Here is a 144,179-nt window from a genome sequence, read left to right on the forward strand (position 1 = left end):
GCAGCATACATCTTGATTCTGAACAGCGTGTTTTGAATAAAGGCTTTAATCTTCTATGTACCATAATAACAAAAGATTAAATACAGAGAACCTATGACAAAATATGGAGGCAGCACACATTTACGATGATACAGCTATGGTATAACCAGTGATGAAACATGTGGTATATGTCTTACTGTCTCACAGTCCTAAGCAATCATACAAGGGTATGTGCATGTGGATATCCAATGACTCTCATTACAACTCATAGCTGTTGAAAGCTGAGGTATGGTTAAATAACACTTTATGTGGGTGGGGAAGGAGATCACCAGAAGCATGGTCTTCTGGATAAACCTACAAATAAACACAAGGACTTTCTCTGCCTCTTCCTCTCTCTCTCTCTCTCTCTTTTGTTCTCTCACTCTCTCTGTCTCTCACATACACACACTGTCTTTTTCGTTCATACACACAACTGTCTTTTTCGTTCATACACACAACTGTCTTTTTCGTTCATACACACGACCCCCCCCCCCCTCCCCGCACGCTAGCTCAGTCACACTGCGGTAGGAGTTCAGCGCAGAGCGCGCATAAAAGGGGGCTGCCTCATGGCTCAGCTATTCGCCCCATCACTGGAAACAATCTCTGTCTGACCACAGACACTTTCACCCTCGCTGACGCAACGCCGCTGACCGCTGCCCAGGCTAGAGGGGGGGAGCAGCCGTCAGCCGTCTGAGGGGGAGGGGGCGCGCACCGAGGGCTAACACCCCGGGCGCGCTTTGATCCCCCCGCCGTGGGACGCCGAACAGCTCGCTTTGTCGTTAAAAGACACCACACAGGCCATGGCGGTCTCACCTCTGACACATCTGGTGCACCATTTGGTGAAGCTGAGGTTGGAGGAAGCGCAAAGGGCTGGCCTGTAACTTTTTATTTCACTCTGCTCATTGACCTCTGCACAAATGGTTTGTATCTTCTGTGTATTTCTGGTCTCTGTCTGCTTAAGAGAGAGAGTAAAATACACACTTTAATCAATGAGGTAAAGAACTGTAAAGAAAATGAATGAAGCAGGAAAAGTCAAAATGTTGCATGTGTTGCTTACCCTTGAAATATACTGTAATTTTTCGTGACATAGAAGCAGCATTTTGGCACTCAGACAAAGGTGCTCACAGGGGGTGATGTTTCCTCTCACTGGTCTAAATGATCTCATCAAGTCAATTATGTGCTCTAAGGCACGCAAGCAAGCAAAACAAGCATACATTTTCTGTGCCTCTATTAATATCTGGATCCAGCGTGTTGTGCACTGTACTGTCTTCATGAGAGATAGGCAGAACACTGTATAGGTCAGGCTAAATCACACTGTGGTCCTGCGTGCTCCAAGAAAGCAAATATCACACCATGAACAAAACTACTTTTAATGGCAGATGCGTGAATGGGAGTTTCACAGACCCTCCCCCCCCCCCCACCATAGAACTAAGGGATCAAACCGGGCCCTGCGCTCTGCAGCAAGAGCGAGAAATGATTCACTGTCTTCGGACGCAAATGACATCACTCTCTGAGCGTCAGCATGCAGCCGTCGTAAAAAAAGTGCACAGGGGACAGCAATAATAATAAAACACTGTGCAATTACGTGACAGTACATTTAAATGAACACAGAAGTCTCTTTAAAAGACCTAACAGAACAATACTGAAATTCTGGGTTAACAATCCATTGATGATATAGCACATTAATATCAACTGGACAGAGAGGATGTCATTGAAACTCCCCAAGTTTAAAAGGATATTTATAAGACGTATCAGACAATCCCTGTTAGTTAACATGCGCGTTTCTGTATTGTTCTCAAAATATGTTTCCTCTGGCATTTTGATTCTGCAGACTGTATCTGCATGTCATAAATGATAAAGCACTAAGAGCTGGCAAAGGAAGGGCTGTTTGATGAGCAGGAGACTGTGAAAGGAATCTTGGGAATTATATTCTAACACAATGGCACATGAGGACACTTTTCCAGCCTGTGAGAAACTAGCACGGTCTAAGGAAATGAATCACAGTAGAAGTGTGGGGGCACTAAAAAGGGGGAAGCACAGCTTTTTTTTTGTAAGGATGGGCTGGTGCTGTTGTTCGGATGTAGTTAACTGGAGGTTGGACTGCACCCCCCTCCCAAGAAATAAAAAATACAATGAGAAGAGTTCAGAGCCCCCTTCCCCAATGCTGGTGTTCATTTTACATTTTACACAGTGTTCCTTTAAAAAAGCCAGTGCCTGGAAATCCCATTATGTTGGCGTATAAAATTTCCCCCTGTGATTAATAGGTGATGAGGCTGGGGTTGGTTGGAGGGGGGACGGCGCTGTGGGCTGCAGGACTCCACCCCCGCCGGCTCGCGTTACACTCCATAAACTCTCCCCTCTTTCTCCACCTGAGTGTTTAAAAAGAGAGGAGGGATCGCTGGTCAGGAATGCCTCAGAGGCGTGAAGGCAGGCCCTGGAGCTGGGAGAGGACGCAGCGCTGCACAGCCGGTCATATCGCTCGCCCGGGCCCACCGGCTGCATGACTCACAGAGCAGGGAAAGCACTCAGGCGGCCTCTCACAACTACGTCTCCTTGGCCACCCACAGGAGGATTTTAAAACCGCTTTGACAGGGTATTCAGATAGGGGGACGCGGCTTAGAATCTATGCACTTTTAGAAGAACCAGTGGATGCTGACCCCTCATCTTTTGGGTCACGACACGCTAGGCCGACCTGCCCCACTGCTCTCAAGAGACCCGCCGCCTGCGCGTCGCCATGGAGCAGCCCGCCAGCAGCTGCATGAGGAGCGCCCACGCGGGCGGCCCCATCTGGGGGTGCGCGCGGAACCCGCACTCGGGGGTCCCAGGCGCAGGCCTGCCCCCCTACCAGCAGATGCCCTTCTCCCTGCACCAGAAACCAGAATTCCTGGCCTACACGGACTTCCCCGGCTCCTGCCTGGCGTCGGGGGCGTACCCCCGCGAGGAGCGGCTCTACGCTGAGCAGCACGGCGGGTACCAGCGGACGGACTGGCAGTTCCCCGGCGGAGAGCCCCAGAGCCGCGGGCAGGAGCCCTGCACGGGCGCAGCGGTGGGCGGTGCAGGGGGGGAGATCGACAGCATCGGGGGCGACAGGTTGCCCGGGGCTGTGGCCAGGTGTCTGGAGGGAGAGTACTCTACCCACAGCTCAATACCCACAGAAACTGAGAAAAAGGCATCAAAGCGGAAGAGAGAACTCGCAGGTGGGTTGGAGTGGTTTGTTATGGGTTCTGAGGGAGTGCTGGTGCCAACCATCAATCGGCTCAAATGGGCAACGCTAGCTTGTACATTACACACTACACCTGTTAAAGCGTAATATCTGAAGAAACCTCACAACACTAAACTGCTTGGTGCCAGTATATCACTCTTGTTTATAGCTTATTTGTGACTATTTTTATATCATTACTGCATAAATGACTACAATATGGACCATTCTAAACACTGTTGCTTACAGTATACTTTTACTGCATAGACAGATACATGTACAGACATGGTGTTTCACAGGGCAGAGGAGACATTCAAACCCAAGGTTGCTTTGTGCTGTTATTAGGAATATAGTATTTTATAATTATGTATGACCTTTGCATCTATTCAGTTGAGTTTCAGAGTTTCACAGGGATAATGTAATGATCTTCAACTTAAACTATATATACATATATATATATATATATATATATATAACCAATGTTCCAATATGAATGCTTTCAAAACAGTTCCTTCCCTATATTGTTTTCAGGTTCCTTTTGGGGGGTGGGGGGGGGGGGGTGGTTCATTGGTTCTGGCCTTCAGTGACAGCCAGGGCTGTTTATTAACCTCCTCTACACTGTGAGATCAACTCATAATGTAATAATTACAGCCATAATGTAGTCATGGACTGGACCACTGGAGCAGCGCTCCACAAACTAGGAGAATCAGACCACAGGAAGGCAGAGTCAGTACAGACAGTAACTTTGGACAGACTGGTCTACTGTCAAACAGGCCTGCACTGTGGGGAGTGTTCAGACATTAGTAGTCTTTGATTTATCTTAAGCAACTGTGTGAGTGCTATGTTGAATCTTAAATATACGAATATAACTTAATATTATGAGCTGATGGACGTTATCAACGCAACAGTTAACGTTAACTTCCGAGATTGATTTTTGCCAATTAAAGACTGCACTTTACGCTGTTCAACAGGAACAGATGTTAAGGTGATCCCACGGGCAAAATGGATTTTGTATAATAGTTGAGGTGGTTTTGAGATCCAGATCCAGATTTTCATGATTCTTTGGTTTAAAATTTACACTACCAGGTGATCGTACACATTTCTGTCTCTGTGTTTTTGAATAAGAATCTAACTGCAGCATTTGTAGGCAAAACAGTACGTCTGTCCTAAAATCATCCTATCATCTTTGCTGTGATGACCGAATATAGTTGCAAGGTCTTATCAATAACTTCTTGACACACAATAACATCAACATTATACTCTATTATAAAAACACCTGACTAAAATTGTACACTATGTGGACAATTGTTCTTTGTCAGAGCACAAAAATACAGCGCCGATATCACCATACTACTGTCATTTAGCCAAATCACCATGAACATATCATCACATTCTCACTCAGAGTGGAAGTATCAGATGTGACACCTTCCCACTGGTAAACCTTTCCTGGGTAGAACCTGCAGTGCACTGATAATAAACAATAGTTTCATTTCAACAGTCATAGTTCATTAACACTGTAGTGGAAAAGGCAGTAACAGTGGTGTTACATTTTTCCAGACTTGGAGCATTCGAAATTGGCTATCAGGATCAAAAACTATTGTTTATAGTAAGGATTGTTCAGAGCCTTTAAACTGGCAGTAGTTGGATATTTTAGAAGTGAGCATGTCTGTAACTGTGACATTATAACCATTACAAAATATTTTTGTCACAGCAAAACAAAACTTGGAACCAAGCACTACAAAATGGACATATTAATGTGCATACTGTGGAGAAAGGAACATTACAATGAAGATTTGGACACAAGAGTCTTCTGGAAGAAATCTAACCCTCATTTTTGTTGTGTCCCCACAACTAAAGAGTTGGCATACACAAACTCCATGGTGTAAAATTTCCAATTAATCATCCCATTTTGTTTTGTGGCCCACACAGTTGAGCAATTTAATTAGGAGGGATTGGGGTAAACTTAGGCCATTGAACTCTCTGGCAAACAAGGAAACCCTGAATCAAGAGAATTCAGAAAAACTGAATCACTACAATCAGTAGACAACTGGTAAATTGAATCAGTAAAAGCCAGAGCTCTTTAATCGCCATCCACACATACTGGTACTATCCTTTTTTAATATTAAAAATGGGGAGACAGTACATGCACCTCATTCATTTGTTGCAAATGCATGTTTTCCATTTAAGACCATATGCTGCGGCACGACATCCTCAAAACAGTTGCACAATTAATGCATCATTAAATACTTCATTAAATATCATAAAATATAATACCTCTATACCCTAATACATTATTACCCTATTAAACCTAACATTAATTTATCTATATGAAAGGTGGACACTAAAATCAGTTGCACAAAGGCTAATATTACCTTACGCCAAAAGTAGGCAAGAGGTTTTTGACGACTGAAAAGATTACTGTACGACAACCGTGTTTTCTGGCTCTCTTTCGGCTGCCTTCAAGCATTACGGAAGACGCTTGCCAGGCCATGTCTGGTAAATTAACTTGCTAGCGATCCCCTTTTAGGAGACTTTTCTCTATTGTTAGGGAAGACGCGTAACGCAACTTTCTCATTGCACGCATTGCATTACAATCCGGTGTTCATGTGCAATACAATCGTCTAGCCAAATATTGCGCAGATTGAAAGAAATTCAATTCTGCCTAAACTTTATAGAGGTAGGATAACGAGCTCCAATTTACATGCATATTTCCTAGGAAAGTACTGTATATTCTACCTTAAGATGGTTCAAATGCTGGTGATACGTGAAGATCAGGAAGGTTGACCTGGCAATAAAATGCAGCTGCGCACGTGCAGAAGTGAAGCTTATATTCGCTCAGTAATATGAATACGCAATGTTAAAAGGGCGCTTAAATCATTATTTACAGATATGACACTGATTCGAACGTCATCTAGTGTGACCCATTTGTGTCATTCAGCTGAACCGTTTGTCCCTGATGCATTTTATAGCTTTTTTATAGCTGTGAAAATAGATGTGTTCTTAAACGTACGCAGTAAAATACAAACAACGGGTTTTTATAAAGACTTGACACAGGATACTTTTGACATATTTAAAATAATAATTACTAAAAGAGAATTAGTGAAGAAAAGGATTTGAAAAATAGCAAAATTTGCAATTAGCATGTCAATATTATAGAAGAAATAAGATTATAATATGTTTACAACATAAGTGTAATACCTTTGAAAATGGTGGCAGGGTGTATATACTTCCCAATAATAATGCACCCCAGATATTTTTCATCTCACATTGTAACACAGTGTGACTCTTTATTTTAATATTTTTCACCAGGAGCAAACATACAGCACACATCTGTACTTTTTTGTCTCCTTTATAAAGCAACTACCTCTTTACGACTGGCCCAACAGCAGGGCCACGTTAGTGTTGACAAAGAAGAATTACTTCACCACATTTTCTCAACTTCTGCCAAATGCTGTCTGCCTCAAGGATCCCCCCCATCCCTCCCCTCCCTGTGTGCGCAGTGGCAGCTCCCTAAAATTTAACAGGGCTTCAGCTGGGATATTTATTGGGACCCGCTTTGTGAGACAGACCTGTGTGTACAACTAAAGAGAGCCTACTTTGGATGGCGCCCCTCATCCCCCCCAAAAAAACGCACCCTCATCTCCATTTACAGTCCAGACGGGTACATTGTGAAAGCGGTCGGGTTGAGTTCATGCGGTTTTGAATAGGGGAAAAAGAGAAATAATAATAACAATAACACACTCTCGACACGAGACCAAAGCCGCAGGCTGCTTTCCTGAAGTCTGATGTCGAAACCGTTTTTTTTTTTTTGTCAGCAGTTACCACACAGTCTGGGTTGCCCGATTCACATCTGGCCTTACCATTACGAACCGTCTTGCTGCCAGGCCTCAAAATTCGGAAAGCATCGCATGAAGACGATCTTAATGTAACAAATTACCACCATTTCATAGGGATTACGTCGCGTCCTTTTTTTAGAAAAATGAGGCAGTATTACACTTTAAATTCATTGCAGTCCCTCGTTATGAAAACATTATTCACTTTGGAAATCGTTATCGTTTTCTTTTTACTGAATACACTATTAATGTCAGTGTTATTTTAAATAACAGTGTTCACATAGAACATGTGTGAGCTTGTTCTGCCTTTTTTAACACTGGCTTTAACTTGACACGAGAACAGCTACGATTATGCAATGGCGCATTTTCGAAATGAAGAAGTCTGACTGCCTCTTCTTTCATTCTTTTGCCATAATTCGAAGGGAACTTGTGGAAGTATGTACACAATAGTTGATTGTAACACTGTACTTAACCACAATGATGGTGATGGTATCAGGGCAGTCCACACAAAGCCATTCTCTACACCACAGACAAACACTATTCATCATCACCATAAGTTTACATAGATGACATTCAGAATGACAAATCTGTACATAGCTACAGTTAAACCAATTTCCTTCTTGGTCTTTTTGGATTTTTCTTAAAGTTTTAAAATGTGCCAATACATTCTTTAACACCTCTGTCCGCACTCAAGAGTACCATCTGTGGTGGAACTAAGAGCTGTGTACATGCTGCTAGGTGTGCTTTATGTAGCCTGTGTGTGTCCCAGTAAAATTTTACCTTTAGCAGTTGAATCAAGCTGGTGGTACCTAATTCAGGACAAGACCAGATGTAGACAAAAATAAATTGATCTAAAAACAAAATTCAAGTTAAACACAAAAAATCATCAGCGCTGAATCAGGTCTTGCAATGTATTCAAGACTATTGTAAGATTTAAATCTATTATGCCATGATCTGTCAATATTGACAAAAAAACTGTACAGTGTGTTCATATGAAGGGACAAGGCCCACAGTCATTAAGGGTTCCATCTCAGTTCTCGGTTCTTTCTCTTGGCCTTTCAGAAAGCCAGGACTCCGGCTTCAAGGCAGACTCTGGCTGCAAGGCGCGGAAGGAGCGCACGGCCTTCACTAAGGAGCAGCTCCGGGAGCTGGAGGCGGAGTTCTCCCACCACAACTACCTAACCCGGCTGCGCCGCTACGAGATCGCCGTCAACCTGGACCTCACCGAGCGGCAGGTTGTATTCTCCTCCGGGAACGGTCTTCAGCACGCACTCCCTGTTTTATGCGCTGCATGTCCAAGGTTTCATGTCTTTAGAGAAAGCTCCATCTGCTTTTGATCTGCCAAGCAAGAGACCGTTAGGCTGGGCTTTTGCTGGAGAAAGGTAGCTTGCTCAAAAAAACAACAGTGGTGCGTCATATATGTATGAGATTTGAATCCACAATCTCTGAGATCCAGAGACTAGTGACTTAACTCTACTCCACACTTGTCCATGTCTGTGAGATCACTGCACCAGCTCAGGAGAGCATTTCACCTCACAGATTCATCAGCCAGTGCTTTTACACAACAGTGTTTTTTCTTAAATATCACTCATACTGAGTGTTTGAAGTCCACACATAAATATGGCATCTCATTTGTTGCTTTTCCTGCTGCTGTTATACTGTGAATCTGCTCCATGTGTCAATCTGTATCTGACCGCTGGACATGTTGAGACATGTCTACAGAGATTCTGCAGCAGTGTAGAATAATTTACTGGAAAACAGTGCCTCTCATGGCAAAAGCAACTGAGCTATCCGCAGTCTCCACAAATTTCCCAACCGTGGAGGTGTCTCTGCTTGACATTGTACATTAAGAGGAGCAACAAAGACCACAGAAATTCTCCCCTCCCTCCCTTCCTCCCCTCCATTCCCCTCAGCAAGGCCGCAGGTCTCTGAATGACCGCACATGGCCTCGGTCGAGCTCAGATTCATTTCCCAGGCCCGCGTTCTGAACGCGAGCCAGGCGCCGGCCCCATCCTGGGCTCCCCCCTCGGTCTCTGCTCTATGTTTTTCCGACACGACTCCCCTGCTCTGGCAGGCGATGGCCCTGCTCTCACACAGATGATGGGCAGAAGCTTTGGACAAGGAGAGGCACCTAAAATAGTGTGGGAACCAAAAGTTTGAGCTCCCGTGTTGTTGGAGTGTGTAGAGAAAAGGATGCGCAGAGGTCTTGTCTGGTCTCCCCAGAGCCCAAGTCACGCAGGATGGAGGCAGGAAATGATGTCAGGATGGGCTCAGAGCACTGGCCCTATAGAAAATCACCACCCTAATTATTCTCTCAAGTTAGGCCTTGTAGACTTGTTATCTGCTGGCGTGTCAGTTGTAACAGTATTACCCAATCATATCCATTACAAAAGCAGCTGTTCCATGTGTAATTAATATTTTATGGGGCTGGAAACTTTCAAGTGAACTGAAAATGAATTCAGGATACAAGACCAAAAGTGTTACATTATGTCCAAGATTGCAGCTTGTGTAGTGTTGTGCCTTGCTGTGATTATATACTCTACATAATTAATGGCTTATCAGTACCATATAAATTTAGGTTATAAACTGTATTATGATAAATTAATGAAGGTTATAAAGCCCAGGAAGTAAATTTTTACAATGAGGAAGGCAGTTGCTCTGAGTTTAATTTTTCCATTTGATTAAGAGTGACGCAGTGCCTTTGGTGGTGTTGAATGACCTCCTGCTTCCATGTCCTGTGCAGGTGAAGGTGTGGTTCCAGAACCGAAGGATGAAGTGGAAGAGAGTGAAAGGAGGACAGCCCGCCTCCCCCCACGACCTGGAGGCCGACGAGGTAGACTCCGCGGCCTCGCCCAGCTCAGAGTGAATGAGCAGACCGTCCATGCCGGCTGGACGCCTGCAGGTGCTCCACCCCAACACAAGAGCACACAACTGGACTTGTGCACATCCGAGCGGGGCTCAGGGCACAGAGACTTCTGCATCCAGCTGTGCCGGTTTAACACTTCTCCAGCATGCTTTTCCAACATGGAATAAGGACATAGGCTTGGGTGCTTGGAAGAGCTGGCAGAATACTTCAGATTCACTTCAAAGTGAGACAGACTTCCTGTGACACCTTCAGGGACATCCCAGAACTTATGCCGACAGACTACAGCTTCCCTACAGCTTTCCCTCCCTGGAAATGTTGCGCAAATGTTGCTTGAGGATTCTGTTTGAACAAAGTCCCAGTGCGTTTTCCTCGGGACGTTTTACTGGAGACATGAGCTGTGTCAGCCTGTGAAACCTTACCGTCCATGACCTGGAAAACAGCGCTTTGGTGAAAACTAAAAAAAAAAATCACTCAAAAAAAAAAAGCCACAAATGACTGACTTTCTTTTCAGTTCAAATGTGTCACACTGTTTGATTGTTTCTATAGCTTTGTTGTTGTTTTACTTTTCCTCGTCAAGCTATTTTTTTCTAATTTTTCTCAGTTGATATATTGTTACAGGTAATATACATGGAGTATTAAAAATGGCAGTTGAAATCTTGAATAAATATTCTTAGGCAAATGGAAAATTCTTTCCATTTTTGGAACATTTCTTGAATATTTCTTTCAGTTGATAAGGTATGTAAATATTATGAATTACAGTGTACTGGCCAGCATTGAGCGACTGCGTATACAATTTATATAGTTATTTATGTAGTTGTTGGTCAAACTAACTCAACTGGTCAACTGTATTCTTAGAGCATATGGCTTCTGTTTTTATTTAATGGTGTCCAGGTCTTCCATATTACCTGTAGACGTGTTATGGGTGAGATTGGAGGTTGTCATCTTGTATCCAGCACGTGGACATTTTGAATGCTTCCTCTGTAGTCTTAAAGGAGGATCATTTTTACAGCAGCACTCCATGAAAACCCATCATGAAGGGCACTATTTAAAATAAACATGGGTTGAGCTATGAATTATTCTGCTATGTATTTAAATCAAAACATGACAAACATGACAGATGATTGTTGTACGACATACACACATGGGAATAAGATGGACAAACAGGTGTAACTTCTACATGACTGAAAAACAGCATCTGCTGGTAACCAATATGCATGGTGTTTCCATCATTTAGTACAACCTTCACTGTGGATTGAAAATGTGTCATATGAAATTGTATAGCATGTAACAGGGGAAGCATCATAGCTCAGAAGAATAGATGGGTTTCAGAGTGGATGGTCTGGGACAACCCACACCGTTGCTGGTGGCAAACCAATTACACGTGACGGAAAGGAGACATAATAGGTAAATCGGCCTTCTCCAGCACAGGATGTTGTTGTAGCAGGTAGCCAGTCATCAAATTTCCTGCTTCCCAAAGAAAACACTGGTAAAGCTTGGCGCTCGGGGAGAAAGACAATGGCTGGCCTATGTGCTACTGGGCCTGCTGGACGACGGCTCCCCCCACCACCTTGTTTTTCTGTCAAGGTTATGAAGTCACCAGCCGTGCATGTTCTCCACACACAAACACACACATGCATACAAACACACACACACACACACACACACACACACATTGTGTGTTGCATTCCCCCTTCTCTGTTAGCACTGACTTGTGATCTAAATCTGTCCTGCTGTTGGTCGATCATTCCATGCTGAAACTCTGTAATTGGTTGTAGTAGTAATAGTACCAGTGCTAGTGATATTACCTGTTATAGCGTCATTATTATTGCTACAGTACATAGGAAAAAGTCTTGTTCGATTAAATGTGTAAATTTGAGATCACTGAAAATATAGCATGAACAAAGTTGAATATACAATTTACTGTATTTACGTTTCTATTGATGAGTGAGTAATAGCTGAAGCTTAACCATTCTTTCAGAGTTTGTCATGCTAATTATGTATTCAGTGACTCTGAGACTTTTCAAAAACCTTCCCAGCTGTGTTTTAAAGGAAAGCTGCAGCCCGGTTTTGATGCGGCAGCTTGCCTTTCCTCCTCTGGATCTCTCACGCACATCTGACAGCACCCTCAGGCCACATGTGAAGCCACGCTTAGAGCCCCGTAGCCCAACAGCAGCTCAGCTTTCACTCACGGCGAATGTGTTTTCCTTTCCCTTTCCATCAGTCCTGCGGTGGTTGGGACAGGGTGCCCGAGAGGGGTAGCTGACATTTCGGCACGGCCCCTTTAACCCTCCCCTTTCCCTTCTCATGCATTCGCGGGAGCAAAGCTTGAGACACGGAGTGGCATGGACGCATATCCGTTTTCAGCCGTAACAAATGAAAATCTGATGTGTGAAAATTTGGACATGGGGTAGAGAATAAACCTGCCAGGGGGGGAGGCATTACCCTGTGAAAACTGACTGTCATGGGAATGGTAATCAGCATAACAGTACTCTTTTCGTTGTAATTTGAGTCCTTTCTGTATATAATTTTTAGAACACATAAGAGGAGAAACATGAACAAACTTGCTTGCTTACTTTGTGTAAGTCCTACAGAGAAACCACACAAGGTAGAGCAGCATAATGCTGCCTGGTGCAAGCAGGTACACAGCAAGGCCTTAGAGCCCCCAAGAATTCCTAAAGGTCAGGGGGAGTAGCTGGGTGGACGAAAGAGCAACAGAGAGGGAAAAGTTAGATGAGGGGAGGCATGGATGAACCCAAAGTAATAACAGTATGGAAATATGAGGAAACATTCCTCTCATGAACACATGCACCAGTGGTGCTATCTCCAGAACAGGGATCCCAAACTAGCATTCATTCCACTGCTTGGTCCAGACCTGTTAGCTCCAAAGCTATCATGAAGCACCTTTTGCCAAAACCTGAGCGAGCAGGAATATACAGCGCTCCACTCCATAGCACAAGCACCAGGACCGTGATACCATGAGTGATAGGTCAGGCTGCAGCTTTGAGGCAAACAGCAATCAGAGCTAACCAGTCCTACATATGCTAGGTCAGGACCTTTCTGTGAAGGAGAAAATAAGAAATCATGCCTTGGATTGAATTTCACAAACTGTGAAAATGGAAAATGATCACTGCTTTCTTCTTAGCAGGCCTTGCCCATGTGCCTGTAATGTGTGTTCCGCAGCCTAGTGGTTTATGACCAATGCACACTAGCTTATCAGTGATGTTTCCCTCTTAGATAAGAACATGATGTACATATACCTATAATGCTATTCATTAGGGTTGTTTCAAACAGGCTGATGCTTGTCCTTTTGGCTGTAAAATTATTACTTACACTCAGATCTGCAGAAATGTCTTATTCAACCAGATCTGAGTAAATAAATCAGCTTCTTAAATGTAAGAAACTATCATCTTACATTTGAGAAAGTGAAATTGATGAAAAAAAGACATGAATCACTTCTGCATCAGTAGTTTTTTCTGGGAGTGTGACGGTGAAAGTTCCCAATTCAGTTCCACCAGAAAAGCCTGGGTTCAGCCAGGCCTGGGATATGAGAACCAAACCACATTCCTGGGTGACACCGCTGGGAAATGCCAGGGGTGCAGAGGCGGCCCCTCCTACCCCCTGCCGATCCTGAGCGCTCCTTCAACCCTGCATGTCCAGTTCACGGAGTGCGCTGACCATGTGTTCTCACAGCAGACGCAAAATGACGCACGGTAAACGACTCACATGGCAACCCCTCAGCAGGATTCTCCAAAACAAACATGGTGTGATTAGAATTAGAATTGGCTCAGCAACTGGTCGCTAACCTTGCCGAGGTAAACCAAGTGAGATTCCAAGGCTAAAGTATAAGAGTTGAAGTAGAATTAGAGCAAATAATTAATTCAAAACAGAAAGCAGAGTGCAATTCTGCAGACAGACAAAAAGGTAACCAACCAAGGTAATTTGCTGTGACCTCAGTGTTACTGCACATTCAAAACCAGCATTTTCATTAAATAATTCTGTTTTTGTAGTAGTAGTACATAAAATCACCATAGTAGCCATAATTTTAATATGGTTATTTCTAACAATATTAAAAAGGAGGACATTTCTTGTTTAAAGCAGAGTGATGTACAAAGTCAAATACTGGCATGTACTTTTTGATTCTGTGGGATGGGATTTGAATTTTCAAACCCTATGAAATTGGGAAACGTTTCGGAGGCCTGAGCGAGGACTTTTATTTTGAAGCTTCCCAGCTGAGGCGGAACCCGGGAGGGGAAGGTGGGCTTGATAAATGGCCTGGGGTGCAGAGGTCACAGCTGAGAAGCGGCCATTGAAATTACAGCGTGTCCTTCAGGACGGTCTCTGCTGGGAGACCCATCTGCATGGGGCCACACTGTATGTTATTGTTTACTGAGGCAACATTTCACTGCTGACTTCAAAGGCCCCTGACCTTTGAACCTGGGCGTTAAGGTAAGATGGTGTTGGGAAATGTGGGTGAGAAACAACCCTGCATTTCAGGACATTCCTACATACTTAAAACATCCGCAAGTCTAGAAGTTTCCAGTATGTAAAATAAGCAAGGAGATCATAAAAGAAAGTGCCGTCTTGTAAAGTTGCAGTACACTATTTTAAATGGCATAACATTTGAAGATTAAAAAGATAAAATTTGTGGAACACATCTCTTTTTCATTCATACAAAAAACTTTGCTGTGACTTGACTTACTATGAGTATTGCACAACATTGTCCATATGTCCAGGTACATTTTTCGTATGTGCCTTTTACCCTTGTTGAGAAGGGAAGCATTTTGACCAGGAATTTTTCAAAGCATTCATAAATATTGTTTGGCTTTGACTGCATCTTTCATGTCCCAAGTAGTCTGTCTGTCTCCTTTCCGTGTGTGGAGTTTATGTAGGAGGGGGATTAAAGGCGAATCGCTTGGAGAGGACAGGACTCCTGGGCATCTCTCTGGGATTCTGGGAGACTGGAAAGCTCCTTTAAATCAGACAAGGTATAAACAGCCAACCTTCAGCGAGTCAACGACAGCCAGCTCCCTTCTGGAGTGCTTAACAAGCCGGGAGCGTCGATTTCTCGCCATCAGTCGTTGTCGCCCACGTCTTTCAACCCGAGCCTCTCCAACCCAAACATCCATACTTCATCCTGCTCAGAACTGGACTGCGTTTCATCAAGGAAATGGGCCAGGGAAAAGCTGAACATTTCAGACCCCTCCTCCTGTGACGGGCTGAGGAGAAACCTGGGCCACCTGCGCTGCTGTTGCTCCATTAATTTCCTCAGTGCACCTTTACATAACGAGACTCACTCTAACATGAGAACTCAACTGTTAGAGACACAATGAGAGAGAGAGGGAGAAACTGCAATGTCTTCTTCATGTCTTTCAAGACCAGGAACTAGGTGAAAGAGGATAGATAGAAGCGTGCTTTGTTTCTGAATGTGTGTGTGTGTGTGTGTGTGTGTGTACATGCGTGCGTGCGTGTGTGTGTGTGTACATGCGTGCGTGCGTAGGTGCGTGCGTGTGTGTGTGTGTGTGTGTACGTGTGTGTGTGTGTCTGTGTGTGTGTGTGTACATGCGTGCATGCGTGCGTGGGTGCGTGCGTGGGTGCATGCGTGCGTGTGTGTGTGTGCGTGTGTGTGTATAGGGGGATGGGTAAGCTAAGAAGACAAGCAGGCCTGCAGGAGATGCCTGCACGCAGAGAGCAGTCTGTTCACCTCTCCTCTCCTCCTCCCATGAAAAGTGGCTCTGCGGGGAACGATAAATCACCCACTTCCCCCCTCTTCCAATCAGCCTGGATGGGGGCACAGTCATGGAGCACAAAATCAAATCACCCGGCCTTCCTGCAAGCGGTTCCTTTGACGGTTTATTTAGCTGAATGCATGGCGGTACCGCGGGACTGCAGCCCCAGTGGACAATATCTTCCTTTCTTGCTGGCTGTATCTGGGCCATTCTCCACATCTCCTGCTCAGAGAGGGGAAATTAGTCAGTGTTTTCCATATAGCGCCACTCTCGACCTGCTCTGGCAGGGCACTGTGGGTCACCCGTAAGGAACGTTTGTTTGTTCTTGGTCCCTCAAACCGACACATGAGGGAGATCCAACTGCAAATCAGCATCAGATCAGTGACTCAGTCCTGCCTGGGATGGGTATTGTTTTAATGATTCAGCCACTTTTGTGTTGTATGTAATTGCTGGTTGGAAAGTTTGTTCTAATGGCAAACTGGTGTCAAGTACCTGGTCTACTGTGAGTAAGCACATGTTAGGCTACACTCCAAGGGGGTGAGCTGATTCATGCCACAGCTATCACGAGACATCCAGCTTTAGCCTCTAACCAGTTGGTTTTCCAGAGGCACAACTTTTCCAGTTACAGAAGTTGTATTTAAGAGGGTCTTCCACTGTCTAATGCTGTAAACCTCATTCAGAAGTTACATTTGTTTTTTTTCTTTTTTAATGTTGATGTGGCACAGTTGTACCATACATTCAGTGCATGCCCCTGCTAAAACAAGTCATATTTTCTTATACAATATACTATACATAAATATGCTGGCCATATTCAGTGCCAGTGTCATGACTGTCATTATGATGTGGGAAATTAAATGAAAATTGTTCAGTAACAAACAAGTGACATATGCTTGAAAAGCAGGATGGTAAAGAGAAATAAAAAAAAATCTAGTCACACGTTTATAACTGATGCTTAAAAGGATACTCAGAAATATGTTGTGCAAGTGTGCTGTTCCAAATAACAAAATACCCCATATTTTATTTATTTCCTGAAACATAGTTATATGTACAGATCAAATTATAATTTGAACATATATTACTGATAAATATGCTCTTTAAATATTCTTTTAACAGCTACAGTGCACTAAGGGTTACATTGGTGTGTTTCTGATGAACAATATAGGTATAAATCACATCACAGCCGAGGAGCAATAATCCAGCATTTTCTGTGTTGAAATGTCTCGAGTCATTTATTTATGAATGTTTATTTTTTGCAGGGGACTTGGCACAAACTGTAAGCGGCAATTATAAGTAAGAATGCGCCGTGTCCTTCACCGTCGGTAGACTGAGCAGACGCAAGCCTAGGGATCTATCTGTTCCCTCCCTCTCTCCTCATTCCTCCAGGCCTAACGGTGGAGGCGGATTGATGTTGGCAGGGACACCTTGCCGGGGCCGGGCGCTCGAGCGCCGGAGGGGCCATCCGTCAGCGCCTCCCGCTGACCCCGGAGAGTCCCTCCCTGTCGTAAAGGTGTCACGGCCCGGCAGACGGAACCTTCCGCCCCGCACAGGAACCCCTTTGTGCGTCGTGCCTTCCTGGCCCCGGCCCAGACCCCGTCCCGGATGCGGGCTCAGGAATCCGGCCGCGGCCGAACCCGAGATCTGCGATGGCAGTTTAACGCCCGCGCCGCCACGGTCTGACAGTTTTTGGGGCGGGGGGGCGTTGAAACAGAGCGCAGGAAGTTAAAGCCAGGGTCTCCTGGAGGGGTTTCACAGCACTAGAGCCTGCCAGTGACTCCACGCTGACCTGAAAGGAAACTTCCTCACAGTAAATACCAGTGCGTAAACTGCATGTCACTCCCTCTCACTCAATATTCACACTAGCCTTTTTATTGCCCTGTAACAGAGCGAGTCGTCCATTCTGACATGAACTTTAAAAAAACCTGCCTTTTTAACTGTTCTACATTGTTTTATTTGATATTTTCAATGAAAATTATTCTCGCTGAACAAAGATGGTTCCACGGGCCTTGAATCCAGTTAAGATTATGTTGGATCAGTGAAGATTATGTTATGAATCAGGCGCAAGGAAGACAAGCCCTGAAATTTGCATCGGTATGTGCATGGATTCAGGATGCTGTATTGCTCCACTGTAAACGTCATTCAGTGGTACTAATTAATGTAATTGTTAGCATATACATTTGACTTGATTTTTTTCTCAATTGTACATATCATTGCAATTTACAATGTGCAAAGTTAAACCAAATGCTTTAGCTTAACTCAATGTGTAGATCAGGGGTGTCCAAACCTCTCCTGGAGGGCCACTTGTCCTGCATGTTTTAGATCTCTCCCTGCTCCAACACGGCTGATTCAAATGATCAGTTTGTTATTCAGCAGCTTCAGGAGTTCATAACGAGTTGATCATTTGAATCATAAAAATCTTTCCTATCCCTGGGTATGCACTTGAGTATGTTGTCCCACTTCAGTGCCACCAATTCTATGAATCAAAATTCCATCATATGCCTCCCAATTTAACCAGAATCCTCTGCACCAAGGCAAATGACCGACCACTGCACAAGCTGATAAATCCATTCATTTACAATAATTGTATCTGGGAGGATTTTCCCAGTGGCCATTTACAAGCTACCTAGGATAAAAAATAGTAAGCATGAAAATTTCAGATGACCACTGAAGAAATGGCACATCGGACTGTTTCAGACACATTATGCAAAGGGCGCTGAACCGGAAGCACCATTTTCTGTGCTGCAGATGGGAGTCAGGGCCCCGGTTCCGGGGGAAAAGTTTGCCCGCCTGTGTGCCGGAGCATTTCACGTTATGGGTCAGCAAATTAGGCACCGCCCGGCACAGCCATGGGAACGCTCGGGAAGAGGGGAAGCAGGGGTCATGGAAGAGTGCTTTCGGAGAAGACCCAGGATGCAGAGGGTCCGGGGGTCGTAAACACGCACACAGGCCCAGGCTTTGACATGCCGGTGAGCTCTGTTTGTGCTCTTCATGAGAACGGCTCTATTCCCTATCAAATATAGGGGGAGGATTTGCAGATTGTATGGAGGTGTCATATCCAGCAGGCACATGACTGTTCTTCAGCACTGCTCTCACAGTACAGAGCAGTACATATGGAATATTACCTGTACCTCACTTTAATTTTTCACCCCATTGATAAAGCTGTTTTTTTTTCTTGTTTTAGGTTTGATTAAATACATTTTGTAAAATGTTAATATTCTCTTCTTCAAAAAGGGAGACGTCTTAAACTCAGGACCACTTTATCTTCAGAAGGTGTACTTCCACCAAATACTAGGAAAAACACCATTTCCTTATGAGGTACCTTCATTCTAGGAAAGTTGCAATTTTCCACTATTAAAATTTTCTGTAGAATGTAGTTCAGGTTCCATAAGAACAAGTGAAAATAACAACAACAAAATACTGACCCATCATTGGAACCCACGCAGTCATTGATTTGGCAGAGATATCTTAGTACTCGCCCTGCCTGGTCATAGTGAGCCTTTGAGGCTTTCTTGAGAATTTCAAGATTTTGTCCACGTCATCTCTCTCTGGCTAGCATCCATCCATTCCTGCTCCTGGGCCAAGGGTGAGTCAGTTAGGCCCTACACACGTCCTATCATCGGTCACCACCTACCCCACCCCCACGCTCCAGCCATCAGTCAACCCCCCTGATAGGGTAATGAAAGAAGTCCCAGGCCGGAGCACAGCCTCTGCATCCTCGGCTACATTATGTCACGTCCCGCATTGTCCGTCATCAAGTCGGACGTCTCCAGGAGACGGGCCCGGTGTAGGGTTTCGCTCCGTGTCTCCCGTCGCGGCGTGTGGGAGGGTGATGTCAAACACATGTATCCCCTTCTTCTCCCCCGACAACAATGGAAGGCCTGTGAGTGCCCCCCTCCCCCACTCCCAGCAGGAAATGGGGAGTGATGTCACACCTCGGATGCCCAACTTCTTGCACTCTCAGTTCCTATTAACACCTGTCATCTGCAGGCTCTCCGCTGCCAGCCCAAACTGTGCAAAACAAGCTCTTTCATCCTGAGGGGATTCCCTGTGGCCTGTGGGATGGATACAGTGACATAAACAGTGAATTCTTGATTTTCCTCCCTCTCCAAATTTCGCTACCACAGCAAAATAGAACATAATAAGTAACAATTTGATATCACACAGTACATTAAAACATTAAAAATTTAACAGTGAACAAAAATGATACAGCTAAATATTGGCATGTAATTTGTGGTTGCAGCAACTGACTGAGCAAGCTCTGTGTGAGCTTGCATCCATACTATGCTGGTACTTCCTTAGTCCTCTCACTCTCAAGAAGTCCAGTAAGGGCACCAGAGTGATTAGCCTCTGCAATAGAGCCATGGGGGCTTCAAAGCAGCGTGGTGCAATGATTTGACACCGCAGTGTTATTTCACTTCCACTCGAAGCTCTGCTCGTAAAAGTGACAAGGCAAGGTCGAGAGTCCATTGACTTCAGTGAGGGTCACCATGACGAGGTTTAAACTAGCCCAGATTTAGTTATACTTCAACATGTCTGTTCCTGCTCCAGATATACCCCAGTTCAGGCCAGGACAGGTCTCTCTCAGCTCACTTTCCAATATGATGTTCAACATGGCCTAGAGGCTCAAGTCTAAAGTGCTTGCTGTGAAGTTGCCAAATGAGGAATTGGGGTAGCTTCGTTCGTATGTCACCTGATAATAAACAGAAAGGTGCTTGCTTTTAATGTTCTGTTGCTGCAAGGAAATTCTGAAAATGCTTCTCGTTTTTTATACTGGGGTGGCAGTGTGGCATAGTAACATAGGAACAGGGCTTGTAACCAAAAAGTGTCAGGTTCGATTCCCCGCTGGGGAACTACTGCTGTACCCTTGGGCAAGGTACTTAACCCAGAGCTGCCTCAGTAGATATCCAACAGTATAAATGAATAACATGCAAAAACTATAACTTATGGAAGTCGCTCTGATTGAGAGTGTCTGCAAATGTAATGTAACGTAATGTATTCATCCAGGGTGGTATTGTAATGAATAGCATTTCACCAAATGTGAGAAAACCCAATGCTCTGTAACTGCCTGCATTCACATCAGTGGAGACATTGATTTAAACAGATACTCTAGATAGGCTGCTGTTGGTGAGCTTCTCCTGCTGCCAGAGTGCATAGCTGAGGACAAATGGTGTGGGGTAATTCTGTGCAGCTATGGGCTACATTCTCACACGATCAGGGAGAGACATTCACTACAGTATTGATGTAGTATATTACCCTGCATTAAACCCTTGAGCTGCTATAATGAGCAGATTTAAACACCTGTCAAACAAAATTAGCATCAAGCTTCAGCTGAATGCAAATTACATGTGATTCCTGCCAACTTAAACATTACTTGAATGGAGCAGAATGTGTGATTGTAGGGATAGAGGTGAAATAACCTTGAGAAGTGGAGGTAAAATTATGTAAATGAGCAATGACATAATGATTTGTTCTCGTTTGCTAATTTCCAAGCTATCGATGAAAGCCTAGGCACGTCATGTCCCTTGTTGTCTCCTGAATCTCTCCATTTTTCTCCACTCCCCGGGGCTCCCAGCAGTCTTCATGTTAAAGGATATCCCTGCGGATTGAACCACACAGCTAACTGCCAGGGTTGTGACCCTCCAGGAAATTACATTTGGTATGCTCCTCCTCCATGTCTCGTAATCGTTCAAATAAACATTGTAAAACCTCACTTCTGTTGGGAGCTTTCTGTAAATACTAACTTACCTTTTGAGCAATCCAGTAGTTATTACAAGTATTGCAGAAAAGCAACCATTTAATGTAATTAGCACTGCACACTTTTCTGTTACATACAGAGATGTAGTTGTAGACCTGCTTTTCGATTTTGAAATCTGAATCTGAAATGTTTGCCCTGCTTCTTTTGTTAATTCTTATTCTTACATATATTAACATATATTGCATTTTTCTTGGCCTACACCGACTGCTTGAGTGAAGCCCAACATAAACAGTGGCCTACCATCCACAGGATATAGCCCTAACCCTGACATACTGTACATACAAGCCTTTCATATACTGCGAAGCTCTGAAGCCTGTAAGGCAGCTCTCTGATGGTATCATTCTCTTCTGTTTTTATCTTTGACAGTCCTCTAGGGTCAGCATGCAATGCATACAGTAGGCGAACTAGAAAACGGGAGCAGTCCAAAACCTATGGCTTGAATCACCAACCCAGAAACATCTAGACAGGGAACACATTAATAACAAGAACAACAATGACACTGACACTATTATTTCAGCCACTGGTTATCATAATATCAGGCCTGCGCTCTCCGCAGGCTGTAAGAGAACTTGCAGACAGCTACGGGTCAAGCGTCTTTCAATTGGCTAAATTGCTGTTTTAGCACAACGGTGCCAAAGGCAACAGGCGGGGGGGATCGTACACGTCCCGGAGATCCTGCGGAGGAAGGAGAAGAACCTGAGACACAACTGAACAAATCTAATTAGGGTCCGGCTGTATCCCATCAGTGCACTTGCAGAGCACAGCTCGCCGTAAGGCCAACCCGCCAGCCTCCCGGTTGAAACCAAAACAGCCGCGTGACGCTGCTGTTACGTTTTGCCACAATAACAACTTCGTACAAATTTGCTGAGCTTTGCCTTCTTCTCTTCTCTCCTCTGTTTGACGGGGAGGCATCCGTATCCCTCTTGCCACTACACTTTTCTGCAAAAATCCACAACAGACGGTGCCTGCCAGCGTATGAAGCAAGAAAAACAACACGTGAAAAAAAAAAGAGAGAAACCAGAAGGGGCTGAAATTTCATAGCAGGTTCTGCTGCCGAGGCAGTGGTCTGGTGGAGGAAGCGGGTGGGTTTGGAGCCCCCAGGAGGTCACGGAACATTCACTCACAGGGGTCCGAGGAGCAGAGCCAAACAGTCAAGTGGAGCGAGGAGAGTCGTTTATCACAGCAACGCCGTGGGAGCCAAGAGGTAACAATACGCATGGACCATTGTTAGCGGGGATATAGTATTTACAGCAAGACTGCCCACCTGCCATGCTCAATATAACTCACTGCAGATCTCCTCCTCAGGGAGCTCGGCGTTGCATGGGACATCTTAGCTGGAGTAGGGGTTACGCAGCATTTGTAAATCACTAAAGCAGCACTCAGTGTCCATTATTGCTGGATTGGCTTCAAAAATCACAGGCCAAGGAGGAGATGTGAATATCCTTTATCCGCTTCTTTCTGCAAGTTAATGGCTGAGTGACCACAGACCTTCCCTTACACAGTTCCTTCCGAAATAAAAATGATGAAATCCCTTCTAATATGTAACATTTCCATGTCATGTCATCTCATCCCTCTTGTGGATTTCTGAACTTTAACGCATGGCAAAATAACTTTATGACCACAAAGTATAGCTGTGCTTTTATGAGATGAATATCTAAATACCACTGGCATGTCTTAGATTAGATTAGTTTATTAGTTTATTTAACAGGGACCATGCATAACACATTAGTTGCACCAGAGTTAGTTAAGTAGCTAATCTGAGGTGAAAATGATCCCAATGGAAAAATGGGTGTAACACAATAAGGAAGCAATCACATTATATTGTGTTAGCCTTTAAATTATTTCTCTATTTACTTCATTTTTCAATTACAATATTATGTTATTAACACTATTTATACAAGTCTGCCTTTGTGTATCAAGGAGTAATTGATATGATACTCATACTAAAGACATCGGATTTGACTAGTGCACCATGTTTCATTACATTTTGTCACAATATGCATGGTTACAAGGTCCTCTTGACTGCTGACTACTGTTCTGTAAGACTGTGAAGCAAAACTGCTTGAACATTTTTGGCCAGAACAGGACAACATGTAACAACATTCGCAGTTGGGATATATCTTCCATATAGACTTCTCCCAAACAGAGTCAAGTTACTTAATTTACGGGTCCCAAGGGAAAATTTGCAATGGAGTCCCAGCTTCACTTTTGCAGTGAACCAGGGGGGTGTTAAAAGGGACCCCCAAATGAGGACAGCAAATATACAAAACTCAAGTTAGCCGTAACGTCATCTCCACTAATGACCATGTGTTGAGAGACAATTCATTTTTTAGTAAAAAAAGGAACATACAGACTAATTTATAGTATTCAAGTTTTGGTTCAAAGACAAATGTTACCCTAACCGCCATAATAGGAAGTTTACAGTGCTTTTTTCTGCTATTGTTAGAAGTGTTGGTCAAATCTGTAGCCAATACAATGAGAATAGTGACAAACATCACTGCAAACATGACTTAGAAAGTGTTTAGTTGGTACAGCTATCTGGTGCTCACCATTCAAATCAAGAGTGAAGCTGTAAGATCATTATATGTTTATGGAAGGGACACCCAGAATCCAATGCAAAAGCAGGACCACCTCCACCTGCACCTCCACCTCACTTCTTCTCCTCACCACATCCACCTCGCTCCCCTTCCTCACCACCTCCACCGCCGCTCCTGCGAGGCTCGTTCTCACCCCCCCTTAATTCATCCCTATAAAAGTCAGGAAATCCCCCCCTCGCAGCGATTACACTGAAATTGCCTCTGCCTGATGGGAAGTCCCAGCCTGGGGCTGGCCTGGGAGCCCCGCTGGCTGGCCCAGGCCCAATCCCTGCCAGGCTATCCGCTTTCAAGTCAGACGCATGAGTTATTGCAGAGCTGCTCTGTCACAGCGCCGCGCTCCAGACCCGGTCGCAGCCCGCGCAGGTGTCTGACCATTTTTATTCTCTCCCCTGTCATTCTTCTCTTTTTTTTTCTTTCTTTTTTTGACGAGTGTGGTAATTCCCAGACTCCCCACCCTTGGCGAGCGATCTGGCTCACAAGCAGCTCCAGATTGTTCTTATTTAGCCGTAAAGGTCTGCTTTTATCCCGCAGAGGGCTTGCTCCGGCCTCCTTCCCTCCATCCTCCTTTTTCGTAAGTTTAAGCAGCTGGCTTGATAAGTGAATCCCCCCGGGAAGGGGAATTGTCAGACACATAAGGCCTGCGCTGACTGGTAGAGGGAAAGCTGGCAGTGTGAGAGGATTTTTTTCAGGATGCTACCGCTCCATTGTAAATATCTTCATTCTTCCTTTCAGAAGCAAGCCTGTCTTCTCCTAAAGAAGATGGTTCTGGCATTCTGGACTGCTGAGAGGTCATTTCAGTTGCCGCTTCTTTTTCCAGCCAGTCTCCTCCCTGTGGAAACTGGCACATTATAGTATGAGTGCATTAGAAGTACCTGCTTTAGATATATGACAGAAGTTTGTCACTTACACATCCATTCTGAAAATAGCTAGGCCTCTTTTTCATCTCAAATGCACAAAAACACACAAAAGAGTCGAGGGGTAAGAGTTTTGTGTGTGGAAAGAGACACTGAGACAGAAAGCATGAGAATGAGAGTGAAGGGGAAAAGGGAGGGGTGAACAATCCATGACCTGTACCTGGTAAACATCACAGACTCAGAAGAGCAAGAGATCCAGAGTCCAAATTGTAAATCCAGACTGGTAAGTTAGAAGTCCTTTCTGACTTCCATGGCTGTGGGTAACAGGCACTATGGATGCATGAAACAACATACCAAGTGGCATTATACACAAATGCAGACCGGAAAACAGGCCTCATGTTTAGGGCTACAGTTGTCAAAAATGTAATTAGTACTAGTTACAGAAATATATACACCTAATGCAATTCTTATGGCTTCCATCAAAGGTTTTTAAATTGGCTGTATTCATTACAATGTATATTTGACCACTGACTGGATTTTTTATTGTGTAATAAAATCTTTACTCGCAGTTGTAACTTTCATCTGTTTCACTCTTTGTAGTTGGATACTTGACAATTAAATACAAATTGCACCATGACGGTTATGATCAGTGTATTCTCTGTATGGTTTTCAAATGTGTGTATTACTTTTTTAAAACAAAAGAACATCCATTTCAACAGAAAGCACATTTTTCAAAAAAATCGTCAGCACAGAAGCTCCTTGACAGCCATTGGAGTGCCTCCAGTACTTGTCAGTGAGCAAAGGGAATGCCAATAAAACAACCTTGAAATCACAGCCCTGTTAGACTATTTACATTGCGCTAATCCATCCGTGTTTTATATCACCTTTAAACACATAAGTGCCAGAGTCAGCGAGATTTAGCTGGAGACTAAATAGACAGAAAGGTAGCCCCGCTTTCACCCGCGCCACCTTTTGACCCTCTCTGAAAACCAGCCGGCACTTTCAGGGAATTCAATCCGTGAAAAAAAAAAAGAGCATGAAGTATGAAGTAAGATTGTTCTTTAAAGAGCCAGACCACAGATCTGTGATATCTGCAGAGGAGGTGAGCTGGTTCTGCTGTTTTCTGAGCGCTTGCCAGGGAAAGCAGAATAGCTGTGGAATTTGGAAAGGAAAAAAAAAGCGGGCTGGAGGTTTCAGAGGAAGTGAGGATTTTTTTTGCTCTGCACACCCACTCTGTTCACATTCCCCGTCCTGTGGTTGATGCAAGAGCACCGCTACAGTGGAGGAGAAAGAGTCAAAGCGGTTTAGCTGTCGTTTGCCCTAGGGGCCCTGAGAGACACCCCAGACAGCTGGCCAATGCTGGTTTGCCATTGGGCCTCCCCGTATGTAGTGACACACATGATAGCCCATACGATAACACATACATATACTCTCTTTCCATCACTCCCATTCTCTGTTCTTCTGGGTGAACTTACCATTTTCACTTTCACCCTCATGACCTACTGAGACCAAGTGTAAGAGAATGTACGTTTGCTCAAAAATCTATCAGTCTACACCTCAGCCACTCCTTTTGAATTGCATGTCGTCCCTTGAATTGTTCTGCTCTTAATGCTTTGCTGTCAGGTTGGCTGGAGCACAGCTACAGGCAGTGGCTAAGCTATCAATTGGTACCTTTGCGCAAAATCCACTTTGGTATAAAGCACACGTGCACATTCCCCAGCACATACCACTGATGTACTGATTTTCCAAAGCAACTGCTCACCACTGGCTCCTGATTTATATGACTATAATCTTCAATGTTCTTTTCATAGCGTCAGCACTTACACTTTATATTTTAATAGCTGTGGCTGGAGACATTTTTTTCTCCACATATAACCCCATAAAGGACTATATCACCTCCTCCTTCAAAGATTTCAGTGCATTCAACTACACCTTCAGAGGCACCAAACAACCCAGCACAACCCAGCACCCAGTTATGACAGCCTTTTCAGAATCCTCAGGCAACACCCCACAAGCTCACAGAGAACAAGCATTTACATTTTAAATAGGGCTGTCAAGCAATTAAAAAATTAATCTAATTAATGGCATGCTTTGTGATCAAGTAATCTAAATTAATCAATATATATCAAATCATATATATCAATATTTGCTGTGAGAAGCATTTAGAAATATTCCTACCTACCCTGCAATTGGATATGATAAACAATAGCTAGCTAGCAAGCCTACTATTTATCTAGCCCGTCTACGTATGCTAAAAAGTAGTTTGCTAGCCTGTAGTGGGCTATGATTAAAAGTGGCTTGCTTGCGTACCGTATAGCTAGCCTTCACGTGTATGAAAGAAAGTAGCTAGTGATTGTCTTCTGCACTCGGCTTGTGGCCTCGTACCTATGACCGAATCACAGCCGTGCTGATATTCAGTATAACAGCACTCCCTCTTGTGTGATATTGCTTAAATGCACAGTGACGTATGGGGTCAAGGGGCATCATAGAGTGCGAATAATCTGTGTTAATTTTTTGACGCGTTATTTTTTCTATAATTAATTCATCGAAATTAACGTGTTATTTTGACGTCCCTAATTTTAAATAATTAAATGATTCTTCGTTTATTGGTCAAACAAAAACTGTTCCAAAAGGATGACAACAATTTTGAAGACAAATAAAGCCAGACAGTAAAAAGAGAGAGACCATTTCAGAGATGCATTTAGAAATGAAGACCGTGAGGAGGGGGGATTGAAAGGAGCCCTTTGGTTATTGTCATATGTTTGACTCAATCTGAACATTACATCTGAACAGTACAGAAAGGCTTAGTATGAAGAGAATAGCGATGGCTACTGCTGGGGGATTATGGGGCATGTTGGGCTCCTGTGCTTCAGCACAGGTGAGAAAGTGGTTTTATATGCCAGTGTTTCTGTGCACTTCTGCTGAGAGGCTGTGAGCATTCCTAAGCGCAGTGACTGATAATGAGCTCTAACCGTTTGCATCTGTCTTCACCAGCTTTGAATAATTTTCTTTTTGACGGCGGTCGCGGGTGTTTGTGCAAGACTGTCGTGTTTGGTGGGTGCGTTCAGCGTGGATAAATCACCAGTCAGGCAGCAGGATGGGGAGAAAGGCACATTACGCCCATGAAAGGACCCAGCCTGTCAACAGCAGATTTCCATAAATGCTTGCATGGACAACAGAACCACAGGGCATGTGAGTAGGTGTCTGAGGTGTTATAGTTACATTGTGAGTGTGCTTGAATCTGAGAAGCTAATTTGAAACAGTGTGCATTTAGTGATGAGCACTCTGTGAATGGCTTTGAAGTACTGCAATAACAGTTTTGAGCTGGAGGACAGAGAAAAAAAATTGCAGCTCTTTTTCCAGAAGGTATGGTTATGTGAGGACTGCCATCTTGAGAGGACAGCGGTTTATATAGGAGGTCTATTTGAGGAGGGTTTTTTTCACTGATGGGGGTTAAAATACAAGGTGAGGGGTCATGTTTTCAGACTTTGTTGGCTTTTTAATAGGTTTTTAGTGTCACAGCTGTTGTTGAAGTATTAAGGCAATGATGGATTCTATCAGAAGAGGGTCACGGCCAAGTCACGTTTGTTAAATGTTCATCCATTTCTCTGGGTCACATGTGGTGTTGGTGCCAGTCCATTTGATGATAAATTAAAGTTGTGTCATAAGAAAGTGATTGCAGAGATTTAGTGCTGCTCCACCAAACATTTTCAACTTTTTTAGTCTGGTCCATTTAACTCTGAACATATTATTCTCTTTTCTAATAGACCCTGTTGGTTACGTTGCCAAGAGTGGAAAAACGATTTCATGATGGATAGACATGATAATATTCATTCCTTTAGTGAAAAGTGGTGGATGATTCCATCTAACGAGATCATCTTTATTTTCTTTTTTCAAAATCTTGATGAAATTGAGCTGGGTGGAGGTTTGAGGGTATTTGGATTCCTACATACCTGACACCTGACATACCTGACACCATTTAAAGGGGTGATCCTGATATACAACATCCTAGCTAAACTTCCTCAGGGGCACCTCACATATAGACTAGTTTGTAGAGTATCCAAAGACAGCACAAAGTTCTACACAGGAATTTCAAACTCCCTGACCTGAACTGAAGACAGGCATGAGTAACATTATATCAGTTTTGGCCAATACGTTTGGTAGCACCCCTAGCCCCCTAAATGGGAAACCAACAACGTTTAGCACCTGTGTCTATCCTTACCAATCCATCAGACTCCCTGCAACTTGCAACAATAAACAATAATCCCTCAAACGCTGTGTATTTAGTTTAGATAAGACACCTCACAAAAAGGGAGATGGATAGAGTAGTTAATGGATGATGAGAATGGGTCTGTCCTTAGTTTTCCCTTTATTCAGTACACCAAAACTACACTAAACCTGGCAAGTATCCAATTCATTATTTGTCACAGAGGTTGAATCCTCTGTGTTATGCAGCAATGTCTTGTCACCTTACATTTTACCATGAGCTTTCCATTTCTGAAACACAAACTGCAGAAATGAACAGTTAGCTGTGAAGCTCACTGACATATCATCAAAAATAGAATTAATTCAAATTAAAACTTTAAAACACGTTTGCCCCAAGAATTATCCAGAGACATCACAGAAAGGTCAACATACTCTACTGTACTGAAATCAAAATGAATGTGTAATCTACTTAAAGTAAACATCTTATTCTCTCAAAATTTTATTCCTGTGCTCGTCACTAGCTAATGCTGGGAAAATATAAATAATCCACACGTCTCTGTTTGGTTCCCACAACACCCTTCAATAGGTGCATACCTCCATCTGTCACCTGAGGTGACGAAACGCACACCAAACAAGGAAACCAAATGTGTCTGCAAGCTAGGAAGGCTGGGCCCTTTCAGCAACAACCAAAAGCAAAAGGCAGAAAAGAGCAGGCAGAAGAGTTATTGGTTAAATTATTCCAATACGAAAAGTACAGACAGTCACACAGGCCCAAGCCCTTAGCATCTGTGACTTCGGGGGGGGTGGGCTGAGGTCAAATAGGAATAAAACATTGATTTGCAGTGGACCAGAGAAGCAATGAACCCTAGCCTTGGGATCAAATTAAAATAGGTTATTTTACTGCTGAGGTTACTTGTGAGGTACTTTGCACTGATTACTGTCCAGTTGCGATAATAACTGGCCAGCTGTAAGGATGAAGTACAGCATATGGAAGACATCCTGAACAATGGCAATGGCTATGCACATGATGATTGGAATTAGAAAAGCTTTTTTGAGGAGGGGATTCCTGGGAGGACTTTCACTTAGTATGGTTTGCGAGGGGCGTCTTCTGTCTCCCAACCAAATTTTCCGATGTGGAAAGAGGAAGAGAGGAAGTGGGGGGGGGGGGGGGGGGGGCTGAGACAAGCGTGTGTCTTGGGGTCTGCTTCTGGCTACCTGAAGCCCCCCCCCGCCACCCCCGTCCCCGCGGTCCGGCTGTGCTGGAATAACGGCAGCTGTTTACTCAGCTGCGGTGCTCCCTGGGTCCAGGGGAAAGAGGATGTGCCGGGGGCCTCATTAATCACGGTGGCTTCGGAAGAGGTAAACAGGGCCCGGCCCAGAGGGGGTGCTGGGGGACCGTCCACACCGCAGGGGCCCGGGGACCCCCGGGGCTCACAGACAGCATGTGGTCCGACCCGTGGCACCTCGACGGACGCTCAGCTCACTCCCACTTTCTGTCTCTTGACTATACATATGTGTATATACATACCTGCAGCTGTATGTAGGAAATTATTAGAAAGAGTACATTTATTTACAGATACATATATTTAATGCCAACAGAACACTTGCCTATTCGTTTGTGGTTAAGTCATTGAAAATGTGTAAGGTACTGTGACCATCATTTTAATGTATGTTTTAAATACTACATTGGTTTTGCAAAATGACCAAGAAACTACTAATTGCTTACATGCATGCATTTTTTCATTCTGTTTTATTATTTCTTTCTTTGGTTGTTTGGAAGAGAATACTCAAACAGTCAAGTCCAATTCTCCTATTTCTTTTGTTGAAGAATCTGTAGCCGATATCACAGGATGTCCAGCTATTCAGCTATTTATTCAGGAAATAAATCACTCAGCCAGTATATTTTACTGTGAAATTTGAGTCCCGAATATTTAACGGTGTTCAGAATTTGTTGTGTCCATTGCTCCAAAGTTTGAAGAATTGTCCAAATCTCTCCTGTGGGATAGTAAAGCAAAAAATCCACCAGATCTGCCTTCAGGTTATTTTTTAAATTTGTGAATTAGATATCCATTATATATAACTGAAGTTTGCTCTCTAGTTCTGCAAATCTTTCTTTTTGACATTACCCGGTAAAGGTCTCATTCTGAAACAGTGGATTTTGGATGATCATTTGTAACATTTTCTTGGTGTATCGCACAAGTGGCTAGGATCGTATTCACAGCACAAACATACAGTGCACATACACTGTCCACACATACACACATGTGTACATGCAGAGAAAGACACACACACACACACACACACACACACACACACTGCAGGCCTCCATACATCCGGAACAAACCCTGGCACACCCAGGGAGGTTGAACCTGAACGTACCATGTGATTATGACCATGCGTTGTCTTAAAGCAATCATTCACGCTTTACAGGATCCGCCATACTCGCGAACTCAGAGACGTCTGATACGCAAGGCGTGGCAAAAACCTAGAACTGCTGGAGGCTCGCTAGGTTACCCATGAGCCAGCGCTAAACGGCCAAAATGGTAATAAAATGCAATTGCAGTTATATTTAGCCGCCCAAACTGCCCCGGGAACCAGAGCCACAAGGCCTGCTCGGCCACAGTCCCCGGGCGCGAGTTCAGCACGATTATTGCATTGCAGAACCATGGCCATCCCAGCAAGGCATTTTTCCACCAAGCGCGTTCACCAAAGTGGATCTGACAGGTCAGCTTTGACCAGTGCCCAAGCTCCACCCACCCCCCAGTTTCCGCCCTGCCACCACGCCCATGGCTGAGTTTTTCAGACTAAGTCATGTCTGACTTTTGGGCGGTGGGGGGAAGGTGAAAAAGACAAAACTCCCCAGACTCAAGCAACCAGGCAGAGATAAGTGTGGGATACCCTACCAAATGGGTGTTTCTGTACACCCAAATGCACACAAACACAAACACATGCGCATACACGACCGCATGCACGCAAGCACTCACATGCACACACATGTACACAAGCATCTTTTCTTTCTCTGTCTTTCTCTTCTTTTTGTCTTCCTTCAGAGCAGCGATTTTTAATCATAAATTGTTCAATTTTGATTGAATAGACATTGCTCAGAAGGAAAAGTCACCAAGGCAACAGAATCAATTTCAACCACTTGGAGAACATTTAGTACCCAATCCTGTAATGTTACCAGGCCATTTCAGCCAATGGTCGCAAGCTGTTCATTTTGAATTGCCTGGAGGTTCACTCAACACAAGGTTCACTCACTTCACACAAAGGTTAGCCTGCTTTGTTTTAAACTTTTTTCTCAATCATTTCCAATAAAAGAGGAAATCATTTAAAAAATTATGAATCCAATTCAACAAGTTTTTCAACAGTGTTCAACAGTATGGCTTTCAGTTTGTTGGTTCAAGTATATTTTGCCAAGTCAAAGAAAAACGGCCCGTGCTGGCCATGTTTCCATGTGCTAATTGTTCCTCTCAAGTTTGCATACTGATCAGCACTACAGTTTTGGAACGGACTATATCTGAAAGAATTAGCTGTAAAATCCTTCAAAAGCCATTCACTAAGAACTTAAACTCAAGACGATAAAAATGGCCCTTTATGTTTTGTTGGGCCATTTGCTTGGGGCTGCAGCTAGATTTGTAAACAGACATAGGCTTCCTTACACATGAGCTCACATTAGCTTAACCACAAGCCTCTCTCGCTGGAAACTGCTACATTGTGATCAACCACATTCCGTACAAACCTTTCCTGTACAAAACAGAAAAAAGCAGCACAAGAGCTGAAGACAGAGCTGATATCTCCAGCACTCTGACGAGCAGACGGGTCAATTTCATGGCCGTTTGTGTTTCCGATGGGATGCGGTTGCTCTCCCTTCCGGGGGTGGAGGGCAGGTCTGGTTTGCTTTAGTAACACTTATCAGGTCAGCCATTGTGCAGCAAGAATAGACCACGCCATGTGCAATCTCACTCAATTCTTCCAACATGAGGTACTCTACTGCCATCTTGTGGCCATGTTCAGTTGTTGACTGGTAAAGTGTCAGACTCTAAGGTTGTGTTCAGTACATTCTATCATTATTGCAAATTTATTTGATGTACTTTGAGCACCTACTTTGTGTGTTACTGTGAGTAAGAACATGTGCTTAATGACTAAATGTGCACTTCTCTGACATAGCTGCTGAAGAAATGGAGGTAAAATGGCACTCAACAGTGGCATGCAGCACAGGTCTTCCATCAGACTATAAACTCAGGCGGGACCAGCTATATGAACTGTACCACACAATTCTAAGAACATTCTAAAAACATTTACAGACATTTACATTTTCAAATGTAAATGTCTGTCAACAGCTGTTCAATATGTACAGAAAGCACTTTTCAAAATCAAATATGAAGGGATCAAAGTTAATGGTGGTTCAGAATAATTTGCTCCTTGTTGCGGAGCACACGGGTTATTTGCGAATGGTGGTCCCCTACACCTGTTTCTGCTTTCATCATCTCCAGCCTCATGATACACACCCGTGTCACATGATCTCTTTGAGGCACCCTGCAAACTAAGTAGCTTTGTTTCCAGTTGAACAGGACATTCCCTGTTGGTTTAAGTGTATAAAAAACCATTTGGTTCAAATCTGATCAAGACTGCTTTAAATGTAAAACACATTTGGTGAGCACTGCTGTATTGAGTTTGTACAGTGTTTAGTGTCTTTGTGAAGACTTCTACCATCCGTTTCCTACAAAGTAGTAATGAAGTAATGAAGTAATTTTTTAATACCATTCAAGGACCTCAAAGCACTTTACAGTGACGTAGTGACACACCCCAATCACTTCCAATGTGTAGCATCCATCTGGGTTAGGGTTGGAATTTATTTAACCACTTAAACTGGAATATAATAAAATGGCCACATTTGGAATTTGGCCAAGACGCTATGGAACCCATTGCTATTTCTAGTCTTTGGTTTCTTGATGACCATAGTGAGTCAGGAACTTATCTCATCCAAAATGGCCTCCCCATACAGCACAGTGTCCCCATCACTGTGCTGGGGCATTGTTCTTCATGCTTGGTTCTTGATGTAGGACTGCTGCCTACTATCCAACCAACACCACTTCCAACAGCAGCCTAGTTTCCCCATAAGGTCTCCCACCCAAGCACTAACCAGCCCAACAGCACCATAGCTTATTCATATGGGAAGGCTATTAGGTAGAATGACTGCATGGAGGGGCTATGAGGGATAGTGCCTTAAAGATAAATCACCATCCCAAACCGCTGCATGACACGATTAGTGATCTGTACATCTTACGACAACAGAGCATGGCCACAGAGTTCAACAGAATTCATTCATTTTGTATGGATGCAAGTTCTTGCAAAGGGGAACGTAATGGCAAAACAGAGGAGCGTCACAAATCGGTTCCAGGGCGATTTCTTTCTTGGCGGTCACGCGGTAGCTCTCCCCGTGGACAAACCATGCTGCAGAGTCGCTGGTTCCGTGACGTCAGCCATACCTCACTGCCGAGCAGCTGACTCCAAACCATTTGCGGTTCACCTCCATTAGAGAGGACGGACTGCTGTGCAATTTAATGCATTCCACTCACGCTTGTAGGCCTATGTTAAGAGGGCTTAATGGGGACCAGAGGGTAGAGACTGAAGAGGCGAAGCCCTTTCAAACAAAGTGTTCCAAGAGTCAAAACAACCCTATAAAGCATTACTTGAATGCATTGCTGCCTTGAATTTAGGATTCTTTGTTTTGTTGCAGCAGGGACACAGTATAGTAAAAACACAACTTCAAAGAACTATCAGAAGAGTTTTGGATTACAGCTATGTGGCATAAAATTCTCTGTCAGGGGAACCTCACTTGGCCTCTCTTCATGTATCACTGCACAGGCTACACACACACATTTTCAGGAAATGAAGTGGTGATAAAGCAGAGAGGAAGTAGCTGTTTTTTTCTTACCACACATGGTACAGCCATTAGCTATTAAGCTGTTGAGAAAACAAACAGCCACGCTGCAGACTTGTCCCTCTGCCATGTCCTTGGAGAAAGCTAGTGCTGACATGAAATAGTAAATATGTTGTACCGATTTCAAGGTGCCTGTGTGTGGGTGTCAGCCTGGTTGAGTGGCACCAAATATGATTAGCATTGCACTTATTAGTTACCAATGCAGTTCTCCGCCCAAAGCAAATTAGCACTGTGTCTTTGCTTTGTCTCTTACACCAACAACCCAACCATGAAGTGCTAGCCGCCACTGTAGGAGCGGTAATGAGACATTAATAGAGAGTCTTGATTAGGCTTGGCTCAGGTGTGCTGTTTGTCTACTTATCCACAAGACTGCAATTCAGCCTGCTTCCACCAGATGGAGCCATTTCCTTTCTACCTAACGACCATCGCCACTAAGCCCCCAAACTCTTTACAATCTGTCAAAATATAGCATATATTATAAGATATATGTTATTTGAGACTATAATGTAAAGTTTCAAATGCATTTAAGCTATGATATGAAAGGAAATGCATGATTAATTCAATTCTACAATATATGTATAAACTTGAAAAACTTTAAACATTTTTTTAACATTAAAAAGGCTTTTATAGGAGTAGGTAAACAAGCTGCAGGAGCACTGGCTCATAAGATGTGCATATGTATATATTTGTGTAGAGCAACAGCTCCAGTTAGGGCTTGTGTGAGCTAGTCAAACGAAACAAGGCCTGCTCCGCTTCAATCAGCCTCTCTGGCCACTTTAAAGCATGCCAACCCCAGTGGGTCCGCCTGCATTGACACCCACAATCAGCGAGCTCTATTGCCTCCTATTGCACATAAATCTACTGCTGTAGTAAGCAGAATGTCAAGCTATCGAGGGCTTCATGCCAAACACTGGCTCTACCATGACAAATATTTGCTCGCTGAACACAACAGCCTGGGTTTATATAGACCCGTCCGTGTTGCCAGGAAACATAGCCATAAATGTTATCTAGCTTCAAACGCTCTCTGCGTGGAGTCTGGCAGCCATTCATCTTATACTTTAAAAACCTCTCCTTCTCTTCAAATACACAAGGCATATGCTATTTTTGTTGTTCTTGCCTGTTTTTTAAATTGAATTTACTATTGTCATTTTTCTTTTACTGACTTATTCAAGTATTACTTTCACATATGTTACTATTCAAGCACAAATGTACTTTTTTTTACAGGTTACAGTTAGTTGCTTTGCCCCTCTCTCCATCTCTCTCCTTCTTACTCTCTTTCTTTCTCTCTCTCTCTCTCTCAGTGCCTTATTATAACCTATTTACATTTTTCTTTTGTGTATGGAAAGAATATGAAAACTGTTTGTAAGTTGTATTTTTATTACCTGGCAGAGTCAGTGCTGGCCTCCAGCATGGACAGAGAGCGGGGAGGGAATAACAGCTGGGGGGTGGAGGAGGGACTACACTGAGAAATACATGCGGTGTGATGCAGTCACATGCTCCCACATGTTTCGCCACAGCTGTGTCTTGGGATCCGTTGCACTGGACAGAGGAGGAAGGGAGAGCATTTTGTTTGTCTGTGACTGTCTTGTGTTGTTTGTTTTGTCTACTGCCATTGACGTATACTTCGAGTAATGAGTTAATCAAAGGAAAAAAAAAAAAATCCAGGCAGTTCTTTTTTTGTTGTACGCCTTTTCAGCTCTATAACATTGAAAATTTCATGACAAAAAACATGGAAGTACCTTCAATTTGCAGTTAAACATCCAGCCACTTTTCTGCATATGTTTTTTTTTTCAGTGAAAATCCTTTAGGGTGGAGTTTGGGTTTATTTACAATTCACATCAATTCATTGTAGTCAGTACCAACTCTCATTACCTACTGCATATAATTTAACTACTGCAGAATTGAACAGAAAAAGAGTCATTGGCTTTATTTTCAGCCTGAATCTGGTATTAGCCCCAGCCCAACCCATATCACATTTTTGACCAAAGAAAAACAGAGGCACAGAAGGGACCGAGTTACATTGCAAACACCAGGTAACATATGTAGCTTAAGTGTCTTTCCTTTCAACGGTACACGATTACTCAATGGCAAGTGTAACTGAATAATAACTGCATAAAGGGTGAGGCTGAAGAAACACGGTGTCCAAAAAGTGGGGACACAACAGAGAGAGAAACCTCACTATTACTTACTGAGATTTTTAGGTATTGTGATACCTGACTATAGCGGATGATTATGTGCTCTAATGTCAACGTCACTGAACATAAGATAAACTGGTCTGAAAAGGCATTTGATATGCAGCGGTTATATTGCATATTCTGTGACCTTGACATTAGGGTGTCACTCTTTGCTGGTTAAAATGTCTCTGTAGGTGTAACTACGTGGTGGTGGTCAAGTCAAGACTGCAATTTTTCAGTTCTGATCCATGCTGGCAGTGTTCAGCTGATATGTGTGCAAAATGTAAGCTGATCAAATGTGATTGTCAATGAAGTAAGAGCTTCCCTTGCCAAGGCAGCTAATGGAACCCCCCTGGGGGAGCCTTACAGCCATCTTGGTCGAAGTAAAGAATCAAAATACAGGGAGAGGTGAAAAGCAGTCAAACAAACGCCTGCACATAGAACATGCTCTGGAGGGACAGAGAAACTATATTTCAAATGTACTGTCACCCAGGAGAAAACTTCACTTAATCTAGGGCCAGGATCCTGCCTACACGTCAGAACAGGCCTCCAAAACGGCTCAGGTGAGGTAAAAACGGGAGCACCTGTCCTCTAAAAGTGAGGAACTATGGGTAAAGATGCGGCGGGGCCCATCCCTTCCCTCTGGCTTTTGGGTAATAGGATCCCCGCACACCTGATACCTTAACGCGAACGCGCTGTCCATGAAACCCCCTCTGGCTATGGGCGTTCGCAACATGAAGAGGCTGACGGAGGTCTCTCCTGGGAAACACTGGTGCACCTAAAATGCTGATGGAGTCGAAAGCCCCAACGACAAAAGGGGAAAGGATGGAATGACGTTGTTTGTATGTCAGTGTTGCGTATGTCAATAGTGCGCCAGGATCAACCCGGATTTTATTTTGGATTAACGCCCTGAGCCATGAGTTTGTCACAGAGCTCTATCTGTGTCAATACACACTGAAATATTATTGCAAAGACCTAGCAAAAATGTGAAAAATGAGGAAATAACACTGTGTGATAGAAAAACAGCTGAAAGTTAACGCTTTTGTAGAATGGTCAGAATGTGCAGATTTTACTTGAAACGTTCTCAATACATTGAATCCTTTTGTGGTACACAATGAAACAATCATATCAATGCAATATTGTCATATAATTATCATATCAATGCAATATACATTGAGATAGTATGGGAGACTATGAATGAGAAATAAAAGGAGTCACTCAGATAAAACGCATTACACATGCCACACACTGGTGATGTATCTAAATATGCTTTTGATCATATACTCAAATTTCCGTACACAGTTATCTTTTTAAAATGCTAATTTGTAGATTTTCACTATATTGTGGTTTTTTTGGTCAATTGCTTTATGGCAGATGTATGGAAATCATTTGAATATGTAAAACTGCACTCTATATCCAGACTGCTGAATATGAAATAATCAGAAGACAATGGGAGATGTTGGAAGTGTAGTACGTTTAGGCTTCCTCTGATTTTGATAATTCTTACCTCTGCTGCCAGATCATTTTCAATTTTTTGTAATGACAAGAATGATGAGTCACAAGGCCTTTGTTTGTTAATCTTCTGTTAAATTTCTCAGCTCTGCTCCTTTCCCCTGCTATTTTGACATATTGTTGCTATGTGGCCATGGTCTCAGAATAGCTGAACAGCAACCGAGCAAAGTATCTGATCAAAGACACATTGGCATGGCATAATGCAAACTCAGGCTTCAGGAAACATACTATTTGATGTTGTTGGTTCCGCACCTTTGTTCATTTCACATGCGCTAAGAATTGTGCGCTGTGCTGAATCCTACGTGTGGATTGGGGAATTCCTTTTTCCATTTATAGTAAAATTGTAGGGTAACTGTTAACTTTTATTTGGTGCGGGGATGCATTATATGAACTTGGGTGCATGAGGGCTGAAGAGAAGTCAGGTTTGGAATCATGAGTGCTTCTTTTGCTAAATGTCCATCTGTTCTTATAGCCAGGTATGGTTTTTGTGTCTGTCACTGGGAGAGAGGGGGCATGTGATGGGAGCATTGGGAGTTTAGGGTGGAGCTAAGTCTACAGTAATGGAGACATGGTTTCTTTCTGAGCCATTTGAGGAGTTGGGATGGAATCTGATGTAGATGTATGCCAAGGGAGTGGCCGAAAGCCTGGCTAGTTCCGACTCACGGACCACTTAAAGATAACTTGTTTAGAGAATTTTACATGCCAGTTAGTGAGGCTGACTCGCACAATTACCATTTCTGTTTTTCAAAGACAGAAAATTCCAAAGATGTGTGACTATCTGTAACCTCAAGCTACAGCAGCAGAAAATGCACTGTAGATCGAATGGAAATAATCAGTTTGTTCAGGAAACATTCAGGTTGAATATTTCTCTGAAAGGTCAGTGGAAATGAGAAATCAAATTAACTCTTCTCTCATTAGGTCCCCATCTGTGGCTAAAAGGGTTAGTGAGATGAAATGGGAGAGAAAACTCCCTTGTCCTGACATTCTTTCTTTTTCTTTAACGCTGAAAGCCAGCACATACCAAAGCCTGTTAACTGCAGCAGGACCTGTTACACTGTCCCTCTGGGGAATTCCTGCAGCAGCAACATGGGGCTTTAAAAAAGGATTCTAAACAGGTAAGTGTTCCAGGAAGAAAACGAATGGACAAAGCCGCCGCGATCTGTGACCACCCCTGTTCTCCTACCTGGACGACAGGATCAGTGACCGCCTCATTTCATGTGTTTGCCCACATTTGGCGGCGCGTGAAAACTGAATCGGGTTCTCTGTGGCCGATAACAGTTTTTTTATTCCTCCTCACTTTTAGCTTATCTGTTGCTTATCTCTCTCTCTCTCTCTCTCTCACACACACACACACACACACACACACACACACACATAGTGCATGCGTCACAAAAGTACTGGTGCTTACCCAGGCTAACCTCAAATCGTCTCCCACACAGTTGCAGCAGCAGAACTGTACAACAGTAAATTATTTTTGGTGACTATATATGTATATGTGTGCATTCTAAATATAGTGTTTAGGGTTACAGCTGCCAGAGGGCATCTCCAGGTGCTGCGACATTGCTCAGTCTTTATATGGAGTGTTTTCCAGGTAAAGCCCCTTGTTCAACGGTATAACAGTCATATCCCACCTGGCACCTGAACTCACTCTACTGCTTTCACCCAAACGATGTCGTGTCCTTTCAGGACAAGCAGGTACATATCCACACACACACTCTTCCTTCTTTTACGACTTCCATTCAGTTGCTTTTGAACTTTCTGTTGTAAAAGATTTTCTATTTCACCGACTGTTAGACCTGGGACAGTGTGGCGGAGTACCAATCTAAGACAAAAGGTACCTGATGTTCAGTATCAAGATTATCTCCAGCATGCTCACACAGACACGCATACACACATATAGATGCACACATATACAAAGACTGTGTCTCTCAAATAAATAAAGGACAACTCTTCTTTTCTGTAGTTTTGGATGCCAGCAAGGCACTCTGTGGACTAATGAGGAACCTAAAACACAGCACTGGCTAGCCAGGTCCGTTCCGTGTTTGGAATAATCTCATGGAGAGCAGTGCCATTAATAACGGTTGCATCTGTATTATTTCAGCCCTGGTCAGGTGACCCCTCACATTTATAAATGGCCCATCTGCCAGGGCAGTTAGGCCACAGGACCAGCCGTTTATAATGTTCCCTTTATGTGTTTATCTCTCACGACCGCTCTGCAATGTCCCACTAAATTAAACAGAATAGCTCTCCCCTGTTTGTCTTAATGTGGAACTGTTGGGAGTTAACAGGCTAGCGACTCCCCTACGTTATTTTTAAAATTTATATAATTTTAAACACACGCAGGTGAGCCACGTTTGGAAATATTTTACTGGGACATATGATAATTTATTGCCTGACACAGAGTGAATGGACATGCCAGCATTCATCCACTGTTCTTCTAAACTTGTCATACACTTGGGCCAGTATTATTATAGATGAATGCTGTTTCATGTTGATTGGTCACCACCTTCTTTAGCATCGGTCAATAAGGTCTCTTTCATCTCAGTTGCAGTTCATGTCACGTTACTTATCGGACCTTTACGACTGTGCAAACGACCGCACACAGGCTTGTCAATTAAAGATTTAAAGGGAGGCAAGAATGAAAAACTATCCCTGTGACTGTAAGAAAACCCTGTAATTAATAACATTCTTTTCCCATGACAGAATGGGACCGTGTCGGAGAACATACCAGGGGCGTCATCAGCAAAGAGTGACACAACAAGAGCTGGTTCACATCATGCACAGCTAAAGCTGAGACTCTTCTTTTTGCATCTACACTTATCTGCGGTCTCCCTCTCTTGTAACAGACCTTGTCTTGTCTCCTGTTATTTACCCTCTGTTGAAGATGCTCTTTTTTTACTGTGCGTCCCTCTCGTTATTGACCATCCTCTCCCTTTCCTGCAGGTTCCAGCTCAGTGGACCCTGCCCACAGGAAAAGGGCCATGTTGATTGGGTTTCACGGACAGCTCCTTCATGCGTGATAGAAGCGTTTAATGGGGGAGGGGGGGTAACATCAGCACACTTCCCCAGGTTCCCACTAGCCCCCTCCCCCTCCAAACTGCCCCCCTCTGTTTGCACCCACAGAGGAAGTCACACCCCATTGCCCTACTTTAGGCCCCCCCTGACCTCGCCGTAAATCTCCCCGGAGCACTCGCCCTCTCCTCTCTCCACTCACCTTCTCAGCTCTCGGCCCGCTCCCGCGCCTTTAATTAAGACCGAGAGGGAGGTGTAAGGTGTAACAAGATCCTGGGCTAATCAGCGGCTTATCTCGGGCAATCTGAACATGGGGGGGAGGGTAATTGAGACAGCGCTGAGGTCACGGGGGGGGGGCTTTGAGACCTGGAAATGGAATTACTGGAAGGGTTCCACTCGTTAAAAGGGGCAGTGAAACGCATGCGAGAGTCATTGAGCCGCGGCGGCTTCGGTGGAAAGATTCTACAACATTGTGCATTCTAGAACTTTGTCTTGATTTATTCAGGATGCCATGTTGTATTGGGGTTCAGCTTGTAAAATTTGATCTAGTAATTCCAGACGTACAGTTTTGGAAAGTGGATGAAATGGGCTTGTTGTGGTAGAATCCATATGAGTGGGCCAATTATGGCAGTTCTTTCTCTGCTGGTTGATGGTATGCAGGGAGGCTGTTTGTACAGTTACAAAGACATTGGAAGAATATGATGATCTAAGTAAACCTCAATGGATTTCTCCAATGATGGAGAGAGTAGTCTCATCCATTGTCTTACATTTGCCTCCATGTCAGTTAATGATGTGATGAGCTCATGCTTTGACTTCATCCACCAAAACAGGCTACAGATGACCTCACCATTCTAAAGCACCAGAGATTTGCTTTGAATGATGAAGGCCTTTGATATCTGTGACCACACATGCTGTGATGTGTGAAAGACAAAAATTCACAATGTATAGCTTTTGACTTGACACTACAGGCATGTACTAAGTAGTCATAATAACTTCTGTAAAAAAAAATCTTGTATCAATGGGACTACACTGGATTGAGCAGTGCTTTGTCTTATGAGTCACACTGAAGCCTCTGTTATGAAGCTCCCAGCAAGCTCAATGCATATTCATTATAGCTTGCCAGCAGTCAGCTATAATTTCTCATTTCATGATAATCCGTTGCTGGCATTTACTATGTCCTATTTTTAATACTAACAAGGACATGTCAGGACAAGCCAGTTTTGTTGCAGTAATCAGTTGATATGCATATTGCATTCACTATGCTGCTGAACCAACCGAGATGGCAATGTGTGGCACTGTCAGACACAGAGATCTGTGGACTGGACTTATCAGTGTTCCTCCGAGTCACACAAAAGCTACTGCAGTGACAATCTTCAGTCGCCGAGATGTGGATGCAAGATACCAAGCAGAAGTTTAACAGTTGCATTGCAGCACTTTGGAGGCAGGGTCACAGAAATCGAAGTGAAGTTCTGAAACGGGCGAGGTGTCTGCATGGGCTCGCGAGTGTTGGGTGTTTATGCTCTGCTCAGAGTCGTGGCCGTCAGCACTTTCAGGTGTGTTGCAATCCGCTCGATCTGTTCGCAATCGAGTCACAAGTGAGATGATGTCGCAGTTTCCTGGTAAACACACACTGCATCCTTAGTTGGCATATTTCATGCTTTATGTCAGTTCTTATCTTCTTTTTTGAGCACACTCTCATTTGCGCAAACGCCTTGTCAATCATTAATCTGTCAATCCACCGATCATTAGCACTTCAGATGTATAACTCATGACAAAAGCATTCGAAACACTTCCCCTTCAGTGTTTAACCTTTGCTTTTGTCCATAGTATTAGCCAACCAAAGCCCATCGCTGATGTTGTTCTGCGGTTTTGGCAGGGGCATCACAGACATCAGAGAATCAGTTAATGCATTAAATTAATGGCAAACTGTGTTATGCTGATACATAATTTGCAGAGAAACAACTGAAAGAGCACTTTTTATTGTGCAAGCACAGCTGTGCCGTGTCATTGGCCTGTCCCAGCAGGCACAGATAGCACGATTCAGGGCTGCAATATCTCATCTCAACACGCCAACCACCCCTCCCCCTCTTTTCCAAGCAGAACGTGAAGGTCCAGCCCAGACACCCCTGCATCCCATTGCCTTTTTAGGCCAGCTGCACCATCCCGTCGTGTCGCGGCGCTGGGGACACCCACGGTCCGTCCTCCCGCTCCTCTCCTTGGGGAAGGAGAGTGGAGCATAAACACTCTCGTGACGCATGCAGGTTCGAAAAGGAGAACGGGACGAGGGGGGGAGAGGGTGCTGTCTGACGCCCAGCTCGCGTCAGAACTCCCCGCTCCGAACGTCTGCTTCCAATAAAGTGGCGGAGCGCTCCACATGGCAGTGATTTCCCCGAGACGCCGGCACTGGTCCGGCGCGGGCCGGCCTGACGCTACTGCGGTCTGGCACGCGCTGAGGTCGGCCTTCGCCGCTGGCTCCCAGAGCGCACCGCTTTCATGGCACGTACCTGGGGCAGCTCCACAAATCAAGGTTTTGTTCATCCATGAGCCCCAGACCCACATTTTGGCCAGAAATTTAGGAGTCATCTTGAAATGTAAAAAAACAATTAATTAATGCCATTACCCTTCATCTTGCTAACTACAACATATCATTGCAAAATAGGTTCTGGGAGATAAATGCAAGTAGAAAGGAAAAAGAGACTGCAACCAAGTCGACAACTAAATTTACATCCTTCTTCACACAGATACAAATTCCACAAAACTCTTACAGATGTGCCAATTGCTGTCCATATTGTGATATTTTTTCAAGCTAATTTTTACAGTTCTGTATACTTATTAAAACAGCTTTTTTATTTTTTTAGCTTCTAGACAATATTTGAAAAAAAATTAGAAACTGAAAAAAATTACTATTCAAAATTATAAATTAAAAATCCCATAAATTTCTTGAAAATATAATCTCTCACGCATTTATTATTTTTGTCTAAATGAATCTTTCAAATGTTTACATCTTTTTGGCAATACTGGTAAACTGACTTTACTTACAGCTATTGCCTACTTAAGTCAAGACAACACACACACAAACACACGCACACACACACACACACACAGACTCCAGAATACATTGTCAGTCAACGGATAGAGACTTTCACATGGTTGTTTCAGATGCATTTAGGGAAAACATTATTTGGGATGACACATCATTTGTGGGATTGCAGAGCAGTGTACACACCTGTTTCTACGTGGTTCCTGTACACCCATCTGTCTCTCGTGCCTCTGTGCAAATTCCTTCAGCGAGGCCAGGTATCAGACGCTGCCTAATTTAATTACCGAAATGAGCTGGGCTGAGGCCTTGGCACCTTGCAGCTGCAGAGGCCGGGTCATGGGAACGGCCGCGCAGTAGTGGGTGCACTGTGGGCGACACACTGAAAGTGCTTTGAAATCAGGTCCTCCCACAGTCAGCACGGCGAGGAAGTGGATGGTTTGGCCGTAGGTAAGCAGTTCCCAACATAAACCTGGAAGGCACTCATTCAGAGCCCAATACATGCCCTGGGGAAAGCTGCGCCACCTGTGTGCATGTCGTTTCGGTTTAGCGTCGGCGTCAAGTGAAAGCGAATCCAGGGACGTCACCCCAGAGGTGCGTTTCTTCCCCGAGAAGACGTCAGCGGGCGTTCCGGTTCTTCACCTCCCCGTCGCACGCTCTCTGCTGTCTCAGCCTGTTCCTGCTCTTTTACCACTTCTAATGAGTCAGATCGTTTGATGTGGCTGGGAGCGCCTCGTGCCCCTGTCTGAGAATGCCCAGGCAGAGCAGCGCCGAGGCCTTGGCGCCAAACCCGAGGTTACATCGGTAGAGCTCCATGGCGTCTGCTGTCGGGCAGATGGGGTGGGCCAAGGTGGCAAGGGTCAAAGAGAACCCCGCGGACCCGCAAATGTGATCGCGTCGAGGAAGAACATCAGTTCTGTCCACAAACCAAACAGAAAGAGGCTTTGGGCAACATGTCCTAAAAATGCTGAAAAAGTACTTAAAAGGGTCTTTTTTAAGACTCTTGTGGATCAGCCAACACCGACTGAATGAGCAGCTTTCAAGGTAAAATTGAATCTGAAACGATGTGGTTGCATTACATTATTTATTAGCTTAGCAGACACTCTTATCCGGTGTGGTTTTGCACAGACTGCATTTTTTACATTATCCATTTATACAGCTGGATATTTACTGAGGCAATGCAGGTTGTGGACCTTGCTCAAGCAGCGTCTCACCTGGGATTTGAATCAACAACCATCTGGTTGTGAGCCCAGATTTAGATCCACAAGTTTTACAACGGCTTACATGCTGTTGGTGCCATCACAAATAACTTAACCATGGCAACATTGTGAATTCTGACAAAACACAGTCAAAGCCACTCTTATTGGGAAAATATGACCAAGACCAAAGATGTTGAGCAGTCGTTTGCCCCAGTCTCTACCAGCTGTGAGAAATAAGTCTTCAGGTTGTATGTGAGTGGACAATGGAGTCCTGAACTTTGAGCTTTCGAGGGCAAGACGTTTAATACATGATTAATTCTAGCCTAGGTGCAAGTGAGACTCAGGAAACGAGCGGGGATGTTTGGGGCTAGTGTTCCAGCTTCATGCACCACTTCAGTGAGTTTCGGTTCCAGTTTATGCCAGTGCGAGCCCTCCCCCAGCTGTCTGTCCCCCCCACCCCCACCCCGTAATAAAACGCACCACTCACTCCCACCATTCTTTTACAAAGGCCTGATCAGTGAGATGGCTCAACCACCGCTGTCATTCACCTTAAACAACTGCTCTAACATTGTATTCTAATCCAGAGCTAGATGTGTTAGCCTAAAAAAAAGAAACCATTGTCCGCTGAAAGATGACACAAAAGTCACTCTCCCCAATTCTCAATGGTGTCTTAAGCCATACGCTGCTCCTGATGAGAGAAAGGCTCCTGATGAGAGAAACATGTCGCATGTAACAAATGAGAACTGTCCCAGAGCATCTCAGTCCTGTGCTTTAGGCACTCAGAGCTGCTGGTATCCCAGAGCACTCTGAGGCCTGTGCTTTAGTCAGTCAGGGCTGCTGCTGCGTCCTGGAGCTCGAGTCTCTCCTGTGTCAGCAGGGGCTGCGGTGCCAAGCATTCCCAGGAGGGGGGGGGGGTAATTTATTGGGCTGTGGCGCAGGCCTGCGGGCAGTGACAGTCCAACAGTAAAGCCTGAAGCCAGGGGCAGTAAATCACGGACCGTGTGACTGCGCCGCTGTGTGAGTTACAGTCCACCACGGCTGCGAAATTTCAAATCCTAGCACCGTCGCCGAGAGCTGCAGCCTGCCCGCTTTTCAGACCCCCTGTTTTCATAACTGGAAAGGGGCTTGTAAATATGTCAGAAAGGAAGGAAGCCGGTCATACCTTTTGCCTCATTTTAAAAACAGCCCTTTGTGCTTTTAAGAGATTTTCCACCAAACACCCGCTCCAGCAGAAAGCTGCGTTCTGAAAAGCAGACTCACATCGGAATGAGGATTATTGGTCTCTGTCTTTTTCTTTGCGTCCCGCCCTTGCCTGCCTGCACAATTTCAGTGAACAGTTTTAAGCTTGTTAGGAAAATAACAAAGATCTGTGGATGATTCATATGTATAACATATAGGTGGCTTTTAACTTTTACAATAACATAATAATCACATTTATACTAATAAATAAATCTCTTCATCAAACTCATCATTAATTCTAACACTTGTATACATAAAACATAAAAAAATGTGTTTTATAATTATAAAATAGCCCCTTGAACAACTGATATCCAAATTAACTGTTAATGCTTTATTGACAGATAAAAATAACATCAGATAAAAAAAGTTGACTAATACTCGAGATTGTCATATATACAGACATTAATTGATCCTCCACATGCCAGATCACACAAGCTCTGTTGCCTCAGGTGAGGGTTTTTTGGGAATGTGAAGATAGCGCTCACTGTTTTGCACTTCAGTCACAGTTGGTGACACAGAGCAGCGCTGAGTCCGAACTGGGCAGCTGTGCATGGAGCGTGTGTGATGTGGCGGCGGCCATTCGCGCGCATCCACTTACTGATCTGTGTGCTTATCCTCCACGTTGCAAAACACTTGCAATATCTAAAGCTCAGCATTCACTGGTCTTCTCACGCAGCACTTCTCAGTAAGTGGAGCCATTGTCTTGTTCAAGAGGCATGTGACCACAAACTGTCTGCGTTCACAGGTGCCCCATGCGGTCGATGAATGCTTGGACTGGCCTCATCGTGCTCTCTGGCAATCAACCTCCTGAGGTCAGATTGCCCCCCCCCCCCCCCCAACACTGATGAGTCACATTTGACCATTATAAGGAGTCAACTAATCCTTATAATAAAGATATAAAGTCTATCAACTAGATAGAGTATCTACTAAAGAACTATTGATTGTATTACAGCCATGTTTTCCTTTGGTATCTGCTGGATCTGTTGGCTCCATGCTAGAAACCTGAGCCGTTTCGGTTGATAAGGCCATGTCAGTGACAGCGTAATCTGGAGCAAGCGCTCGTTCAGTTCCTGGGGCTGGAATTTCAGCAGTAGGGAGGTGCCCGCGACGTCACAGTGAAGAGGCACTGTGTGCACTTCCAGTTTAATGATTATCCTGAGGATTGGACCCATCACTCTGTGCGCATCTCAGTGAGTGCAACAGCCTGCTGCTCCTGTCAGCTCTTGCATGAGGACTGTGCGTGGAATGTGTGCCAAGGAGGCTGAGAAGCACAGATAAGCAGAAAGACATATCTCAAGCCTTTCTCTGTGAAGAGGGGCATGTTATTAATCTCACAGGTATAACTGACCCCTACACCCCAGGAAAGGGGCTACTATTAAGCGGCAGTGTAGCATAGTGGTTAAGGAGCAGGACTTGTAACTGAAAGGTTGCCGGTTTGATCCCCACTGGGACGCTGCTGTACCCTTGGGCAAGGTACAATTGCCTCAGTAAATATCCAGCTGTATAAATAGATAACATTGTACAGAACTGTATACTTTGGATAAAAGTGTCTGCCGAATGAATAAATGTAAATGTACTTAAAAAGCAGGCTTGAGGAGTGGGGGTGGAGTCATCCTTCACAACCATTCATAACACACAGCAGTAATATGCTAATAAAACCAAACAATGAGCAGCTTGTAAGACACAACAATTTTCTGTAAAAACAGACAATGAAGTCATATCTAATTTACACTAACAAAATCACAGTGGAACTTCACAGTGTCAAATCAAGCAGCCAGAGGGATGGTTAGAAGGCCCACTCCCTTCCAGTCTGAGTAAGACCTTCTGGTCAAAACATAAGGCTGCTTAATGTCACAAAGGAAAAAATAGAGCCCCAGAAATGACTTGGTTATTTTTGTCTTTGTGCTTTTCCAGTGTTGTTCTCTATTGTGAGTGCCATTTTTAAATTGTCCAGGAGCCAACTTCCAAACTATTGTTGCTACCAAGAAGCTTTACACCTAACATTAATACATCACTATTATTGTTTATTTACTGAAGTGTAATCCTTTGTATTTTCCTACGGAAGCCATTAAACTAAGCTACTAAGAGATTTTTCAGGTCTTACAATAGCTTATAACCAGGTTTACAAGCTGTAGGTCTTTCTTAAACACACAGTTTAAGTTCTGACATCAAATATACCCAAATAACCTTTTGTCAAAAAATAGAGGAGCTCTCATTTCATTTTTAATACCACCTCATCACAATGTCTCTGGTGAATAAAAAAATAATTTATTTATTGAAGAAAATGGATTAATTTGGCATACTTAGTAAAAAAATTTTCCAGTTTGTATTTTAAACATCTCTCATTTTTCCTTACCCAGATTCTCATTTGTTGTTAGCTATGCTTCTTAAATACAGCCAGTGACAAACTTGGGCAGTGCTGTCGAGTGCGGAATGTTGTAGTGTGCTGGTATTTAGAAATGAAGCCAAGAGGGGCCCAAATGTTGATCCATCCATTGTGCTACATTAGAGCCACATACTCACACAAAGACTGGAAGGCCCTCTGTCCAGGACTGTCAGTCCCTCATAGAAATGTTCACTGGGGCTACTGAACATCGTCATCAGTGAATTGAAATTAAAACAGGAGGAGTGATTTCAATGAATGGATGTAAACTGGAGAGGGTGGAACTGTCTCTGTTGCAAGCACGGCTCATCCCTGGATTGCAACAAAGTATTTGCACTAAATTCTGACCTGTAAATAAATGTGTTCTTTCTTGCAACACAAACACAATTTTTTCCACAACATATGGTGATTCTTGAAGTCGCCAAACAGTGATATTGGGGAAAAAAGATGAATCCTGCATTTATTTGTAAGTCAAGGTTAACTGAATATCGGTCATGTTCAAGTATGAAAATTCAAGGTCGTATTTGTATTCTGAAATTGTGGGCGTGATTTCAAATCTTGTCCTGTGCATGATCTCCGATAAAATCATGATGGATGCATGTCACTTGTGATGCAATTTCCTCACACATCAGACGCCACAGACCTGCAGGAGCAATACCCCGCTGTTCCGACCAACAATCTCTCTATTGTATCTTGTCAATTTCTTGCTTGACCAAGTTTCAAGGACTGTGCCGGTCCCTCTTGCACTCCACACCACCCTTTTAAAAGGCTGTTGTTCTAATAACACAGAAGGCTTATTCACAGCAATCAGCTCAGAGCAGACGCTGTGCCAACCAACTGACCACCATATCATTGGGATAGGATGTAATATTAGGATATTAGGATGTAATATTAGGATAGGATAGGAAATGTATATTAACGCCTGCACATGACATAAAGATCGCAGTGCCAGCTCTAAAAGTACAGCTCTACAGTTATGTTTGGGAACAAGTAGGCAACTCTCATGCTTGCAGTCCACCTCTGGGGCAATTGCTCCCGCTAAGAGGGAGCGCTGCTCGCGGTTCCATTTGAATTTGAGCTGTCTATATGAACATACACTTCAAACACCTCTTGAAAGATCGACCCTCAACGCTATCCAACCCCACCCCTGGCCCTGACCAATGAACGCAAGGCCCCAGAAATTTTACCCGCCCCTTGAGCTACTCAAGGCAGCTGAGCACTCTCCCAACTGACAGTGAAGCAGAGGTGAGTGAAAGGGAAGGCCTGTCGACCAGACAAATCCACCCTCAGATCCAGCAAATGGAATCCACCCGCCCCAACCCTTGTCCCCCTGCCCCCACTGCCCTATCAGCCCGCATTGATTTCCTTTAATGCAAAGCATAGGTTGCCATGGGACTAAGTACTGTAAAAGCTTTTTAGAAAGCAGTGGGTTGCTTTCCAAGCTGAAGCTCTTCTTAGACAAGTCACCCGTGGAAAAAATTATACAAAGGAGGGAAAAGCAAATGAACTGATGCAATCAAAGCAAGTGATACGGGCTCTCTGAACTGCTTAGTATGACAGATATACTTACTATCATTGACTTACCAGATGGGCTTTGTCAGGTCAAATTACAATGCAGAAAATTTCACCCTTTACATATTATGCAAGCCGGTTATACAATTTGGTGTGCTTGCAGGCAAAAGTGCAGCACAGCCAGTGCCCTAGCTGGTCCTTCCAGCAGAGAGCTATCATACTCAAGTGCAACTGTGTGGGGTGTTCAGTTCTCAACAGGCTGTCCCTGGGTTAAAACCAGTGCTGTTATTGTTGTATTCTGCTTGGACACTGATTTGCTCCAGTAGAAATCCAGCTGTCTTAATAGGTTCCAGATTGACTGAAAAAGCAAATACTTTAATGCGGCTCTGGGCAAGTGTGCCTGCTGGGTAAACAAATAATGCAATAATATCATTAGACTTTGGTCACGGTCTAAATGCCCTGACGGGAAATGATGGGTGATAAAGCGGGATCCATACCGCGGGAAACTATGGTGATGAAAATCACCGCAACGAGGCGAAGAAACAGTCGCGCGACGGCCCGAGTGCCTCATGTACAAAGGCCAACGTCAGAGCTGTCAGAAAAGCCAAGCGCCGCCCTTACCAGAAGATAAGAAATCTATCAACAGGAAGTTCTTTCAAGTCCTGTGATACCATCTGTTAGTTTCTGTTGCTTTGTTTAATTTTTTTATAGAATGTAAGCTGGTGAGCACATGGACCTTTTTATGAAGTGCGCAGTACCAGAGGTCGATGGAATGTCTCGCAAATGCACCTATCAGCATAACCCCTGCATCAACAAACTCAATGCCAACGGACCTGGAGAAATTAATATGACATACGGCCAACTGGGCTGGTAATGCAGCCGGCCCATTCCAGCTAAGTGTTGGGGTATTGATGTGTGTGAACGCGCGTGTGTGTGGGTGAAAGCATGCAATATCCCCGATCGCGCTCTGAGAAGTATACTCAATACATCTTTCGCTTTCTCCATGAAATATGTTTCTGTCTAGACAGTGCGCTGTTTATTCACTGGCTGCAACTTGCGCAGGAATGTGTCCCAACGCTCGCGGCAGATGGATGAGATCTGCGCACGGGACGTACAGTCCGCTGTTCATGAGCGATGTAGCATTAAACATCGAAGAGTTAAGCAAGCCTTTTCAACCTTTCATTCACTTGGCTTTTCTGGCAATCCTGTCCCTTGGCCACTCTTCAAACTGACAGACGGCTGCAGAAAAAAGCACACATTACGTCCAACTTAACCTAGTCCTTTTTAAAACCGTTTGTTTACACCCATACAGCGAGCATTGGCAGACCTCGGGAGATTCCTACGTCTGTTGCATCAGCTTCAACTTAATCAGTACACAAGCGTAATCGTTAAGGGACGAGGGCAAATTGGCTATTGTTTTAAAAACTAAAAAGACGTTCGTGTGCTCATTCCATTACATATAAAATACCCCCAGTCTCCGGAAATGCCGCCTATTTATGAAATTGGCATATACCAGTTTGAGCGTATACTATATGGTTTTCAGAAGTCACGTTGCTTCATTGCTCACAAACCCACATCGTGCAGCAGATCCTGTCTCGCGAGGGCTTGCCATGTATCCGCCGTCTTGGATTACAATACCCCAGGGAGAAAGCCTGCTTTACAGTGAGCTTGTTTTAAGTGCTGCAAATGGACAGCGCGACAGGGCTATAATCCTAACTGGCACGGAGTTGTATCTTACAGCAAATGATCGTTCCAACATAATTACAGCTTTATCTTAGCAAAATATGCGACGCTATTATTATTATTATTATTATTATTATTATTATTATTAGTGTTGTTGTTATCGAATGATATTTAATTCATGTTGTTGGTTAGCTCATTTATGTAGACATTTGGGCCTATCTGGAGTCGTGATTACTCATCTAGTAAAACCATGCCCTGAAGAAAATAAGGGAAATTTGTGAATACTGACATCAAATCGAAGCAAACAAGAACATTATGCATCAGCTCCACGAAAAGATTATCTCCTCACAATAAATTTCTCAATAATGATCTCAGCGCGGTGCCAATAGCGTCCTGAATGCTGACAGTGTAACACGACTCATCCAAAAGATGACCTCATGAAGTGGCAATGATCACTGAATAATGGATTTGGCAATGAAACTGTGGAAGGTTGTTGTCCCACAATGCTACCGTCCAATTCCCTGTATTGCTTTCTGCAGGGACTAGTCCATCCACCAACATAACACAGATACGTACAATGTCGTTTATAAGTTCGAATTTGGTTTTTCCAGCCGTTGTGTATACACCAGCTGGAAATGCATTACTTTTTTTCTAACCAACAGAAATATTTCACTTTCATAATGCGTCAGCTCAAATAAAATTATTGCTAGTGACTGCCAAAATAAGTTTAATTTAATAAACAGAATGTCCAAACTGGATTTGTGTGGTTCGTTCCAAGTTTTTATGAATGAAGGTTTTTCTCTTTTTTGTGAATGAAAAACAACTGGAAAAACTCGGATAAAATCTCCGAGGGTCTCAGTCTCTTATTGGTCTCAGATATTCCAACTCCACCCACAGTTGCTATGGTCCCTGAGTATCTCGAAAACGATTGGTTGGAACGGGGAGCTGAGATTTCATTCACAAAGTCAGGTCATTCATTAAAACAAAAGCAGAAACTCGAGCTCTTGAAAGAGGAAATTCACCAATCATCAGTTCCCCTGGGCAAACAACTGTCTAAGGGCAAGAAAAACAGGTCCTGTCCAAATCAACACTCGAGTCTGGCAAGGATATATTTCAACATGATTATCTAAAAGTAGAACAGTTTAGACATAATGTCTACGCTGGATATAAAACTCAGCGTAAGGAAATGGTTGAAATCTGTTCTCTAGTCGTTCCAAGTTGTTCGTGCTAGATGTATTTAGTGTTAATTTGATTATTCAATCTTTTTACTGAAGGCAGCCTTTCTTGCCAACTTTGTTCCTCTGGGCATGGTTAGAAAATACTCATACCTTCTACTTTAAAGATATTCCAAAGGTTTAATTTCCACTTAAAGTGAGACAAAGTCGAGCTGATTTTAAGGAGAAGCTAGTGGTTTCCATTTTGTGGTGGGGGGGAAGTCTGTGGGCGTTGTTATAAGGCGTTTTTAAAATGGTGTGGGTTGTTAAAAAGAGAGAAAGCAAACATTAATGCACACTTAATTACAGGAAACATTTTAATTTCTCTTCAAAAGTCACGATTGCCAAAGAACATACAAAGGTACTGCTCTTTTAAAACTAGATTTTAAGTAAGATTTATTTCACTTTGGACTTTGAAAGTAATTGTTGCGGTGCGCGCAGTTTTAAAACACACGCGTGCGTTCAGGCAGGAAAACAATTATTATTCGCATTTGTTTCTGTTCGCTGTCTACCTGAACACACAAAACACGGTCTAGCAGCAAACGGGAACAGACGCCCGCTGGGTAATCACTCGCGATGCCTTTTCTGCATTTTTTGTGAATGGAGCTCATTATGCATGCAGCTTTCTCGCCTTCCATTCACAACTCCTGCCTCTGTTGCTCCGCTCTCTCCCCCTGTTTCAGGCTGCCCGGATTTCATGCAACGCAGCCTAAATGACCACAAACGGTTAACGTCCGGAATTACAAAATGGATGGGTATTTGGACCAGCAAGTGCCTTATACTTTAGCAAACGTAAGTATTCACAATTTCATTTTATCGTAATGCTTTCTGGTAGTTCGTGTTTCATTTGCTTTTCTCGGGCTTGTCCTTGCACGGGGCTGATTTGGAGCGACCGCTGCTGCGATCATCCAAACTATTTTCTGTTTTGTTTTCCACATTCTGTCCAATACGCTACACAAGTGCCTAGGCAAGGTAGAGTTATACACAGCTCTCTTGTATCTCGAATTTGGAAAAATTGAACACAACTCCTTGTTTTATAAGCACTGTCTACGGAATTACTTTAAATATGACCCAGGCGTAGTATGAACTGCAATTGTAAAAGCACAAATGTTTTTCGCTTCTGTACACGGAGTGCGCTTTACACTCTTTGATATATGACAATTTTTCATGTACGCATTAATTCGAGACAATTTATGGTAACACTCGAAATCTGATAAATATCTTTGCGCATGATAACCCCGAAGGCTACTTCAAAGTGATACTGGAGTGGGTCTAATCTTTCAATGTAACAGACAATTCCAGCGTATTTATGTAATGAAACACGGATGTTTGTGATAGCCAATTGCACTACCGAATAATAAAACTTAAGTTATAACAATTAAATATACGAATGTTTGCCTGGTTATGGATTTGTGTAATTTTATTTTCAATATATTGTTCTTGTGCAGAAATCGCACGGAAATGGGCCCTTAAATAGACTATTGATGGCGACAAAAAGGAAATATATGGACACGGAATTACCCCCTCAGGAATCTGAAGGTAAGACGGTGACCGTATTGTGGAGGGAATTGGAAAAAGTGTTCTGGCAACGTTACACTTCTACCGTTTTGCGCTGCTGGTTCACCAAACGCCACAGCGTCGACGTTAGCGCCAGGAATAAACTGCGCCAGCACTTAGACCGGGCCTTTCTGTAGCACTGTAAGTGATCTTTGATCTCGCGCCACAAGTCGTATTCATTTGGTTTTCTGTTCTCCCCCTATCCCCCCACCCTTGCAGATCTCTTTCAGGATTTAAGCCAACTTCAGGAGACGTGGCTTACAGAAGGTGAGGCTGCACTTCATTATATGTGTTTACACAGTTCATGTATTTACACTCATTGACGCATGTCTTCAAAAGGAGGATTTTAATGAGTGAATCATCAGAATAAATGTCAAATGATGCCTGTATTTGTGGCACAAATGTGGGTGTTACTGGTAGTTGTGATGATGATGATGATGATTATGGTTATGATAATGGAGGCACTGCACATAGCAATCACTAGAAAGAGTTGAAAATACCTTTGGGAAAAAATGCTTAAAAGACCATGGGAAATGACACTTGTATGAGATGGTCTATTTTACTGACACAGCAAAGCTATGAGTTTTGTCAAGGCAAGAGCTTGCAAAATGGCCCCAGTTTACAATAAATGACACAAAAGACAAGAATAACTCAGCAATGGCAGCTGTCAGGCCAAATGTATCACAGATTTCTGCTTCCATGGTCTCGCCGATGCACAAGGTTTGCCTAAACCCTCAGCGCTGGTGTTGATGGGATACCACACAGGGCAGTTTGCCAGGGAGAAAAAGTCAGAGCTTACGCCCTTGCACATCAGTGAGGTTTGAATCTGTGCTATTGCACCGCCATGAGGGGTTGTGTTACTCTCAGGTTAGACAGTGACTGATTTTGCAGTATTATCTCTATGTTCTTATTATTTACTACCATGGCAGACTTACATGGCCAACATTTAATTTATTACCATACACAGCTAGGTATTTACAGAAGCATTTCTGAGAGGTTTACCTTGGTCCACAAGTGTGCAGTGGCCTTGCAGGATTCTAACCTACAAAATTTCAGTCGTAAGCCCAGCTGTGCAGCTACAGCTTCACACAAGCTCAAACAGTCTGTATGTTACCTGATTTTACATCGATGTAGCAGTAGCTGCTGTAGATGGCATCAGAACTTTACAAAAATGTAAAATGGAAATGCATATAGTGATTGACTTTTGATTTGGCTAAACCGATTAATCTCTTTAGGATCTGCTGATGCTAATTTGAAACTGCAGGGGTTGGAACAAAAAATATGAAGTGAAACCTGTCCCTGCATTCAGTCACTATTTATTGTAAATACAAAGGGTTTGTTTTTTTTTTTTTTTACCAATAAATCCACAGTTGTTTTACTGAATAATTAGTGAACACACTAAATGTGGTTTTCAGTCCAAGTTAAAGAAAAATGATGGGTGTTGAATGGGTAAAAAACTTTGTTCCCTCATAGACATCCAAGCCAAAATGCTAGATATGAAAATGGCTATATTGGCCTACTTATAAAGTGGGGTTTTGTCCTAGCATATTCATTTTAAAAATGAAATTTGACATGTTTACAGAGTGCTCAGATATGTTAGTAATAAGTGGCTAAAGGTGGTACCATTAGCTAAAGCACCTTCAGTGGATGGATTGTACATTCAGCAGTTGTGTTGTGTAACTTAATTTTAGACACGTATGTGTTGGTTCTTCGCTTTACTTAAATGGGAATCCACAGAGAAGAGCCTTTTCTGCTAAAGCAGTAAATTTGAAATTCTTATAATTCTGTAATTAATAACTACTAGTTGTTAACTACTAGAATCAGTCTCATGGAAATCCCAGAATGCACTTTGTCATTTCCATGAGACTTTGATTATAGCAGTTAGCAACTAGAAGTTGTTAATTACTGAATTATAAGAATTTCGAATTTACTGCTGTAATTTTGTTTGACTGTCAAAGCATGTGACTCAACCATCTGTGAGGCTTATGAAACTACCAACAAAATTTTGAGTTTTGCATATCATATATACATGTGTATATATCTATAACACAGCTTGTCTACTATTGGCTTGGAAGCTTAAAATTTATTTCAGAAGGACAAAGACTGCTGTTGTATTTGGCTTTAAAGCCAAAAGAAGGGAAGAAGCCTAAGAAACAATAGGTTGTTGTTGCATTCAGCCTGGAAGCCAAAAAATCAGTAGGCTCCCAGCCAGTCTAGCTTGGTGGGGCATGTAGGTGCCTATTCTGAATCATTGTCTGGTGAAATATAAAATGGGGAAGTTGTTGAAGGTCCACCAAATAAGCATATTCTTGATGTGCAAACAGAATCCCAGACTCTACCTCTGTGCATCTTGCCAATATGACCATGAACCCCAGGTGTTGGAGGGGGAGACTTTGGAGATGTAATCATTTTAGAGTTGCATTTTCAGGGCATCTGCATGTACTCTTTAGCACAAATAATCAGTTACATAACCCCAATGTATACATGTATATGTATATAACATGGTGGCGTTTTGGTCTTTGTTCAAATTCCAGAGATTACTTATTCTGGACACCTCCTATGTGGCATGCAGGTCTGATTTATAAAATTGCTTCAACATGTATTGAAAATATTTTTTTAAACTTCCTGAGTACTCCCTATTATAATTATATCAATTCATTTATGCAGTCTGACCAAACTGGATGTAATATTGTTATTCATTCTGTTATGTGGGAAGGAATGTTACCGCTTCTTGTTTTTGGAAGAATTTGAAAAAGTCATTAAGTAGCAATGCATAAAACAACCTTGTTAATGTGGGAGTCCAAAGAGTCATTAAACACATTTATGAACGGATACACAAAGAAGATAGCCAGTCCCATTGAGAAATCAAATCTCAGGCTTTGATAGCCTGTATGATGAATGATTCACTGTTATTTCCCTGATATTATGCAGTATAGTACAGTGTCAGAGTCAGATGGGAGGAGCTCAACAATGTACACATGCTCCACAAGAACTGTAATTATCAATAAATTTAATAATGGTGATACATTTTCAAATGACTATTAGGGAAAATAAATAGCAGGAGGTTCTTGTATAATAACATAGCCTGCAATCCTTAAAGTGCCCCTCCACATAGAGTAAAGCCTATTATTCCTCGAGTATGTCTGAGAAAAGCTTTTAGCTGTGCTTCAAAGAATATCACAAGATCCTCTCTAAATCCTCAAAGAGGGCTGCATAACCCAAATAAACAGGAATCAAAAGCATCTCTTCCTGCTTTGTGATCTTTGAATTGCATATGCATAAATACATAAAACCATATAAAGCCACATAGAGAGCTACGTAATAATAGCACACGGCCAGAATGGATCATATTACAGCCATAGATGCTGCTCTTAACCGAGAGATATCTGTGCCTTGAGATACTGAATGTATGAAATGGTTTAGGTAGTAAAGGATTGTCAAATTTACTTCATTGAATCAAGTCCTCAGTTCTTCAGTGATAACGCTGGTTGATCCAATGCTCGGATAAGGGATGGAGAAGCTAGCATGTGATTACCCTCAGCCTGCAGCCGCCACCTTGAGCATGCGTAGGTGGGAGCATGTTTATCAAGTGAAGCATAGGAAATACCATGGCAGGATCTACATTAAATCACAGCCTCTGAGCAGGCCCAGTCATGTCCAAGAAACAGTGTCAAATTGGCCCTTTAGGAGGGTTTCCATTTTGTCTACGGAGAGAGGGCAATTTTCCATTTTTCAGTTAATGGCACAGATGACACGATTTTGGCTTCTGCGTCTCAACACTCCCTCAAAGAGCAGCGAAGTCCACATATGGCACTGTAGGCAGAGGGCGAGCCAATGGTCATAAAAATGTCTATAGTGAAACTGTCTCCTCAAGTCCTGAACTTCATTAGAACCCTCTGTGTAGATAGAGGCTTCAGTTGTAAAATGTCCTTTGAAGGGAACCTGTAAAGGTTTACTGAAAGATGATCCGTAGTTTAGATCTTAGAATTGTACTTGAACCTCTATATGTAATTTGACAAAGTAACTAAGATTTTGAAAGCAAAATCTAGAGAGAGTGTGTGTTCATTTGGGCATACCAAGCACACCAAGGCAATGGGCCTTGATACAGGATGAGAACTCTGGGAATGTCAATCCAGATGCTTTCCCCGTTTTTTTCCCACACCGAACCACTTACTGTGTCATTTCTTTCTTGCAACACCACAAAGGCTGGCACAAATATATTAGGCTAATGACAGTATTTGGTAGTGGTGGCCAAATCGTTTTAAACATTTTGTTCTTTTTTAACATTGCATGTCATAAAGAAAGGACATAAAATGGCACAGGCCGAAATAACATCAAGCAACCGACAGCCTGCAAACATCTGTCACAGTTGAATCCTTGGCATATATAGGCTACTCTGAGCTCCAGCCTGCTCTGGCATATATTTCTGGCATACTGGTAATCTTTAAAGGGAGATTAAAATAACTGTCGGGTTGAGCTAGGCTGTGAATGGTTTAGGAGCCGAGCCTCTGTTTCCTGTGGGTTTAATTAAAGATCTAGTCATTGGGCAATTGCAGCTATGGGTGATTCACCAGCGGTGTAAACAGAACAACTCTGGAGGCCTCTCTGCAAACAAACAGTAAAATACGGGGGTTGGAATCTTTTTCTGTTTTTTTTTTTTTTTTTGTAGAGGACAAGAAAAAACTTCTCAATGAGGTCTCATGAGCCTGTCTCATCTTGCCATTTTCTCTCGTTTGCATGACTGGGGCCTCTAAGCTCCTCCCAGGATATCCCCTGGAAAAAAACTCATTCAAGGTACACTTCTTTATAAAAAGAATAAACACACCCACACACAGACACACACACATATGCACACACCCATCTTGCGCTGACTTGAGTCTCAAAGCCCTGGAGACGCTGCTGCTGGAATCTGACCACAAACATGCACAGACGGCCTGGATTAAGCACAGGGGTTGCTTCCCAGTCAGCTAGCAAAGGCTGCTCAGTGCTACACTGTCATTAATATTTCTCTAAAGCAAATCGGATGTGGTCTGTTCCAGGCAGGTTGAAACTAGCAGAGGTGATTTGCTGCTTTAGAGATGCGGCACACCGAAACGCCGACTTCCTTCTCATTAACCTGTCCCGGCTTCAGTCTGTCCCTCGGGGTAAACTTCAAAAAGTGGTGAAGGAAAGAAAGCTAATGCTATTAGCAAATCTCAGTAGAGCAGGACAGTATTCATGAGGTCGATGTAATGAATCTGAGCATGTATAGCAAGAACACAGTGCACCATTTCATCTGTGCAGAATTCTGAGCGAGAATGAGAGATTGATTCAAAGATTTGGTTGGCTCTTGCCTCCAAAATGTCTGCTGTTGGCCTCAACGATTGCATTAAAACTGGCAGCTGGTAGACAAAGACAGAAGAATGTGGTGAGGCTTGGAGCTGGGCAACACTTACAGGGCTATGTGATGTCACAGGCGCCAGGCACTGACTGTGGAGCCTGCAAACATGCCATTTGCAGTGCATTCTGGGAGAGAGCAGAGAGGAGTTTGGTTAGGGACATAACCAAAGAACTGAGCACAATACAGGCGGTTACTGTAGGGTTGCCACGGAATATAATGTACTGTTTGCTGTTGAGAAAAGTGGGACAAAAGTGGGTCTCTGCCATAATGGTATGCCTTTCAAATTTTAATTACATTTTAAAAATACCACATGAGACAAATGAGATCCCTCTAATCTTTTAACACTTAATCCGTTTAAATTGGATCACAATTTTAAACTTGGCATTTAATAATAGAAATATTGCCAGTGTCTTACTCATAACAAATTATTCGTTTTGCTATGGGTAGAAACACAGAATTTCATCATTTTTACCAGGTCTTACAGACTGCAACTTGCAGTATACCTGCATATGAGATGACCTCCGGGAGATTCTCAATGCATGTTTTTAAAGCACATGTCACCTACAAGTCAGCCACTCTGCATGCACCTTCCCATAAATAGTATTCAATTTCTACTAAGTTCATTTGTAGCCTTTAAAAAGAAGTTGAGCAATATCCTGTGACCTGTTTAGAAACCGATAGGAAAGGGCTTGAACCAAATGCCCCAGCCAGTAAAAAGGGAAGTTAAACTTCAAAGGAAGGGTGGATCATAAATAATCTCTTCCTCTTGACTCAATTTGAGAGAGAGAGAGAGAGAGAGAGAGTGAGTGAGAAGATCCATGCAGGCCTGCTGTCACACCCCCCCCCCCCCCATGAGGGGAATTAGCCAGGGACGCAAATTTCAGAGAGACCTGGCTGTGGTTGGGTCATCATGTCCCACGGGCCTGGGACACCGCCCTGGCACACAAAAGCTCCCATTGTTGTAATTGGGTTTCAGATGGACCTGGCAACCCAGGCACATCAGGGATGCTGACAGGGCCAGTGAGAGGTGAGATTACCACACTGGGTCAGGTTACCGCTCATCTGCCTGTAATAAGCTGATGGGAGGGGGAGGTGTGTGGGTAGATCATGCTCCCAGTCCCTGACCTTGGATCAGTTTCATATTTTTGCTAAAAAGGGTTGGAGAAAGGATTATCAGGATAGCGGTGTGAAGTATCAGTACAGGACCTTCACTAGTAATTGTAAGGTTGCACATTACGAAACTCCAGCAGGGCAGTAATGTTGTACCCCAGCAAGGAAATAAAGAATTGCTTCAATTATAATATCCAGCTGAATAAATGAAAAATTTCAGGAAGTCACTCTGGGTAAGGGAGGTTGTTAACTAAATATTCAATGTGGATCAATGCTGCAATGCATTGCCTATCCAGATATTAACAGGGCTGGCACACAAACATCCCCTGTTTAGTAGAATGAAATGTCGTGTGCAATCTACAGCTATGAACCAGAGATAGTTGGGGAGTCCATGCTCATGTCACAATTTAAGGGCCAATTCAATCAAAGCACAAACAGGTTTGTGCTTAATGTTCAATATTGAACTTAAGGCCTCCCTTCACTTGCACAGCATTCTTTGATTATATACTAAAATGTAGAAGTATTAAACTGTAACATTGCCTTAAATACTCCACTGAAGGTTGAGGACAATCAGCTGCTTGATGATACTGCAAATAACCGTTTTGAATGGTGAAGTGTCTGGCGCTTCCCTGAACAGTCATCAGGGATGTCCCGCAGCGCTTGTTTCTCCGTAGTGGAGCTAAGCTCTTAGCTTGCTCGCTTAGAGAGGAAGTGCTGGCATGTTCAGCTCGGAGGACTCGCGCGGTGATCATAAACACGAGGCCCGGGTGGAGCGTGGTGTAGGGTCTGCGCCTGGCGGTGTAATCCTCGCCTTAACCGCACTCGAGTGTCGGCTAATTAGGCCTAATGCGCGTCTCCTTTCTCCAAGCCCACTTCGCTGGGCCTCCGGAGTGCCGGCGGTTCCAGGAGCTCCCGCGTGTGCCGAGGAAGGCGCTCCAGTTTGACTATTGATCGCGTTTCATCGGCTCTTTCATGAGAAAGACTTTGCAAAAAGCGGCCTGACCTGAAAACAGCCATAAACGTAGATCAAAGCAGCTGCAGCACCAGTGCTGGCCAACGGGAGTAGATGAAGGGGCTCCATCCTTTGAGCCATATCGTTCTGTGTTTAGGAGTCACTGCTTGCAGTCAAGTCCCACTGACTGAGATGACCCTACTACACAGTACTACAAAGCACTGTATTTCAGTGTCTTTGGCTAATGTACATGAGGATGTTGCATGTTGTTTTTACATTGGTGAATTGAGGTCATTTTAGTGCAGAATTTCTGTCAGCCATATGAAGTTCTTGTGCTTGTGTGTGCGCGTGTGTGCCTGTGTGCGAGCGTGTTGCAGTGGTGAGATCGGATCTGAAAACAGCGGCAAAGTGTTTGCACTGGAAAAGAGGAAGTAAGAAGAGATCGGGCTGTCTACCTTTGCTTTTTAGAAGTGAATACCAGCGCTGTGCAATACAAACCCAAGCTTGTCTCTCCCTCTGGTCTACCTGAGCCAGGTCCTCTCTGTCATAGCCAGCCAACTGCCACTACTCAATGTCCTGCTTCTGTTTCTCTGACTCCACCTCCCTCGCCTCCCTGGCCATTATTTCTGCTCTTCAAAGGCCTCGAAACAGATGATGCTTTCAGATGTTTCAGTGAGCATCTCTGGACATGCTAAGGGTCCACGTCCAGCCCCTCTGCAGCCCTAAGAGCGGGGCATTGTGAGCAAGGCGATAAACACACAGGTTCTGTGGCTTAGGTTTCTTTCCCGCCAGAAATAATGTGATTCTGAGGCCTTTAGCCTTTAGCCTTTAGATGGATCTGTAAACATTGTTCAGCCCAAAAAGCAGCCTCTGAAAACAAGCCAACCTCCTTTGGTGGTTGGGGCATGGCCTGCGCTTCACACCCAGTTGTTTTGCTCCGTTGCTTATTGTAAGCCCGGGTGGCGGCTGCAATTAATTCAAACGTCTGAGCCACTGTGGCAAACGGAAGGTGAAAAGTTCAAGTGCAAGGACCCGCGCTCTCGAAACACCACCCCGCCCTTTCCCAGTGTTCTACTCGAGCGTGTCCCCCCCCGACCGGTCCATTGATCGACCGTCCCTTTGGTTCAATAAAGCGGCTAGATGCCTTAGATTCCAGCGCTGATCCACACAGTGTGCTTTTGAAGGCCTTTAAATCTCCCAGGAGCAGGGCCCTAATCTCTGCCTTGAAAGGGCAAACCGGTGTCCCGCACACCGAGATCTGAAACACACCCGCCCTGGAGATTTTGCATTTTGTGCTCCTGGAGTCAAATGTGGCCTTTTCATTCGCCGGGCTGAACGGGTGCAACCGCGGGCGACAGGCACTGTAGAAGCCACCAAGCCACACCCTCTATTCCCCTTCTCCCCCCCCATCTCTCTCCCTCCCTCCTCTGTGATATTGATCATGCATATATGGTAAAGTGCCGCCTTGCTGGAAGGGCAGGGGGAAGGTCAGTGCGATGTGCTCAGGTTTCAGTGTGATAAAGAGAGGTTGAGCAGCAGCGGCATTCTGCAGCTATGAGAAAGTACACCGTCTCCCTGTACAACGGCAGGGAGGACTAGGCTCCTATTCCAGCACCACAGGGGGCTCAGTTCAGCCATTACATTACATTGCTGTGGTTTAGGAACCATGAAGGATATGTTATTTTATACACTGTCTGTATGTGTTATACTTTAATCTTTAGAGCACTGCACAGGAAAATGAGATATTGTGATAATGAATCTTATTCCATGGGCCTTCTCCCTGTACACTCACAATCTTGTGTCTGTGCATGTGTCTGTGTGTGTTTGTGTTTGTTTTGTATGTTGCATGAATGAACCTGGAATGTCACTGGAAACTCACAGGGAGCAATTATTTAAGGTGTGGCTGAAACCTTTATCAAATGGAATGTGCCAGCTCAACGCGTCAATGTGGCTAGCCATCTGGGCAGCAGTATGCAGCTTTAGCATTCATCCTGTGTTGAAATAAAAAATATATCCTCATAGCATTAGTCCAGTAAGGATGAGTACTGTGTAAGCAAATTATGATCTATTATAATAATTAATAATGTAATGTGTAAGGGCAGGATGGCTCAGAAGAGGTGAAAGAGCTGTGACGGGGTTTATCCCAACCTGGGCAGCCTGTCAGGCAGCTGCTTCTACCAGGACCCTATGTGGCGGTGGTGCCCCCAGGCTCGGCACCAGGAGTACATACAGAGGGGTGAAATTGCAATCCATGGGGGTGCACAAAAAGTCATAAATACTATGGAGACATCAGGATATAAAGAGACAACTGGGAGTGCACTGAGGTCCATCTGGGGGTGCAATGCACCCCCAAGCACCCCCATAGCATCAGGCCTTGGTGACCCCCCCACCCTCTTTCTTGTCCAGATTTTAAAGATGCCCATCAAACAGTAAACACCTGGAACGCCAAGGAGATAATATTCAGTCAGTCATTCCTATCACATGATGAAATATGCCCTGGAAAGAGTTGGGGTTGGCCGCCTGAAAAATCTTCGAAATGTTTCATGAACGGCAAAGAGCGGCACTTCTCTAGCCCTCAGCTTTCGGCGAAACGGTAGTGGGCTGGCGTGCTGCTGCGCTGATCCCAGTTCAGTCCGCAGGACCTGTTGTCAGAAGCAATCTGCCTAGCGGACCCATTCTGTAATTCACTTCAGACATCAAAGAGCGAAGGCATCTGAAAATCAAATGGGCTTAGAGGGAATTCCACAAATGAAGTGGCTTTCTCTGATCACGCCGAGCTGCTTAACCCAATTGCATTGGCATTAGTGCACAGTACTATTGCAAGGAGCAAGGACCAGGATGGTGGTGCTTGTGAGCCTAATTTTAGCCATTTTCCTGTTTTAATCACACCGCTCACACAGCCAAATTGCTAATTTGCTAATTGTTTTTTTTCTGATTGCAGCTCAGGTTCCCGACAGCGACGAGCAGTTTGTCCCCGACTTCCATTCAGAAAACTGTGAGTAGAGCTCCTACTTTGATGTGTATGTGTGTTTATGTGTGTGTGTGTCCTTGAAAGAGAGAGTAACTGCACTACATGCAGCAAAACCTATAATGTTTTTATCAATAGAAATCTGCAAGGTAAAAAAAAAATTCATGAAAGAAGCCCACAATATTCAAACCATTATTTACAGTTTTTCCAAACAACAACCATTTATGCATGCCATTCTTCCCGTCAATTTGCATGTCTTGGAAAAGCTCCATCCAACAACCCAGCACGTGGATGAGAGGCAATTCAAGATTGCTTGGTTCAAAGAAGCCACCTTTGTCTCCGTTGTGTGTGTGTCTGAAGGGGGTTGAATGAAAAGGCTAATTCTCACACAGCGCCATTACAAGGGTTGCCTTGGAAGTGGGGTTTCCTGTTTTTGAAAGTCAACAACATTGGTCTTCCAGACACTGGCTGGCACATTCTACAGACGGCATTCTCTTTTGCCGTTGTGGTTCTGGTGCTGTAGACTAGCTGTTCTTTTACAGACTATATAGTAGATCTCATTGATTTCTGTCACAAAGATTGGATCTATTTCATGGTCTCATAATCAATAAACATCTGAAAATATACAGAGGCTTTGTCAAAGACAGTTTAAATTGCAATTTATTTTGAGTTGATATGGGGTGTTTATTGACCTATTAAAGGCGTTTTGGTGTCATGGTAACAGCTGTTATTTTTGTGTGAAGGGGTGCTATAAAAACGCAAGTCAAAAGTCAGTGCTCTTCCTGAAGGAAGACAAGAGCTTGCCAATCAAGTCTTTTCTCAAGTCAAGTTCTCAAGCACTGCATTCTTTTCACTCCCAAGTCCTAAGCCAGGGAGCGTATGATTTTTCACCCCACCATGGTTTCCTGTGTAAACATTCAGACGCGAGGCCATTTCTCCACAGGGTGACATTGACAGATGCTCCCTTAAAGGCATTGTTCCCGTCTGGTGTGTGACAGGGAGAGGAAGTGGAGATGAGCTCCAGGGCAGGGGAGGGGGGTAGTAGAGGTCGGGCCTACTTAACCCTGTCTGACAGACCTTAGATCAATCTGACACATTCTGCCCATTCACCAGCTGGACCGGGGTGGGTGAAGCCTGATTTTAAATGGCAATTTAGTATGACGGCCTCTTTTGGCCTTAGTTTGGGGAACAGGCCTCTGCTGAAATGGCACTGCTTGAATGCTGGGAAAGACCAGCAAGGTCCCTCAATCCTTTAGTTCCCTCTTTCCATTTCCTGCTCTTCTGTATCCTTAAAACATTTGGTTCCTCCTTTGTAGCTCCTTTGGTTTGGATCCTTTGGTGCCTTGTTATCTGTGTGTCATCATTAAGCGCTGCAAAGGACAACACCAGCAATTTAATACATGACATTTTGGAATGAGTGCAAAATTGTAGAATTATAAGCACATTATGTACCATTAGGCAGGCCAGCCTTTCAGTTTGGCCTTATATGGTAATTTTTTTTCCGAAAGTCACTATAGAACAGAAATTGCCTCAACCAGAAGCATCCATTAAGAGCTCCCTTAAGAGGGACAAATTTGAAACAAAGAGGGTGTAGAAGTGTCAGGGAATCCTTGCACAGCATCAATTCTGACTGAGATGCTCATGTCTCCACTTCTTATGCAACCCAACAATTAGTATGTGAAAACTGTCCGGGCCCCTCAGTAGGTTTGCCCTCAAATAACTTATGCAAAAAGGCCTTCCTTTTTTCACAGCTAAGCAGGTGGGTCAGGCCACTTAGAGGCCCGGACCTGCTGGCAAAGTATGTCAACGGCGTCCTCACCCTCATCCAGTAATCCAGACGCAGGCAAAGCTGGTGATGCAATGTCAAGAGCCACGGGCTGCATCAGATCGGATACCTATCAGTCTCTGCATGGTGCACACGTGGGAAAGCTGAATGAGCTGGGTGCAACTGCAAGAGAGCAGCTGGATAGTCAGGAATGTCAGCTCTGGGCAGGAGCCGGGGGGTGGGGGGGTGGAGAGAGAGGGGTGGGGGGGGAGGGGGGTGGAGAGAGAGGGGGGAGAGGAGAGGGGGGAGGGGGAAGGGCGGTGCATGCTGTTGTGCAACACCTCCAGGTCTGGCAAACCCATCTAGGCCCATTTCCTTTTTTCCCAGAAAGGGCGCTTATTTGTGTTCAACACTGTTAACATGCACAGCGTGGCTTACAGCCTTCCTGCAGACCTCTGCTCCGTAACATTTTTTTTAAATGTGCATAATCCATAAGGCCCTTTGAATGGCTAATCTTCTTATTGTACATGACGCATTTGGAAGGACATAAATCTTGTTTTTTACTTGATACGAAAGGCAAAACCCAAAACGGGGAAATTTCAAGATTTGGTGCGAAATGTAGGCCACAGTCTTTCAAAGAAATTTCAGGCTCTTTATCTTCTTAGTTTTATTATTATTTATTTTTTATCATTTATTATTAGTATTATTAATGAAGTTATACCGTTCAGTTCCAGAGAGATTGCATGGCTGGGCCATCTCTGTAAAGTTTGGGGAGTCAGAAAAGTCTCATTGTCCTAGCTGATGAGGAAAGGAGGACTATATTGTCCGATCCTGCTTCATATGAAAAGAGAACTCTGAAAATTTGCATTCTGCCTCTGCCTGCCGCTCTCTCACCCCTCGTTCCATCTCTGTTTGCACAATGAAAGATGCCACTGTGGTTCCCCCCCCCCCCCCCCTTCCTTTCCATTACGGAGCATCAGAGCGCTGGTCCTGGAGGGCCGCGGCATCTATAGTCTTTCATCCGAGCCAGTCACTTAACCACCTGATCCAGCTAATCACAGGCTTAGGAGAGCCAATCGCGTTTCTCTCCCCAGCTGTGAGAGCATCGGTGGGCTAAAGACAGCTTGAAAACCTGTTGGGACTGCAGCCTGACAGGACTGGGGCTGGTTATGCCTGCTCTCTGATATGCTGTGTAGACACATCCTCCCTTATCTCCGTCTTTACCAACCTGTTTAGACCGTCTCCCTACCCTGAGCGTCCCCCGTTTATGATGTCCGTTTGGACACTTTGTCCCTCTGCCTGCATGAATGGTGCCCTGAATGCTCCAATATGTAGTTTTGTCCAGGGATGGTGGTTCGGACCAATTGTTTAGCACTCAGTCCTGCAGTAATTACACAGGATGTGGCTATGAATTCAGCCTCCAGTTGGCAGGAGCGCTCGTAGCGGACCCGAGCATGAGATTAGAGTCTGCTGTATTGCTTTGCGGTCCCTTGTGAACTACGTGAATTATGTGACCCTCGTATTTTGTTTTTGTCAGGCTGTTCCTCCCTTGTTCACTTGCTGTTACTAGCTCTGTTTGCTTTGCTTCCACAGAAACCCCCAGCAAAAAAAAATGTGTCCCTGGTTGCCTCAACTTTCCAAAATACAGGTGCTCGGCAACAAATCTGCAGATGCACACGACAGGGCCGATGCGCCATAGGGCTACTGTAAACATTCATGCAGCGTGCACACACCGACCTGGTTCAAGCTGAAAGTTGCACGGATAACAATGTGGAATGATGCACATATTCATACATTTTTGGTATGGTGTGCCTTGTTCTCTTTAACTGTCTTTCATTCTGTTGAAAGAGAGGTTGTTTTTCTTTACCATTGTAGAATCCCATAAAAAAGCACAGTTCTGTCAGGCAATCTCTCTCTCTCTCTCTCTCTCTCTCTCTCTCTCTCTCTCCCTGGCAATCTCCCCCTCTGTCTCTCTCCGTCTCTCTCGCCACATGCTCCATACTTCCACCCCCCCCCTTCCCCCCCAGCTCCACACACACACGGCTGTATTTATTTTTTTCCCCCCTGTTTTTATGAATGGGCTGGTTGTGAGGGCCTGGCTGAGGCAGCACATTGGGCATTGGGGAATCTCCATTCACGAGCTGGAGGGCCTTCGAGCAGTAACACTGAAAGGGCGGCAGTGTGTGTTTTATTACAGGGGGGAGCGAGAGCCCAGGGGACGGGGCGCACGCTGAGAGGGGCGGAGGAAAGGGGGAGGGAAGAGGCTGCTCTTAATGCAAACCAGCCAGGGACGTCTGCACATAAATCTTCCCATCAGAAGGAGGTTTTCTTCCCCCCTGTAAGCCCAGCACAGAACAAGAGATGGCAGATGGGACATGGGAGGCCCTAAGTTAAAACAGGGGGAGCCTATAGCAAACCAATGAATGCTGTCCATTATTGCAGGCAGGAGTGTGATTGATCCGCACAGCTCTAACACCGTCTACAGTCACGGGGCGCTTGTTACACTTGTTTTGGTGTGCTGGACCCAGCCGGGACAGCCCGCTTCTAGCTACTCACATCTGCACTTGATAAGGCAGTAAAAGGTCTTGGAGGATCACCAATACACACTGATGTGGGATGTGCTGCAGGACAAGCAGATGTCCCAAAAACAGTAGAGGAGATAGCTAGAGTTGATCAGAGAAGTACAATAACTGCAATCACTACAGTACACTACTTTAAAGCTGACGAAATATTTCGATGTTACGTCGGTATCAGGCATAGGCTGGGTTTGTCTTCATTCACGGCAGAGAGAATGGAGAGAGCTTTCAGTGGTTTGATTGAATGCCTGGGCAGCTGTTTTATCCCTCACTGGCAATAAAGGTCCTTTTCCCTCCTCACTTCATTTCTCCTGGACTCATATCAGCACATCGCTCATTATATAATCTCAACAGCAGCTGAGGAATCGATAGGAGCATTAAACATTGAAACATTAAAAGGGAAAAGCTATATTCAGGCCCAGAGGAACTGGAACAGGGAGTCAATATTGTGCAAGATTAATAACACCTAACTCAACTCCTCTCCTTGTCACCCTTGTTTCATAGAAATGAGCCCATAGTACGACTGCGTTAAACGGAGCAGAAAGGAGTCTGGATTCCGGTCTAAAACCCTCACTGCCAGCCTTCGGTTCAGATGTAGCCACCGCAATCACACTAATGATGTCACATTCCAAACCGCGAAAACATTGATCATTTAGTCGCGGGGTCATGCAGCGTGTTCCACAGGAAAAAACAAGTACAGGGCTCGGAGAAGCAGAACCTTCCACACACGAGCTGCCCGCGTGTGTCCCCCTCCCGCTCCGGAGGCCGTTACGCAACAGGGTCTCGGGACAGGAAAGAGGAACTCGGAGCCTTTGCGTGCGTCGCAATCCGTCGCTCCCCGTTCGACGGGGGTGACCCGCGGCTCTGCGTTTCCTGAGCACGCCCCCAAATTGAAACCAGCCCCGACAGTGACTCTCTGGCTCCGTTGCCTCGCTGGGAAAAAAAAAGCGGCAAATTCCTCAGCTATCAGCAGCGGGCCTGACAGGCAGTCGGGACGTGGACGTAACGGCCCACGCGCGTGATCTTCTGTGAGGCGTGCTGTTGTGTTGCGCCAGTGTCCTATACACAGCCTACGTGAGCCTTTAGGTGGAAACGAAGGAACACCCTGCGGGCTGTGATTAGTGGATCCTCTGTCCTGCCTTTGTGCTGAACGGCCTCGAATACCGTCCTTCCCCATAACTGTGCCTTTTCCTGTAATCCATATGTTCCGCACATGTTTTCCTGCTCTCATCCCAGATGTAATGGCCAAATTATGGGATTATTGCTGCTGCACAAAGAAGATCCAGATCTCTCTGCTCTGCTTCGATAAGGGAATTCCCTTGTTTTCCTCTCCTCTGTGAAGTTGAAGAGATCTTATCACCGAGAAATTTTGTAACAGCCTTTTCAGCTTTTAGACTGTCAAATTTTAATACCTAGATCAGTGCATTGAACAGTCTTATAAGACATTCTAGTACTGTTCCTAATGACAGATTAGGGGTTCAATACAAGCTGCTTTTAAGTGGTTCAGCTTGCTACAAGCTACTCAAAGTATCTTGCACACAGTGTCCTGAAATATGTGAAGTGGGATCTTATTCTAAATCAGCACAGGCAGGAGATGTCGCCATGACATCTTTTACATCATCCTTTGTGTTTTTCACACAAATTGGCAAAGGTGTTTTCTCATCCAGGCTAAAATAATGAGTGTCTTGCTCACAAAAGAAGAGGCCAGTTGTCAGGGAAGTGTTAAGCGGTATCCCAGAAACCAGTGCTCCCCATTGTCACATATAAATCCAGTGATATGCAATTGTTACGTCTGCCGTCTCTATTGATGTGCCGCTGCTACACCAATCATGCACTGGGTTTCCCTTTTACCGGAGTGATTACCTTGACATGGGGCCTCCCACTTACTGTCTAAGTGCTGTCATTCACTTCCTCTGAACAATACACACACTCTTTTATGCATGTGGTGTAGAAGATCCTTCTTAATACATTTTGAGGTGTGGATACATTTTTAGTTATAAATCTGATGGGATGGTTTCACTATTGAACTGCTGACCTATTGAAGAATTTGTCCAGAACGGGAACTGACACATATACAGTGTGGCACTCGTGGAGTTGCAATATAAATAAAGTCTGATCTCTTTATTTCAATCTCAGATGAATTAACCTAATGACTAAAAGTGAAAGCCCTGCAAGTGGCATTTAGATAATTGGAGCCAAAAACATCTATTGGAGTCAAAACACCTATGATCGTGAACCTAAATTAGCGGCTTGTTTTAACTGTACCCATAGCCGCTGAGCCACTGTGTCCCCTGCCTTCACCGCGGGGTAGACGTGGGACAGAGGTACCACCCCAAGGAGCACACATACACAGCTGATAAGTGACAGAAGGACCAGATGGTTATTTAGCAGTAGGAATCTCCCAGCAGGAGTGCACTCCCTGGCCCACGCCGACCGAGCATATATGAGTCTTAATTACAAGTCAGTCATGGCTGATGTTTATGCATTGCATGCTTGTCATAGGTCTGTTCATATCAGCTGTCATGATTCTGTTCTGTGGCATCGTCACACTGCTCAACCCTTACTCAGTGTTTTTTGGGACTTAACAAAACGGGCCACGCGTTCAGACATATGGCTTTGGCTATTGAAGGATTTTCAAAAAGTAATTTTTTTTTTTTTTAATCAATAAGTCTCTGTTTATATCATTCGAGTCTTGTGTTTCTATCAAGACTGATAATATGCAAATATTCACTAAAGCATTAGATATGTTCAAATTTTTTGTTGTTGCTGTTGTTGTCAATCACGAACAATGACGATTTTGGTTGTTTCCGGTTAAGTCTTTGTCAGGATTTCTCCAACGATCATCGTTGACAGACTTTTTTTCCCCCTCAAATGGAAATCCCCAGAGGGCACAGTTATTGGTCACGTTGTCATTGGCGGGGGTGGGGTTGGGGGCTGACCATCTGAATGAGAAAGGCACCGTGTTGACGCCAGGCCAGGGGAGGGGGGGGGTAGGGTTGGGGGGCACGCTTTGTTTCAAAGCTGACACAATGAGTGCCTTTGGAGTGGGTGTCGATGATGGGTGGCCGTTGTCCGGCTCAATGGGGGCTCCTCTTCCTAAAGCACTCAGCCATGACCATCACCTCTCACCCCCACTACCTCCTCAACTACACTATTTACACAGGCAAAAAGGACCATCTTTGGCTTCTCATTGTTGATTTGCTTTTTCCAATAATTCTGTCAAACCTGTCAATTTGTACTGTCAAGCCAAATTGACCTCGGGGTGACTTTTTTTTTTTTTTTTAAACAAATACACTTCCTGTTTCAGTGGAAAACAATTTGGAAAACAATGCCAAGGACAGGAAGCTGAGCCTTTAAATAAATGAAAATCCTTTTGCTATTTTTATGAATGCATTTTTATTTCCATGTGTAAAAGGCTTTCTAGCTTTATTGAGGACCATAAAACAAAGACCGCATGCCAGGGCTCAAGCACCACACCCCGAGCACCCAGAAAGCCGGGTGAGAGCATTTGCTATTCTTAGGAAGAAAAATTGGACAAAAACGTTTATTCATCCGATCTTGAAATAACCGCTGTGGAATATGCTAATTTTTTTGCACTCCCGCTGCCAAATCTGGAGGCTAGCTGACCCCTCAGAATGTTCCATGACGTAACATTGCGTACGGGATGTGTACAATATCTGTCCCAGAACATCCAAACACTAAAGAGCTGTTATGCTCTGCGTTGGAGTTCGTGACCCCCTCATCGCAGGGAAAAAAAAAGAAAATATGAGTCAAGAAGACAGTGAGTGATGTTACTGCAAAACACAGTGTGAAAACGGCCTAGAATGAAAAGAAAGAATCAGAACCAGCTGAGACTTGCTTCCCAAGTACTTTTTTTGTAAGGCCAGCACTGGATGTATAATGACGGGTCAAGTTTAAAAATTTAGAGCTTCATGTTGAACAATTTGTTGAACAATTTGCGTTTCTGTCTTTCTAATATTGTTTGCCCTGCGCTGATTGCAGTTTTTGAAGATGTTCAGGCTGGTCATTGCTTATCAATCAATATTTTAATGACAGAATTTTTTCTTTCATTTCTTCTCTTCCTATCTAATTCTTGTTTTCCCTTCTCTCGTTGCCGATCAGCGGATGGCCACTTTTTAAGGGCCATTTACATGTCATTTAAATTTGTTCTTATCCTCAGTCACAGATCCGTACATAATCTGGTTAAACTTTCCCACTGTATCCTCCATTGTACCTCTGCTTCGTTAATTGGGTGACTTGCTGAGTATTGCTTAGTCGAGAGGCAGACGTCTCCCACTAATTGAGGCCGAATGTTCTGTTTCGTCCCCGTCAACCAGCCGGTTGAGTTCAGAAGAAGAGAGGCCTCAGACACAGTATGCATGTAATTTATGTTGATGTTAATGAGCCATGCTACAATGATTACGCCTGTTGGGATCCTAGGAGCCATGGCGAGCACATCTTCTCAATTGAAGTTTGTGAGAACGTAGCCTGAAACCCAGCAGGTCTGATGCCTTCTATCTTTGTTCTTGTCCAAAGTGTGATTGATTGATCCCTTGCCTGCGGTTCCCTGTTTTGATCTCCTTCAGTATTTGTAGTCAATGTGCTTTGATCTGTTAGTAAATGGGTTCATCTTGATATATCCACAGAACTCAGACAGGAGTGTAGATTTGCAACCTAAAACAAAGCTCCCTGATATTGAGGATTCCATTCTACAGATGGATTTAAAGAAGGCTACAGATAGACTTGAATTGCCTGAATGGAAATGACACTATTCAGTTATTATGTTAACACCCTAATACTTACACTCAAGCTACATGTGGGGAAAAAGAGGAAAATACACAATACATGTAGCAAAAACAGCATATACCATTATCTTCACTAAACACACACACACGCTTCTTTATTGTGACACCCTGGCATCCGATTTCAAATCCCATTATCCTCTGTGTGGCATCTGAATGTGTAGAGGGGGGAGGATGAGTCTTTAATCTCCTCCTCTCTCTCAAAATCTTGTTAAAATATTTTCTCATCCCTTTAATCTGACTGGGAAGGCAACGCTTCCTTTCGTCTCCACAGCGCCTCAGACACGGGGGGGGGGGGGGGGGGAGAAAGGGAAGGAGCACAAAAACAGCACCACAGCTCTCGTACGAGGCGCTCTCATTCAGCTTGTGAATTAAGGGTGTAATTATCCCAGAGTCGTATTTTGGCTGTTCCCGTTCTGGCCAGTCCGCCGCCCACTGCAGTTGGCACACGAACGCAGCTCTGCACAGCTGTTGAAGAGCAGCCGCTGCTGTTCACACCTGCAGGCACCTTAGAAACCCCCTCTGCCATACACTCTGTGGAAGCCCCAGTCATGGAAAAAAAAAGAAAAGGAGTCGCTCAGTTTTGTTGAATTTGAGTCCAGGGTTTAAGGGATGCAGTCAGTAACTTGTAAAATGTTGGTGACCAGGGTGTAGAATGTGATCTCTCTCTCTCTCCCTCTCTCTCCCTCTCTCTCTCTCTCTCTTTCTCTTCCTCTCAAACCCCCAACCCCCCCCCCCCCCCCCCCCCACCCCATCCCGCAGCAGTAGCGTTCCACAGCCCCCCAGTGAAGATCAAGAAGGAGCCCCAGAGTCCCGGCTCCGATCCCAGCCAGTCTTGCAGCCACAAGCAGACCTTCACCTACCCACATGGGGAGCAGTGCCTTTACGCCAGGTGAGAGAGCAGCCGGGTTTCTCCAGGCTCCGGGACCCCTGTCCCACCAACCCAACGCCGACTTCCCATTGTGATCCACCACCACCAGTTTCCGGTCATCCTCCATCAATCACAAGCAGCCCAGTGGCAGTTATTGCAGCAGTGGTTGTAACTGTACTGCACTCCTCTCTTTTTCCACTGCAGTGCCTATGAGCAGAAGAGAGCAGTGGGACCCAAGACCTCGAACCCAGGGACCCCCATGTCTCCCATGCAGCATTACCCCGCCAAACCCCCCCTGATCTCCCAGCCAGAATCGGGGTACATGAACCCCCCTGCTGCGTCCCAGCCGTTATCCAGCCACGGCTACCCCATGGACCACAGGTAAGGGGTAACACACACAAGCTGTCACATGCATGCATGCATGCATGCATGCATGCATACACACACATACATACTCACACCGGATGACATAGGTACATATATGCATACATGCTGAAGAAGAGTCCCCCCTGGATTGTAAATATTTGAGTAGTGGAGCCTCTTTTCTGTAATCCTCAGTTCAAAAACGTTTTACTGGTTCTCTCACTACAAAGTTATTTTGTGCATGATGTTTAACCCCTGATTTCCACTAGTTCAGAACCCCACAGCAGCATTCAGTGCTGTTTTTCCATGTAAATGGAGATGATTCCTATGCCGAGAGAAATCTCAAGCTTGGTCACATGACAGTAGAGGGCTGATTGTTACAAGATTTGTGGCTTTGCTGCTTCCCCAGTTCCAGGTACCCCCAGCCCTCTACGGAGATGTGCCACTCGTACCCGCCTCAGGGCCAGGCCGTGCAGCACCCCCACCCCACCCCGGGCGGAGGAGGTGGCGGAGGCGGGAGGGGACGAGCAGGTGGAGGAGGAGGAGGAGGAGGAGGAGGAGGAGGGGGCTACCAGCGGCAGCATTCCGACCCCTGCATGCCCTACCTGCAGCAGAGCTTTAAGCAGGAGTATGTGGACCCCCACTACAGCCGGGCCAGCCACATGTCAGGGGTGCACCCCCAGAGGTACCCCCCGGCCCACATGATGGTCAAGCAGGAACCCACCGACTACTCCTATGAGCCAGGTAAGACCCAGAGTGCCATGGTGTGGCATGGCATGACACAGATTAGTCTGAATGAGGTGGCTTTATGTCCAAGAAATATCTATTATTCGGTTATTATATCAAATGATACAAGTAATGATACAAGTAAGCTATTAAGTAAAAAAAAGACATATTTTCTTTAATAAAGCACATTGTTTGTATTATTTTCACTCTATGTGCCTGAAAGTGCTTTTACAATGCAGCAGAAATCAGTTTAAAATCTTAGCAAAACAAGAGCAAGAACACGCAGTTTAAAATGAAGTACGAACAATTTTAAACATCAACAACGCACAGTCATTAATTTGGCATCAACCACTGAAACCATAATCAGGTCTGACGTTTGGCTCCAGTAATATAAACCTTGGATGGAACCAAAATTTGGATGAAACTGAAGGGTAGTACGTCTCTCCAAGACCCCAATTTTACAGGCAGTTGAAACTAATGGTTCAGCCTGAGTGTTAGGAGGCTGTAGGTCTGCTTTCTGTACAATGCCAGTGGTTTTTCGGAGAGAGAGAAGTCCCAGAGAGGTTTAAAAATCCATGACCTTGTTGAGCCTCCCCTTCACTCTCCAGCCCTCCCCCTCCCTCTGACCTTCCCCTCTTTCAAGCTCACAACAAGCCACAGAAGTCTCAATTGTGCTTTTTTGACACAAGCCCCCCCCCCCCAACCACCCCTCTCCCCAATCCTTCCTGCTCGGGGAAAAAAAGGGCAGGGAATTTCATTGAGAAAATGGAGGCCGCTGGGAAGGCTCGTATCCCCGGCCCCTCCCGGGTGTCGGGTTGCCGCGACAGGCTCCTCTTCTGCAGAGCGATGAAATCATTGCAGAAAAAGAAGCGCAATCGCGGTAACCCGAGCAGCGGCCTCTGCTGCTGAGCGGCGACCAGGGGAGGGGGGGCGGGGGCTTGGGAGGGACAGAGAGAGCCTGCGGCGGCGAGGATAGGGCGAGGGCTTCCGGTGGCTCCACCGCGACCCACGGTGTTCCTGCAGGCAGGGCCCGGCGACACAGCCCAAAAACGCTGATGCCCAGATGCCGGCGGTTCTCTGTCCTGGCTGTACGGTGCAGAGCAGCGATCTGAATTTCACGTATATCAGGAGCATCACAGAGGAGGGCACCCGCTGTCCCCGGGAAACGAGATCGCATCTCCTATGAAGCAAAGCGGGCAGCGTGCGCGCGTTCGCTCGAGATCAGTTTTTTTTTTCCCCTTGTTGTTTTGACCTGACACGACAGCCGCCACGTTCTGACGTGTACGTGCGGCCCTTTTCCCATCGCTCCACAGCTCACACGGGCCCAGGGAGCCAGACGAAGAAGGATGACCGGGGGGGAGGGGGGAAAGGATGTTTGATTTCCGGATAAACAGTCTTATCAGAGGCGGGGCACAGGCTGGCTGTGTATTTGCGCTATCAGTTGGCTGGCAGGCGTGTTTGATTTGGACTGACAGTTCAGTCTGAGCTCCTCTCGCCTGGATTTGCCTTCCCTGACAGTGCTGTCCTGAGAAAAGCCTGCCAGCCAAGTTGATGTCCGTGATCCCTGTATTATTTCTGCTCACACAATAGCAGTGTCACCAGCACGATTTATTCAGTACCGACTGTAGCAAAATGTAACCAAGCTATTCATAGCAGAGTGGCATGAGCCAAGCCAGTCAAGCCAAGGAAAAAGCAGTCTTTTCTCTCCTTAATAACAAAGGGCAACGACAATAAATTTCACAGTCAGTCACGTCCCCTCGTCGGTGCAGCACAGAAACCAAGGGGCATACTGGTGTCAGATGTTTCATTTTCCTCAATGGCGGCTAATCACAGCCAGATCATTGCATTCTCCAAATGTGAGTCACTGTGGGAGAGAGAGGCAGTGGAGCTGAGCCTTTCGCCCGCTCTGTGCTGTGGTGTACACTCCACTCACACACCACATAGGGCTGTGCTACAACTGTGTGTGTGGCGTGAGTCTGTCTGTCTGTCTCTGTCTGTCTGTATGTGTGTGTGTCTGTGCGTTGTGTCTGTGTGCACGTGTGAGAGCGTGTGTGTGCGTAGGATGTGTATGTGTATGTAAAATCCACTCAGATTCACTGATTCCTAGAGGGCTGTGGCAAGCCCGCAGCACATTTTCCTGTTTTTATTCCATCCTCGAGCACTCTCAGTCCCAGGCCGACACATTGAAATGGTTCTGCATGTTGATTAGTCATGCCTTATGGCTGGGCTCTCCAGGGATGAGCGCCCCTGCATGCGAATGGGCCACATAACTGTGGTTAGGAACCAAGTGCTCGCTCTCGACACCAAAACAAAACATTATGATGAATGGAAGTCTCATAAAGGGAATCCCATAATATTTACTCCAGAACGAGCGTGGGCTTCAGTCAGATTCTAGTTACCCAAAATAATACCAAATACCAGAATACAATACCAGACAAAGGCAAGTGAAAGAAAAACAGCATTCACTAAATGCAATACACCTAAACGTGCCATAACAATTTAAAATATAATTCCACTAATACCATCACCTAATGCCCACCTAATGCCAGTCAGTGCAAATCCTGAATGGTGGCTTCACTTTTCTCATCACACCATATATTCATAATGATAAAATACCAAGGGGAAGCAGTGATTTGTTGTGAATGTTGTTATGAAGGCAAGACATGCTTAGGAGTAAAGGTTGGGTTTTGTTAATGTGTCTTACAGATGTGCCTGGCTGCCCTTCGATGTACCTCCACAATGAGGGCTACCCCAACCCCCTGCACAGCAGCGAGGGTGAGCACCAGCCTTCTGTATTTCAGCTGAGACCTCATGCCAGATCTCCTCCATTCACCTTTGCCTTCCATTGTGTCTTTTCCATCGCACGCAACGACAGAGCTTGAGAACATCCTTGAGCCTTGTCTCCCAGAGATCAAGAAGGCGGTAGTCCTTGAAAATCAGTCTGCCGCTGACACTCACTTTCAATGTTCTGTCAACATCTAGCTCTATAAATAAAACCTTTATTTAACAGTCCACATCTCAGTCACATTCAACGTAAGATTATCCCATTCCACTATAGCTTAAATGTTGAAATATTGAAATGGGGAGGGTTAATAGGTGTCTGGGGGTGTTTCTAAGGCAGAGCAGGACACCAATGGTCTCATTTTTCCTCTTCATCATTTGGTCACATGGAAGAAGAATCCCCCCCCCCCCCCCCCACCCCCACCCCCCACAGCGATGCTTGCTGCTGTTGGAAACGTCAGTGGAAGCTGCATCAAACCGGCCAGTGCATCTGGGCTGGCTTCAACCCTGTGGCTATTGGCTAACCCAGTCCAGGAGTTTCTGTGTTTCCATTGGCAAAGACAATGTCTCCCCAGCCTTGAAGCATTCCGGGGTAAACGTTACTGCTGGGAAAGGGGACTGTTTTTCCTGGAGAGGACGACCCGGCCCTCGGCTTTTTCTCATGTCTCGCAGAGGCCGCCTTATTATCCCTGCTCCCAGCGAGGGAGCTAATCTCCACAGACTGGAAGCGACAGACTCGGAGAGAGGCCTTTTCATGCAGGCCCAAAGTCCACAACGCCCAAGCCCGCGAGTCAGAGATGAGGAACACCAGAGCACCACTTTCGTTTTTCAAAATAAACTTTAGCATCATAGACCTCGAAGAGCAACAGTTACAACCACTTAATTTTATTTATTAATAAGTCATTTAGTCACTCTGGAGCTGTAGTCCTAACTGCAGGCTTGTAATACACTCTTCCTTGCGGGCAGCCATCCTCCTAGTAGCTCTTGTTTGTTGAAATGAGAGATGGTAAAATCTGCTTTTTGTAATGCAAGCAGATTTCATTAACAGATTTAGAATAATAAACTGATGACTGTGTTTAACAAGTCCTTTTCCATTTTTTTCCTAGGCTTTCCCTTTGAGAATGACTCCCGGGTTGTTCCAGAGAAGTTTGAAGGTAAAATTGGAACTTCATTTCTACTCCCTGACAAACACTGGACTTACGCTAGTTCTGGATTTGATCAAAGTCAGCTTTACATATGGCTTTATGCCAACATTTGCTGAGAGCATTGTTTCTGTAGGGGGAGGGTTAGAGCATTTTACCATAAAAGCAAAGGAGAGTTAATCATCTGATCTTGTATCAAAATTCTTGTATTTCAAATCAGATGTTGTTATTTTCCAGGTTTAGCCATAATGTTTGGCATGTTAAATGTCTAGCACTGGTCCAAGCTCTTTTCCTTCAGCAAGACAGGTCAAAACATTTTCTGTCTGCATTCCCATAATGCACCTGAAATGGTTCTGTGGGAAAAAAAGCATGTACTCAGGGAAAGTGGTGGGCCATAGCAAGCATTGGTCAAACGACTCAGGGAAAGTGGTGGGCTATAGCAAGCATTTGTCAAACACCTTTAGAGTATGCATGTTAAATTCAACCAAACCCATTCACTGCTTGCATTTTCTAAAAGGTTACACTCAATATAAATACCCAGTTTGATACATATTTTAAGGGTAACTGTGAGGTCAAGTATTGCTAGCATTCAGCTCAGAAGGTCCATATGGGTACTTCAGGCATGGAAACAGAATCTGTTTGCCCGTGCGTTGCCGAGATAGAATCACTGTGAACTGCCTTCTCATTACTTGTATCACTATCCCCTCCTTGTTCAAGTCTCACGGTGCATAAAGTATCGGATGCTGCCAGAAAACAATAACTCTGAGCTTTTACGTGATAGGCACTCAAACCTAAGTGGCTTGGGTTTCCTCAGCTGGAAGGAGCAATGAAGCTCTTACGACATCACTGAGGCAGGTGTGCCATTGTCCTAGAGCACCCTCTGATTTATCTGCTTGCAAGTGATAACGGCTGAACTCACTGCGTACTCAACAGCCAGTTAAAGACTGACATGTCATGTAATCACACATGCTTTGACAGCCTTATGCTGTTTTTGTAATGAATGAATGAACTCGTGAGTACATATTTGTATGAATTTGTTCAGGAACATAACTACTCAAATCAGAGCACCAATAACTAGTGTGCTAGAAGTCTTGGGCTGTGGGCTACATTATCAGGGACAGGTGAACCCATGGTTAATGCAATTTTCCATATCCACTGAATCAGTACTCATGTTGTTTGTCTTACCACTTCAATATGAATGAAATCATAACAATATAACAATGGGTACAGAGGTAGTGAACTAGTACAGTTACTTTTCAACTTAAATAGACACTGTAGAAAGAAGGAAGGTGTTGAAAAATGATATCACCGAAGTTATTAACTAGTAGTCTCGTTCCTCCATGACAGGTGAGGTGAAGCAGGAAGCAGGCACCGCGTTCCGCGAGGGTGCCCCCTACCAGCGCCGTGGCTCCCTGCAGCTGTGGCAGTTCCTGGTGGCCCTGCTGGATGACCCTGCAAATGCCCACTTCATCGCCTGGACTGGCCGTGGCATGGAGTTCAAACTCATCGAGCCCGAGGAGGTGAGAGTCCTCCACTTCCTGTTTGACCTCTTCCCTTGAGTGTTTCCTTCAGCCAAGTCAGGGTGACCACCAGGTCACAATTGCCACAGATTAACTTAGTCCATGGGTTACACCATTTCTTGAAAATATAATTTATGATAGAATATTTTCTTACTACAAGATTGTAACTATTATATCATAAAAAGAGATGTTTAAGATGTTCTGACTTTTCATGTTTTTGGCATTTCTCAAGAAATGTCCTCTGTGACTCATTTCAAAAGAACACACCATTCTTATCTGGATTTTTTTAGCAAAAAAAAACAAGGGGAGTCACATAAGAAAATGTCTCGCAGCAAGAAAACATTTAAGAAAATTGAACTCCTGCATTCCCGTTTTTGAGATGCATGATTTCATGGTGAGAAAACAGGGGAAGTCGGTTCTTGCCTTGTGCAAAACGGCCCAGAAACGGCCCTTAAAAGGCTTTAAAATGCTGGGCTGCAGAGTACTGCCTCTGGATAGGCCGGTGGGGTTCACTGGGAAGGACGCATCTCTGCAGTACCCATTGTGGCTGCTGTCTGTTCTGCGCCAACCCATTAAATTATTGCAAAATTAAAATGCATCAGCATTCTTTACCTGTGGAGGAACATAATAAACCAGAAGGTTGCATGCTAAGCTATCTCCATAGCCTCAGTCTCTTAGTAAGTCTTCAGCCACAGACAGCAGATCTTTCAGAACCCTGTGCTGTACCTTTTCAGCAATAATGGGGTAACACTTTACTGAACTTGTCAAGCCTGAAAAAGTCATCAAGAGAGAGAGAGAACTGCCCCTAGTCGCCTCTGGAAGTGCCCTATGGCCTTGGCACTGATCTGAAATGTGCTGATCCTCCATTAGAGTCTATGGATTACTCATTACTGTATATTCAGTGTGAGAAGGGAGCAATAGACTGTCCTGTCCTTGACAAACACACCTCCTCCTCACATCATAGTTCTGTCTGCCAACTTAAACACCTTTGAGGTTAAGCTCACTGGGACAGGAATAGCCATAGCCAAAACATTTTCCAACACCGATTAAACCGCTCCCCTCATGTGTTTAGCCCTTTGGTACAAATCCCAAGTCTCCGTAGGCTGAATATGGTGGTGAAAACTAACTTCGTTAGTAACTGCTCTTGTCCAAGCCATTCAGTTTGCTCACTCATAAAATTCTACAAATTGATGGGGTAGAATGTTTACTGCAGTGGTTGCTGTGCCGTGCTCGGGCGGAGCAGCAGTATCTCACTAGGAGTGCCAACCCACAATCCTCTGGGCCGGTCCCATGCCCTAACCGCCGCTTAGCTCGCCGAGCCACCCTTTACCATAGACACCGGTGCTAGTGCCAAGGAGAATAGCAGGAATCCCTCTGCTTTGTCTGCGAGCATACCTCAGCAGATTAATGCTGTGCCTTGCCAGCGGTGTCCCAGGATGTCACTCGTGTTTGGGTGAGAGGCACAATGCTGAGATTCCTTTGGAACTGGCCCCGAGTTCTGTCTCTGAGTTCAGCTGCAGGTTAAACCTATAATATCTGAGGCGGTGGCATTTGATACACGCGGTATGACAACCTGCCGCGGGGGTATTTTTAACTTCATGAGATGTGGTATTTTGGTCGCAATTCAAACGGCATCTATAATAACAAATCCAGTCACGAATTTGACATTGGCGTGAGTCATTCTCTCAGGTGCACATCACAGTATGTCCAGTCCTGGGAGGCCACCAAGGTCAAAAATCAAATAAAGAAGAGACACCAAACAGCAGTGTAGTACGGTGGTCAGAGTACTATATTCTGTTCTTCCCATGTGGGACATTGCTGGTTTAATCATGCTTCACCTTAATTTCTCCAGAAAAATCATGTAGTTCTCGATGGTTACATAACAATACTGCAATGAAAGCTATAAAAACAAGGGCAGCAAATTCTCCCTTGGATGGAGATGTTTGCCTGGCCAGTAATCAATGTAATAATGTGAAACAAAAGAGCCAAAATGGTGCATTTAGAAGTCCTTATTATATCAGGGTTCCGATCGGAACATGTGGCGAAGGCTTCTATCTGTTCTCCCGGTGAGGGACGGGACTCTGTCGGCCGCTCCCAGCATGTCTCCTCTCGGTGTCTCTGTCAGGTGGCCAGGCTGTGGGGGATGCAGAAGAACCGGCCGGCCATGAACTACGACAAGCTGAGCCGCTCCCTGCGTTACTACTATGAGAAGGGCATCATGCAGAAGGTAGCCAGCCACCTCCGCACTTCACCTGCTGGTCAACCCAGACCCGCACACTAACCCTGTCTGTCTCCTACAGCCATGTTAGGACACAGCCCCCCCTTTCTTCTTTTAATTTCTTAAAGCCCTTGGACAGCCGCATTGTTTGAAAAGCCAAACGCTCCATCTGCCAAGAGCTGAACTGAAAGTATTTGCAGCCAGATCAAAGCTTTTAGGGCACTCCCTTCATTATAATGCGAGTCAGCTCCGGACTGCCTTTCATCTGAGTATTTATAATTAAATAAAAACACCTTCCACTTATACACAGGACCAATACAGTAGAACTGATCATTTGGGCTGCATGGCTCCATTCATAACCGCACACAATAACTCTTGGGTGAATGGCACAGCTTGGCAGATGCATGTACTCCATGAGCACCTAATTTGGCTACAAACAGCAATGAGTGACTGAGGCAATTTTGTGAGTCAGTCTTCTGGTGGCAGTGTAGCATAGTGGTCAAGGAGCAGGACTCGTAACCAAAAGGTTACTGGTTCGATTCCCTGTGACTCACTGCTGCTGTACCCTTGGGCAAGGTACTTAACCCACAGTTGCCTCAGTAAATATTCAGCTGCATAAATGGATGAAAAAAAAAACTAACTGATGTAAGTCGCTCTGGATAAGAGCGTCTGCTAAATGCCAGTAATGTAATGCCTTCTGCATGGAAATTGATGTTGCGGTGTGATTCTCCCCCATGCTGACCCTGTCCCTCTGTGTCTGTGTTGCAGGTGGCGGGCGAGCGATACGTGTACAAGTTCGTGTGCGAGCCGGAGGCGCTCATCTCCCTGGCCTTCCCCGACAATCAGCGGCCCAGCCTCAAGGCCGAGTTCGAGCGCTACGTCAACGAGGAGGACACCGTGCCCCTGTCCCACCTGGACGAGGGCACGCCCTACCTCCCTGAGCAGTCCGCCCCCAACATGGGCCCCCAGTCCTACTCCAAAGGCTACATGTACTAACACTCCTGGCCCCCCCAACCCCCCCCCCGTTCCCCTCTCTTGCACACGCTCGCCCTACCCCTTGTATATATATGGCTATGGTGTTTTGTTTAAATGAATCCTGTTAGGGACTCGGTTTTAAAAGCTGTATTCTTCTCACTTCGGAGGCCTATTCTATCAAAAACACATGACAGTGGTTAAACTGATCACTTAATAAAGACCCAATATTAATACTACACAGAGACTGGGCTTTTTGTGTGATGTTGATAGTTGTTTTCCATTCTGATATTTGCATTATTCATATAACAGTAACTGGAACAAAGGGCAAATCCATTCAAAAGATCACAATGTAAAGAAGACTGCAATGTGAAGCAAAGGGTTATTAAATGGTATAATCTGCATATTGTGCTTGGGCTCTTTGACTGGTGACAGGTGGCAGCACTCGACAATTATTGCCATCTTAAAATAGAAAAAAAATGTTAATGCTCAAAACGCATTTCTATTGCATATAGCATTGTAACAGTGTACAGGTATTTTTTTTATTTACTTGACTGCATTTCTCACTGCACATTGCACACTGCACCCAGCACAGGGGTTGGCAAGGGGGTGGCAGCCCTTGTTCGGTCGGCACCAGTCTGATGTGATAAGGGGGAGAGGGGGGCGACCGTGGTGTGGCATGTGGAGGACCAGAAGGCCCTCGGACGGAGGTGCGGCTGGGCCGGACTCTCTGCCAGAGAACCGCGGGAGTGCTCGCCCTCTAATTGGGCCGCCGTCAGCACGCTGCCCGCCTGCTGACAGATCCTTCCCGCGCCGACCTGGAGGGGGCCGGACGTTCAGGACGGGCGCTGGTCTGGGGTCTGTCTGGACAGTGTTATGGCTGCTGTGTTGCCAAGCTGCTTGAGAAGTGTGTAAGGAAAGTGAGGTCTGGTTAGTAACAATATTTCCACCAGCACATTTTGCTAAATGTAAGAGGATATGTAAGGGGTAATGTGTTTCACTAGCCTCATTGGTCAAGCTCTGGGACCCAGACCAGCAACAGCAAGTCTCTGAGCTACTTTTCTGTTTATCCTTTGAGTAATGCTTGGAAATTGTTGGGTATTTCAAACCCCAAGTGAGGGAAGATTAAGTGGAAAACGACTCTGCTCAAAAACTGTTGGATGCGCCGGTTCTCAAACACTGCACTCCAGCACAACGCTGGCTTGTTGATCACAAATGAAACCCACGGTGGATGGCGTAAAGCTCAGTAAGGAGTGGCATGCATGATTGATGGCGGCGTGAGGTTAAGAGTAGTGAAACTCTACTCTTCGAATGGGATTGCGCAGACGGTGACATCATCAGCTAGCAGACATCGGCCCAGCACACCTGCTCCCCTGCACAGGCTGAGACACACTCCCCCTCCAGGGGCGACTCCGGGGGCCCTGTATCAATCACTGTTTGATGTGGGTCTTCTAACCATTTCCCTGCTTCTTATCCCCTCTAATTTAGCGCCGTGTTCTAAAGCTTTCCTCTTACATCAAAAATAAAACTTTGCGCTTTAAAATTCCAGAATTATTATTACTTAAAAAGGTCACAGCGGAAGGCAATGAAATTCACACATCGGAATATGACTAATATGCGGGCCACGCTATGAATAAGGAGTTCATCAGCCATATGACTCCGAAAATGCCTTCAATGAAGTTAATCTTCTAGTTTATGATCCATAGGAACAATTTAAATAGACTTTAGAGATCAGTAGGATGACACAACCAACCATAGATGTAAATGTAAACTAGAAACTACCATCCCATTTCACAGAACATATTCTACTCTTAATTAATTCCTCTAAGATTTTATATATTATATCCATAGATATGATAGATATTTTCAAGAATATCATTGATTGGTCAATTAAGAAACATCACCATCAACAGCATTTTTGTCATTTTTTGAGTAACCATTGGAAAAAAAGTCACTAGACTCTTTCTACTCTTTCAACTTCACGCAAGGACAGGACTGAAAGCTCACCTGGGTATTATACAATAAGGGCTTCCCTCAAACGGGATTTTCAGCTGTCTTTAAACCTCAGAACTAGGAGCAGGTTAAATTGGTTGAATTAACGTGGTAATTATTTGAAGCAAACTGCTCAGGCAGAAAACTGGAGCAGGGCCACCCCCGTTTGGACGTTAAGTAACATGGTGACAAAGGCCACTGTGAGTGTGTCGTACAGATGTTGTAAACCTCTTGGTGCAAACCAGGCATAGATGCAGTAGCAAGGGTCACTCTGGACATAGCGACACGAACGAAACCGCTCCGCACTCCCGTGTCTTCACAAACGACACAACGGAAAAATGATGCAGTGCTTTCTATAATTATAGAAACAAAAAGGTGAAAAAATATTCAGGCCCACACAAATTTGATACAGGGAAGCAGATTTTCTGAGAAGAGGCCATGTGTGTTGAACACAGGAGGAAAAACACAAAATTTTGGCTGTATGGAAAAAAGGTAAAATGGCTTTCTAACGCTTTTCGCGCCTCTTAGCGTCAGAGCCCAAAAAAACACAACAACACAGGATGGTGTGACAGATTGTGTGTGTCACAGAAAATGAATGTGCTTATTTTTCTTTGTGTTTGGGGAGGGGGGGGGGTGCACTTGTCACATTTGAATGCCCAGAGCGTCACACAAGAAAACAAATTATTTTCCATTTTGCAAAAAGCCATTTAAACATCTGCAAAACATTTTTACTTCAGCCTTCACAGAACCATTCTGAAGGGCAACGGCAGCACTGCACCTGCAAATCAAATTCTCACCAATGATGACCACAAAAGAGTATCCAGTGTCACCATGATCCAACTACAACGACACAAAACAGAGTCCCTAATGCCAGGAAGCTGGAATTTCATAGAAATTTTATTTGAAGCAACGGTTTCATCATTTGTTATAACAGTGATGTCTAACATAACCACTAGCCAGCTGTTTCATACTTAGAAATCTGAAACAAGACAAACAACTGAACAGACTACAATCACACACCACATTGTTAAAAGGACAGAATTTTAAATGAACACAGAGAAGCTTCCACTAATAAAGAAAAACATTGTTCAACAGAAAGCGACCCAATCGCGTGTCGGAGTATGTACACCACTCTAATGGTTTCTTTTATTTTAAAAATATATGATACAAATATAAAGGCATTTTCTGGCCGCTGTGCTCCCTGGACTGTGTTGAGAGGGGGAGGTGGCTGCCAGCCGTGACTCATGGGCTCTGTGGTTCTGTTTGCTTAAAGTGAAGTTCTGGAACTCTTCTATTTCCTCCGCACTTTCTGCCAAGCCTTGAGAGGTAGGGGGTTTGTCAAATCCTGAAAAACCTTTCCAAAACAGTCAGCACCGCGTACAAAGAGCAGGTAGTTCAGCTGGCAGCCAGCTCCCTTCACATTATCCCTCGTTCCAGGCGTTTCACCATGCTCGTCTCCCAGGCCCCGCCCGCTTGTTCCGGGCTTGGCGCCTCCTGGCCCACAGGGGGCGTCAGAGACGAGCTCTTGTCTGAGAAACAGGAACCGGTTGGTCTATGGCGGAGACACACGGCGGTAACGGCGATAAAGGGGGAAAAAAAGGAAATCAAAAATTTTTTTTGTTGGCTTGGGAGGATTAACTGACATCCTGCACTGCTTCTTGGGATAAAACGTCTCGCTTCTAGAGAAGCATCTCCCTCTCAGTTCGAGATCATGTAACTCTAGCCCGTTAATGTACTATCAGCCATATCAGAGGATGGGGATCATTTTCACCTTGCACTGACCTCGCTGGATGATTTTGCTGGCAATTTTACTGAGTTCAGTTATGTCCACTTCCCCGCCATGCAGTTTACGCTTGATCATTTCTGCGTCCCCCTCAAACAGATCTATTTCAAGCAGCCAGCACACACATGCTAACTGCTCAAGCAACAGAGAGCATCCTACTGACAGAACGGATCTCCCCTTCTTCATAGGGAGAACAGCCATGACTTACAGTCAGTCTTGGCAACTACTCGTATGATCACAGTACAAGTAATGAGTGAATTAAAAATTGAAACTGAATTGAAACGGAGTTAAAAAAAAGAAAAACAGTAACAACTGTCTTACATTATACCTAATGTATGACAACCACGTATGTACATATAGTCACACAGTAATGTGGAAAAAAGGTGGCAGTTTTGTAATTACCATTATCAGAGGAATCCTGGTCCTACCATTACTCCTCTCCCTCTACCCTCAAACCCAAAATAAGCCCTTATCCAAACCCCAACCCTAAAGCGAGCGCCAGCCTCCATCGCTGATGTAAATGCACAAGGCATGCAACAACGTTCGCTCACATATCAGTTCCAGTATTCACTGAGCAGTGAAATTACAAAAGTAAACTGCCACCCTAACTGAGCAGAAAACACCTGTACCACATGAGAGAATGAAGGTAGGTTTCGAAGAGGAGGTCGAAAGCTCCAGCAGAGCAGGCTGGCTCAGACAGCGAGCAGAGCAGGCGGATTTGGGAGGGGTCCGCAGAGGGGGCCGGGGTGCACGGCGGGGGCGCGCGCTAGCGGCGGCGGAAGGCCCGCGAGATCCTCCAGGCGTTGGGCTCCTCGTAGCGGTTGTACAGGGGCTCCAGCCGCTGCTGCTTCTTCTGCTTGCTCAGCCTGGTGGGGTCCGACACCTTGAAGAAAGCCGGGGCGAACTCCACCAGCCAGCGCGGGTCGATGGTGGTCACCTCCCGCATGTACTCTTTGGTGGTCAGCACCAGCTCGTGGTACACCACCCTGAAGGAGAGAGGGCGAGGCACACGGGGGGGGTCACTCACGTCTGAAAGCAGCAGAGAATCTACCACATTCCACAGCCACAGGACATGGCAACACACTACACATGGCATTACACATGTACCCAGTGAATGTTACATTCACACTGCTCCCTGAACAACTGTCTTCGCTCTGTAGCGCTGGCCTACAGAGCTGCTGATGTCAGATTGAGCTTCATCTCCGTGTTAATCATGCAGTGCTCCGTTTTCTGTAAGCACAGCACCTTCTCAGCCTTCACACATAGCAGTTAAAGCATGTTCTGAGCTCATTTCTTCACAATCATGGGTTTTACTTCAATGAATAGTGTTTAAGCTATAAAAAAAAAAAAAGCTTTGATGATAAGTTTTAAGTTTTACAATTACAGTAGGCTGCGCTGTTTAAGCCTAAACTAGGCAGCATTAAACAATTTACTGAAATGCCTGAGGTTTATATGGCAATGCGAGTGGCATACAATTATGAGCCTAGAGACAGGTTTACATCAAAGCTTGAGAACTAAAAGACAAGGTTCAGCAAATCATCAAAGCATCCTCAATCTCATTACGCATGTTTAAGAAATGTAACTGAGAAACTGTTATTGATTGAGGAAAGCAAGCAATATTCTGAAACAAAACACAGTTGCTGAGTAACCCTCACAACCATTGCCTGACAAGGTACCATGATTCCCATCACTCTGTTCTAATGTTTTAGTCATTACAGGTCTGCATTTTAACTTCAAGTGGATACATCACCCATACCCTTCCAGAATTTTTAATCAATCCGTATTGTCTTACATACTTAAGCAACACTGATCACGTTTATTCAGAGTAACAGAGTAGTAAGAGCAACGTGAATGTACTTTTCTGTATAACAAAGGGCCTTTAAAAGCATTTTTCCCTTCATACTTCACTTATGAAGATCTTTTTCCCATACAAGGCAATCAGTGGGAAACCGACGGACTGCTGCACTGACATTCAGTTCATGAGAACCATTCTACCGTCAGCCAATTTGCACTGTTACCCAATTATTTCTACCAATCATGGAGGGATCCAACTGCAGCCACTTCTCTGGCAGGCATTCCCAGCCTCATACCACAGGAGGAATGCCAGGCCATTTATTTTTGCTGGTTAAACGATGTTTGGCTGGTTGAACAGTCCGACACACCCACGATGGCTGTTCCATCGATCCGGTTGGCACATGTGTGCGGCCCAGGCCTTTAAGCAGGGCAGTGTGGGCGGGGCCGGGGAGGGAGGAGGAGCACGGACTCACCACTCGGGCTGGCGGTTGAAGAGGGCGCTGGAGGGGTGGATGTACACCACCTGCTGGTCGATGAGGGTGCGGTAGCCCTCCTGCGGGTCCTTCTTGGCGGCGTTGCGGAAGAAGCCGCTGCAGATGGCCTTCTGCACGCGCACCGTGGCCTTGCCACACGACACCACGTCCAGCTTGTGTCTGCAAAAAGGGGAAGCGGCGTCAGTGTGGGACAGGGGGAAACGAACACACCCAGGACAGCATGTGGACAGCACAAGATGCAGGGGTCAGAGCGCTACACTCTGCTGCTGAAAGATAGGGGCTTGAGTCCAACCGACATGAAACCAGTGTAGTGAGACTTGTATAATTAAAAAGGTACAGTAAGATTAAATCCCAAATCTGCCCTGGCCCCAGACAATGGATCTGGTTTGCGAATAAACAATGTTTTAATATAAAAAGTGGAAGGGGAGCTGTTTCATTCCTACAGAAGAGCTGGCAGTGAGTTCTCTGCATGGTGACTTGTAACTTCTACCATCATGTAAAATTACTGCACTGTTCAAAATTGTATGGAGTGAAAATTACACAATTATTACATATTCCTTTCAAGGGAAGAGCACCCTATATGGTTTTTCATATTAAGCAATTTTCATCGGAAACTCAGTGTGACTATTTTCTGCAATTTTCCTACCCATACTTACAATAACACAGATGATCAAAATTCAGCACACCAGGCATTTTCCCCAGTATAATTACAGCAAAATGATGAGATGACTGTCACAACAGCAATATTTCAATTATGTTTTACTGGACTTAAGTAAAAGATGATAGTGGGGTCTACAGACTTATTTACCTAGTACAGATATTCACTGTGGCTGCTCTTGTGCAAAATACATGACCAGGACAAATGCAGAGACACATGTAATTTATAATAGAGTCTACAATAAATAGTTTTGGTTGTGTTGGAACTTATGGCAATAGAATCCTTCCATGTTGGTAATGCCATGCTAGGCTCCTCACCGGTCCATGATACCCAGCATCTGCTTGCGGATGTCCTGGGCGCGGCGCAGGGACCGCGCCTGGATGAAGTTTTCATAGCACCAGGGGTTGGAGAACTTGTTGTTCTTCCAGGAGTTGTAGACAGCCAGCAGAGTGAGATGGTCACCCTCTGGCTGGTGGAACTTGGCCTTCTTCTGGTCAGCTAGGGCCTGCTTGTCCTGAAATGTGAAACAGCACCACCCAATGGTTCTCAGATGAACTGCGTGCTCCTCTTTTTTGGACTAACCTGGAAAGGCTGAATTTTTCTCCGACTTGATAGATTGATTAGTTGATAGATTGTGATTACCACAATCTATCAACCCTGTATATCCTACGCATAATTCATATTTAACTCTGAAAATATGTGCAGCACAACCTAAAATTATTCAATCCTATTTAAAGGTCACAAAAACAGGGACAACAGCGATATAGAAGAGGTCTGCTCACTGACAGCTTAAACATCAAGCATTTTCTTCTGTCTACTAAAGTGAATCAATATCGTAGGACTTGCACCCGAAGAGACTGACAATCCACAATGGTTTTTTTTTGAGGCCCGAGTTAGTGAAGGCTGATCATACGTGCATGTACGCATCAATGGGTTCTTCTAGTCTGCCGTACCTTGGGCCTGTAGAAGACATTCTGCACGGACAGCATGGAGACGATGGTCAGCATCTCCTCACTGCAGCCCAGGTGGACGGACATGATCAGCATCTTACACAGCATGGGCTCCAGCGGGAACTCGGCCATCTGAAAGAGATGTGAATGTGGTGAGGAGGAGGACAGGGTACAGATACATATGAGACAAGTTTAGGTTTCTGCTGTTAATGAATATTTCACACCAAAATACATCTATAGTATATATATATATATAGATATATATATATATAGTACATAGATATAGATATATATACTATATATCTGTAACTACATAAATGCAGTAGATGGTATAAACAGGAATAGAAGGGTGATATTTAAAAGTAAAACAAACAAGTTAAATAAATGCGAACATCTTAGACGCGACTGTTTAATTCTGTTGTAACACGTCAGTTAAAATATTGCCAAGTCACAAAACAATGCATTTATATGTTGACAGCAGATATCCTAATCCAGCACCCAAGGGTGATGAGAAGAATTTGTATTGGATGGTGAACTGAGCCGTGAAACATCTTTTTCTTTATCCTGGCTTGGTTCAGTAACTACGCATGCTACATGTACACAACACTTTTACAATGCTACATGTATACGACTGTATGACTAGATCTTGAAATTAATTAGAGAGGATGGGAAGCCAATGAATGGATCTGCGAAGCTTCGTTTTCCATTTGCCACACGGCTGCCCTTTAATAATGAGAGGCGGCAGGCGGAGTCTCACCCTGCGGCCCAGTCGAGTGAGCAGCCCCTCGTCGTCCAGAGCCCCCAGGGTGTAGAGCTGCTCCATGGCCGTGATCAGGGTCTCCATAGGGGGCGCGTCCATGAAGTCGAACGACAGCAAGTCATTGATCCCCATAGCCTGGAGAGACGGGGGTCGAGAGAGGGGAATTCACCTCATTTTTACCAATGAATAAAACCATGCACTCAGCTGTATACAAACACTAATCCCTGATCAGAAAGTATGGTCCTGGGAAGGCCTAAATTCTCGCTTGCTGATTTGAGGTCAGTAAGGAACTAAAAATGTAATCATGTACTTCACAGTATTTCTGGGAGAGCTGATGAAACTGGGAAACTCACACACAATGGAAGCCGAACTCAAACTCTCTTGCAGCAGCTGGGATTATGACAGGAATCACCACGGGGAAAACATACTGCAATCCTCAGAACAACACTGTCACTAGCCTCTGATTGAGGGCCAGTCTCAAACATTCTGGAGAAGTGCTGCTGCCACTGCTTCAGCTATGAAAAACACATGATCCCAGCACTTTCTAATCTTGTGAGCAGAGACGTCAGCAGGCGTACAAATGATGTACAAACGCTGAACAGAGCTGACTATTCCATCCCATCCAATCTGCCTTTCTCCTTCTAAGAGAACCAAGACAGTGGTGCCGTTAACATTCCAGCCCTGTCCGCTGTGCCACACAGGTGCCCGGAGTGAGCTGTGGGTGTGCAGACCTTCAGGGACAGCACGGTGCTGGCCAGGTTGGTCCTCTGGATCTCGGGTACGTTGGTAGTGAGCATCTCGTCCCTGTAGGCTCTCTCCGTGTACAGCCTGTAGCACTTCCCCGGCCCGGTTCTGCCGGCCCGACCCGCTCGCTGCTTGGCTTGCGCCTGCCGAACATTGAAGACAATTAGCACTGAGCAACACAGAGGGATCAACCATATAAAGGTACCAAAGGTTAAGGTCTGGAATGGTTCAGCCTAAAGAAAGTGACCATCTTGACTCAGCAAGTATGTATCAAATATGCTCTTAGAAAGTCTAGGAAACTGCATTGCCTGGGCTTTATTTGCAAATTCAAGTTAAGCCAAAAGTAATGTAACTTTGATCTACCAGTGCACTAGTGCACAACTTTTCCCCTATGATGTTAATCTGTTCTTTCTCTAAACCAATTTAGAATTAACAGAGGAACCAACTGGATAATGGAAAGATGCACTGCAGGCTGAAACTGAAGAAAAATGTTTCGGGGTTTCAAGGACAATACTGACAGAAGTGGCTTGCCAACTTTTAGAGTAAACCAAACCCTACGAAGTAGCTCAGAAAAAAACCCAAATCACCCACACAGCTTGACAAAGACCCAGCTTTAAAGAGTGTACATGCTTACTGAACACGCTTAATGCCTAACCTGAGAAATGGGAGTGACGACCAGCTGGTCGATACCCGTCTTGGAGTTGTACACCTTCTGTTTCACAAAGCCAGGGTCCACCACGTAGTAGATGCCATCGATGGTCAGAGAGGTCTCCGCAATGTTGGTGGCAATGACCACCTGAGGAACAAACAAGCCGGAGAGAGAGAGAGATTAACCTACATGCAATGATTACAAGCATACAGTGTGAAATATCTTTACATTACGCCCTTTTAGCAGATGCTCTTATCCGAAGCGACTTCTAGCACAACAGAACATCAGCGTATCCATTCAAATTGAATGAGCAACAGTGTCAGACCAGGCTAACAACACTCCCAGACCAGTGAGTGTGAGCATCACACCAGCCAAGCCCTTGTGCAACCTGACTAGACAAGGGAAGCCAAGTATTCTACAAGTATACAGTCACTAAATCACACAGTCCAAATCACATGGCAATACTACGCATAACATAAACAGCAAGTAGCAGGTGTCAGGGGGGGCAAACAGATATGATAGGTGCATTTGCACTGGGTTACCTTTCTGCTGCCGGGCGGCGCCGGGTCGAAGATGCGGGTCTGCATCTCGCTGGGCAGCGCTGAATACACAGGCAGGATGATGAGCTCCGGGACATCAGGCCCCAGGGACTTCATCCTCTCATACAGGATCTCACAGGCCGTGTCAATCTCCTCCTGCCCCGTCAGGAACACCAGGATGTCTCCTGGGATACGAAGCCAGGATCCAGTTAATATTTACCATTTTCAAACCCGTATTCCACAACTTGAACTACTGAATGAATTTGACCTCGTGAACTCATGTCTTTCGACTTGTATTACAAAATGTATAAACTGACTTAGGGCTGTGCTATCTAAAACTGTATGTTAATACGTTCAAAATGTAAAAAGCAAATTCATTTTAATGCATTCAGCTGTAAAATAGCTTCATCTACTTGAATTCAAGCAAAACTACTGAGGCTTAAACACATGAAGCAGGTGACGAAGCAGGTGATTTAAGAAAATGCAACCAACATTGATGGAAATATAGATTGTTATGGGAATATGAGGGAATTTCCCCTCAGCACCACAGTGTAGATGTGAACATCACTATCTGACAGAGAGTAGGACTTGAACCAAGTCTTTTCTTATCATCCCAAGGAGCTCATGTTGCAAATTCAGCGGAATTCATGTATCCTTATTCTTATCTGAGCGGAAACAAGGACATCTGCTCAGCTAACTCAAGAGGAGTTCAGAGAGGAATGATCAGGCTTTTAACAAGCCATGAAATACAACTCTGCGCAAACAGGATGCTAAAGCATCACTCGGCGACTATCAATCATAAATCAGAGCAGTTTGGGATTAGGCAGCGGCGGGGTATGACACCTAAACCCAGCACACTGAGACCGATATAGGACACGGGGATTGACTGTACCTGGGGGCTCGGTCAGGTGGATCTGCATGACTGTGATGAGGCTGGCGTCCAGGTAGTCCGTCTCGGGCTCCTTGGTGTACAGCACCTCCACGGGGTAGGTGCGGCCCGGGATGGTGAAGATGGGCGCCTCGTAGAAGTACTGGGAGAACTTGACGGCGTCCAGCGTGGCGGAGGTCACGATGAGCTTCATGTCCGTGCGCTTCTGCACCGTCTGGGGGAGGGTGGAGGAGAGCGGGGAGCGTTATTCACAGCTGACCTTTGCTGTCCCAGAAAGAGGGAATCTGCACAGATGTCTGCTATGGGACATGAAGTTTCCCCCATGCAATTACGCCACTATTACTGAGTGAGATAATAGCCCAGATTAAACTGCTGACTGCTATACTATGATGGCCATAATTCTCCTCAATTTGAGATTTTTAAAGCTACGGGAACCAGACCTCAGAAGAAAAATGATCTTGCAAAAGCATCTTGTTCAAAATGCTAAGCACTTTTGCATTCTCTTTGTAATGTCCATTTTTACATCACTTGGCACGTGTCACTGCAGGTTATTTTTTTTATGAAATTAACTACTTTCCGCAACGGTTAATCTGAACCTCCAATTATACATGTTAAGTGGAAAAATTACAGTATTGATTTTTACAGAAGACGAGAGCCCCGAACCACTCTTAACAAAATGAACAAGCCGTAGTATCCAAACAGTGACCCGTTGTTAGCCGAGTAACGATGACTGGACACGAGATAAACCGACAACGTATATCCCACAGACATGTAATAAGATCTAACATGCCATTGTAAGGAATACATGCGTTTGAGCTAGGCAGTTAAGTCAAAAAGGACCTAGCGCTAACCCTAAACTGGGGATTATAGGGAACCAGATCCTCCATGTGTACTCAGTCAGGACAGAATATAGGACCTTTAAATGCGTGTGAGGTTGGACTGACTGACGGGGGGCTGACCTTCTTCAGCAGGCCGAAGAGGACGTCGGTGTGGATGGTCCTCTCGTGGGCCTCGTCCAGCATGATGATGGCGTACTGGCCCAGGTCCGGGTCGATCAGACACTCCCTCAGAAGCATGCCGTCCGTCATGTACTTGATGACCGTCTCCGGGCTGGTGCAATCCTCGAAACGGATGGTGTAACCCACCTGGGGGGGGGGGGGATGTGTTCATCTCTAATGAGCGCAACAATTGGTGCCTCTCAGACTTAGGCGTATGCAGTCCAGGTCAAACGTTCAGACACACCTACTCATACAGGGGTGTTTTTTTTTTTTTTTTTTTACAATTTCCCACATTTTAGAACAATAGTAATCTAGACATCAAAACTATGAAATAACACAAATGGAATTACGCAGTGATCAAAAACATTTGTTTGTGCTAAAAACAAATATTATCAAAACTATGTCATATTTTAGATTCTTCAAAATAGCCAAAAACCTTTTTTTAAATTACAATGTTTAGAAAAAAAAATCATACATAGACAAATATAAGTAGTGAAATTGATGCCTAACAAACAAATTTCAATCTTTAGATCAAAACGTTTTTAAGATAATGTGAAACATGCATCCAAACCTTTGACTGGTACTGTATATCCTACAGAAATCACAACGGTTTATCGTTTTCAGTTAAGCGCTGCAATGCGGAGGCGCCCGCGCTCACCTCCTGTCCCAGGCAGCAACCGTACTCCTCAGACACCCTCTTGGCCACGGACATAGCGGCCACGCGGCGGGGCTGGGTGCAGCCGATCTTCCCGCGGGTGGTGTACCCCGCTTCGGCCAGGTACTGAGTGATCTGGGTGGTCTTCCCCGACCCCGTCTCCCCAATCACAATCAGGATCTGGTTGTCGTGGACAGCCTGTGAGGAGGGGGACGGGCATGTTTCAGGAGGACGAGCCACATACACGCTAGGTTAACGTTTACTGCCAACTGCCTGCCCGTTATTTACTGAAGTGTGGAAGCTTGGACGGTAAAAATTAAACACCATGTGGCGTTTGGACGGCCACAAGAAGCCCACCTGGATGAGCTGCTCCTTCAGCTTGTAGATGGGCAGGCTCTCCCTCTGCTCTAGGATGGAGAGCTGGGTCTTCTTGCCGTAGGAGGCTTTGTTGCCTCCGAAAGCGTGCTTCTTCCACTCGGGGATGTCGTTGGGCATCATGCCAATGCCCCTCATGTTGGCGGCGATCTGCCTGCCGTCAGCTGCCGCAGAAAGAGGGGGGTGTGGAGGGATGTGGGGGGGGGGGGGGGATGTTAATGGAGTCTCAGAGTGATCCTACCACCTACCCTCCTGGATGAGAGATCCTGCCTGACGAACAGATGTGGGGTCATCTGCTACCCCACACTGCCCCCAGACCCCCGTGGACAGGATGCATCGAAACACTGCCAAACTTCCAGCTCCTGCAGTCACTGCAGGTTTTATCTGTCTTTTTAGGTCCCCCTGGGAACAGGCCCAGATGTGGGGCGCCATTACCGGTACAGAGCTACAGCATAACCTGAGGAACTCCCGGGGGAATTCCAGGCACCTCCCGAACATGAAAATGAAACGGACATTCTTATGTAAGTAAAGCTGCCTGAGAAATTTACTGTTTACACCTCACACTTCTGTATTCTTCCTGCTAGCATCATATACGTATGCCATTCCCAGTGGAAATAAGAAAATTACAGTTAGGTCATTCTATGAGAGCTATAACCTGAATTCTAGGGAAATATTTACTACTGACCTAACACTGAATACTACTGTGCAGGAAATTAAAGCTGCCCCAGTTTACAGTGGCCTATTATAAACTGAAAGCACATCCCCTGAGCAAACAAGCTATATCTCTTAACTACCTCCAATGTGTGTATCAGAAAACTGATTTCACCCATCCTTCTAACATGCAAACAACAAAAATGTGCTGACGACGGTTCAGCGCCCCCTGAAGGACAAAGAGCGAAAGACCCAGTGGCTGTAACTAATGCTCCACACGCACACAAATAGCAGGTGAGCCTGGAACTTGCTCTCGGCTTTAACTGCCATCGCCTGGTGTTCCACAGCTGAGGCTCTAGGTGAGGCTCTTACCGTCAGGCAGGGGGTCCACCCAGTGCTTGTTGAGTCCCATGGGAATGGAGTCCATTTCAGCCTCGCGCTGAGCCTGCTTCACTTCCCGCCGCTCCTTGGCCAGAGCACTCTGCATCATGGCCGCCTGGGACAGAGAGCCGTCCGGGTTCTGGAGGGTGGGAGAAGAAAGAACAGGAGCGAGTGAGGAGACGGGTGGAAAAAAAAAAAAAAAAAAAAAAAAGAGTTAGCACCCTAAAAGAATTAGGGTGAAATCAAGAGCAAGCCTGCGCTTGGAGGCGAGCTAGAGCCTAGATGTACCGAAAAACAAGTCAGCTTCACTTCTAAGCTCAGTCATTTTTCTTCCAAGCAAAAAATCACTTTACAAAACTGCTAGGGGGTATGTCTCTACTACTGCTTGGGTTATGTCTCTGCTGGCCACAGGAGAGAAGGTAAGAGGCCGACAAAAGGGATACCGGTGTGATCCACACAGCACTCTTTTTACTGCACAGCTACTGAGACTGAGATGGCTATGGTGAGCACAGAAAGAGCAGCGGGGCGCACCGCTGGCTGGTGGCCGGCTATAGGCTGGGCAGGTAAGCGCATACCTTCACTATTTTGACAGGGCTCATGTCCATGCTCTGCTTGGTGTGACCCCTCAGGAAGGGGGGCTCCTCCTCCACCAGCTCGATTTCCAGATCCTCGTCTGCAGGAGAGAGGAGCACGGTCAAAAACATGTAAACTCAAAGTCAGGGCTGGTTTAAGACTGGTTTGGCTGTATTAAGAATAACATTTAAATCTTAAAAGGCTTGAGGAAATACTTTCAGACAAAATCTTAAACCGAGGCAAAACTCACACTTATTTTTTACGTTTTCTACTACTGCCACTTTTAATGCTAAAAACAATTTAAAAGCCCATGGTCTGGAATAGTTTACACAACTCCTATGTAGAAGGCCATATAGTGGCTACAGTCCCCCCCTCTGTCTGTTCCCACAGTAGCCTGCTATACTGTGTACCCAGACCCATTAAGATGCATAAAGGCACATCCACAAACACCTAACAGAGAATGCAGACAACCAGTTAGAGAAAATGCACCCATCGAGGACTGAATCTAATTAAATCTGACTTACTTACAGACAGGTGGCAATAGGGGAAAAGAAAACAATCAAATTGCTAGAACATAAAACGCAGTTGCAAGTCTTACCTTCCTCATCATCTACTTTGGGAAGAATGCCAGTCTCCTCGTCAAAGTCAGGGAACTCCTCTTTGGAGAGAACATTGGCTGCAATCATCTGTGGTCAAGAAATACACAATTTAGTTTACAATGCACCAGGACACATATGCTTCATTTAACACCAAAATCCCTTTCAAAGCCATAGGCACAGTTCTCTAGCCTGCTCATGAAATGCTTTCAAGAGCTTTTCTGGTATCACCTTTCAGCCTTCTATCTCCTCAACAGATCGTAAAAATGGCCCGTGGCCTACGTACGTAAAAATGCCAGCCAAGCAGCCAACTAACTGAAATGCAGGCAGCTACATTAAAGCAACTGTCAACATCTTAATGAAAAAACCACTGAAAAAATGAGATATAAGCAGTGTCTGCTGCAACATGAATCTGAAATCATTTATATGCTCTGGTCGGAAAGATGATTGCACAAAAGTGTCACCCTGGAAAGTATCAGATACATTACTCGGTTGGATTGACTGAATGAACTTTTCTGGCCAACAAGCTCCAGCATAATATTGTGGCACAGAATAAGTCAATGTATCCAATATATACATTTATCAGACAAACAATAACCGATCATTTAGCAAGGTAAGTCAAGCAATGTATTTGGCAACTCTGCTCAAACGCACACGTTTTACACTTTTAGAATAAACTGTACCCTGTCTCGTCATAATGAACAACAAGGTGAAACTCCTTTCCGTGTAACCATGGAATCAGTAACAGGGGGTTACCACCATTCCTGATTGTGACTTCAATATGCCCACTACAACAAACATACAAGGGCAAATAATGTAGCAATTTAAGGCCTCTAAACGTTTATCATTCTAATGAAAAATTACACGAGTCTAGATCTGCACTATATTGCCCCCTACAATACAAAACCACTGCTAAAGGTAACAAGGCTATACGTGGGGAGCGGATTGATTGCAATTTGACTAAATTGCTAACAGCTCCTCAGAGTATGCGAATAAATGCCTGGGTATTATTTTGCAACTTCTCAGGGCTTGTCGCCGCCCGCACCTGTTTGATCTCCCACTTCTCGGGATCGGAAATCTTGGTCAGCCTCTTGCGCTCCAATGTGTCATCCTCCACCTCGGGGGCGTGGCCCAGGTTGAGGTTCGCGGGCCTGTCGGGGTTCCGGTCGATACGCTCTTTGTCGTCGTCTCCACCCACGTTGCGGCGCCGGTTGGGGTTCAGGTCCTCGCCCGTGTCCTGGTCCACATCCTGGCAAGGAGACAGGTTCATCTGAAGTTCGCTGGGAAAGGTCACCCAGAGCTCACGCTCAACTTTAACCTTGACATGTCAGGTAGTCCTGTATGGAGTGCTGCTTAATACACCCTGTGCAACCATGTGTTTCTGAAGGGTGGCTATGAGTAAATGTGATTTACGTTCTATACTGAAACCAAGTCCGAGCTGCACGCTTGATGTGGAATGCAGTGATCAGCTCCTTCCCTAGTGAAACTGAGGACAAAGTCACTCTGACTCACCTTCATACTGAGGCTGGTCTTGGAGCCAGTAAAGGACAGCACCTTGATCTTGACCCTTTGACCTTTGCTGACAACGTCCGCCACGTTAGCCACCCGCCCCTCTCTCCTGAGCTCGGATATGTGGACGAGGCCTTCCCAGCGTTTCCTGGTGGGACCGACACACACGTTAGCAAATTTGTCAAATGACATACAGATATGTCAACATCACCGTGTGACAAAATATTATCGTTTAATTTACGTTCATTTATACCTCACGCATTTGCCTGAACACTTGCCACTTATGTGTTCACTTTAGAAACAAGGCCTAACCAAACATCAGCAACATGAACTAGCTCCTCAAACTAAAGCCAGTAGGACATAATGTACATTTATGTTACATAAACCCCACAACACATACACTTATAACAACCCCACAAAAACACATTCAATACAATGAATACAAGACCTGACAATTAGAGAAGACACACATATTGCTGGCAGAAGCCTAAACGGACAGACAGATGAATGAATGGACAGACACACGGACATGGAGGCATACAGGGATCCTCTGGGACTGACCTCAGCCCCTCCAGCTGCACAAAGCAGCCGAACTGCATGATGCTGGTGACCTTGCCGTTGTAGATGTCCCCCACGGAGGGCTCCTCGGGGGGCGGCCGGTCCACGTGCTTGTCCTTCCAGCGGTCGGCGCCCTTCTCTTTGTCCCGCCGCGGGCTGGGGGAGCGGCTGCGGGACTTCCAGCGCGAGACGCGGGCCTTGCCCCGGTCCCGGGAGCGAGACCTGGAGCGGGAGCGGGACCGGGAGCGCGAGCGGTGCCGTCGCCTCCTGTCCCGGTCCCGGTCCCTCTCCCTGTCGCGGTCACGGTCACGGTCGCGGTCCCTGTCCCGCTCTCTGTCGCGGCTCCGGCTCCTGCTCCTCCTCTTTTTCTTGCTGCTTTCTCCAGACCTGAAGCACAGCGCAGAGCATTTCCGTCACTGACGTATCCACACAGCACACCTCAGCTACGCAGCTTAATGCAGCCATGCAGAGCCACAACACACTGGTTAGAAAACAAAAAGGGAGATTCTGGAAAAACATAATGCGAATCGCATTAAAGTACAGCTTCTCACTTTGAGTCCTCTCTTACAAAAGTGAAAGAAAAAAAAATCTCTAGCTCACAGGGCTGTGTCGAATACACAGAAACATTCGTACGTCCAATGTATAAAAAGAAACTCAGTTACATTTTTTCACAGCAAGTGCTTTTGATGAAAAATGCCAGATAAATCATATTCTACACGATTCCATAGAGTACACAATTGAATAACTTATCTTTAAATTATTTAACAATTGGGTGGATTAATACACCTCCCTTGAAATCAGAGCATTAAATCCTTTAGTAGGTGTGTACATTTTCTATACTGACTGATGACCTACACCTAGAAGTTAAACAACTCTGCCTTCCAGATGAAAATGTTTCAAGCTTGTATTTCTTTAAAATGCAGTTTTACTAATTCGGGCCAGAATACATCCACGATGTATGTGGGCTGGCCTTACCGGTGTCGGCTCTTCTTGGAGTCAGTCCCACTCACACTGGGCATGAACATCTCCAGCTCCTTCATGGCGTCGGCCGCCACCTTCACGTCATCCTCATCCAGCATATTCTGGAACAAACGGGGGGGGGGGGGGTCAAAGGTCAACTCCCTGCTCCATGTGCATAACCTACCTGCTGACCAGATAATTTACCTAGATTTGTGCAAAGTTTAAGAGAGCAAAGTTTAACAATGTCTCTATGATACATTTTCAGACCACAATATCCTTGTGTCACATGTAAAAACATGAACATGATCACTTTACATATACTAACATAGCACTGAAAAATTCTGTGAATACATACTTAATTACTAGAAGCTGACATTTTAGTTGTTTTAAGTGCTTTTGCCACTGTTGACAAGTAAATACCGAAATGATTTGCAGACACTTCACGTGATTTCTACTTTATCACAATCACTGTTCTCCTGTATGAAACTAGGTTTCAGGTGGATGCTCGTAGCATGCTAGGCAGCCCACCCTGATGCCTGGATTGTCCGGCCGGCACAGGGCTGGGAACATCTCCTTCAGCTTGTCCTTCTCACTCTTTGGTTTCACCACAGGCTCTGCAGCTGAAAACATAAGCAAATTATGTTGCTCATTTTATATAAACACAATGTGGTCAGACACGACAGACAATCTTACAGCTGCTTAATCTCAAAGTTGTACCAACTAACTACTAGCTGTGTGCCTGAAATGGCAACTTGCTCAGTTCTGAACAATGACATGCATGTCAAGCATTAAGTACGCCTTAACGAATAGGGTTAGCTACTTACCTCGGCTTGTAGATGCTTTTGCTGAAGGTCGCATTGTTTGAATTAGCCTGAGCAAATTGCTGACTAGAGAGTCCTGTTAAAACAAATGAATAGTTACATGAACAGGTAGCTAAGGTTTTTGTTACAGGATCAGACCACAATCTGAACTGTTACATTAACATTGATCTCAGGCTTGGCGCCAGGAGAAAAGAGAGCAGGGTGCACAAGTCATAAATACTATGTAGACATTAGGGTGTAAGGAGACAACTGGGAGTGTGCTGAGGTCCATCTGGGAGTGGCAGTGTAGCATAGTGGTTAAGAATCAGGACTTCTAACCAAAAGGTTGCCAGTTCAACTCTCTGCTGGGACACTGCTGCTGTACCCTTGGGCAAGATACTTAACCCACAGTTGCCCCAGTAAATATCTAGCTGCATAAATGGATAACACTATAAAAAAACTGTAACTAATGTCAGTCGCTCTGGATAAGAGCATCTGCTAAATGCCAATAATGTATGAAAAAAATAACGGGTGCAATGCACCCCTAAGCAGCCCCATGGCGCCGGGCCTGATTGATCTGCTATGCATCTAGGTTTTTGACTAAGTATTTGAGAACAGGCCACATTTAAAACTCCACAACTCGCCAAAGTGTTTCTTAGCTAGCAATCTTATCTGTCGCAGAAACATACATCTTCTCGCTATATGACTTTAGTCACCATCTAGTATGATTGCGTTAAACACGTGTGAAATCGGCATTAAAAAGGACTCACCGTGAATTCCGCTCCATTTCTGATCAGTACCGACTTAAATCCGTCGAAAGTGGGATTCTTTTCAGCAAGACTGATCACAAATTCAGCTTTAAAAGAAATCGGGATATTAGCACACAATATGTGACACAACCTACACATTACATTAAAACACAAACAAACATTAAACTGTCTAGGCAATGTTACGATGAGACAGTTCACAGCTTGCAAGTCTAGCTATGTACCATGTGTCTAGTTATCGCCGCTTCATAGCTGTTATTGCACGTTACCTAGACAGCAACAGTTAATTTAAAGGAAAATAGAGTATGAGGACAGATAACTAGTCTAGGTATTTAGCTGGCTTCTTAAACTAATCTAATCCATCAATTTAAACTGGCAGTGTAAACGTAACGTTACCCAAAGTTAGACTCTGGTTAGCTAGCATTATTTCAACAACATGCTAACAAGTTAACTTACTTGTTCTATAAGTCATTTCCTGTTTTTAACTCAGCCGATAGCTAACTCGACTAACAGACCACCTACCTAAGTCTTTATCACTGATTCCCAGATGGTTGTCCAGTTCTGTGCACACTTTGGAAACCAGAGAAAGATATTCGAGCTTTTTGAGCTCATCTTCTCCGATGTCCACCATTGTTCCTGCTGCCTTTCACGTTCACTTCCTTGGTCGCGTGGTTCGTATTTGTCAGATATCTACACAATATATCTAAATGATGTGATTTCAACGTTCACACGTTCAATACGAAGTATTAATTAAGGTTCGATCGAACTAGCTAATGTTTGGCATCTTCTTCAACCCCAACATTGGCTAACCCGTTCAAACGTCCAAAACACTCGCCATGGTTGTATTGCAACCTTCGACCTTTTACGTTGCGTATGACGTTACCCGTCTCCCTGGCGCAGTAGATACGCAAAGGTCAACGTACGCCATCTGGTGGAGACAATGTGTATGACGCAGGCTAACGTACAAAGAAGGGAGGGTCGTCGCTCCAGAGAGGGGGGCCTCACAAATTATCCGGTCATGTCTTGGTAGGGTGGGAAAATTGTTCATAAAGGTGATTACATTACCTCTCCCATAAGTCATCACGATAAGTGAATCTGCACAGCGCCACCTCTAAACAAATGCCCTCGAACAGGCAGGGAGAGATGGAATGCAGTTCATTATCACAAAAGCATACATTAATCTGCAGTGCAGATTGGGTAATGACTACACAGCGCAGCAAACCAATTTTGCCTTTGAAGAACCCATTTGTTTAAACCACTCTGCAAACAAACAACCCGTCATTCTACCATCAGAGTTTCTTCACCAAAGAAAGATTAAAGATAGAAAGGTAGGCAATGACGGGATACAGAAAATCAACCTGTAGTACTGCGTGTAGTGTTACGCCATTTTCACACCAGCAGTCCCGGTCTTTCCCATTCACACCACACACCAGTTCAGTGACAAAAAAAATGGGTAGCCAGTTGGCAAATTTTACCCCAGGCAAATGGGAGTAATTCTTCAGTAAATGTGAAGGCTTTTTGGTCAAACTCAGGGGAGTGTCCAGGAGCCCCTAGAGTCCACCAATGTATCAATTTAAATGATTGCATTTGCAGCTGTTTCCAACTTGTTGTGTGTCTTCATAATGAGAAAGGATCAGAAAGCTAGCATTTGAATAGGGGGATAGTGTTTGGCTAGTATTTGGATGGGAGACCTCCTGAGAAACATTACATTACATTATTGGCAGATGTTCTTATCCAGAGTGACATGTCAATTACAGGTTTTTACAATGTTTTCTATTTATATAAGTGGATGTTTACTGAGGCAATTGTGGGTTAACTACCTTGCCAAGGGGTACAGCGGTAGTGCCCCCATGGGGGACCTTTTGGTTACGAGTCCTGCTCCTTAACCACTATGCTATACCGCCACCCCCATTAGTTCCTTTAGCAGACGCTCTTATCCAGAGCAACTTCCAAATAAGTGCATCAGAAACAGACTTTGCTTTTAAATAATGTTATTTTTAATCTTCTTTGTTACTGTTCAGTGTTCTTTTAAAGTATTATTTTTGTTCACTTGGATTCACTTTTTTTCATGGGACCTCAACAATAAATTCACTCTCATAACTGAAAAGCATGTTCTTAGGTGCAATCTCTTCCATTTGCTTTGACTGTAAGACTATGGTACTCTTCTAGCAAGGCATGAAAGACAACAACATAAAAAATATCTAATGGATGCAACAAAGAAATCAATATGGGCCATAATCTACAGTATAAATACTTAAAAGGTGTTTAAGCAAAAGCCAAGGTAACATGAAGAATATGGCATGGACTTTCATGTGACAGAAATCTGTTTTATTAAGCTAACTTCAAAGTTAAATATTTCATACATGTAATGCATATTTCATAATTTGATCCATTTCATGACTCGGATTCATTAATAATTTTAATTTATTTACTATATTATTTATTGACTATATTTTAAACATTTGAAACATTTATTGCTATTGAGCGATCCTTACCAAATTCAGCAAGATTGTTGAAAACAACAGAAAACTGGTAAAGGGTGAATGTGTATTTTTAAGGTAAGTTTTAATCCACACATGTTTCTTACCGATATGGTTGGATATTAAACTTAAGCAGCACTTGAACTGATAGTTCCACAGTTCCATCGCTTACCATTGTGCTGTGATGGAACATGGTCAGGGCAGGAGTGTAGAGCAGACTGTATAATTGATTTATTGCACTGCAATCATGCCTTCAATAAATCTGTTTTAAAAATGTCAAGGAAAAATAACCTTTCCCATCAGAAAATATGAATTCTGTATGATGAGAATTAAGAAGAACAATTTTGAATGTGAGCTTTAGGTCTGCCCTTTGCACAAGTGTAAGTATGTAAATCTAAATCCTACTTCTACTTAATAAATAATTCCATTTTGTATGTTTATCATGGCGAGGTTATGCCAGGTCTGCGTCTGAGTTTGAGACTGAGATGAAATGTGTGAAGGTGAGGATGGTAACCATGCATGCAGCGTATTCTTACATCTCAGGGCAGGAAATCTCATGGTTACAGGCTGTTGCATGTGCAGGTTCTGTTAAGAATGTAAAATGATCATTGTGTTCAGACGAGACTGATATCACTAATATCATTTTGTCCAGTTTACAATCTGCCTGATCTAATCTGGCGTTTACACAGACTGCGTGCGCGAACAGCCTGGACGTGAGGCACCTACCAGTGGAATGAACTGTGAACTGAATTTCCTAATGTCGACCACAAGATGGCGCCAATGCGACACTAATACATCATTTTGCTGGAAGGAATTCCATTTTGTCGTGACGTTGAGATTTGAATGACCTTCACTTGAGTCTTTTCTCGACACGAAATTCTGGTGCGGCTCTTTTTTATCTTCCCTCAATGAACGTTCGGCATTGTGGATACGGGTAAACTGATCGTGGATCGGATGCCGCTGGCACTAAATAACAAGAGCAAGGCTTGATTTAAATGATCAGGCATCCATAGTAATCTAAACTGCATTATTTAGAGAGGCCTGGAAAATCCTCCAGACTGGAGCACTGGGAAAATGCACTTGCTTATTGTTGATGTGAGCTGTATTATTTAACCTATTTCTCAAAGCCACCTGCCATCTTGAGCCTCAGCCGGTGCCTATCCAGCAGTCTCCTGTGACTCATGGATTAAACTCACTGGAGTGCTCACAGCACATCATTTACTTCAGTGTGCTTTGCTTTAATAATGAAAGTCAGACTAAAGACAGCCTTGCGCTTGCGTTCTCCCATTGGTTTTTAATCACAGGTGGTGCCAAGTGCAACAGAGCCTCAAGGCTTCACGTTTGAATTTCAGAAGGGACGTTTTTTTTTAGCTCCATAGGAAGTAGCGTAATTATCACTTCAATAGTGCTCCTAAAATGAAAAGTATGAGCAAATATTCACACTGGGTGCCAACTTTGATAAGAGCATTCACAATATCACAATTCACACTCACACAATCCGCATTCACGTGATCACACATAACTGACAATGCAGCTATAACCATCTGAGACCTGTGAAAAAACAACAAATATTCTCAACATTTAATAACACGCAAACAAGTGTGAAATTTGTCTTTAGCCAGAGGAATCATGGCAGTGTAAGCTTCAGCGTGGCTGGAGCTTTACATGCACGTGCTGGAGCAGAGGGGTTGCGAATTCCAGCCTCGGCTGGGATGCGGCTGCTCTGTCCTTGTTCAAAGTACAAACACGTTACAGTTATAATATTCAGGTCACTGAATATGCCCTCAGGTCCGCAGTTCCTGAAATTTTATTTATGTCTATACGCATGCGAAAAAATAACTTAGACTTTACAATCACCGAACACAACAAAGTACCTAAAACGAGACCTTTGAATTCTATTCGTCTATTTTCTGGTGCTTTAGTTGAATAAACATAGCATTTGGATAGCAGACATGCTCTTACAGTGCAACTTACAGTGCTTATGTTGTATATTTTACATCTTCACTTGAGTAATTAAGCTTTCACAGGGTCATTCAACGGGGGTATTGAACTCTGGATTTCAGCTTACAGCACTCTTGGAGTGAGTCTACTGAACTGACCACATCTCTACATTCCAGCCCCTATACAGGTGAGATGCGCTGCAATACATTCAGGACGCCAAGGACAGCACATCAGCTGAGCTACAGAATACCAATACGATTTCACGTTGGAGCTGTACTGTCCCGTCCTGCAAACAGAAGAGGGAGGTGTTCGTTTCCAATTGCAAACGGATACACAGATAAGGCTGTTCACTGATTCCAAACCCAACACCAGCCCTCCACTCCAAGCTGTGAGTCAGACAATCCCACGGGATCATGGGAAGTGACACAAAGACACCTGCCACACGTGGTCACCCAGGATGATGTGTGTACTATAAAGCATGTTGGAGACATCATCTATTTAAACAGCTGGATTTTTGCCCATGCAATTCCACTTGCATCAGGGCACAGAAGCAGGATCTGAAATCGCCTGGTTGGGGCTACAACACCGACACCCCAACCACTACTCCACCCTGGCGGCCACAAGAGAGAGGACATAACAATGAGAAAAAACTGAATAAAAAAATAAAGTGGTTTTTGACCAGCCCCGCCGGCAACAGCTTGCCCATCCTGCAGTCTCCCACCCTGAGCTATAATAGCCCCAGAAAAGAAAAGGAAGAACAGAGGAAAATGAGTGAAATCCAGGCCCAAGTACGGTCTGAGAGCACTGTGAGTCCCTAAATGCACTTATTGGTGCTTTGATGTCGACACCTGGCCTGCGGAGGGACACTAAAGCACAACCAGGGTCATCTCTTTCTTTTTTTACTTTTTGTCTTGTTTACCTCCACCTGCTGGTCATCGGATTGGATAAGACGGGAAGCCAACAGCCCCGGCAGGGATCCAAAAGAGCTGGAGGACGGGCGACGTCCACCCACGTCCTCAGCCTTAGGCCTCGCCTCTGTTCCTCCGGTACAGCAGATCTGCAACTCTGGCAATACACGCAGCTTGTGACATAGTAAGCCCCGGATTAGCATGTCTGACTGCAGGAATCCGTGATTGTAACACAGATGTAGATCCTTTGTGGGCGCCGTGTGCTTTCAGACGGGCTCACACAATGCGATTCAAAGCAGGTTCTGGAGCGCTTTGAATCCACCGCACTGCTTTCAGCCCGTTTGCGTGCCCTGCTGGCATTTTTGTTCTGTGTTCGGTGGACTAACATTCTGCAAAAATGAACTGCATAGAAACGACCCTCATTAAGAAAAATAGATCAATTTACAAACACTGTGGCTCCACCAATTTGATAATTCCAGTTCTCTGTTGACTCTGCGTCTCTCCAAGCTTTGTGTCGTGGGGTTTAATGGGCCAACGTGCTATAAAAATACACTGCACAGAAACAATCTTCCTGAAAAAACAAAATGAAATAAAACGAGCTGCAGATGAATCTCATACCGACTGGGCCTGTGCCACTGGCGGTTTGTGTTCTACAGTTTTGGGCACCGTTGGTTTTAGATGAACGAATCGCTTTTTTTTTGGCTCACAGAGTAATTGACTGAATATGCTCTCCAGGCACTGTGCTTTGGTCCCTGAGTCGCTGGCACAGAACAGTGGCGATAGGCCGATTAGGAAGTGACCTTTCAATCCCAGCGGAGAGGGGAGTGGCTTCCAATGCTCCCCCCCCCCCACCCACACACCCCCAGGACGATGAGACGGGGCCAGGTTGGGGACACAGATGAGATGCAACCTGACAGTTCAGCTCGCCACATTCCTCTGCTGTCCCTAAAGAACCACCCCCCCAACCCCCCGCGTGGCTCAAGACCAATCACCGACACCCCGCCCCGATCGGAACCTCCGTGCAACTTCCTATCTCTGCTCAAGCTCCCATTCACAAATACCCCATCTTCGCTATCTCCCGAGCTGGAAAACACGCTACTTTTACACACTCTCCCGCTTGCCCGCCCACCCCCCTTCCCGCTCTCTGGCGGTTTACAGCTGTGTAAATTTGATTAATAGAGCATGGTGGGCTTTCTCACTTATTTATTTATTTTGCTTAACAGATTCCTGGTCCCTCTATATCGGCGTCCCCGTTTTCACAGCGAGGGTCGCTCAAAATCCTTTCCTTCTCCGCTTCTTCCGTGAACTTTTTTCTCCTCAATCACTCTATTTTTTCCCCCGGCCTCAGTTTAACCGCCCCAGCCCTCCTCCTCCGTTCCCCTTCCCCCCTCCCCGAAATTCGTAACCCCCCTAGCCCACGGGCTTCCCCGCCAAGGGCTTTTACAGGCATCCCGCTGCTAGTATTCCCAACCTGGGCAGTGCTGTGTTTGTCGCACATGTTTCGGTGGGGAGGTCGGCGGGGTGGAGGGTGGGGGGGGGGTGCAGGCCCGGCTCGCCTGAGGGCCCCCCATTCTTTTCCCCCCTTCCCTTTGCGTGTCCTCACCTGACCCGCCGGAGTGGAATCGAGGACACGCCGAGGGGAGGGAGAGGACACGGTTACGTAACGGGCTTTCGCGCGCGAGGTCCGAGCGAGGCTCGTTTGCGTCGCCCGTCCGTGTGGCGTGGCGTGGCGTGGCCCGAGTCCCCCCCGCCGGACCCCTTTCACGCGAGCGGCAGAGTCTGCGGGCGCCCGCTCGGATAGCCTCTCGAGTATGCCCAGCGCGCACATCTGCAATTTTGCCGTCCCCTAAACCGTCTGAACCGATGCTTCGCTGGCGGGAGTCCCTCAGAAAACCCAGATCGTGAAAGACGATACGCTTCACACGTCGGGGTCATCCGGTTTTTGGAAGCCGGGGTGAATATTTCTTTGCTTGTTTGTGACTTGACGGTAAAGCCATGGGACACATTTGGCCGCGCGAGGCGAAACTGTACGAAAATACATTCGTTTGAACCGGGGGCTCTCGAAAGGAGCAAACATTCACATGCTGTTTTCATAGGAGCTGCAGAATGTGCCTGTGCATTTCAGTGGCATGTGTGTAAATCTGTGTGTCTGTGTGTGTGTGTGTGTGTGTGTGTGTGTGTGTGTGTGCACTGTATGATGGAGACCGCTGCACAGCTGCACAGTTCATGTTTGCTCGTCTGTCTGCTGTTGAGTGGAAAATTCCTGTTCGAACTGCGCATGGAGACAGGCGGGGCCTGTCACAGGAAAACAGGGGTGGGATTGGTGGATGGGAAAGCTGCCTTTGTGACATCACTGCCTCCACAACAACCTCTCCTGCACACGAATGCACACACAGAGAGTACTCTCCAGGCAGCAGAAGGGGGAAGTCTCAATAGAGGAAGGCTTCCACTTGAAATCCATTCAGCGTTCCATAATGAGCCCTCTGCATGTTGTGTGCTTATAATGTGCTTTGATAGCGGACTAATTTCTCATCCATTCTCATTAGGTGGGAGCACACACATAATGGTGTTCAGGTCCATAATGTTTTGTGCTAAACCCATGCACAGTGTGAGAATTGGAGGTGTATGTAAATGCCTTGCACTTTTGTCTGGATTTCCACACAGAAACACGACGGATTCGGTCCGATTCCCCTTCCTCCGGCTCATGTGACCTGCACATGGTCTCTCGGCTCTGCGGGAGCAGCAACGCCACGTCTTCGCCACTAGAGGGACCCAAACTCTGACGCGGACCAGGGGAGGAAGGGTCCACTTGCTCTTCCCACAAGACGCTGGCAGGAAGCCCTAACCACACCTTCATCCGAGTGACTCCTACCGCCCTGCGTGTGTCCGTCTACATCCCGCCATCCGCGACCCACCTCTCACGCCCGGCACTCACCTCTGTGTCCGTCAGCTTCGCTAAAGAAATTGATTCTCGCAGAGGGCTGGTGGGCGAGGGGCAATTTTCTGATGTACTCATCTGAAATTGATTACAGGAGAAAAAAGCCTGTTGACAGAGAAAAATATTGAGAGCTGGTGCTGCAAAAAAAAATCAATAACACTGCGCATTTTCTAAGTGAAGAGCATGACAGGATACTTGTGGACTAGGTGCTTGGGTTCTGGGATGAAATTTCAACTGCCTTTTTTGTCTCACCTCGCACCCTGTTAATAGAGTGCCAATGGAGAGATGCGGGTATATCACAGATATAGTGTTACTAGATCAGACACAACACCCAAGTAATCTGTCTGGGGTGCCATTAACGGTCCCTGTTCAACATGGTGTCCTGGCAAACACCCATCAAGTTATTCTGACATAGGACTCCAAGCTGCATAAAAGCAACTTCTATTACAGGAATAGATTTCTTTTAATAGATTACTTCTATTATTCTTGTCCAATACACCTGCCCAGCTCACAAGTCCACCTCTCCTTTCTATGGAACGTCCGATTTAGTAGGTCTGTGTCTATGCAGACTATAAAGTATAGCACGCTGTCTTGCTCGGCCAAATCATCATAACAACAGCAGCGTGTTTTTAAGGTGCTCTCACTCGGACGCAGGGTAACTTCTTCCCTTGCCTCTTCCGTGACAAGAGGAGGTTTTTGCCAGTATAACTGTACGCTGTCACCGGTGCATGCCATACACACACGGGTGCTCGAGCGCACTCCGGCGCAGTCCGCCTGTGGGAGACGTTTACAGCCACATGTCTGTGTCAGCTGCTTAACGGCCCACTTGACCTTTCCCATCCAGGCTCCTCTGCGCGCTGCGTTTTTCAAGGTTTTCAACCGCGTCCTTCGAGCGGAATTACAACGCGGAGCCCGGAAAGGAGGACACGATTTTATTTGCAGAGAAGAGAAAAAAAAAAAAAGAAAAAGAAAAAGAAAGAAGGAAGACATGGCGCAGGGAGGAGTTGGAAACGTGCCCACACGCACGATTTATTTGTTGCTTGAATACGAGGCACAGATCACAGATCCCTCAGCATTAGACAAATGAAAGCAAAATGAAGTCGGCTCATGTCCGGCGGGACCTCCCGTCCAAAGTGCACAGGCATATCAGCTGTGTTGTGTCCGTTTGTTGTGTCTGTTCCCTTGCTGACAATGTGTGCCTCTGTGTGTGTGTGCACACGTGTGCCTGTATGAATGTGCAAATGGACATCCAAGGTTAAACATAAAAACTTGGTCTGAAATTTCCACTCAGTACGTTCTTTTTATTATTATAATTTTTTGCTTTGATAGTTTTTTTTTTTTTTTTTTTTTGCATTGATAGGTTTATTTTCTCACTATAATGATGGAATCACAAATTTAGGCTCTTTACAGATTGCCTCTCATGTACAAATCACCTCACTCAAAGGATTCCAAGACCCTCAGTTTACAGACAAAAAGATGAGCTCTGGATAGTGAAAAAAGATGGGTTAAAAAAAAAAAGGGTGCGGGGGGAGGAGAATCGAAGGACAGGAAAAAGAGGGGAGAATGTCAAAACAGACGAGGGAGTCTGGGGCGTTAATTTTAGTCACATATTTATTACATAAATATATTGTAAAATAGACCAGCGACAATTACCATAAAAATATCTTCCTTTAAAGTCCTGACAATGAACAAGATTTGAAAATCACACATTGACACTTACAAACACGCTGATTGTCTGGACCATGTTAGCAGCCCACCACAAAAAAGACCAGACATCACACCAACCACTGGGTTTTTTTTTTTTTTCGCTGCTTGGAGGGTTGACTTCTGAATAGGGGTAGAGGGGTAGGTTTGTGTGTGGTAAAGGAGTCAGGTGGGGTAGTCTGGGAGGGAGGGAGGAGGGGTGCGGGGAGGAAGTGCAAAAGGGGATCACAGTAGGTATTCTGAGGTGTTTCGTGTTGTGTGATTCTTTTCCCAGGGCTTCACTCTGTCCTCTGTCCCTGTGTCCAGCCCCTGACGGGTTCGAGCTGTTCCTCAACTTGCCATGTCCTTGTAAGTGTGTGTGTGTTTCCTCGGTTTGACCGTCAAACCTTCCCAACCGACAAAACAAATCGCTCACTGCCCCCCGCTGCTACGGCCAGGTAGCGCGTGGTCTGAGACATGACCCGCTCAGCTTACACCTAAATGCTCTTTTTTTAAACACGGCTGTGACGCTATAGCAACCTTGCACCAATGTTACAACAATGACACGAGAAAGTTAGTTGTTAAGCCTGGGAGGGCTGCTTGGGAGATTCCAGAGCAGTGCAAGCTGAATATTCCCGCCATCCGCGACGCATAACGTTCTCACAACACCACCGCGACGTTACGGGAACGTTCTGAGAACCGTACGCGCCTGCTCTATTGCTTGCAAAAGGAAATCTGATCTCTGGCCTGAACTCCTCAAAGGTCACGACCCCTGAGCGACAGTGCAGCACACATTCTCCTTTCCCAGCAGCCTCCGAGATCACAGTGAACCAAGGAACTCAGAAGGAAGAGTGATACAAAAGTAAGCCTTTAAAAATCTGAGTAGTAGTATTACTGGTAAGTTGTTTTCCTTTCTTTTCTGAAGGATGTACTTCTGGCAGATATCTGCTTTTAACTCATAACAACAAACACGTATCAGCGACTCTGTTCAGAAAGTGTCTTAAAAGTGAAAAGAGGACAGTAAAAAACACTTATAAAGAATAGAAAGTGACACAAGAATCAGGTTGGACAAGAGAAAGGACAAACCTGTCCAAGAACACTGTATGAGGGCTTTGTTTGCTTTCTGCCACCTGTCCAGTTGAGCTACTCCAGTTTGTTAAAAGTCCTGAACTGGTGTCTATTTGAAGGACGCCCACGGAGTTTGAAGAGCTTTAGGCAGTGGATAGGAAAGTAGACTTCAGGCTAAAAGTAACTATACAAACAAGTGCATGGTGTTTTCCCAGCACTAGAGATGAGTGGAGAAACAGCAAAGTTCAGACAAAATCCCTCAGTGAGAAAACGGGTAACAAACAGCTACTAAAACCGGCTTTGCTGACTCTGGGCTAGTCAGCGGTGGCTCTGCTTCACCCCCAGGGCACATTCTGCCAACCTAATCACAAACTCTGAACCAACACGGTGTTCTGCTCAGTCTTCTAGTAGCATTTCCCCAAATTTAAAAAAGCCATCTTGATTTACGAAATCGGAAAAAGAAAGAGAACACTGGCTGATGTCTTCACAGGTGTGCGGGGAAGGTACGTCATTAACGCTGACACAACGCAGTCTTATAAGCTGTGATTTGCATAGTGGACACACGCATACACGCAAATGCACACACACACACACACACACACACACACTTCACCATGGGGATAAAAGGTCAAAAGCACCCTTTGAGGCCTAAACCCAACGCTGAGACGATCCAACCAAAAAAACAGTTTTCACGCAAACCTTGCATATGTGTTCGTAGATATAGAATTTATTCATATATATATATATATATAATAATCTATTTTAAATTCTCTTTTAATGTGCTTACATTCCTTGCTGTCTAGACATATTATATCTCTTCTCTGCGTTCAGTATGAAAATAATTTCCCTGAATGATATGGAAGCAAAGGTAGTCAAAGCAGCAAAACAATCATTCAAGACCCCCAAGTCAATCAAGCGGCTAAGGCTCCTCCTACTTCTAGAAGGCCACTGGACATACGGGATTTTGGTCTAGTTTGCAACGGACACAAAACAGAATGAGATAAATGTGAGACTACTCTCATTGCCACTGTCTGTTCATCCTCACCGTTCTCACCAAAAGTACCGCTGGTGTCTACCCCAGGCTTTAAGCAGGACAATGCGTGTGATTCCACTCAGAGATGCTGGCCGTGTCACCGAGCAGCGTAGCTACTGCCCGACAGCCCTGAGGAATGTGGAAAAGTTTCTCACAACCTATTTTTTATGACTCTCCTCATTTGGAAGTGCTTGGCGTGAACAGGATATTAAACACCTCGAGCTAAGTAGGCGATCAGAGACCTGTGCAAACCGCCATATACAGGTGCTCTCCCACCAACTGCAAAACTGAGAAGGTCTTTTCCCCTCTCATACACATGCTCTTTCTCATTCTATCCCACACAAGCTCTCTTTCACTCACACATACACACACTCACACACACACACACACACACACACACTCACACATACACATGCACACACACACACACACACACGCACACACACACACACACACTCACACACACACACTCACACATACACATGCACACACACACACACACACACGCACACACACTCACACATACACACACACACACACACACACACTCACACACACACACACTCACACATACACATGCACACACACACACACGCACACACACACACTCACACATACACACGCACACTCACACACACACACACACACACACGCGCGTGCCTGCACAGATCTCTGAAGGTCACTCTCTAAATCACCACAGTCCAGCTGACAAGCTCGCCCCCTGCTCGTGAGTTTGCAGTCCTGGAAAACCGCCACGCTGGCAGAAACACACAGAGGGTCGTCGCTGGCACGGGGGCGGTCTCTCCCTCCGCTTCCGGGGCTGACCCAGACAGGACAACCCCCCCGCCCCTCGCCCCCCGTATGCCAGGACGATCAGGGACGACCCTCGAACTCCTGCAGTCCCAGCACCGTCTGTCCACGCTCAGACCACAGGCTGAAATAGAGGACGGAGCGAAGCAGCACCACGTTCACACCCCATCCCGGCAGGGTTCAGCAAAACCCTCTCGACTACCAGGGGGACGAAAGAGCCGTGAAAAGGAGTGCAATGCAGGAGAGAGAACGCCGGAGACTTTACGGTCCTAAAGGTCTGGATCCTATTTACAAACTGAAACGACTCCATTAAAGCGATGCCCCCACGCAGGGGTTAGATTGCAGGCATCAATTATCCCCTCCCCCAAACTGCCCTCCCCCTGCATTATTGGTTCCATTCTTATAGAGACATAAAAGGAGAGGAAGGAAAAAAAACACATTTCCAGAACACTGGCTCTGCTGCCAGTCCCTGCTTTTAGAGCTAGCTGTCTCACTGCGCGGCCTCAAAAAGTGCTTCTGAGAGGGGCCGATATCGTCCCAATTTATCCCCGACAGAACTCTCTCTCACACACACACACACACACACACACACACACACACCGGGTCTCCGGATTCCAAGAACCACAAGATGTTCTCCACTTTCTCTTCTGCTAGTTTCAGACGGTGCATCTACCCGCAAAGCATCGGCAGCTTTGAAAGAACGAGCCCGAATGTAAGGAGGAGCCCCCTGGCGCGTGCAGTCCTGGCCAATCGAACGAAAGCCAGCGGGACGACCCCGCCAAGACAGCGAATGAAGATGATTCCACCGGCCGGTTGCTGCGTGTTCCTCGGGTTCGACCTGCGCGCGCGCGCGTTTGAATTGATCACACCTACACCCCTGTTATGCTTTCGTTTCTGCTTTTGTTCACCGGAGCGGCACAAGGTGTCACATACGAGCGTGGGTCTCGGGGGGTCATGGCAGACCTTCTTGGGCGGCAGCACGGGGAGCGAAGCCGGGACACGCCGCAACATGCTCGTGTGTCAACGGAGGGGGGGCGTGAGGTCGGCGGTTCCTTCATCCCCTGCAGGGGGCTCATGGGAAGGACAGATCCCAAAAATGAGACGGGAGACTAAGGCCGGTGCCTGCTTGTTCTGCGCAGGACCTACTGCCATCCCCTCTGCTGCCCTTCACCAGCGGCGAGGGGCAGCTCGGCCGGGACGCTCTGACTGGATGAGGAAATCTCTCGGGGGACGAGGGGCGCGGGGCCCCCCCTGCAGAGAGGTCCGAGCCCTCACACTCGTTGGCACACCAGCAGTTTGCAGCAGGTCCCCAGACAAACAGACATGCGCACACACACATATGCATGCACACACGCACACACATCCCTTACACTCAGTCCTTGGCAAAAAAAAAAAAAAAAAAGCATGCATACAGATAGTATCTTTTCGTTTTTTTTTTTTTTTTTTCTTTTTCGATTTCAGAGTGACCGATGCATCTGACTTGCTGAAAGCCATGCAATTTGGAGTGAGGTGCGGAATCACGAAATCGAGATAAGGATAGTGTGGAATATCAAGTGAACAACAACAACAAAATAAAGGCAAATAAAAAAAACAAAAAAACACGCACAAAGACTGTTCATATCTTATGTTGGCCTCGGTGGATGAACGCCGTTCGAAAATTCCCAAGCTTGGCCCGATAGGACTCCAGGGCCAGCGCATAACAGCGCACTGCCCCCTCTTAGGACCAGTCAAAAGATGAGAGAGGAGAGGGGGAACAACCAGAGGACAGAGGGAGAGAGAGAGAGAGAGAGAGAGAGAGAGAGAGACAGAGATGGAGAGACAAACAGAAAGAGACAGAGAGAGGACCTTACAAATCGAATGGAGTACGTACAATACAGCTTCAGTTGTGAAGTGGAAAAAAAAGCATGAGTGAACAATGGTTGTATCTACATATTTTATCATCATTTATTAAAGAAAGAAAAAAAAAAAAAACTTTCATTGTTTTTGTTTACCTGAGATATTCCTTCAAGAACTTTCTTTTTCTGGTCTCATTGCACTTTTATGTGCGCACAGCTGTGCGTGCGCGCGCGCGTGTGTGCGTGGGCGCGGGGGCGCGTGTCCGCTGTCGGCCACCAACACTCTTAGGGGTGGGTGCACTTTGAGGTAAACCGTATATAGACATGTCACGTATCTCTTTTAGATATTTTCAGTGAGAAGTCCCGCTTGATTTATTTATATCCACACTTCAGGCTGTGCTGCGAAGCATGCGTGGTCCCTGATGTGTCAGATGTGTCCAGCAAGGCTTACTGTACTACTCAGCGTGGCCGTTAAAAAAAAAAAGAAAAGAAAAACAAAAATGGAGGCTCGATCTATTTTTGCTTATTGCGGCCGTTGTTTGCTCCGGCCCGAGGCTGTTAGCTTCGCTCGAGTGCCAGGTTTGACTCCGCTGCCCTCGTCTACCGAGTTCAACAAACAAAAAAAAAATCTGTAAAATGAATGAGCTGCCAAAACTGTCCTCCTCTGGCTGTTTGGTACTGCGGCGATTAATTCCTCCACTCGTTCATTAAGTAACAAATAAATGGCTTCTGTTTTCTTTAACGAGGTGGAGGAGATGAGAGACTGCAGGACTCGCAGGAGCAATGAACACATCCGCACAATGCATAATTTATTTTCCCCTGATCCCGACGCAATACAAACTCGCCCATGCTTATTTAATCGCCCATTAGAATACGATTTCAGCTTAAATATTAGCGTTTAGATAAGGTTTTGAGCCCACATCAGCCTCGTTATTTCCAGCAAGTCTCGTCTAGTGGTTTTCCGGATTGGGGTCTGCGTGTGTGTCCTGATCAGCTATAAAAAGTGTAGCACCAATGCACCAGGCTGTGAGAGTGTTGGGAAGCGCGGGACGCTCGCACGGGCGTACACGCACAAACACACACACACACGCGGCGCGCGCACGCACGGTCTTTCTGTGCTTCAAAATCCAATTCATTCGCTCACAAACCCAATGGGCGTGATCTCCGGCGCTCAACTCAACGTGCCTCCGGGGCGCCCTGACCCCCTCCCCAAACCCCTCCCTGCCCACCCACCGCCCCGCCCCGCAGCCCCGCCCCGGTAATTCCACTTTAAACAGCACAGGTGCAAACAGTGCAGCCTCACCCCCCCCCCCCCCCCCACCCTCTCTGAAAGAAGCTGCCGCTTCAGCCGCGCGGGCCACGGAGGCGCGGTTGAGCTGAGCTGGAGAGCACGGCGATTCTGGTGGGAAGGCTATCCCTTCGGTCCTGGGCCTTTCACAGCCAACACTGAGAGTAGCAAGGTCTTTGCACCCGCAAACAACACTGGGTTTTTTATTCACACTGAAACTGAGTTGAGGAGGATTGTGGGAGGGTTTTGCTAGAGTTCGCCTGCTGTGAGGTGCTCCCCCGGCGAAAGGGAGCAGAGCTTTGGTAGTGATCATGGCTGGAAGGGGATTGCATAGACATCTTGCTACTGGTGTTCTGAACAAAGTCTAAAATTTGGCATCAGGGGGAGAAAATAAAAGAGACACAGAGGAGACGATCGTCACCCACCCCGGTGTATGCAGGCTGACAGGCTGAACCACGGCTCGGGCCTCTGTGGCTGAACAGCTTTCGGTTCCAGCCCTCACATCGTGAGGGGACGGCACTGATGCATGCTGGGATATCCCCGTCCATCAGCACCCTCGCTGATCGGCTGACCCAAATTATTACCCCAGCTCACGTTTGCTCCACAAGCTACGATCTATCTCCCTGCTCAGCCCCCCTTGCTTATCATAATTACATCTATTAGTAGATGCCTTCATCCAGGGTCTTGTACAAAGCTTTAGGCACAATAGCTTTCTTTAAGCCAATATATGTACTTGGAGATTCTTAGAACAATTTCGATGAAGTGCCTTACTTGAGAGTTATATGGCAGCCCTAAAGAACTGCGACACTCCACTGCTCCACATTGGTGCCCTTACTTTAGTGCCATACTACACTCACATCTGCCGCTCCAGTTAAACAAGGTGAGGGCAGCCCTCTCTGTACCCAGCCTGCCCGTCATCCCCCCGCCTCATTGGCCCAGCCCTGGAACAGCCTATCAAAAGACACACGAGGGTGGGGCGGGGAGGGGTTTCATCTTTGCATGGGGAGAGAAAGGAGGAGGGTGATTGGTTACCTCACAGGGTGCTTTCAAATATGGACATATCCACATGCGTATGTGAGTGTGTACACACGCACATATACAGACATACAAAGCATTTATATACGTATACATTTTACTGCACTTTACAAGAGGGATGAGCCGATGGGTTAATTTTTTTTCCACTCTCACCCGCGTGTACGTGAGTATTGTATATAAATATTCTTTTTTAATGTTGTTTTACATCCTTGGTTATGGCCAAAATAAAATCAAATGAAACAATCCCACAAAAAGCACATTACAAAAAAAAAGTATAAGTAAAAACAAAAACATATTGCACCTTGCAGATGGGCAATATTCTCAGTTTGTCGTGTGTAACGTCAGTTTGACACCACTCACTGTCCACTGCTCTCTGCTGGTGACCCAAAAAGTGAGGTTCTGGAGGCCAGGCTAGGGCCAGTCCTGTCAGCTACATTCAATACTGGGCCATTACAAAAATAACCTCGCCAGAGCTTTGAGAAGCCCCGCTCCGAGCTCCTGGGGATGTTGCTGTCTTGCTAAAAACCTGAGGCAATTTGAGAGAAAAAAAATCATTACCCAAAAATTCACAAGGGCTGGCACACATTAATAATATTGGACTAACCCTGGGTTGTTATTGCGATGTTTCAATGTTGTTCGCGGCTACGCTAACGCGCCCCCCCCCCAGAGGGAGGAGAACCGAAACGGTTTTACCTGTGTGAGACTAGACCTGATGCTGCGGTGCTCAAAGGCAAGGGCCTCAAAGCTCCAGGGTGGTTTACTTTTGCAATGGCCGCAAATGCATACCTGGGTATGTGCGTGTATATCTCAATATGTACATTACTACACACGCACACACGTGCCTGGGCACACACACGCCTGCCTCCTGTTCCGAGTTTTTTTGTCTTGTGTGAGGTACGAGCGGATTGTGTTTCAATCAGAAGTGTTTTTTTTTTCTCTGTATTTTCAGTTTCTGTTGCAAATATTTTTTTTTTTTTTACTGTTTGTGTTTTTTTGCAAAGTAAGTATTCTCTTTAAAAAAAATGAAATATTCCTGTTTACATCTGTTGTACATTTTTCCTGATATAGGGACGGAAGACAGGACAGACACACGGACGACAGAGCAGTTGGCTTATCAATACAGACTTGAGGTGAGGTGAAAAAAAGCAAAGTTGTTGTCTAGGTTACACTGCACGCATGACTACGGCTGTTTGCTTATCTTTTTTTCTTTTAAACACAGAGCAGTTAAGGGCCAACGAAATAAAACGAACATTGATATAAAATGAAATTAAAATGAACAACAACAACAGAAAAAAAAATCTAAAAACAGCTCGATCCGAGTTCAATCTCAACTCAATCTGAACTTTGTTCCAGAGTCTTTAAAGTCATCTTTTGTTACATTTTGTTTTCTGGGTTTTTTCATTCTTTTGTTATAATCTTTTTTTTCCCCAAACAAAATAAGATTAGACTCAGAAGGTTAAGCAGCATTGTAACTCCTTGTGTCACACACACATCCAGCAAGCTCACAATGCAGGACAACACTATTGCGAGAATTTTTTTTTCTTGGTATTTTTTTTCTTTTACATTTACATTTTTTTTTCATTCGTTAGTGGGTATCGCTCTGTACCCGCATGAATGGAATGACGTTTCTTCTCTTTCGTTTTTCTTTCTTGATTGACACTTAGCAATGAAATGATGCTTCTTGATGGGGAGAGGGTGATGGGGCTGGGAGGGGGGGGGGCTGCTGATAACCCCCCCCCACCCGGTTCCAGGAAAACATGGCTGTTTCTTGGAGAACATAGCCTGCGGCTGATACGATGTGTGTGTTTGTAGGGGGGGGGGGGTGCTCTGGGGTGACGGAGAAGGTGCTGCTCCACTGTGCTGGTGTGATTGATTGCGCCTGAGTGAGAGGAGGTGCCGCTCAGCTGTGCTGGTGCGTTTGATCGCGCCTGAGTGTGGTTCGCCGGCCGGAGCTGCACACTGCCCTGCGTTGCTCTCTCTCTCTCTCTGTCCCTCTCTCTCTCTCTCTCTCTCTCTCTCTCTCTCTCTCTCTCTCTCTTTCTCCCCCAAGTTCGCTGCTGTGATTCCTGGTTCCTGGATCGGCATCCCCCCCTCCTTGTCAGGATATCGGTGTGTGTGTGTGTGTGTGTGTTCGTGTGTGTGTGTGTGTGTGTGTGGGCAGGGGGGGCACCCTCTATCCCCCTTTTGTTTTCCTCTGGTTAATTCCATTCACGTTTGTTTGGCGGTCGCGTTCTAACGCGCGGCTAAGCCCTACCAACCTTTGCAAGGGAGAGACTCTCCATTAGGGTCCGTACCCAGCCACTGCAGACCCAAGAAGGGGGCAGGCAAGAGAGGGGGGGGGGGGGGGGGGTTACTTTGGGTCAAGTGGGCCAGGGAGGGGAAGGAAAGGGGGACTTTAACATTGCAGGGCCGTTACACAGTGCTTAAAAACAGGGGCGCGGGGGGGTGGGGTGGGGCGGGGCAGACGGCACACAGGTGTGCTACCTCTCGCTCCCCACAACATTCGCCAATTTCATAAAATGTGAACCGTAACAAATTTTAGGTTTTTTTTTTTAATACTGACAGTGCAGTAGTCGAAATTTATCGCTCTCGAGCGGCCTCTGTTTGACAGAGCCGATCGAGAGACCTAGGGGAAGTGCACGTTAGGGGCTGAATAGTCGACGCAAAAAGGGAGGGGGGGGGGGCAGGGCACGGCAACAGGGCCTCTGCTTTAGTGCAAAAAATACTAATGGCTGGATCATGGGGGGCACAGTTTCAGGGGGGTCTGCTCACGGTGAGGGTACAGGGGTACGAGCCAGGAGGGGGGAAAGCGGCAAGGGGAGAGGGTGGCTTGTCGGTCACCACAGGGTTTGCAGTGGGGGTGGGTGGGGGGGGGGGTGGCCACGCAGGTTTCCAGGAGCAGTCCAGTGTGCTAAGCGCAGCCTGGCCAGGTGAGGTTTGCGTGACGGCAAAGAGACCAGATTCCTTCAGACGCACCTGTCCCGTTAGTCAAAACCCCGCCCCCAGTGCTCCACAATTCGCTGCTTGGCATTCAAATAAGGTCGCTGTTTTTCGTTTTTTATCCTTTTTTCCTCTGAAACAGTGCTTTTGCCCCACTGGCCTCGGCTTGGCCGCTCCGTGGTTTTCGCTTTTCTTCGCCTCATTGCTCTCTCACAGTTGCGGTTGGCCTGGTAACCGCCTCTTTTTAAATATATTTTCTCTTCGGTCTTGAGGGAAGGGGGACCCAAAGTGACGCTTGGTCCCGCGTTTTTTTTTTTTTTCCGAAATTTTCCAAAAATAAAAACATAACAAAACAAAACTACTCAAAAACCAAAACAAAAAAAAAACAAATCCCACAATCAAGCATCTTCCTCCTCCGAAACAGCCAAACAAACAAAAAAGAGAAAAAAAAATTACAAAAAAAAAAAACCCAAAAACAAAAGCGAAAAAAATCACAATAGTTAATGGTGGCCCCTCCGGTTTCAGTGGTATTACAACCTGACTGTGTGGAGGTCTAGAGGTCGGGAGAAGTGTGTGAACTGTGTGTGGACAGCAGTGTGTGTGTGTGTGCGCGCGCGAATGTGTGTGTGTGTGTGTGTGTGTGTGAGGTGGGGCTAGGGCTGTGGGCAGCTGCCCTGAGAGGTCAGAGGTGAGGTAGAGCTGGTCAGCACAGGGGCAGCACTCAGGCTACAGCCGGAGATGCCCGTCCCGAGGTAAGTGACGCCCCCTCCTCTTGGCCCTGGGCCAACGGGAGGGCTCGTGGAGTCAGAATGGCCAGGAATGAACAAACAGGGTTGCCTGCTTGCCCGCGGTCCATCTGTCTGCAGGCCGGGCCTGCAGTAATGCAGCCTGTTCACGAATAAACGGCATCTGATTTCTACAGGTGTGTGTGTGGGTGTGTGTGTGTGTGTATGTATGTGTGTGTGTGTGTTTAAGTGTATATACTTGTTGGGGGGGGGGGGGGGTAGTGGGGTGCACTACAATCGTGGACATGGACACCCCATCCCCCCCGCCCCGAGATGAGAACGTAAGGGAAAACGACTCAAGAGTAGTGAGCTGAACATAGGGAGGTAGGTAATGGGTGTGAGCCCGAAGGCAATCCCAAAATGAGTTGGCCATCTAAGTGCTAACGTGTTGGGGCACGCGGTGGGGTGTGGCAGGGGGGAGGGCTGCTGAGAAACTGTCCTTCGAAGGCACTCAAGAAGGGGAGGGTTGGGGAGGTGGGGGAGGGGGGGGGGGTCGTGCTGCCAGACTGGGCATGTGGATGACCTGCTATCAACCTGTCGCTCTGTCGCTCACAGCTTATAGATCTCTCCCTTCCTCCCTCTCTCTGTGTGTCTCTCTCTCTCCCTCCCTCCCTTCCTTTTCTATCTCTCTCTCTCTCTCGCTCTCTCTCTCTCTCCACCTCGATTTACGAGCTGGCTCTCGCAACCCCCCCCCCCGCTCTGCCGCGGTGACTTTCCCGTGGGAGGAAAGGGCTCAATTGTCATTCAGGAGAGAGCCTCTCTGGCAGCGGCGGCGTGGGCAATGACAAGGCACCAGCGCGCCGTGAGAGGGTAAGAGAAGGACACCAGCCTGACAGTGAGGGACACTGTGGCTGACCGTATGGTGGGCCACCTGCCGTTGCAGGACTCGGGGGCCGGGGGGGGGGTGGATGGGGTCTGGAGACCAAGCGCAGATGAGTGTACCTAAAGCCAGGCAGGGTCGTGATGGCATCGTACCTCAAAAACAGCCAAAGGGAAGCGGACGGGCCTTAGCCCCCCCCACCCGCAATTTCGCATCCTGAGCTGAGCCTTGCATTGAATCTAGAGAGAGAGAAACTGGCATTGGGTCTAAGCATGGTGAAGGGATCTGAACAGCTGTTTACACAGAAAGCGCGCGAGAGGCTTTTCGTGTTTGTGTGTCACCGTGTGAGCGGCTTGTACGTGGGGTGCGTCTGTTTCCCCCGGTCGCCACCCGGTGAGAACGCAACGCCCACGCAGCGCGGGGGGGTGGGGGTGGGGGTGTCGTGCACCTGGCGAGTTGACCGACGCTGAATCTAAGACAGAAGGGCCACCCAACCGACATAACCGACGAGGGGTAACGAGAAAAAAAAAAAACAAAAAGAAAAGAAAAGAAATAAAAGACGACGAGAAAGCCTTTGTCGGTGACTGCTGCTGGTGTGTTGATATCCGATGTTCGGAGACCCAAATTTCCCCCCCCTGCGCCCTCCCCCCCCCCCCCCCCCCCCCGAACCCTTCTCCGCCCGTCCCGCCCCTCGACGTTCACACGTCCTGGTCCTCGAAGACCTCGAGGAAGAGCGGGGGGAAGAGTTCGGTGGGGCACTCCACCTTCATGTGCAGGAAGCGGCTGGCGTGGCAGGCCCCGATCATGCGCAGGTCCGTCACCTTCATCAGCAGCTTGGGCCAGAAGTGGGGAATGTTGTGCTTGCGGTAGTTGATGTAGTGTTCGAACGCCAGCAGGTACGTCTCCTGGCACTTCTCGATCTTCTCCACGCAGGTGAGTCCCGAGCGATCTGAGCCGGAGGAGAAAGGACAGGAAAAAGTGCAAGAGAGAGAGAGGAAATGTATTTAAAACCCATTTATCAATCACTCAAAAAAAAAATCCCACCCTCTGCCTCTTTAAGCAGGGACAAGGCACTCCTCCTGATTCATGTGTTTCAGACTCGGAACAAGTCTTGTTGCTCTTCTCTGTACTCATACTAGAGCTTTTGTTCCACATAAACACAGTGTCTAATGATAATCATGAAAGCAATACTAAAGCACTGCAGCAGTGCAGCATAGCGGTAAGGACCCGAGCTCATAATCGAAAGGTTCGATTCCTGCTGGAACAGTGATGCTATACCCTTGGACAAGGTACTTAATTTTGTACTTGTATAAATGGATAACGTAAAAATTGTAACCTATGTAAGTCGCCCTGGATAAGACTGTCTGCTCATAATGACCCACAACTTTACCTTTCATCCTGCTACCACACAGAGCTAGCAGGTTACATAACAAAATGATAAAACGTGGTAACTAAGGTTTCCTGTTAGCCTTTTTGCTTTATTGTACCATCTTCTTCCTGACAGCTGAATGTACCTCGAGAAAACATAGAACAACTATTTTAATATCATGTGCTCTTTTCTTAAGTTCACTGCTTGTTAAAATTCTGCCCACACACACACACACACAAACACACACCCACACACACATTTTCATGTGCTCCAGCATCCATTATTTGAATGTCAGCCCAAGAATCATTTCTCATATAACGTAACCTATTCACAGGTAAATGAGGCAAATGTTAAATGTACCTGTAATGTCTTTGTTGTTATGAAACAGTACCCTTTGGTTATTCTATTTTGACATCTTCTCTGAATTTCCTTTTTGTATGACTACAGCTCACACAGAGTGTTTAGGAAAATTCTTTCGCGGTCTGGGCAATTTGGTCTTCAAAAGGCTCTCTGGCAACTCATCCTTTTCCAGTAGGCTAATTTACTCTTTTCAGAACTGTCTTTATAATACTCCTTGTTGCTTTTTCCTTCTTAAGGCACTGACCCAATGTTCTCCAACAAACCACAAAAAACACTAGCACCTGGCGGGTGAGCGTTGGTTGTTACTGTTTGTGGGCCTTTGTCTGCGGCTGTTTATCTCGATTCGATATGTTAAATCACCGTCAGTCAGCGCTGTTCAAAGCTGTGGAAGTGTGCCTCGTGACGCAACGCACTTTGAAAGGCGTGACATTGCTTCCTTACTGACTCCATGGCAACTACAACAGCACACTCACGATAACCAATTGCAGAACACTGGGATGGGACTTTTTGAATTTACAGAAGTAAATAAATTATTTTATCTATTGTCTTTCATTTGCTTTTCACAAATTTCCTCTTTCAAGGCATTTTATGAAAATGGCAGGCTTTTGGATCTAAGATAAAGAGTCCGAAGAGAGGCGAAAGCTTTGAGTCAGTACAACCTATCAAAACACTAACAGAAATGCTGTCTTATGACACTACAAAAAAAAGCTCCACTGCCTCCATCTTTTTCGACTACCATTGACTGGCTCTGGCAGATACGTAAACAACCGCGCGGCTCCTGAGTGCACATCAGGTTGTCCGCCACCGCTCTAGCTGATTGTTTGCAACTGTTAGCAATGTCTGCGGTATCCTAGTAACCTAGTTATCCGCAATACCGAATGGAACATTCTATAGTATTCAAACTCACAACAGATTCAAAAATTGTTTCATGGCCCCCTGCTTTGCTGAGCTGTAAGTGCAGCGTGCCTCGGAGAAATCACTGGAATTCTGTCCTGAACACTATAAAACGAGCAAACAAAACTGTTGGGAAACAGTTGGCCAGTGCGCTTTCAAAACTCTCAGATTTATTTATCCATGGTGGAGATCGTTTACTCAACTTATCGTTCCTTAGCTTTGGAATGCATGCATGCTGCAGGTTTTCTTTCTTTTAATTCTGCACACGTATCACTCACAGTTGAATGCTTTAAATGATGGTTCATGGTGTGACTGCACAGTGATAATAACAATAATTACATGGCCTAGGGTTATAGAAAATAAACGGTATCTATGCAATAAGATACACAGTCAGGTACCCAGTGGAACATTTGGCTCTAGCAGAGAGTGTACACACCCTCTGTCCACACTGAACGCCCCCCCCCCCCCCCCCCCCCCCCCACCATCCACACCATCACTCCCCCACTGTCCACATCATTATCCCCCCACTGTCCACATCGTTACCCCCCCCCCCCCCCGAACTGTGCACACCATCACCCCCCCACTGTCCATCATCCATACTGCCCCCCCCATGGTCCGCACCGTCACTCCGCTGTCTCACAGGTAATGCCCTCCCTCACCTGAGCTCATGAGCAGCACGGCCTGCAGCAGCGCCACCTCGGTGTCGTCCAGGTTGAACTGCGCCAGGCTCTTGCCCAGGTCGAAGATGGCGTCCGACACCACGCCCAGGCCGCCGTTCTTCAGCTGCTCGCGCTTGACGGCCATCTCGCCGCTCAGCGTCAGCGTCTCGCTCTCGGGGTCGTAGCGCACGGCCGCCCGCAGCGACATGATCTCCATGCAGCAGCCTTTGAGCAGGATGATCTGGTCTTCACAAGGCAGCTGCGGGTTGGGAGGGGAGGACAGAGGAGGCGGGTCACGAACTGCACCGCGACCGCAATGTGTCTCCAAAGCGACCGCAGTGCGACCGCAAATTGACCACAACGCGACCGCAACATGACCGCGATGCAGCCACAAAGCGACCGCAAAGCAACCACAACATGACTGCAATATGACCGCACAGACTGAAGGAAAGGACTTTGATCCTGGCCTCTGGTCTTGTTACAGCCATTAACGCCAGCCCCCTCAGTGCGAGCGGCTTTGTTGTGCCGACTAGCACGTAGTCCTTGGGTGCACAGGGAGTCATGTGCTTCGCTTGTATTATGAGTCATGTGGCGAGAGCAGAGTGGATAATAATAACAGTAATCAGAGCAACATTAATGATGACAAACAATCGTGCTGATAATAGCACCCTGTAACAGCAAGCAACCTTCTGTTAATTAGATTCACAGACTTGTGTGCACCAGAACAAACACGTATTAACAAAATGGCATGTGGGTGTGTGCCCACACACACATACACACACAGACACGCACACACACATACACACACACATACACACACATACACGCACACACACACACACACACACACACACACACACACACATACACACATCCACACACATACACGCACACACACATACTGTTCATGCACACACACACACATACACACGCATGCACACACGCACATACACATACACACACACACATACATGCACACACACATACAACCTGGTGCAAACACACTCACACATACACACAAAAAAAACATAAAACACATAAGCACAAAGCTATGAATAAAAACATGGAAGCAAATAACGCCACAAAAGAGCAAATAGACATGCAGAAACACAAAAATAACAACCTGCACAGTACCCAGTCAGAAAAAATGACGCCCTAACGGCCATCCACACGGGCGCGGAAACGCAGGCGGCGCTGGCTTACACACCCACCTCGGAGAAATTGGGCAGTTTTTTGGCAAAGTCGACGACGCGGGTTATAGCGGGTGTGATGATCTTGGTGAACTCGCTGAAGGCCTCGAGGTCCACCTTGTCCCCGTCAGATGTGGGCGCCACCGGGGACTGGCCGATGTCTTCCGGCTGCGGGGAAAACGAGGGGGGTGGGGACAAGGGCACGGAGTGAAATTCACAGCCACACAAATGCGCTTTCAGAAAAAAAAATGGACGCTGCTATCGTGGTGGAGTAAATACACAGAGAGTTATCCCGGCTGAAATTAAAATGAAAAACATAAAGAAAAACCCATACTGAAATCCGTGTGGTATAGTGGGAAAATAGCGGGGCTCATAACCGAAAGGTTTAAGGTTCAAATCCCCGCCGGGGCGCTGGTGCTGTACCCTTGGGCGAGATACTTAACCCCGAATTACCTCAGTAAATATCCATCTGCATAAATGGATAAGATGTAGGAATTACATACTAACCCGTGTAAGTCGCTCTGGATAAGAGCGTCTGCAAAGCAAACTAAACTGAATGTAAATGAAATCCGAGGGGGGCCCTCAGGAGCCTCGGAGATCACAGCAGGGAATCTTGGGAAGGGGCACCACCGGTGCGCTACTTGTCTTACACCGCGGCGCTAAAGAACGAGCCGCGCAGCGGCACCGCGGAGCGCACGCCTAAAGGTTAAGAGTCGCGCGTGTACGTTACCTCATGTCGCCATCTGCGGAGAAAATAACCTGTGGGAGAGATCTGTGTGCCGTGTGCCTATGTCAGGCCAAAAAAGGGCCAGGAGTTCATATGAGACAATCGGATTACCCGCAGCCACAAGAATAAACACAGTGTGAAATGGCGGATTTTTCTGCCCCTCGAGCACCTAGGTGCGTGACTCCTTATTATGCTGTGTGTGCGTGTTTCTGTACGTGTGTTTGCATGTATGTGTGTGTGTGTATGTTTCTCTGTGTGTGTTTGCATGTATGTGTGTGTGTGTGTTTCTCTATGTGTGTTTGCATATGTGTGTGTGTTTCTCCATGTGTGTTTGCATGTATTTGTGTGTGTGTGTGTGTGTGTTTCTCTGTGTGTGTTTGCATGTATGTGTGTGTATGTTTCTCTGTGTGTGTTTGCATGTATGTGTGTGTGTGTTTCTCTATGTGTGTTTGCATATGTGTGTGTTTCTCCATGTGTGTTTGCATGTATTTGTGTGTGTGTGTGTGTGTGTGTGTGTTTCTCTACGTGTGTTTGCATGTATGTGTGTGTGTGTGTGTGTTTCTCTACGTGTGTTTGTGTGTGTGTGTGTGTGTGTGTGTGTGTGTGTGTGTATGTGTGTGCGTGTGTGTGTGTGTGTGTGTGTGAGTGTGTGTGTGTGAGACTGCTCCCGGACGTGTTGCTGTGGAAGAGGCTCCGCTCTCTCCCCTCTCCCCCTCTCCTGCATGCTACAGCTGGATCCCCAGCCCTCCCCTTCCCTGCCACTGCTGGACAAATTGCACTCACATCCAGTGTTCCCTGTCTCTCTCTCCCGCTCTATATATATACATATATGTATGTATTATAAACAGACTGCAGGAAGCCGCCAACTTAAATTCGTGGTCATTAGGTACAGCAGTGCAGAAAATATGTGAGCCTATCCAGACTTCCAAAAGTGTTTGTGTTGTTTTAATGCTTTCCGCACATTACTCACGGGCAATTCAAGCAGTGTTCATGCTTTTTTTTGTCCTTTTTTTGGGATGGTTAAAGTGTCATTTTACTATGAGGGCTGAAATAACTGAATGCAGGAACACAGCCTTTAAGGCTGTAGTGTAATGGTCTTAATCAGCATTGCAGTGGTTCTGTATAGGAGCGGCAGGCTAGCAAGAGGGCGAATTCAGCTTGTGAGGGGTTTGTGTATGTGTGTGTGTGTGTGTGTTGGTGTTCTAGCGTGAGAAAATGCTGGGAATATGTGATAATTTTGACTTGTGTATCTACATGAATGACAAAGTATGTTTTTGAGAAAGAGGTGATATGACAAAATTTCTCAGTGCACCAGGAAAATGGAGAAAGGCACAGATACTACTGACGTGGCTGAGAGTCCTAGTCCTTTCCAGAACGATGTCTGTAAAGCCTGCCAGCCAATCAGCTCCTGTAGTCCAACAGTACCTACTGAGTGACTAACCTCTCTCGGGCTATGCATTGCCCCCCTCTCCTCTTTTCCCATAAACTCCGCTCGTTCCGATTCTCCTGACAACACAGACCCGCCCCCCTGCCCCGGTCTGCTTTCCCCAACGCACCAATCACAGCCGCTCTGCCGGGCCTCGGGCCCGCCCACCCCCCGGCATTGTCCTGCCCCCCTGTCTCTCATGGCGGTTCACCTCCCTCCTTTGCGCAAGAAGCCGGGCTCCACGCTGTCTTCCCCCTGTTGCCTGGCAACATCGACACCTTGACCCCTGCCACACACAGAAGCCGTTGCCATGGCGCCGTGCGCCTCTCCCGGAAGCTCTGGCTTCTATTCCTGTCCGCACACATTTCACCTGTTTCTGGGGGCCGCGAGGCAGACTGCAGGTGGAAAACCGAAATGCTTTTTTTCCCACTTTTGGAATGGCCAATTGTAAGCTAGGCTCGCGCAGGAGCACTGAGCACAGTACTGATACACTCTTAGGCAGCCTAACGGCTATTTTTCACACTATAAGTCACACAGTGCACAGTACAGTGCAGTATTGCAACGCAGACATCAGAATGAAGTGCACTACCATTGGAAGATGAGAAAACCCTGGCCAACATAACCCACTCTAGCCCCGTCATAACGAAGCCAATCTGTTCGGCCGAAGTGGAATTCTGGCTGTTGTCGCAAAATGACACGGCCGATTCAAATCCCGGGCCACACGGCTCAGCCTGCTCTCAAAGCGACTGCTTTGCTGACCGAGCCGATCCCTTCTCGCGGTCTTCCTTGTCCCAAGAACTTGAGAGAGCGGTCCCCTTATATACACATTTCAAAATGCTGGACCGGAGCACTGTGTGGCACTGTCTTAAGGTAGGTCAGGCATACGAGCCATGAAGAGCCTCCCCAAAGAGAGCCAGCGAGTAAAATAGCTCCATTGCATGCTACGACACGGCTAACGCCGGTTCAGATCGCCTTGGGATTGACTACACCTCCAGCAGAATTAATGCCGCCGAAGTCTGCTGGAGTCCCCGGGGATTAGGTAGAATTAGCCGGCCTTCCCACGGGACGGCGCAAACATGCAAAGGCCACAGCGAGAGCGTGAAGTCCAGGGTGGCGGAGAGAGCAGGCTGACCCCCACGGGCTGAACGAACAGGGCTGGAAAGCTAGGAGCGGGGCAGCGAGATGGAGATGTCGATGACAGGCAGTGGGGCGGACGGAGGGACAGAGGGACGGACGGACGCCCCCCCCCCCCTCACCAGGAACTTGCGCTTCTGCTTCCAGTGGGAGCCCTGGGCGTTGGTGTGGCGGTGGGCCTCCGTCACCATGCGGATGAGCTCCCACTCGGAGCTGGTGGGCTCCGGCCGGTTCTGCAGGGTCTTCACCATCTCCTCCTTCCTCCGCCGCTCGCGGTTCTCCTCGATCAGGCGCCGCTTGGCCACCCGCTTCGTGTCGTCCAGCACCACTGAGAGTGGGAGAGAAAATGAAATTCAGCCCAACTCAAGTGCGCCGAATGTTACTTTTACATTCATTTGCCAGGAAAAAAAAACACTTCTTCGTGTCACACTGATGAAGTACCCTGCAACTGAAATTGACTTGAGACAGAGTAGTTGCACTTATTTACTGTTTAAAAAAAAAAAAACCTTTTTCATTAACTGCTTTGGCAGCATGATTTTATATCGTGCCAATAATGGACCTTGAAATTGAAATTTGTTGAGATGGAGGGAGGGAGGGAGGGAGGGAGGGGGAGAGAGAAATGGTAGAACAGGCAGTGCTCATGCTGAGGTTGCAATTAAGTGGTGATTCATTAGAAAGCGCATAACATGTGGAGGAAAACGCACACATACATATATATGTATAAATTCAGCGTCAATTAACTCCCTAAAATAAGACAAATTTGTTCGCAGGTTCGCGGTCTCCTAATGAAGTGAGAAACAAGTGTGCGGAGGATCAGACGGGTGAAGGGGCGCGTTTGGGCTGTCGTGTGCGCGCGAAGCGGTGACACGGCAGCGCGGTGCATGGGGGGGCGACGGTCCCACTCTCTCTCCCGATGGGAGCAAGGTCAGGCAACTGAAGGCAAGGGCAAAGCAACAGCGGGTCTGCTTCACCACCCCCCCACCCCTTTGTTGCCCTGGCAACGCCTCGCGTGCAAAGCCTGCTGCTTCAAACAGAATTTTCATTTTACCGGGCCCAGGAAGGAGCACTCCTCACACACCGGTGTGAGGAGCGTTTAACTTCAAATTTAAATAGGGCTTTGCGTATAACCGTCATAGAAGACAAATGTAAGAGCAGATAAGGGAATTAGTCATACGGGCAGGACACGATTATTAGAAATATCATCTGGAAATATTGCCTCGTTTTTCCGAATTAGAATAATACAAGCCGCCCCCGTCTTTCATATGCAAATTCAGCCTGCATTTCACTGAAAAGGTCAAAATCGTCTATGAATTGCAAGTGTGAATAGTAGAGAAGACAAATTGTATGTCCTACAAGAACGAAAGTCATGTATGAAAAGCCAAAGTTCAAATTCCCTTCACTGAACACGCAGCACGTTGGAGAGCTGAGGCACAGGCGTTCTGTTGGGACCAGATATTTAGCTCACGTGCCCCTCCTGTCCTCTTTTGAGGAGGTTCCGGTCAGGGACAGGAGATTCCAGCACTGTCTGCTTCCTGTGCTGACCATGCAGGCTCTGTTTTAGGCCGTGCCCCCTCAAGAATGGTCGCGACGAGTCAGCAAATCACAACACCTGTACATTCAACAACAGCAGAGACAGAATTTTCCATGTGGAACACGTGAGCGGACTATCTGGTGCATAAACGGAAAATCTCTGGCTGAGTTTTCAGTGGCAGGACGCTGTGGCTACATGAGTTTGGTTATGGGTTCGTGGGTGGATATGAAATTTTTACAGAGCGGGACATTCTGGGCTTGATGACCCACTTCCTCTGTCTTTTTTCCCCCTCGGTGAAAAGCAAATGTCGTGTGGTGCATATCCACTGATATTTAAATGATGTGATTGGATAGACCCCCCCTATGACCTTTGCTAACTCTTGGCCTGTCCAGGTGGCAGACAGTACGGATCAGTGGAACAGCACAGGTCCTGCATCCTCAGCTCAGAGGAGACTCTTCTCATATCTACTGATCTCGTATCTGCTAAAAGCACACACCGATGACAAGATTGATGCACCCATACTAAATAAAGACGAGTGGATCTGTGCGGTGTCTGCTCTTGACTGATGCCTGCGAACAAGCCGTATCTCCCACTGACAGACACTTTGATGACCGCCTTCGGTTCTGGATTGCTGGGTTTGATTTGAGATAGGAAAGAATGTAGGAATGAGAACACGTGACATTACGATATTCTTTCGGAGCTCCACTTCAAAGGTAAGGAACGTCAAGTCAAATCACAAACTTCTCGTGGAGTGCCCCTTTAAGATAATTGACTCTTTACTGTTACAAAGCTGTAACGTTGTATGACTCCACAAAGTTGTAATAAGGCACTCTAATCCTAGATTTACTGCGCCGTGATTTGTGAGTGTGGATTGTAAAGTCAGGGGCCAACAGTTGGCTTTGATTTACAGGATCATTTTTACAATTTACAATATAGAGCACACAGGTAAAAGGTAGAAAGGGAAAGGTTAGGTAAAAAAAGGGAAAGGTAAGGTAACGAAACAGTGACGAATGAGTGTGTGTGCGTGTGTATGTGCGCGTGTGCACGCATTTGTGTTTGTGTTCACGCATGTGCATATGTGTGCATGTATGTGTGCGTATGTGTGCATGTATGTGTGTGTGTGTTTGTGCATGCGTCTGTGTGTGTGTGTGTGTGTGGGTGCGTGTGTGTGTGTGTGTGCGCGTGCGCCTGTGTGTGTGTGTCTGTGTGTGTGTGTGTGTGTCTGTGTGTGTGTGTGTGTGCGTGCGTCTGTGTGTGTGTGTGCGTCTGTGTGTGTGTGTGTGTGCGCGCGTCTGTGTGTGTGTGCGTGCGTCTGTGTGTGTGTGTGTGTGTGTGCGCGTGCGCCTGTGTGTGTGTGTCTGTGTGTGTGTGTGTGTGTGTGTGTGTGTGTGTGTGTGTGTGTGTGTGTGTGTGTGTGTGTGTGTGCTTGTGTGTGTGTGTGTGTGTGTGTGTGTGTGTCTGTGTCTGTGTGTGTGTGTGTGTGTGTGTGTGTGTGTGTGTGTGTGTGTGTGCGTCTGTGTGTGTGTGTGTGTGCGCGCGTCTGTGTGTGTGTGTGTGTGTGTGTGCGTCTGTGTGTGTGTGTGTGTGCGCGCGTCTGTGTGTGTGTGCGTGTGTGTGTGTGCCTCTGTGTGTGTGTGCCACTCACAGTCCATGGCCATGCCGACAGAGATGCACTTCTTGAAGCGGCACAGCTGGCACTGGTTGCGGGTGATCTTGTCGATGATGCAGCAGCCATCGTACTTGCAGGAGTAGGAGGGGTGGAGGTTCTTCTGAATGGTACGCCGGAAGAATCCCTGAGAGAGAGACGGGAGAGACACAGAGAGAGAGAGAGCGAGGGAGAGAGAGAGAGAGAAAGAGAGGGAGAGGCAGAGATGAGAGAGAGATGGAAGAGAAATTAAAGGAGACGTGCCTGTCATCCCAGATTCTGTGTGTGTACAGAGCACCTACATATGTGTGTGTGTTTGCACACTCACGTGTGTGTTTGCCCGCGGACATGTGCATGCACGCATGCTCGCGATCTGTTTGTGCGCGGTATCTGTCTCGTGTCAAAGGGGGTGACGGAATTTCGCTTGAAGGGAAAGTGAGTAAAACGTCAGCGACAGACAGCGGGGGCGGGGTGGGGGGATGGGTCACTGCTGAAAATCTCCACATGTCAGGAACACAGAGGGGGGGTGTCAGCGTCTGTCACCGGGACCGGCAGGCGAAAGACGATGCCGGTCGCCTCCACGCCGAGCGCAGGGAGACAAACCGGTCCTGACACGCGGCGGGGAAGAAAGGACCTGCCATCGGATCTGAGAGGGCTGCGTCTGTCACTTCCGTTATTAACCGACACTCCGCGCTCTGAGGATGCTGTCGGGCAGCCTCCAGAGAGAGGTCAAACGCGTGCGGGAAGTGATTAAAACCGTACGCTGTCTCTTTTGACAACCATTTAGAATAGCTCTGAGGTCATCCCTTTTTCAAAAACAAAAGTATATTTGCACGTACATATCTTATGCTACATATTAAGACGATATAAATAACCAAAACATGCCATTGTCATCTGTGTAACGCCATACATACACTGTGAAAATCTATTATAAGTACTGCAATAATATAAATCATATACAGAATTTCTGAAAGGTATATATGAAAACGTATTTCGAATTTGAATGTTAAAGTGCACGCACTGCGCAAAGACCCGTTCTGTGTGAGTGACACAGAGACGCCGGAGGCCGGAAGACGGATCATCTGTCATGAGTGCGCTGAATGCATTCGTCTGGTGCCTTTATCGAGTGGCCTCTGTGTGACTCTGACGCAGCAGTTTTGCCAGAGGCTTCTGCGCACGCCGGCTGCGCAGGAGCCCGTCCTCTGCTGTGTCTGCGCGCGCGATGTCCCCATCTCCTCCCTGTCGTCTGCGGCTGCAGCGGCTGGTGCATTCCGGGGCATCGGAGCTGCGCGGCAGCTTCACGGATTCACCGATCGGTATATTATCTGGATGGACCGGTACTGGGTCCTGAACGTCAGATGAGCCTATCCAGGTGATATGCGCAGCTGTGTGCGGCCGCTGTGCCCTGCCGATGCCCCTGGCTCCGAGCAGTGCCCGGTGTCTGCGTGTGACGCCTGCGCAGGCCTGCGCAGCGGGGCTCACCTTGCAGCCCTCGCAGGTGATGCAGCGGTAGTGGTACCCGGTGGCCTTGTCTCCGCACACGACGCAGGGCTCATCCTTCTCCAGGTAGCTGGGGATATACCCTGGAACAGAGAGACTGAGCGCTAGGAGGGGGGGAGAAGGAGGAGGAACAGGGGGAGGAGGAGCAGCGTCACCAAGGGAGCGACACGAGCGTCTGCAGAGGAGGCCCTGCAGAGACACAGCTCTGTCTCACCCTCCCCCTCTCCCTCTCTCCCTCCCTCCCTCCCTCTCCCACACACACACACACACACACACACACACATACCCTGTAGCACTACCTGCCAGCACCGCAGGACTTTACATATAAAATAGTGCACAGTCCATGTACGGTATACATTATTCACCAGAATGGACGGTGAACAGGAGACTCTTTATTTCAAAATAATGTACTGTTGGGTCTGTAAAGCTTCTCTGCTATGCAGTGCTTCAGCACGGCAGCCAATACAGAGACACTACATTCTTATGTGCTCACGTGCACGCACACGCACACAGACACACACACACACACACACACACACAGACACACACACACACACACACACACACACACACACAGACACAGACACACACACACACACACACACACACAGACACAGACACAGACACACACACACACACACACACACACAGACACAGACACAGACACACACACACACAGACACACACACACACACACACACAGACACAGACACAGACACAGACACACACACACACACACACAAGCACACACACACACACACACACACACACAGACACAGACACATACAAGCATGTGTGCACACCCACACGGCAAAATGAGCCCTGTAAGGCCTGGCTACAGCTGCACTATGTTCAAACGAGCACCATCAAGCTATCACTACTGCATCTGCTCCCCATGCAAACAGCCCGTGCCAGGGTGACTCAGAACTGGGGTGAAATCATTAACACTGTCCACATCGTCAGTGACACAGGGCCGGAACCATCCACTCACCCCTGATCAGCTGCGGTTAGGAACTGCGCTCGAGGGCAGTAACTTTCAAAAACAAGTTTTTAAAGCAAGAATCCGGCACACCTCCAAGATGATGTCAGAAGAGATCCCTCACACAATCACCGCACACATATGCATGCGCGCGTGCACACACACTCACACACAGACACACACACACACACACACACACACACAAGCACACACACACACACACACACACACACACACACGCACACACGCACACACACACACGCACACAGACACACACACACACAGACACACACACACACAGACACACACACACACACACACACACACACACACACACACACACACACACAGACACAGACACACACACACACACACACACACACACACAAGCACACACACACACACACACACACACACACACACACGCGCACACAGACACACACACACACAGACACACACACACACACACACACACACACACACACACAGACACAGACACACACACACACACACACACACACACACACACAAGCACACACACACACACACACACACACACACACACACACACACACACACACACGCAAGCACACACGCACAGGCTATAGGTGAGAGGCCATTCCAAACTAACTAGGCACCTTAGCCCTGAGGCTGGCTCGGGAAACGCTAATGAAAGCGGGGAGCGTACAGCGGGACAGACCGCAAAGCCGGCTCATCTGCTGCGCCCCGCTGCCAGCTGGGACCAGCGTGTCACGCGGGCACTTCGGCCCCTCTGTCAGGGAAGGCTCAGGTGGCGGGGCACGCCTCCCGAAACAATCAACCGCCGCACCAATCAGGCACAAGCGCAAAGAAAATAGCACAGAGGGGTGCCCCACTCTCTGACAAGCGTTCTCCTCCCCCTCGCCCTTTGACAGGAAGCGAGAGAACGGGTTCCCAGAAAGCCAGTTCCGCGCAGTTTCAGCGGGGGCGCGGTCAGACGGCGGTCACCCTTCCCCCCGACTACAGCCTTCCTCGCGACGAGGCTAGGCATCTGAGAGACAGAGCGAACACCGGCCTCCTTTCTCATGTGGTCTCTCGGCGTTAGACGGATTTCACACCTGGCCTCTGTTTACTCACTCAGAGCGCAGAAAGACGCGGGAAAAAGTTTACCATACGCCGAACCTGACGGACAGGCAGATGGTGTCATTTGGAGAGAGAGGTTTCCTGGCCGCTTTGGCGTCGGGGCGCCAGAGACTGCAGCGTTGACCAAACCCCCCCCCCCCCCCTCCATTTCTCGCCCGCATGCCAGAAAAGCGATGGATGAAAGGACTCGGCCGCGGCATTACCGTGAAAAATGGAACACCTGGCCGCGTCTGGTCTTACGCCGGCGGAGCAGAGAAAAAAAAATTACCTGCCGCACATAAGCGTGACTCACTTCATCGATTCGAGATCGTCAAGATAATTGGTCATTTCAAGTAAAACTACATGAAAATGATTGCAGATGAAGTAAGTATTGATCACGTCGCCGTGGGCTCTGCAGTGAATGGCCGGCCCGGGCGCAGCAGCGGAGCGTGAAGCATGGACAGCACCGTGCATACACTCCGATACATTTTTATTCACTGCGAGATTTTTTTCTGAGGAAGATACGGCTTAAGAAAGGCAAAATAAATCTCGGGTGCTGGAGAAAGAAGTTAGGAAAGGTCTTAGGGAAATGGCTCTTATGCATTCCCAGTTTAATACAAATTATTTTAATATGAGAAAAATATGGCAATTATTCTTTTGCTGTGTGGGGGGCCTTCATCCTAGCAAAGGCTTTATCGGAGGCTGCGTGCGAGCCCATTTGCCTTTCAAGCTGAATTCGATCCGCGAGATCCGCCGTGCAGCGGCGAGGGGCGCCGTCAACCGAGGGGCGCACTACAGCTGCGGCCTGTCAGAAACAGACGCCGCCGAGAGACCGCCGGGGTTCTTGGGCCCCCCCCTGAACGAGCCCACTCCAAACCGCGGGACAATGGCGTTCGGAAGCAGCCATCGCGCCGGCGGCCATCTTGTTCGTCTTCCCCGGAGCCCACCGCCCCGTTTGGACAGATATCGCTCGGACCGCGGGTACTCCGTTTCGGCTCCCCGGCGGGCCGCCGGCCAAAAAGGCATGGTGGTGTCTGGGAAAGTCATTTCCCCCGAACAATATGGCTATGAGTCCAAACCTTCGCAGAACATCTAAAGGTCACTGGATCACATCACATGTTTAATCCGGCGTTTCCCGGCCAGTGGCATCTGCCGCTGGTCGTCTGCCAAGCGGCCCCTCCGACCTCTCTTCCGCTATAACGCTACGTTTGAAAACCTATGCGGGGGTGCCAAATTATGCCCCGACCAGCCCGGAGACCGCGCTCTTAAGCATTACGCGGACTGACCCAGCGCCACGCCTGTTTGTATAAAAATATCCAGGTTTGGCCTAATCGGTGCTTAGCAGCCTGCTGGCACCTGTACCGGTCCATGGCCATGTGTGAGAGAGGCTGAGTCTGAACGTTCCGAACCGATGGAGCAGGCCCCTGCTTTCTCCACGCCAACCCCCCCCCCTTTTTTTTAATCTCCCCACCCCCCAGCAATGCCTCACTTCAAGCTCTGATTCATGCTACGCATTCCGCCAGCAGAGAGCTGGAAGGCCCGGTGCAGGGTTTTCATTTAAGGGATGAAAGCTTTTCCCAGTGTTCCCCCCCCCCTCAGAAACACTGGCGCAGGAGTGAAGCGCAGTCTCTCTGGCCATAAATTACACCGAGCCGCTGCAAGCATCTTCTCCTCTTGGCACTGACAGTGGGCAGGGGGGGGGGGGGGGGGGGGATTGCATTTTTTTCTCTCGGCTGTTGTAAAAATTCCAAGGTGCAAATCTAGCAAGGGACACCTCTGATACAGACAAGAGACACAGAGTGAACGTCTGGCATCTGAAGGAGGCCTGTGACTGCCGAAGCAAAACTGCTCCAATTGTAAAAGGCTGTGAGAACAGAGTTTCGCGGTCCAGCGACAAACTGTTTGTAGTCAGTTCTCATTCAAACTGCTCTTAATCAGTTCTGACCACGCTTTCGCGAGCAAAAACAAAAATGAATCACTTCTTCAACTCATCCTCGGCGTCTGCAAAAGTGTGTAAGTAATGGGCACCTGTCTGTATTGATTAAGATGAATTTGGTGTCCAATTAGTTGCTCAAGGCCCCATAACAACGAATTAACTGAACTACCAACAGCATATTTCACCTGGGACTTAAAGCAGATAACTGTCAAGAAATGACAAATCAGTATTCAATTTACAGCTCAATCCACTCTAATTACCTGAGCCGAGCAGGAGATAAGGCCAGCAGGGACTGGGAGTCACTGCTAAAGGCAGGGCAGCAGCTGCTGGTGACGTCCCTGCCCTCGTCAGGCAGGACGGACCCCTTCAAGGTTCAGCTGGTAAGATGCGTGGATCACTGCCTTCTGTGGTTTTTGTAACCGCTGT

At 46.0% G+C, this 144,179-nt stretch overlaps 4 protein-coding genes across 9 annotated transcripts in view; 2 read left to right on the top strand and 2 right to left on the bottom strand.

The window, feature by feature from the left end:
• Positions 1-2,440: 2,440 nt before the first annotated feature.
• On the top strand, positions 2,441-10,183 carry LOC118793947 (homeobox protein MOX-1-like). The gene is made up of 3 exons (XM_036552043.1): positions 2,441-3,215; positions 8,113-8,285; positions 9,794-10,183. Exons 1-3 carry the CDS (start codon positions 2,753-2,755, stop codon positions 9,914-9,916), a joined length of 759 nt encoding a protein of 252 aa, XP_036407936.1. The 5' UTR covers positions 2,441-2,752; the 3' UTR covers positions 9,917-10,183.
• A 43,566-nt stretch (positions 10,184-53,749) lies between these two features.
• On the top strand, positions 53,750-85,884 carry LOC118793944 (ETS translocation variant 4-like). 4 transcript variants are annotated; one of them, XM_036552037.1, is made up of 13 exons: positions 53,750-53,818; positions 54,644-54,752; positions 55,409-55,499; positions 55,737-55,784; positions 65,901-65,954; positions 75,833-75,962; positions 76,146-76,322; positions 76,714-77,048; positions 79,737-79,805; positions 80,918-80,965; positions 82,301-82,473; positions 84,599-84,700; positions 85,460-85,884. In XM_036552037.1, exons 2-13 carry the CDS (start codon positions 54,708-54,710, stop codon positions 85,685-85,687), a joined length of 1,500 nt encoding a protein of 499 aa, XP_036407930.1. In that variant the 5' UTR covers positions 53,750-53,818; positions 54,644-54,707; the 3' UTR covers positions 85,688-85,884. The 4 variants fall into 4 exon arrangements, with proteins under 4 accessions (XP_036407930.1, XP_036407931.1, XP_036407929.1 ...); XM_036552038.1 differs by lacking the exon at positions 53,750-53,818 and adding an exon at positions 53,865-53,924; XM_036552036.1 differs by lacking the exon at positions 53,750-53,818 and adding an exon at positions 54,343-54,523.
• Positions 85,885-89,804: 3,920 nt separating this feature from the next.
• Positions 89,805-106,589, bottom strand: dhx8 (DEAH (Asp-Glu-Ala-His) box polypeptide 8). Its single transcript, XM_036552035.1, has 23 exons — positions 106,261-106,589; positions 105,742-105,827; positions 104,996-105,068; positions 104,700-104,791; positions 104,187-104,293; positions 103,215-103,598; positions 102,657-102,801; positions 102,190-102,393; positions 101,147-101,234; positions 100,551-100,648; positions 99,967-100,114; positions 98,926-99,107; positions 98,572-98,766; positions 97,875-98,060; positions 96,919-97,129; positions 96,030-96,211; positions 95,494-95,634; positions 94,826-94,981; positions 94,092-94,229; positions 93,338-93,466; positions 92,702-92,898; positions 91,706-91,885; positions 89,805-90,424 (listed from the first exon to the last, which is right to left on the bottom strand). The coding sequence occupies exons 1-23, from the start codon at positions 106,367-106,369 to the stop codon at positions 90,205-90,207; spliced, it is 3,651 nt and encodes a 1,216-aa protein (XP_036407928.1). The 5' UTR covers positions 106,370-106,589; the 3' UTR covers positions 89,805-90,204.
• A 21,411-nt stretch (positions 106,590-128,000) lies between these two features.
• The window catches only part of LOC118793946 (thyroid hormone receptor alpha-like), a 117,783-nt gene continuing 101,604 nt past the window's right edge, over positions 128,001-144,179 (bottom strand). For 2 of the 3 annotated variants that reach the window (XM_036552040.1, XM_036552041.1), the window contains exons 5-10: positions 139,720-139,841; positions 138,238-138,385; positions 135,184-135,389; positions 131,796-131,942; positions 130,585-130,843; positions 128,001-128,251 (exon numbers count right to left, since the gene is read on the bottom strand). In XM_036552040.1, the coding sequence (XP_036407933.1) occupies positions 128,001-128,251; positions 130,585-130,843; positions 131,796-131,942; positions 135,184-135,389; positions 138,238-138,385; positions 139,720-139,841 (1,133 nt within the window). The remainder of the gene's footprint in view (positions 128,252-130,584; positions 130,844-131,795; positions 131,943-135,183; positions 135,390-138,237; positions 138,386-139,719; positions 139,842-144,179) is intronic. The other variant, XM_036552042.1, reaches the window with a different exon arrangement.

Source organism: Megalops cyprinoides, chromosome 19, assembly GCF_013368585.1.
Source record: "Megalops cyprinoides isolate fMegCyp1 chromosome 19, fMegCyp1.pri, whole genome shotgun sequence".
NCBI classification, from domain to species: Eukaryota; Metazoa; Chordata; class Actinopteri; order Elopiformes; family Megalopidae; genus Megalops; species Megalops cyprinoides.

Coding starts and splice junctions, on each gene's coding strand:
- LOC118793947 (XM_036552043.1), top strand. CDS start 2,753: ATGGAGCAGCCCGCCAGCAGCTGCATGAGGAGCGCCCACGCGGGCGGC. Junction 3,216..8,112: donor GCGGAAGAGAGAACTCGCAG/GTGGGTTGGAGT, acceptor TTGGCCTTTCAG/AAAGCCAGGACTCCGGCTTC. Junction 8,286..9,793: donor TGGACCTCACCGAGCGGCAG/GTTGTATTCTCC, acceptor TGTCCTGTGCAG/GTGAAGGTGTGGTTCCAGAA.
- dhx8 (XM_036552035.1), bottom strand. CDS start 106,369: ATGGTGGACATCGGAGAAGATGAGCTCAAAAAGCTCGAATATCTTTCT. Junction 103,599..104,186: donor TCCAAGAAGAGCCGACACCG/GTAAGGCCAGCC, acceptor GCTGTGCTTCAG/GTCTGGAGAAAGCAGCAAGA. Junction 94,230..94,825: donor GCACCGTGCTGTCCCTGAAG/GTCTGCACACCC, acceptor CCGTCTCTCCAG/GCTATGGGGATCAATGACTT.
- LOC118793944 (XM_036552037.1), top strand. CDS start 54,708: ATGGATGGGTATTTGGACCAGCAAGTGCCTTATACTTTAGCAAAC. Junction 75,963..76,145: donor GAGCAGTGCCTTTACGCCAG/GTGAGAGAGCAG, acceptor TTTCCACTGCAG/TGCCTATGAGCAGAAGAGAG. Junction 84,701..85,459: donor AGAAGGGCATCATGCAGAAG/GTAGCCAGCCAC, acceptor TCTGTGTTGCAG/GTGGCGGGCGAGCGATACGT.